The following is a 144,179-nucleotide window of genomic DNA, read 5'->3' on the forward strand; positions in this document are numbered from 1 at the left end:
CCGCCCGCCCGGGATGGGCCACCACCCGCTATCGCCCAGGGATCTTGCAGGGACCCACAACTATCTCTGCTCTTAACATTTTATAAGAACAAAATTGGTGCCACGTGACCCCCGAACCAGGTTGTTTTTCCACTCTCTCCACTGGCTTCCCAGCTCACTCGGTGAGTGTCCCCCCTTGACAGTTGCTTTCATTCTGCTATGTGTGCTTCCTTTGCCAGGGTCCTGTGAATTGGATTGGTCACAGGGGCCAGTCCGCCCGTGTGTGTTAGCACTGCACGCTTTCCAAGTGGTGCATTCAACTGAGGGCCAGGTCCTCAGTTTATCTTTTTTTTCCCACTTCTTTTCTTTACTTTTTTTCTTCTCTCGATGGTTAATCACCACTCGGAGCGGCTCCCTCTGGCCTCTCTGGGTTCTGGGTCACCAGAATCCAGCAAGGTCATAACACTCAGGTCGAGCCTGGGTGTTCGCATGGCTCTGCACCTGGCCTATATCTCTTTTGGAAGATGTTCCGATGATATAGGCCTTGAGTGCCATTCTTTCCACGGGTTTTCATGATTTTGGCTCTGGATAGCAACCGGCTCTCCAGCTTTTGAAATTCCAGTCGTGGCATGGTGCAGATTTTTTTTGTTTCAGCCTTTTGCCCCTCCCTTCTGCGGCTTCTGTTATGTCATAGCGGCTCAGCAACAGAGCAGATCATGCCTTTAGGTCCCTCTCATTAAACTTAAAGTCCTTACAGCTCAAAAATTGTAACTCCCCCCCCCCCCCCCCCGCAACATGTGGCTGCCACCATCTTGGTTGAGGGCCAGGTGGATCAGGTGACTCGTCGCCATCTTGGCTGAGCCAGGTCAGGTGACCAAGCTCTCCCACATTTTCTTCTGCATACCCTGCCTCTTTACCTGGTCTTCACTAAAATTCTCCTGTTAACTCTGCTACATGTGTTTTGCGCAAATGGTATGTCTCTGATAGGGCCCATCAGAGATGTCCATGTTGCCCAATTCCCGTTTACTCTTTCTATGTATAATAATTGTTCATTATATCTCATTTCAGATTACAAAATCAAAAGTCTCATATTTTAAACTGGTATGTACTTTTAAGTCTCTTACAAAAATGCCTTAAGCTGTTCTCTACCATTATCAATTCTGACATTAATCTTCCATTGCCAACAGTTTCTTCTTTCTGCCTTTTTATGAGTCTAGATCTTACCTGTTAAGAGTCAGTATACTGCAGCTATATTTAATCCAGCCCTCAACTGCTCAGAGATCTGGGGAATGTGATATTTAAATATTTAATTATTAAAAACTTTTCATAACAAAAAGAGACAGGTTGGCTACTAGCAGCAGCTCTCTGCTCCCTCCAAAGAAGACAGACATGCACAAAACAACATCCTACGGTTTGCTTCGATTGCCGAGCACTGACCATTGGGCAAAACTGCCTTTCATCTAAACTGAAGACCTCCAGACGTGGACAGAATCACTGGAATCGACAAGCCTAGCTTCTCAGGTCAAGGTAGGCATGTCTTCCTACAGATTTCTTAGCCCACAGAGTCTTCTGGAGCCTGGCAGGCCTGCACTAAATAACAAAGGTCAAGTACAACCTTCAGCAACCATGGAGAACCCAAAAAGAGTAGCTCTGAATGCCAACCAAGTAAGTTCTCTGTCATTTTTTAATCGGTAACTCAAGTAAAACCTTATCCTTCTCAAAGATCTCTGACAGTTTGACAGCTGAGAGGTTTTACCAGGTTGAGGTTTTACCAGGTTACCTCACCAAACAAATTTCAAATCAAATTTATCTCTTATGCTACAGTTTTCACAAACCCAAAGAGTTCTTGTGAGTTCCAGGGAGTCGAATTAAGAAATCCATCTTAAACAGGTCAGATACCAGCTCAATTCCCTGGTCCAAATTTTTTTCCTTAATTTAACTTTGTTCTTTGTTCTGCCAATACCTTAGAGACACCAGACATTTCCATGCCACAGACACTGGTCAGAAGCAAAGAGACCAGCTATGCCAGGATGTGACCAGCACCCAGTCTTCTCTCGGGTTCCCCCCCCAAAGACGACGCCCACAATCAGCCGGAAGCAGTCTTGAGAATTCACCGCCCCAATTCCTTCAAACTGTGGTGTCCAATTTTCTGCTTTTTATTGTAAGCAATACCTTTGAATGTTATTCCTTTGGTCCACGCCCCTTTGCAAGCCAAGCCCACTCCTGCTACCTCTAACCTCTGGTCACCATCTTGGTTCTCTCTCTTCTCACTGTCCCTTTGTGTGTGCACACGTGCCTTTTTGTCTCTTCCCCCCTTTCTCTTTCTGTCTCTGTCTCTGTCTCTCTGTCTCTGTCTCTCTCTCTCTCTCTCTCTCTCTCTCTCTCTCTCTCTCTCTCTCTCTCTCTCTCTCTCTCCCCCTCTCTCCTTTAATAAAGCTTTATGCCTATTTTCTGTGACTGTGCCGTTAACCTGCTGCGCCACCGCCGCCTCAGGTTCACATATGCTCACCTGCCAATGAGAACCTGCCGCCGGCTTGGCTGCCTGCTCGCCGGCACGGCGGGGCCACCGGGATGGGCCACCACCCGCTACCGCCCAGGGATCTTGCAGGGACCCACAACTGTCTCCACTCTAACATTTTATAAGAACAAAAATTAGCCCAATGAGCTCCCTTTTGACATTTTGGGCAAACACCTGGATTTCCTCTGGGCTGATTAACTGCCCCTTTATCCATAGGGCAGTTCCTTTTGATGTGACCTTCCGCACTGAAAACAATTCCTTAACCTAGCTCCACCTTGACTCTCCCAAAGGGCAGAAACAATTACCCTACCCATCACCTGAGTGCCATCAATGTCCCTGCATAACCAGATAAAGTCATTTAAATCTCCATTTCTATGGGGGCATAAAACCTCTTGACAAAATCTATTAGCATTTTCATAGGCCAATTGCTTTATGACCAGCATAGCTGAGTCCACATCCACAAAAATGTGACTTCCCACCTGTAGCAGGTGGTCAATAAACTCAGAGTAAAGTTCTGAAGATCCTTGAAGGGTCTTAGAAAGCTGTTCTTCTGCTCCTTTGTTAGGTAAAGTTTTCCAAGCTTTAACGACTGCGGCAGCTATCTGAGCATAAATTGCAAGATCATAAACAATCTGTGCTGCTAAGCCAGCATATTGTCCTTTACCAGATAACATGTCAGGTTATGCTGAGGGAAACCCGCGTCAGCATTTTTCCGTGTGGTCTTTTTGCAATTTTCCTGCATTTCACTTCTCCATAACAAATAATCTCCCCCCCCCCCCCCCCGCAAAAGACAAGCCCTGGAAAGCTGCATCCGGTCACTGGGTATAAGGTTGAGTTCTGCAAAGGATTCCAATAATGCTATAGTGAAAGAAGCATGAGCTCCATAGTCCATAACTGCTTCTTTTATCTGCTTAATATCCTTAAAGGCCAGAGGGTTATGCTGCCTGATCCTCTGTTCTTGTGGATCAATAATTTCTACTTAGATTATTTAATCTGTTTAGGATCTCTCGGATTTCCGTCTCTAAATCTATAGGGACAGAAGCACTAGTACAAGGATTTGAAGTGTCAAGGAATGTTTTTTGTGATGGAGGTCTCTTGGAGACATCTCTGTTTGCATCCTTCCTTTCCTCTTTTTCTAACTTCTTTTTTATCAGTGCGATCTCCTTTTCTAAAATTTCTTCTTCCTGTTCTATATCCCTTCTAATACTCTTAACTTCCTGTTCGTCAAAACTCTTAATACAACTCACAGATTCTACTTCCTGAATCTCCTCAAGTGTTTTGTTCAAATTCTCTAATTGTTCTTTTACTTCTACATCATCACTGAGAAGAATGTCTCTGACTAAGTGCCATAGCGAAAATATTGCTATGGGGAATTCTTCTGCCCCTCGCTCTTTCAGTGCGTTTTGAAGGCCAGCCTTTACCTGCTCCCAATCAGTAATATTAAAACGCCCTGCATGTAGAAACCAGGGACTAAACTCTAAAGCCGTCTTAATGATCTCTTGTGCTTTAATCTCAACTTTAATACCAGTGCCTTGTTTCTCCAAAAGAACTAACAACTGGCCTGTTAACCGACCCCTTAACACTGGAACAGAATTACTTGCACGCATTACCAATACACCCTCACCACTCAATTTCTTACCTGCCGGCCAGCCCTCCGAGGGCGACCTCTCAGGGACCCCTACTTCCCGATCTCGCAGATGGGTCTCTGACTGCAGTTGCTGATGATCCCAGCAGTGCCTCCTCGGTACAGTTTGCATGCCACTGTACCATATGCGAGTCGGGCAAGGGCCTGGAGATTGAAAAAACACACAAAGAGACCTGGGTCATTCAAAAGGAGATCAGCCAAATGCCGTTTATTTAACTTTGGGGAACTCCTTATATACCTCTCTGCTGCACAAGGGTTTCTACCCAGGCAGGTGGGAAATAACCATACCAACAATGGAGTCAACAATGCCCTACAGCTAATCACCAGGCAAAGCAGAGGGAGCACAGGAAAAAGCAGGATGCTTAGTTAGCTGACCAGAAACTGTCCTCAAGATGAACCCCAAGAACAAGGGTAGACCTGGGATCTACAATTCCTACTGTGCTCTCTGTATCACTCAACTGTGGTGAGGGGCATTTAGGTCATATTGAAAAGACCCTCCTTTTCAAGGGTGGCGATTTCCCCCTTAACTCGATGACCCAAACCAACAGATGCAATTAGCATGAGGTTATTTTATTAATTTCACAGGCGTCTGTGGGTGAATCAGCAGGTCTCGCCAACTGATCACCCCGATCCAACTCTTTATTCAGCTTTTATAGGTTTACAGGTTACATGGGGAGGGGGGCTTAGTAACAGTAATTCTATTGGTAGGGGCTTGGGTCATCTTGGGGACAGTCCCATTTGTCTGTTCCCAGGTTTTCTCACAAGGTATACTTCATCAATTTGACAGCTGTGATAAGGAGGTCTGAGATCTTAGTCCGGTCAGCTAGTCTCTTGACCAGATGTATCCCATAAAATACCCTGCTGTGGTGCCAGTTGTCCATAACGGAGATAGTATCTGACCCAAAGGTCACCTTATCTCTGTCTCCTAAAGGTTAGCTCAGTTCACCTCTGTCGTTTATCAGGACTGGCCAGGACACCATTCTAAATTTATAGGGGAGCGCTCTGGTCTTAATGAAACAGCCAGTCGTAAAATGACCTAAGCTTCCCAAACATCTGAGAAAACAGCTCCCTGTGAGTGAATGATCCTTGATCTGCTGGAAAAGCTGCTGATGGTCTGTTCTCATTCTCCCAGACTTGCAACTATATATATATATATATATATATATATATATATATATATATTCCTCATTTTTGGAATCCATAATCCATATTTATTTTTTGGACTCTTCAATATAAAGGTTCTGGATACTACGAATAGTGTCTCTATGAACATAGTCGAGCATGTATCCTTTTAGTATGATTGTGAATACATTGGGTATATACCCAATAGTGATAATGCTGGATCTTGAGAGTAGATTCCCAATTTTCTGATACACCACCATATTGATTTCAAAAGTGACTGCACAAGTTTGCACTTCCTACTAGCAATGGAGGAGTGTCTCACTTACCCCACATCTCCAACAAAAGCTGCCCTCAGTGATTTTTTTTATATTATTTATGACAGGTATAAGATGGAATCTCAGAGTCATTTGATTTGCATTTCTCTAATGAGTAAGGATGTGTAGCAATTTCTCAAAGTCTTTGCCAATTGAAAGTCTTCGCTTGGGAATTTTCTGTTATTATCTTTTCCTATTTTTAATTGGATTATTAGGTATTTCATGGCTAGTTTTTTGAGATATACTTTTAGTTTTTAAATTATTTATAATTTATATATATATACATATATATATAAAATTGTAAGTTTGTGTTTATGAATCTCTGGTTGTCCCAAACCTCACTTGATAGACTAGACCTTCCTAGGACATAAGAGGGGTCTTCACACATTGTCTCCGGAGTGTATGCATAATACATGCGCACAGCACACCTAGATAACATGTTCTTTTAATTGACTTAATGAGGATGAGTGTCTGAGCTTGGTTAGTTAAGGAAGCCAGGACACAGATTCTTGTCCTAATTCTAGTCACACAATGGGTTCCATCAAACACAATCCTTTTTCCTTAAAGTCTACTGTTTTTCAACCTTTAAAAGAAAGTTTTTCTTTATCACTAATCAAGTTACTAGCACATAGTTCTGAATTTATTCAAAAGATAGTAAAACTCAGGCTCACAGATATAAATTCTTTTATAATGTAGTTAACTGTAATGCTCTTTTTACTCATCCCATCTTCCTTGGGCTTGACTAAATGAAGCTGGAGCAATCTAAGTCAAACATGGTGACACAGACATGTGGTCATGGGACTAAGAAAGTGGAGACAGGAACTTCAGGATTTTTAAGTTATCTAAGATGAGAATGGTGCATAGGGTGTGGAGGGAGGCCCATAGTTCCAAGGAAGACTGTGATTGGCTGAGATCAGTGTTCAGAGTGTTCGCTGCAGGTCCAGCACTTCAGAGTCATTAATTACACCAGCAAGTGTCTGATGAGGTATTTTCACCAAGGGTTTTCTAATTTTGATAATGTTTCCTACCCAAGAAAGCCTAGGTCACTGTGGGGTCAAATCATTTTGTTCATTAACAACTAAAGATTTGGTCCTGGTTTAACTTTGGTATATGGTACTTATCTAAAAAAGTGTCCGTTTCTTTTACATTTTCCAATTTTGTGGCATACAGGATTTTGTAGTAAGATCTAATGATTATCTGAATTTCCTCTGTGTCTGTGGTTATGTCCTCCTTTTCATTTCTAATCTTATTAATTTTTGTGTTCTCTCTCTGCTGTTTGATTAGTTTGGCTAGGGGTTTGTCAGTCTTGTTGATTTTCTCCAAGAACCAGCTTTTTGTTTCATTGATTCTTTGGATTGTTTTCTGTGTTTCTATTTTGTTGATTTCTGCCCTCAGTTTGATAATTTCCAGTCTTCTACTCGTCCTAGGTGTGTCTGCTTCTTTCTTTTCTAGAGCTTTCAGGTGTGCTGTTAAGTCTCCAATGTGTGCTTTCTCCGTTTTTCTTAAGTGGGCACTTAGTGTTATGAATTTTCCTCTTAGCACTGCTTTCATAGTGTCCCATAGGTTTGAGTATGTTGTGTCTTTATTTTCATTGAATTCAAGAAAGACTTTAATTTCTTTCTTTATTTCTTCCTTGACCCAGCTGTGGTTCAGTAGTTGACTGTTCAGTTTCCATGAGTTTGTAGGCTTTCTGGGGGTAGCATTGTTGTTGAATTCTAATTTTAATCCATGGTGATCCGATAAGATGCAGGTGGTTACTAATAAGTTTTTGTAACTGTTGAAGTTTGTTTTGTTACCGAGTATGTGGTCAATTTTCAAAAAGGTTTCATGAGCCGCAGTGAAGAAGGTATATTCTTTCCTGTTTGGGTGCAATGTTCTATAGATGTCTGTTAAGTCCATTTGGTTCATTACCTCTATTAAGTCTTTTGATTCTCTGTTAGGTTTCTGTCGGATTGACCTGTCCATTGGTGAGAGAGGAGTGTTGAAGTCTCCCACTATCAGTGTGTTTGGTTTGATTGCTGCCTTGAGTTCTAGTGATGTTTCTTTTACATAAGTGGGTGCTTTTGTATTAGGGGCATAGATATTCAGGATTGAGACTTCATTCTGATAGATTTTTCCTGTAATGAGTATAAAGTGTCCCTTTCCATCTCTTCTGATTGATTTTAGTTTGAAGTCAACTTTGTTAAAAATTAGTATGGGCACACTGGCTTGTTTCTTAGGTCCATTTCCTTGATAAAACTTTTCCCAACCCTTTACTCTGAGTAGATGTCTGTCTTTGTGGTTGAGGTGTGTTTCTTGTAAACAGCAGAATGTTGGATCCTGTTTTCATATCCAATCTCTTAGCCTGTGTCTTTTTATAGGTGAATTGAGTCCATTGATATTAAGTGATATTAATGACCAGTGGATGTTAACTCCAGTTGTCATTTTTTATTTGTTAGTAGAGAATGTGTGTTTCCTTTCTTTGAGATGTGCTCGTGAAGGGTTGCTAGATGTCTGAGTTATTTTGGGCAATGCTGGACTCCTTGGTTTGTGATTTTCCTTCTATTACTTTCTGTAGGCCTGGATTTGTGGCTACATATTGTTTAAATTTGTTTTTATCTTGGAATATATTTTTTCTCCATTTATAGTGAACGAAAGCTTGACTGGGTATAGTAATCTGGGCTTCCATCCATGGTCTCTTAGTTTCTGCAAAACATCTATCCAGGACCTTCTGGCTTTCATGGTTTCCATAGAGAAGTCAGGTGTTAGTCTGATAGGTTTACCTTTATAAGTTACTTGACCTTTTTTTTGCAGCTCTTAATATTCTTTCTTTATTCTGTATGTTTTGTGTTTTGATTATAATATGGCAAGGGGATGATTTTTTTTGATCCAGTCTATTTGGTGTTCTGTAAGCTTCTTGAACCTTAATAGGAATATCTTTCTTTAGGTTTGGGAAGTTTTCTTCTATAATTTTATTAAATATATTTTCTGGGCCATTGAGCTGTAATTCTTCTCCTTCTTCTACACCTATTATTCTTAGGTTTGGTCTTTTTATTGTGTCCCAGATTTCCTGAATGTTTTGTGTTGAGAATTTGTTGGATTTGCTGTTTTCTTTGATCAGTGCATTTATTTTCTCTATGGTATCTTCAGAATCTGAGATTCTTTCTTCTGTCTCTTGTATTCTGTTGGTTATGCTTGTTTCTGTAGTCTCTGTTCATTTACATAGATTTTCCATATCCAGCTGGCCCTCGGGTTGTGTTTTCTTCCTTGCCTCCATTTCAGTTTTCAATTCTTGCACTGTTTCCATTATCTGTTTGATTGTTTTTTCTTGGTTCCCTAGGATATCATTTACAGATTTACTCAATTTGTCAAACTTTTTGTTATTCTTCTCGTCCATTTCCTTAAGGGAGTTTTTCATCTCCTGTTTAAGGGACTCTATTACTTTCATAAAGTCAATTTTTTCTACTTCTTCTTGATTAGTGTGTTCAAGTCCTCCTGTTATAAGTTCGCTGGGTTCTGGTGCTTTCATGTTGTTTTTCAAATTGTTAGAGGAATTCTTGCATTGGCGTCTGCCCATTTCTTCCTCTGAATAATCCCCTTTGGGTCTTCTTTTAGAAGTTCAATTCACCCCAATGAATTCAATTCACTCATCCCAATGAATGATGGATATTCTGGTAGACAATCAGATCTCCTTGCAGGCCAAGTGGCTCACTGACAAAGGGCCTACCTTGCTGCAGGCAGGCTTTTGTAACAGGGGACCTCCCACAGGCCTGGGTGCACTCAATTCCTGGTCCCGGCGCCCTAACAGGCTGAACTGTGGGATTTTGTGGCCCCAAAGATGGGAGGATGAAGTGGGGGTGGTGGGTTCTGGATGCAAGCTGGGAGGGGACAGGAAGAGAGAATCAGTATCCGGGGAGAATAACCCCTGCAGGAAGAGCAGGAAGTGTATGTGGGGAATTGGGGAATGACGGTCGTCCCTCTCCGGGCAGCTGCCGTGGTACAGGCACTAACTCACCCCAATGAATGATGGATCTTCTGGCAGACAGTCAGGTCTCCTTGCTGGCCAAGGGGCTCACTGACAAAGGGCCTACCTTGCTGCAGGCAGGCTATTGAAACAGGGACCTCCCACCGGCCTGGGTGCACTCAATTCCCGGTCCTGGCGCCCAAACAGGCTGAGTTGTGGGATTTTGTGGCCCCAAAGATGGGAGGATGAAGCGGGGGGGGGGGGGGGAGGGACAAGTACCAGAATTTCTTGAAAATCTTTATGCCATTTGAAGTCATCACCATTCTTGTCTCCTAACTGAAAGTTTTATAGTCATCAGGAAAGGAGACTATGATCACATATAGAAAAGTCATTCTTTACGCCTGCAAGTTCCCTTTGTCTCCTTAAAGGAGGAATAACTCCAGCAGGGTTCCACCTGCTCTGCATCCTTATGGTATCCCATTGCTGACTATTTACCAACTATGGGCTAAACTCAGGTTTGTGGTTTCATCAAGGGTCTGTCACTTTTAAGACACTTGTATTTTCAGTTTCTCTCCTGAAAAACTTTTTTACTCTCCATTGTTTTATGGAGATTTGGGCTCAAAGACATCTTTTGCATATTTCTAAGGTAGTTTCTGATGCTGTTCGTATTGTATTTCTTTTGGGTCATAAGAAGTGGGGCAAAGAAGAACTCAGGAGCGCCCATTCACACCTTACTGTTATAATGACATGTTCACTAGGCTGAATAGATGGCTCAGCAGCTGACATCACTTCATAGGTCCTGACTGTTTCCCAGAACTCACAAAACAGCTCACAATTCTCTTTAACTCCAGTGAAAGGGGATCAGATACCCTCTTATGGCCTCCACTTTGACCTCCACTTTTGTACTCAGTATATACTATGACAAACTCAAATCATCAGACAGCAGCAACAAACTTTTTGTACTGAGAAATATTATGGTATTCTCTGGGGTTCTGAGAAAATGTTAAGAATAAGTATATACTCCTAAGGATAACACACGCTACAAAAAAGGGATAAAACAAAAGAAAGGATATCAGTTTATCATTTTCAATTGAAAATATGTTTTATTAAGTTGTTGTTTTTCCCCTATCCTTCATGAAAACATGTTTACAATCTGAAAAAAGACAACATTTTCCTGGTAAAATGTTTCAGTTAATCAGGGTGCTTAGTGGGAAATGTGTGTGGTGTGCAAGTCTGGTAACCTGATCTTGATCACCATATGAAGAGAGCTAGGAGTCCACTGCAAAAACATGTGTTATGGTCTTCATATATATGTCAGGCCTAAAATTCCATAATCATATAATACATACATATAAAAGAAACTTTATTCAAATGAATTTCATCAATATTACATTAGCTGGCATCTCTGGATAATTCCCTTAGAAGGAAGCACTTCATGAAGTGACAAATGGGTAACTAATGGGGACAGGAAGATGCACAGAACTTCAAATAATGTATACCTATCCACAGGATATCAAGCTATACTGTGAAATATTCAGTAGACTACTGATGTCCCACATTTTACATCTGTAGCAGTTTGATGAAAATGATGCTGTGGACACACATATAAGGTAATGTTTCTTATACTCTATCCAATTATGCATTTAGACATTAGTTTTGATAAAATATGTAGAGAAAACAGCAAATGTTAGGGTCTAACATGTATCCTTGGACTTACATTCAAGAGACTGACCCACAATGATTATAACTTCAGATGTATTCATAACTCATTAGTGACATACAAACTAGACTGGATAGCAAATGACATCTCAAGGGAATTTGTGAAAATATGAAAAAGAAATCCAGGAAAAAATTTCACCGCCCTTTCACAGTCACCATTCCTTAAAATGCATGAATACACACTGCCTAATATTAAAATAATGTTTCACTTAGATGATGGACATCTCATTCTATGTTTCAGCAGAAAAATACCTATCACTAAGTGAAGCACAGTGGGAGATATACAAAAGTCACAGAGAGAAAACAAAGAGCACAAAACAAACTTCATTGAAAGGATTTGCTAAATATATAGAACACTTTAATATCTCTCACTAACCAGAAAACACAATGGAGAAATGTCGAACATCAGACTTGAGTGAAGATAGTAAATGAGTAACCTTCTTCATGATGAAAATGTTATAAAACAAAAATTTCTGGACAATAAAGATCACTGTGATGTCTAAATTCTTTACCATATCGTTTACATGAAGAAGAGTTTTCTCTTGCAGGAGTTCTTCCCTATTACCTGATGTTAAGATGATTTTAAAAAGTCTTTAAAATATCTACAGGGCTACGGATAAGGATAAGCAGCTAGGACAAGCTCATTGTCAGGATGAAGTTCAGGTTTTTGAGAACTTCCTGTAGTCCTGCAACAGGAATACCCAAGGGTCTAACATTCCTGGGAGCAAGCATGAATATCCATATACCCACTCAAAGGCACACTAAAATAACACAATCAAAATTAAATAAAATCTTTGACTAAACATTTTTTCACTCATGAGTGTTTTTCTCCTGTTAGCATTCATTTCCGTAACCCAGGCGTTGACTCATTTAAAGGCTTACTTCTAGAGTTTTCCTCAATCATGATATGGATCATGCAACAGAAAGCAAGAATGTAGACTTGAAGTTACAGAAATTCACCATTCTCAATTAGTGGCATCATTTGGGAAATATTAGAGTATATTGTCATCCTGGAAGAAATATGTCACGGGTTTATACCTGAGAGTATACATTCACACACCATTTCAAGTTCGTATACCTGGTTTATGCTGCAGGCTGAGAATGTGAGTTCTTAGCTTCCCAACGTAGCTGTCATGTCTGACACTTCTTGTGACAACACTGGCAAGGTGATCATGTAACTGTCTGGAACCCAGAGTCACATTAAGCTCTTTTATTAATTGCCTTAGGGATTTTGTTTTATCACAGGCACAGAAGAGGCACTCATACCCATCTACAAAATTTTATATCTGGATAAGTGATGGGGGAAGCTTTGTTAACCAATCATCTTCAGAACTGGAACGTAGTGAAGGCGTGGCTTCCTGAAGCCCAGGACGAAAATGGGGATGGACCAAGTGCTTGCTCTCTGGGTGATTCTCGCAGGACACAGTGGAACTTGGACTTTCCATTCTTGTGGCATGAGTTTCCACTTATAAGTAAAAATATAATTGCTTATCTTTAAGCTAGCCTGGTTGTTTCCAAAACTGAGCTAACTTCTACAGATAGGTGTATTTATATAATTGAAGAAAAGTGCAAAATCAGGAAGGGTTACCTTATCATTGAATTCACAGGAGTTCTGTCCATATAATTTTGCAGGTGCAAACAAAATAAAGACTTCATAACGCTTGAACAGATTTGTTTTCTTCCCAGTCTTATATAAGTAAATGTGTGTTGGCTGAAGATATTTCCAAAACATTTATACTCACATTCCCTTTAGAATGAATCTGCTCAGGTCCTCAGAGTACTGTGATATGCAAAGGTCTTAATAGACTTCTTACCTACTAAAAGTTTACTCTTGTATAAAGACTACCAAGAAGAGGAAAACATTACCACACTGATTGCACCTAAGGGTTTTGACGGGCTGGACTGTGGTTGCACACCCCTTTAATCCAGCACTTAGGAAAGAAAGACAGAGAAATCTCTGTGAGTTAAAGGCCAGCCTTGAGTATGCCTGAGTTCCAGAACAGACAAAACAGAGAAAACCCTCTCTCAAAAAATCAAACAAGAAAAAAAAGGAGTTTCTTTGCAATATGAATTTTTCTCAAGACTTTAAAGCCTGATGACAAATACAAAGTCTCTACCACATTGGTTAAAATTGTAGGGTTTCTATTCAGCATTTGTTCTTTGATGGATGTGTGCACTTCTGTGACATGCAAAGGCTTTACTACATTGATTAAAGTAATAAGGTTTTTCTCCAGTATTTCTCTCAAATACATAAGGTTCTTTTATGTATTTGGAGATTACATTGATGTGAAAAGTCTTTACCACATTGATTACATTCATAGTGTTTTTCTGCAGTATGTGTTCTTTTATGTTTTTTCAAATTGCTGAGTTGTGAAAAGGCTTTACCACATTGATTACATTCATATGGTTTCTCTCCAGTATGTGTTCTTTTGTGTCGTTGGAGACTACTGATATATGGAAAGGCTTTACCACATTGCTTACATTCATAGGGTTTCTGTCCTGTATGAAGTCTTTTATGTGTTTTTAGACTAACGAGTTTTGAAAAGGCTTTATCACATTGATCACATTTATTGGGTTTCTCTCCTGTATGAAGTCTTTTATGTGTTTTTAGATTACTGAGTTGTGAAAAGGCTTTATCACATTGATTACATTCATAGGGTTTCTCTCCAGTATGTGTTCTTTTGTGTATTTGGAGTTTAGAGCGCTGTGAAAAAGCTTTATCACATTGATCACATTCAAAGGGCTTCTCTCCAGTATGTGTTCTTTCATGTTTGTGAAACTCACCACGACTCACAAAAGCTTTATCACATTGATTACATTGATAAGGTTTCTCTCCAGTATGTGTCCTTTGATGTACTCGAAGATTACTGTTCTCTGAAAAGGCTTTCCCACATTGACTACATGTGTAGGGTCTTTCTCCAGTATGTGTTCTTTTATGTCTTTGGAGACTACCTTGTCGTGAAAAAGCTTTACCACATTGATTACATTCAAAGGCTTTCTCTCCAGTATGTGCTCTTTTGTGAAGTTGGATTCTACTGATACAGGAAAAGTCTTGACCACATTGATTACATTCATAGGGTTTCTCTCCATCTTGTGTTCTTTTAAGTGTTTGGACACAGCTGGTACCTGCAAAGGCTTCATCATATTGAATAACATCATATGGCTTCTCTGCAGAATGAATTTGTTCATGCCTTTCAAGATGACTGTAACATGCAAAGGCTTTATCACATTGAGTATATTCAGAGGGTTTCTCTCCATTTTGGTTTCTTTCATACCTGCAAAGATAATTGAGACATGTAAAAGTTTTACCATGTATATTGCACTGATGAATCTTAATATCTGTAAGAATTAATTTTATAATTTCATTTAATTGTAAAGAGGAATCAGATTATAAGTTTTACATTCGTGGTGCTCCCCTTCAATAAAAGATGTTTTCTGTCTTTGAAGAACATTTCATGGTAAAAGTCTTTTTTAAATGACCCACATTTTATATGAAATTTTTTTACATATTTGAAAGGAACTAGACTAACTCAGTTTTAAATAACCTTACATTCCTTCTGCATTCTTATGTTTTCCTGTAGTGCAATACCTACCACAAGAAAGTGTACGAGGACAAACAAAAGTAAGTACACAGTCCAACACTCATAGGGCTTATCTTCAGTGTGAGTTTGCTGATGTCTTCCCAAGGAAGATTGAAAACGAATTAAATATAATCTTATAGAACATTCAACAAATCTATCCAGTGTTGAAATACTAAATATCTTTCATATCTTCTCAATATTCTAAAAGAGATACAGTCCCTCTTTCCATTTTGGGAAGCTCACTTGTGACATATGACATTCTTATTAAAGGAAGAACAACTGTCCCTTGAAATCACACAGTTTGACTTTCTGTTCCTCACAGACATGTAGTATAGGAATTAAGGTTTCTCCACAAGAGCCTTTGTGACTCTCATAAACTAACTCTTTCGATAAGCTTGGCAAAGTCACAAGTACATGAGTAACACTGGCTTTACTAAAGACTATTTTTACACAGTTTTAAACATATAGTTATTATCTATTCAATGTGTATATGTGTGTTCCTTGTGCAATATCTGAGTGGCATGAAACTAAATTAATTGGCAGATGTACAGCATAGTTATCATGGGGTTATGATTCAAATGCTGGTATCAGTTATGGAATCATTTCCTTCTCTTGTGATTTTAGAGGAATGCCTTGGAAACACAGACCTGTTACCTCATATTAAGGAATGTGATTTTATGAGCCATCAATAAACATCAATATACTTTAAGCTGTGCTTATTTATACTATTTTTTTCTTTAAATCTTCCAGGAGAAATTAAAATTTCTTCAGAGAAAAATATACACCAAGTTGCAAATAAAAATTACCTTCCATGTTTTCTAGCACTTTGACAGTTCTCCTCAAGATTACGGTCTTCCCAACTATACCCTAAAATATAGTAACAGAAAGTAGATAAAATATTAAAGGACATTGTACAAAATTGAATATCTTAAGTAAATTATGCCTTAGTTATTTGGCTCATTCTTACTCTTTCTCAAACACAAATATACAAAAGTATCAATAAATAAATCACACTTGTCCCCTTATTTTAAAAAGTGAAGGAAAGTTCACAATCTTACCAATAGAAGTGAGGTTCCTGTATGTCTCTAGCATCACATTTTTGTAGAGTCTCTTTTGGGAAGAATTCAGCAAAATCCACTCATCCTGAGTGAAGTTAATGTGCACATCCTCATAGGTCACTGATTTCTAGAACAATACAACCAACAATAAAACAAAGTTTGATCCTGACATTGGATACTTCTTTTTAAATGATATATTTGTATAATGCTGCTTCTTCCTATACTTCTTCCATGACATTACATTATAATATAATCACTAGTCACTTTAGAAGGAAACTGAAGAGGAGGTTCATATGAGCCATTCCTTGGCCCTTTAAATAGGATACAACCTTGAGAAAGAAATGCCAATGAACAGACATACAGAGACAGACGAGCAAGCAGATCAACACTATTGAGAAAACATTACAGAAATAATAAGACCAATGATTATCTCGAAAAGTGATGGGAAAATTGGGTATACTGACTCTTGCCTTTAATCCCAGCAATCAATGTAAAAGCAGATGAATTCAATTGAGTTGGATGTCAGTCAAAGCCTATGCAATGAGTTACAGGTAAGCCAGAGTTACACATTAATAAAACCCATTATCCACAGAAAAAAAATCATTCAAATTAAAAAGGTAAAAAGAAATCAGAGGTTTAAATGAAGTTCTTACAAACAGTTTTGTATCCACTTTAGTTCCACATTCATCTTACAGACCCTGCAGTGACCCAGTTTAAACTGTTTCATAATAAGATCTTAATAAAAGGGAGTGCATGTTTAACAGTTACAAAAGGACCAAAGAAAACATGAGTCTTGCAAATGATGATCATAAATAACAGAGTAAGAGAGTTGGGTCAGCAATTAAGAGGGCTGGTTGTACTTGCAGATAAGTAGGTACAGTTGTCAGTACTAAAAGGGGGCTTGTAATTATCCATTACTTCAACTTCATAGGTTCTGGGGCCCCTTGGGACTAACAAGAGGAACAGGCTTGCATGTGGTACATACCCTTGAACATAGATACAACCTCATATTCATTGAAAGCATACAAAACAAAAAAAAATTAGAGGCAGGTAGAATGTTACACACATGCACTGCAATGATTCAGAAGGCAGAGGTATTAATGTCACGGATACTATTCTCCTGGGAAAAAGAAGGATACCCTCCACCAAACTTCAAATTTCAAGATGTAGGTGAAGTTCAGCATAGAAATTTATCCTTGATATGTACAAAAACCTACATTCCAGGCTCATCAGAGAATAAACAATACACACACACACAAACCACAAAAAAACCATAAAAAACAAAACAAGTATGCTGCTTAGCCATTAATTTCTCTATGCAGAAGCCAGGATTATTTGTATTTCTGAGTTGAGGACAGCATGGTCTATGGAGCTACATTCAGTATCCAGAGCTACACAGAAAAACATTCTCTTTCAAAAACAAAAGTAAGAAAAGAAATTAAAATAGAAATCAGAATAGCAAAAAGCTTAAGAGTAAATAGCAATTGCTTCAACTGCATGTTTTGTCATTTAGTGATAACATCTCTAATGACGGTGCAGTCATAACAGCGGGACCCACGTAACCAGAAATGGGTTGTGGCTATAAACATGTAAACCCAATCACCAATATAGGAATTTCATCCAAATGATTTCTCCTACTCAATGTTCGACAAATACAACAAAGAAGAGTACCCTGGAAAGATAAGTGTTCAACCTCTTCTTCTAATCTGGGACCTTTTCCTTAGATCAACTACATTCTGACCCTGATCCATAAATATTCATGGTCATCCCATGATAAAAAAGGTCATAGGCTGGAACCGTTCCTGAAGTGTTTCAATGTGAAGTCTCTTATAACAATCATGATATTGACTTGATTGGCCACCACCCATCCTAATAAAGCCACACCTAATAGTGCCACTCCCTAGGAGATTATTGGGTCTAACTACTTTCAAACTATCAGAGTGGTTTATCTGAGTCTTAAGGTAGGTAGATTCCCAGTTATCTGAGGTACTGCCATATTGGTTACCATAGTGGCTACACAGCTTTGTTGTCAGAGCAGCAATGGAGGAATGTTCTCCTTTCTCAACATCCTTGCCAGCATGAGTTTTGCCTTGTGTTTTGAACCTAGCTATTCTGACAGGTATAAGGTGAATTCTAAAAGCTCTTTTGATATACATTTTATTGATGGCTAAATATATTGAACATTTAGTTAAGTGTTTCTAAGACAGTTTAGACTCATCTACTTAGAACTCCTTGTTTAAATCTGTACCATATTTTAATTCAATTAATTTATTTCTTGATGTATTGCTTCTTGAGTTCTTTGCTTCTGAGCAAGTAAACCCAAAGTACATAGAAAACATGATGTGTACTCATTGTAAGTGGATATTAGCTGTTGAGTAAAGACTAATCACATTACAATCCACAGACCCAGATAGGGTAAGTGACAAAGATGGCTGTAGCAGGGGGTTCATGGCTCCAAAAAGGAAGATTAAATAGACTAGATCTGTGGGTGTACTCAGAGCAAGAACAGGAAGGATCATGGGAGTAAATGGAGGTATGGAGGTGGAAAACAGTGCAAGAAATTACTAGAATAAGAAAGCTTCCAAGGGTTGATGTTGAAACAGGGCAGTAACAACTTTCTGAAATCTTTAAGGGTGATTATAGTGAGGACTCCCTATAACTCAGAAATATGGAGCCTGTACTGGCCATCTTCTGTAATCACATATGGCTCCCAGTGGGGAGGCTAGGAAGCCAATCCATGCACAAAATATTTGACACACACTTGTTGTGTATGGAAGATACATCAGGAAAATGGTGGCTTGAGATTTGTGTAGTGGCTAAGCAATGACTGGCCAAACTTGAGGACCAGGGTTGCTAGGAAAAGTGCCTAGATGTGCAGGATCCAGAAGTTGGATGGCTCAGAGAACTAGGGTAGAACCAAATACAAGTAACAATAAGGAAAAAAAAAATCAACGTAATGATACCTAATTCCACGACATATAGATCTCTAGGTCTCAAATCCTGTTCGCCTTTGTTGAGAGCAGCACACTTCTTTTTCTTGAGCTGCTTCCATTCCCCATTAGTACCTCTCCTTGGCAGGTAACCTATGACCCTGGGATCTCTAATATCTTGGGTAATTAAAGAATTCCAACCTTCCAATATTAAGGTCCACTCAAGATCTTCTGTACTCTTCCATAGGCTTTGGGTCAATACACTGACTCTGCCCTCTGCAGTACACACAGCTGGTCTTCCTGGTCTTCTAGACTCTGGCTGGCTCAGTTCCACTGTCACTGCTGTTCTGGTGGTCATCTCAAGTGCTGGCCTCTCCAGACACTGGGGTCTTCTGTTGCAACTGAGATTCACTTTCACCAGCGTTTCTCACGGAATCTCCTCAGGGTGCCGCACCTCTTGGCATGACCCTTACAGTCCTGAACATTCAACTGCCAATGAGACTGCACCTCCAGTGATGTCCTTTCCTGGCCTCTCACAGTGCCGAGCCTTACATCCATCCATACCTTCAAAATATTTCCACCTGGTGAAACACATTACAAACTCCATCTACCAGCATGAGGTACAACCTTGGCTACCTCTGGAAGACAGCTTCTCTGTGCTATTAGAAAACACTTCCCAGACATTTTCATATCACTGATGCTGGTCTCTTAATCATCACTAAATGTTTAGCTCTAGCCGTCCAGCATTAAGTACCCAGTAGAGCAATATTTCGCTTAAATACTTCTGATAACTTACTCATCACAGCTGGTTCTTCAGCCCCAGCTCACCAGAAACAGAGAATTTAATGCCTTTCTTTTATCCTTAACTCTTAAGCCAGAACCATGTGGCCCAAGCTGTCAGATTCTGCTGCTTACTGGGGTTGGAACATGGCATCTTGTTTAATTCTGTCTTTACCAGCTTTCTGTCTTTCATTGTATAAGCTTGACTGTCCTGAAACTTGATCTGCAAACTAGGCTGTGCTTGAACTAACAGAGTATGCAGGTCTCTGTGTTCTGACTGCTAGGGTTAAAGTCAATGTACCGCCACACTCTTAGGCCACCAATCCCTTTTTTATATTTCTTAATCTGTTGATGTCTTTGAGCAAAAGATTAAGGTGCATTCCACTTTTGGGGGCCCTTATCTCCTGAAGTATGATTCCCTGCTCAGCTGCTCTTTTTATTATGTATCTTCAGTAGAGTTACCACTAACATCCACTCGGCAGAGTCTATCTAAGGCTATGTAGGTAATTCTTCACCAATGGGATTAATCAAAATCTCCTTACTTTAGCCTCAGGCAGATTCTTTAAACCAAGGCACGTCCTTCACCAAAATATCACAAGAATAATTTCTAAAGAACATGGTAAAATACTTGTCTGAAACCTCTTGAGCTGGCTCCTGATATTTCATATCATTATCAAGGTCACTCTCTCCCATCCTCCTCCTAGTATGATCCTGTATTCAGTGCCAAATGCATTCTGTCCTTTTCTTAAACCAAAGAATCAAAGACCTAATCATTCGAAACAAAAGCATGGTTAGGACTAGCACAGCAATACCTAAGTCTCTGGGACCAACTTCCTTCTGCTTTACTTTTTTTTTTTTTTTTTTTTGGTAAGGAGACACCAGATGACCAGAGAAACTCTTATAACAAAAACATTTAATTGAGGAGGCTCACATACAATTTCAGAGGTTGAGTTAATTATCATCATGGCTGGAAACATGTAAGCTGGAAGCCAGATGTGATACTAAAGCTGAGAGTCCTTTTTTCTTGACTCAGAAGAAACAGGATGTAGTCTGACACACTGGGAAGTATCCTGAGAATAAGAGACCTCAAAAACCCACAGTGACATACTTCCTTTAACAAGATCATGCCAACACCAAAATGGCCACACCTCCCACTACTTCCACTCCCTAAGAGATTATGGTGCCAAATATATTCAAACTACCACAGTGGTATAGCTGAGTCTTGAGGTAGATAGATTTATAATTATCTGAGGAATAGCCATATTGATTTCCATACTGGCTATACAGGTTTGCATTCCCAGTATCAATGGGGGAGTATTCCTTTTTCCATATTTTTGCCACTATGAGATGTCACTTGTGTTATTGATCCTAGCCAATCTGACATGTATAACTGAATCATTGAAGTAGTTTTGATTTGTATTTCCTTGATAGCTAAGGATGTTGAACATTTATTTATGTGTTTTAAGCCAGTTAAATTCTTTTATTTAGAATTCTTAATTTTGATCTGTACCATATTTTTATTTGATTATTTGATTTGTGGATGTCTAGTTTCTTCAGTTCTATTTTATTCTGAGGAAGTAAATCCAGAACCTCATAGACAAAGATAATACATACTCATATATATGTGGGTATTAGCAGTACAATCCATAGACTCAGAGAGGGTAAATAACAAGAATGGTTGTAGCAGGGGATGCATGGGAGCCCACATGAAAAGAGGAAATAGACTAGATTTTAGGTGTGAACAAGGAATAGCAAGAGTAAAAATCATGAGATAAATGGAGGGATGGAGGGAGAATATACAAGGAGAGATGACTGGAATAGGAAATCTTTATTTGATGTGGAAACCTAATACAGTAGAAACTTTTTTGCTAGTGAAGAGGGCAGCCATTGTGGGACTCCCAGTAACTAAGAATATGGAGCCTGAACCTGTCATCTTCTCTAATGACATATAGCTCCCTGTGGTAGGAATAGAAAAGAAAGCCAGTCGCAAAATATTTGACACACAGTTGCATTGTCTGGAAGATATACCAGGAAGTTGGTGGCTTAAATTGGTGTAGTGGCAAACAAATGACTGGACTAACTGAGGCCTAAGTGTAAAAAGGCAACCATGACCAACACTGCCTGCCTGGCAAGGAAGAAGAAGTTCAAAGGTTCAGAATTTAGAGTAGAACAAAATACAAGTAATAGACTAGGAAACAATGGTCAATATAAGGATCCCTAGCTCTATTCTAATAGAATCATAATTGTTTCCTAGACTAAATGTCAAGAGAGGGCCTTCCTCTGAAAATTGATTATGGCAGATGCAAAGAACTTCACTCAAACACTAACTGAAGCACTTGGAAGCAAGCAGAAATTTGGGTGAGGGTTTTTTAGAAGCCATAGGTGTCAAGGACACCAAAAAACCACAATTTACAGAATCAACTAAGCAGGGATCATAAGGGCTTAGAGAGTCTGACAGAGCAATTATGGAGCTTGCAGTGGCTGAGTTCTATCCTCTCAATGTGTACTGTGGTTGCTTTGCTTGGAGTTTTTGTGGGACTGTTAACTGTAAGAGTGTTTCTGAATCATTTGCTTGATCTTGGGACTATTTTCCTTCTGGATTGTGTAATCATGCATGAATATGAAGGTTTGTGTCTGGTCTTATTGTATCTTGTCATGATGTTCGTTGACATTCCTAGGAGGCTTGCTCTTTCTGAAGGGAAACAGAGAAACAGTGGATCTGGATCAGTGGGAATGTTGGGGACTAGGGAGTTCAGACACGGTTGAGGCTGTGGTCAGGAAGTACTGTATGAGAGAAGAATAAATAGAGAATAAACAAAAAGAAATGAAAATGCTTTGAATCTAACTTCATAATCTTCATAATCTTTAACAGCCAAAATGTTGTGCAAATATCCAAAGTCTCTTCTGATACTCTAGACAAAATATTGTCTTGTGATATCTTTTAAAATCAACAAGCAAAGTAAACTTTTTAGACATAAAATGACACAGGATATATTTCATTTAAAAAGAGAGGAATATATCTGTCTGTGTTCCAGTCAATAATTTGGGCAAACATCAAATACTCACATTCAGAAAACACCTGGCAAAAAACAAGTAGGCCACCATTTAATAAAACTTCTTCATTCCTTTAGATTCCACAGTCACAATTCCCAAACAACTCTCCAGCCATCACCCCTGAGACATATCCCCAACCCTCAAGAGCAGGCCAGGCCAGCAAGAAGAACAGGCAGTTGAACTCAGCCAAAGACTCCCTGATAAAGCAGAGTGCACACCAGCCATTAGAAATCCAGGCAGCCTGTCCACCCCTGGGTCTCCTCCACTCTTTGAATACCTCTTGCAAATATTATCCCCATCCAACCTGCCTTCTTGTCACTGTGTCCTAGTCCCCAAAATAGGTGGAGATGTTCTGTTTGAACAAGATACAGCAGCTGTCAGAAGTCCATGTAGGCCACTTGTGCACTGACATGTCCACTCCCAAAGTCCCTCACACCATGCAGTCCTCAATCCAGCACCCCTCTTCATGGATTCTTAGCCAACAACTTGTACAAATGACTTCCTTGCAGAAGAGAGACCACATCTCTCAACTGATTTCTAGCCCCAAACATGGTTGTGAAGGACCTCTGTTGAACCATAGGCCACTCAGACCAGAAGAACAGACAGCAAATAGAAACCAAAGAACAAAACACACTTTCAAAAGAGACAAAATGAGAAATAGGAACCTAGACTCATAATCACCACAAACCCAGATACGTAGGTGACAGTTTAAGAACACAAACAACAGCCATGGCAATATGTCCCCACCTGAGAGCCCAGCTATCCTACTAAACAAGCCCTCAATATTCTAATACAACAGCAACACAGGGAATACTGTGTGCAAGGTGTCTCTGACTCTTTTCCTTGGTCTTGAGACCCTATTTCTCCTATTGGGTTACCTCTTCAAGCCTTGCTCTGAGAGCTTTTTTCTAGACTTACTTAACTTCACATGTGGTAGTGACATGCCTACCCTGTGAGAAGGCTCGCTAGTCAAGCAAGGGACTGGAGATTGAAAAAACACACAGATACGTGAGTCTCCCTTAAAACAAGAATGCCGATTATATTGTGTGGCAGGGCAGCTTATTTAGGGTTCGCCTTAACTAATGGCCACGTCCCAAGCTGCAAACCCACCAGAAACCATTCCCCTAACATCAGAAACTTATGGAGGTCTCGTGCTCAGAGCAACTGCAAGCACAGGAAAACAAACTGTTCACTTGGGAAAGCAAAGGGTCATAAAAAACTCAAGGTCTGAAGGTCTGCAGCCCCAAACAATATGTCATGTTAGGTTTATATCCTGGGAGATCTTCTCTTTTAAGAAGGAAAATGGAGGAGAAAATAGAGGAGAGGGCATCAGGGGATGGGAATGAAAAAAGCAAATGTAGGGCAAATTGTAGTGGAGATATATTGTATGAGAGAAAGATTTCTAAAAGAAAAGAAAAGAAAAGAAAAGAAAAGAAAAGAAAAGAAAAGAAAGAGGAATGTGAATGCTGTGGGGGAAGATTGGACCAAAGCAAGATTAAATCTCAGCAGGATGAAAACAAAATCCTCCAATTGCATCTCAGACTCACGGGGCTTCATTCTAAAACAACCTAGATGGCTCCATCACTGTAACTGTTCATTCTCATCACTCATTGGCTACTCCCACTCTCTGTATGCAGCTGTCCATGGCAAATGCCTCCTAGCTTGAGTATGTCCCTATCCTGTGTTCTCAGAAGAACACAAACTTCTTCTTCAGTGCTTCAGGCAATCAACTCTCAAAGGCTCCTCACTAGGTTTCTGACCCTGCCAAATGCAGGTAGATACAACAGTGCTGAGCTGAACCCACACAGAGAGAACCCAGGACCTTTACATTTTTTTTCTCGTGGTTTATTTTTTTTTATATTTAAAAATTTCCATCTCCTTCCCTCCTCCTCCCCCCTCCCTCCCCTCCTCCTCCCCCTTCCCTCCCCTCCTTCTCCCCCTTCCCTCCCCTCCCCTCCACCCATACCTCCCCTCCCTCCCTCTCAAGGCCAAGTAGCCATCAGGGTTCCCCAGTCTATGCTAAGACCAAGGTCCTCCCAACTCCCCCCAGGTCCAGGAAGGTGATCGACCAAGCTGAGAAGGCTCCCACAGAGCCCGTCCATGAAGAACAATCAGAGCCCAGCGCCATTGTCCTTTGCTTCTCAGTCAGCCTCCGCTGTTGGCCACAGTCAGAGAGACGGGTTTGGTCGCATGATCCATCAGTCCCATTCCAACTGGAGTTGGTGATCTCCCATTAGTTCTGTCCCACCGTTTCCATGAGTGAACGCACCCCTCTCGTTCCTGACTTTCTCCCTCATGTTCTCGCTCCTTCTGCTCCTCATCGGGACCTTGGGAGCTCAGTCCAGTGCTCCAATGTGGGGCTCAGTCACCTTCCCCATCTGTCGCCAGCTGGAGGTTCCCTCACGGTCCTGACTTTCTTTCTCATGTTCTCTCTCCTTCTGCTCCTCATCAGGACCTTGGGAGCTCAGTCCAGTGCTCCAAGGTGGGGCTCTGTCATTTTCTTCATCTATCGTCAGGTGGAGGTTCTATGGTGATATGCAAGAAATTCATCAGTATGGCTATAGGAACTGGCCTTTTCAGGCTCCCTCTCCTCAGCTGCCCAAGGAACTAACTGGGGGCGTCTCCCTGGAAACCTGGGAACCCCTCTAGGGTCAAGTCTCTTGACAACCCTCAGGTAGCTCCTTAAATTAAGATATATGCTTCCCTGCTCTCATATCCACCCTTCCTATATCCCAAGCACCCCATTCCTCCGAGCTCCCCCGTTCTCCCCTTCACACTTTTCTCTCCCCATCTTCCCTTGGCCCAGTCTTGCCCAACCCTCAAGTTCCCAATTTTGCCTGGCGATCGTGTCTACTTCCAATATCCAGGAGGATTACTATATCTTTTTTTGGGAGTTCACCTTCTTATTATCTTCTCAAGGATCCCAAATTTATAGGCTCGATGTCCTTTAATTATGGCTAGAAACCGAATATGAGTGAGTACATCCCATGTTCATCTTTATGGGTCTGGGTTACCTCACTCAGAATAGTGTTTTCTATTTCCATCCATTTGCATGCAAAATTCAAGATGTCATTGTTTTTTACCACTGAGTAGTATTCTAGCATGTGTATATTCCACAGTTTCTTCATCCATTCTTCCACTGAAGGGCATCTAGGCTGTCTCCAGGATCTGGCTATTACAAATAATGCTGCTATGAACATAGATGAGCATATGCTTTTGTTGTATGATTGGGCATCTCTTGGGTAGATTCCCAATAGTGGAATTGCTGGGTCCTGGGGTAGGTTGATCCCGAATTTCCTGAGAAACCGCCACACTGCTTTCCAAAGTGGTTGCACAAGTTTGCATTCCCACCAGCAATGGATGAGTGTGCCCCTTACCCCACAACCTCTCCAGCAAAGGTTATTATTGGTGTTTTGGATTTTAGCCAATCTGACAGGTGTAAGATGATATCTCAAAGTTGTTTTGATTTGCATTTCCCTGATAGCTAGGGAGGTTGAGCATGACCTTAAGTGTCTTTTGGCCATTCGAACTTCTTCTGTTGAGAATTCTCTGTTCAGTTCAGCACCCCATTTTTTAATTGGGTTAATTGGCTTTTTACCGTCTAGTCTCTTGAGTTCCTTATATATTTTAGAGATCAGACCTTTGTCAGTTGCAGGGTTGGTGAAGATCTTTTCCCAGTCAGTAGGCTGCCTTTGTGTCTTAGTGACAATGTCCTTTGCTTTACAGAAGCTGCTCAACTTCAGGAGGTCCCATTTATTCAATGTTGCCCTTAAAGTCTGTGCAGCTGGGGTTATGCATAGGAAACGGTTCCCTGTGCCCATTTGTTGTAGAGTACTTCCCACTTTCTCCTCTATCAATCTCAATGTGTTCAAATTAATATTGAGGTCTTTAATCCATTTGGACTTGAGTTTTGTGCATGGTGATAGATATGGATCTACTTTCATTCTTCTACAGGTTGACATCCAGTTATGCCAGCACCATTTGTTGAAGATGCCCTCTTTCTTCCATTGTGTACTTTTGGCTCCTTTATCAAAAATCAGGTGTTCATAGGTTTGTGGTTTAAGATCCGGGTCTTCTATACGATTCCATTGGTCAACTTCTCTGTTCTTATGCCAATACCAAGCCGTTTTCAATACTGTAGCTTTGTAATAGAGTTTGAAGTCAGGGATGGTAATGCCTCCAGAAGAACCTTTATTGTATAAGATTTTTTTGGCTATCCTGGGTTTCTTGTTTTTCCATATAAAGTTGATTATTGTCCTCTCAATCTCTGTGAAGAATTTTAATGGGACCTTGATTGGGATTGCATTGAATCTATAGATTGCTTTTGGTAGAATTTCCATTTTTACTATGTTGATCCTCCCAATCCACGAGCAGGGGAGATCCTTCCAATTTCTGGTATCCTCTTCAATTTCTTTCTTCAAAGACTTAAAGTTCTTGTCAAATAAATCCTTCACTTCCTTGGTTAGCGATACTCCCAGATATCTTATGCTATTTGTGGCTATTGTGAAAGGTGATACTTCTTTGATTTCCCTCTCTGCTTCCTTATCCTTTGTGTATAGGAGGGCGACTGATTTTTTGGAGTTGATCTTGTATCCTGCCACGTTACTGAAGGAGTTTATCAGCTGTAGGAGTTCTTTGGTGGAGTTTTTGGGGTCGCTTATGTATACTATCATATCATCTGCAAATAATGAGAGTTTAACTTCTTCCTTTCCAAATTGAATCCCCTTGATTCCCTTATGTTGTCTTATTGCTATTGCTAGAACTTCAAGCACTATATTGAAGAGATAAGGAGAGAGTGGACAGCCTTGTCGTGTTCCTGAATTTAGTGGGATAGCCTTGAGTTTCTCTCCGTTTAATTTGATGTTAGCTGTCGGCTTGCTGTAAATAGCTTTTATTATATTTAGGAATGACCCTTGTATCCCTAATCTCTCCAAGACCTTTATCATAAAAGGGTGCTGAATTTTGTCAAATGCTTTTTCAGCATCTAATGAGATGACCATATGGTTTTTTTCCTTCAGTTTGTTTATATGATGGATTACATTAATAGATTTTCGTATGTTGAACCAGCCCTGCATCTCTGGGATGAAGCCTACTTGATCGTAATGGATAATTTTTCTAATGTGTTCTTGGATTCGGTTTGCCAGTATTTTATTGAGAATTTTTGCGTCAATGTTCATGAGTGAGATTGGCCTGTAATTCTCTTTCTTGGTTGAGTCTTTGTGTGGTTTAGGTATCAGGGTAACTGTAGCTTCATAGAAGGAATTTGGCAGTGACTCTTGTGTTTCTATATTATGAAATACCTTAAGGAGTATAGGTATTAGGTCTTCTTGGAAGTTCTGGTAGAATTCCGCATTGAAACCATCTGGTCCTGGGCTCTTTTTGGTAGGGAGGTTTCTGATAACAGTTTCTAATTCTTCGCGACTAACAGGAGGATTTAGAGCATTTACCTGGTCCTGGTTTAACTTTGGTATATGGTATTTATCTAAAAAACTGTCCATTTCTTTTACATTTTCCAATTTTGTGGCATACAGGCTTTTGTAGTAAGATCTAATGATTTTCTGAATTTCCTCTGTGTCTGTGGTTATGTCCCCCTTTTCATTTCTGATCTTGTTAATTTGCGTGTTCTCCCTCTGCCGTTTGATTAGTTTGGCTAAGGGTTTGTCAATCTTGTTGATTTTCTCCAAGAACCAGCTTCTTGTTTCATTGATTCTTTGGATTGTTTTCTGTGTTTCTATTTTGTTGATTTCTGCCCTCAATTTGATTATTTCCAGTCTTCTACTTCTCCTAGGTGAGTCTGCTTCTTTTTTTTCCAGAGCTTTCAGGTGTGCTGTTAAGTCACCAATGAGCGCTTTCTCCGTTTTCTTTAAGTGGGCACCTAGTGCTATGAACTTTCCTCTTAGCACTGCTTTCATTGTGTCCCATAGGTTTGAGTATGTTGTGTCTTTGTTTTCATTAAATTCAAGAAAGACTTTAATTTCTTTCTTTATTTCTTCCTTGACCCAGGTGTGGGTCAGTAGTTGACTGTTCAGTTTCCATGAGTTTGTGGGCCTTCTGGGGGTAGCATTGTTGTTGAATTCTAATTTTAATCCATGGTGATCCGATAAGACACAGGTGGTTACTAATATTTTTTTTGTAACTGTGGAAGTTTGCTTTGTTACCAAGTATATGGTCAATTTTCGAAAAGGTTCCATGAGCCGCAGAGAAGAAGGTATATTCCTTCCTATTTGGGTGGAATGTTCTATAGATGTCTGTTAAGTCCATTTGGTTCATTACCTCCATTAAGTCTTTCAATTCTCTGTTAGGTTTCTGTCTGATTGACCTGTCCATTGGTGAGAGAGGAGTGTTGAAGTCTCCAACTATTAGTGTGTGTGGTTTGATGGCTGCCTTGAGTTCTAGAAGTGTTTCTTTTACATAAGTGGGAGCTTTTATGTTAGGGGCATAGATATTCAGGATTGAGACTTCATTCTGATGGATTTTTCCTGTTATGAGTATAAAGTGTCCCTTTCCATCTCTTCTGATTGATTTTAGTTTGAAGTCAACTTTGTTGGAAATTAGTATGGCCACACCCGCTTGTTTCTTAGGGCCATTTGCTTGATAAACCTTTTCCCAACCCTTTACTCTGAGTAGATGTCTGTCTTTGTGGTTTAGGTGTGTTTCTTGTAAACAGCAAAATGTTGGATTCTGTTTTCGTATCCAGTCTCTTAGCCTGTGCCTTTTTATAGGTGAATTGAGTCCATTGATATTAAGTGATATTAATGACCAGTGGTTGTTAACTTCAGTCATCTTTAGTAGTAGAGTTTGTGTGTTTCCCTTCTTCTAGTTGTGCTGGTGAAGGGTCGCTATATGCCTGAGTTATTGTCGGCGTTGTTGGACTCCTTGGTTTGTGATTTTCCTTCTATTACTTTCTGCAAGGCTGGATTTGTGGCTGCGTATTGTTTAAATCTGTTTTTGTCCTGGAATATCTTGTTTTCTCCATCAATGGTGAATGCAAGCTTTGCTGGGTATAATAGTCTAGGCTTGCATCCATGTTCCCTAAGTGTCTGTAGCACATCTATCCAAGCTCTTCTGGCTTTCATGGTTTCCATTGAGAAATCAGGTGTAATTCTGATAGGTTTCCCTTTATATGTTACTTGACCTTTTTCCTTTGCAGCTCTTAATATCTGTTCTTTATTCTGTATGTTTTGTGTTTTGATTATTATATGGCGTGGGGATGCTTTCTTTTGATCCAGTCTATTTGGTGTTCTGTAGGCTTCTTGTACCTTCATAGGAACATCCTTCTTTAGGTTGGGGAAGTTTTCTTCTATAATTTTGTTGAATATGTTTTCTGGGCCTTTGAGTTGTAATTCTTCTCCTTCTTCTACCCCAATTATTCTTAGGTTTGGTCTTTTCATGGTGTCCCAGATTTCCTGAATGTTTTGTGTTAAGAATTTGTTAGATTTGTTTAGTTCTTTAATCTGTGAGTTTATTTCCTCTATAGTATCTTCAGAGTCCGAGATTCTTTCTTCCATCTCTTGTATTCGGTTGGAAATACTTGTCTCTGAAGTTTCTGTTCGTTTACTCAGAGTTTCCATTTCCAGTCGTCCCTCAGATTGTGTTTTCTTCAATACCTCCATTTCATTTATCAGGTCTTGTACTGTTTCCCTTACCTGTTTGATTGCTTTTTCTTGTTTTTCTTGTTTTTCTTGGGTATCTTTGAGAGATTTATTTATTTCGTCTACCTTTTTGTTTGTCATCTCCATTTCTTTATGGCAGTTTTTTACCTCCTGTTTAAGGTCCTCTATTATTTTCATAAAGTACTGTTTAATGTCGGTTTCTTCTATATCTTCTGGGGTAGGGTGTTCAATTCTTGTTGTTTCGGGATGTCTGGCTTGTGGTGATGTCCTGTTGCCTTTCATGTTGTTGGAGGAGCTCCTGCATTGGCGCCTGCCCATCTCTTCCCCAAAGAACGATGGATCCTCCTGCAGACTGTCAGGTCCCCTTGCAGGCCAAGCAGCTCTCAGACAAAGGCCTACCTTGCTCCGGGCAGTCAAATGAAGGAGGGGACCTCCCACCGGCCTGGGTGCACTCAATTCCAGGTCCCCAGAGCCCAAACAGGCTGAGCTGTGGGATTTTGTGGCCCCAAAGACTGATGAATTTCTTGCATATCACCATAGAACCTCCACCTGGCGATAGATGAAGAAAATGAGTGAGCCCCACATTGGAGCACTGGACTGAGCTCCCAAGGTCCTGATGAGGAGCAGAAGGAGGGAGAACATGAGAAAGAAAGTCAGGACCGTGAGGGGTGCATTCACCCATGGAGAAGGTGGGACAGAACTAATGCTAGATCACCAACTCCAGTTGGAATGGGACTGATGGAACATGAGACTAAACCGGACTCTCTGAATGTGGCCGACGGTGGAGGCTGACTGAGAAGTCAAGGACAAAGGCGCTGGGCTTTTATTCTTCTGCATGGACGGGCTCTGTGGGAGCCTTCTCAGCTTGGTTGCTCACCTTCCTGGACCTGGGGGGAGTTGGGAGGACCTTGGTCTTAACATAGAGTAGGGAACCCCGATGGCTCCTTGGCCTGGAGAGGGAGGGAGAAGGGGTATGGGTGGAGGGGAAGGGAGGGAAGGGGGAGGAGGAGGGGAGGAGATGGAAATTTTTAAATATAAAAAAAACATAAAAAAAGAAATGAATCTATGTTGTAACATGTACTAGTGTCCCCTATTTCTAACTAGACTCTGTTCTCAGATATACCACAATTGACTTAAAACACAACTGTGTTAGTAAATATTTGGGTTATTTCTACTTCGAGCTATTACACACACACACACACACACACACACACACACACACAAATGTCAAGTGCAAACTTTCTAAACTATCATCATCATTCACCTTCACATTATCGTCATCATTGTCACCATCTTCAGCATCAGCATCACTAACATCATCATTATCACTCCCATGATATGTGTGTGGGTAGACTTTAGTATATACACGTGGAGGTTGGAGGACAACCTTGTACAGTCAGTTACCTCTTTCCATATTGCCATGGGTTCTGATATCTAACTCAGACCACCAGGCTTGTGTGATAAGTGTCTTTATCCCCTGGCCTATCTCGCTGCCCCCTCCACTCTTAGTTAAAACCAAGCCAAAACAAACAAAAACAATCCAACATAAAAACTGGATAAAGATTAGAACAATTTACCGGAAAGTTACACAGATGGAAGATGACCCATATGAGAAGGTACGTACTAATACTGGTCACTAGGGACATTCAAATGAAAACCACAAGGAGACAACGCCTCATGAAGGTTGGAATGACTAGAATGGAAAAGACTAACCGCTGCAAGCATCAGGATATTGTAGGGTAAGCGGACGCTCCAGCTTTGCTGGTGAGAATGGGAAAGGATAGAGTTGTTTCAAGGCACAGCTGGGCAGGTTTGCACTAGATCACCATGCTTAGCAAAGGACCAGGTACACTCCAAGGTATTTACCTGGGAGAAATGAGGCTCATACAAGCACCTGATCATCACCGTTTGCTGAAGCTCTCCTCCTAGTAGAAACCATTGGAAGAACAACACAGGTGATTCTGATAGCGACTCACGTTTGGGAGCCATTTTGCTGAGGGTCTTGAATGTATCGATAGCTGAGAACATCTCTTCCTACTGGACTGTACATTTGTCCCGTCAGCCCTGTACTAATGGGCCCTACACCTGCAGATGTAATCAAACGCGATTTGAAATTACTAGAGATAATATGTCTACGCAGAACATTACAGACTTTTTCTTGTCATTTTCTGAAGAAAAAAAAGCGACAACTATTTATACAGATTCTCCCTGGTGTTAGCTTTGAAAGTCAGCTAGAAATGATCTGAGGTATATGGAAAGATGTTTTCAAGTCATATGCAAACCTTGTGTTTTTATATGGACTAGTACATCCTGGGATTTCAATACCCTAGAGACTCCTGGCTATAGGAATGACTGTATAATTAAAGACTTAACCCATTGATGAAGGACTGCAACTAATGAATCTGTGAGGTTGGACAATGCACCTAGCCTTTATAAACTCTGTTTTGTTCATTTGAGCCATGATTTACAGGCTTCAGGATTCCCTACTTTGTTGATCTCAAAGAATTCTTCCATAAATCTAACTCATGGAAAGGGAGAATGCCATCCTGCATTCTGCATCCCGCATCCTGCATCCTGCAGGAGGGCCTTATCAAAGCCTTACATCCTTAGTGACAGAAGTTCAGTCACACAATTAGGTACACAGGTATGCACACATGTGCACACACACACACACACACACACACGCACACACCCATGAACACTCATGCCCACACATAGGCACTCACACACAGAAGCACACGTATTCTCATATACAATCACACATACACACACACACACACCTTGAGATTTTGAAATGTTAATCTCTCCAACATTGAGGGTGCCACACTTGCCATTCAGCTGCTGGAAACACAAAAGCCATCTGCTGCTTTTCGGCCCACACGAAGCTGCCTTTCACTTACCGGAATCCATTTTGTCTAAAATGATTTGCTCATTTTTGAATAACCTGTAGGAAAAAAAGCCAGGGACCGAATCATCCAACTCTGTCATTTGGAGATGAACTTGCTTTTTGCAGGCCCTGTCTGTAACTGGGGAAGTTTGGGTCAAAAACTGTTTTCAAGTCTTCATTTATTACCACTCTTTAAAGAATTCATTCTGAGATGGAAAAGGGGGGGGGGAATGCCACGTTTTAACCTCAAAAATGTACCCCCACCCCCACAATCCCAGAGCTCTCTTTGAAAGCCCTGTTTACTTCGGGAAATTCAGCAGCTGCTCCCAACGTCCCTTTGATGTCTATTGAATTTAATATGTTTCACTACATTATGGAAAAGCCATTTCAGCTCGGGCACCAAAATCTCCTTGATGTTCTGGGAGGGGGGCTTTCTGTTGGATCTTGTGTTTGTGGTTGTTGATTTGCGTGGTTGAATTTTGGCCTTTTAAAAATTATTTGAAGATTTCTGTCTTTTTTTTTTTTTTTTTTTTTTTTTTTTTTTTACTTTTTTCCAAATACTAGCCAAAGGGTAAGCAAGCAAGAAGATTGACAGCTCCAAGAAGATAGAATTCTCCCACTGAGGGGGAGATCACAGGAAGAAGCCCGTTTCTCCCTTCCTTGTTTTCCCTAATTCCATTGCCAGCAGTGGCTCCACCGTGAATCGGCACAGATCATCTCTCAGCGCTGCCGCATCTATCAACGGACAATCAACTGCCCACTGTGCTCAATGAAGTCTTGCACTAGGTAGAAGAGTCAGAGAGATTAAGGCGCAACTGTGAGCTGAGGGCGGGGTCTTTACAAGACTGAATGATGCATCCCGTGGACTAGCCTCTGCCCTGAACTTTGTTAACGTCCAACATCTGGAGATAGGGTCTTTGAAGAGGTAACGAAGTAAAAGGAGGTCATGACTCATCCCTAACCCAGTGGCTGGTACCTCTGTGAGAAGAGGAGAAAATGGACAGGGACAAACAGAGGGACACAAAGCGAGTGAAAATAGAGGCACATGAAAATGATGTTGCCACAAGCCAGAGAGTGCCCGTGGTCACCAGGTACCACCAGTAGCTGGATCCGGGTGGGTTAATAGATAAAGCTTATGGACTGGACACAGCTCAGACAATAATTTCTATCCTTCAGCATCTAAAAAACCTGGTAAAGAAATTCTCATTGCTCAAAAAAAAAAAAAACAAAAAAAACAAAAAAAAAAAAAAAAACAAAAGCCAATCCGTAAAAGATATCCTAGGAAACCAAGGAAAAACAATCAGATAATGGAAACAGTTCGACTTGAAAACTGAAATGGAGGCAAGGAAGAAAACACAAATCAAGGGCCGGCTGGATATGGAAAATCTAGGTAAACAAATAGAGAATGCAGTAACAAGCATAACCAACAGACTACAAGAGATAGAAGAAAGAATCTCAGATTCTGAAGATACCATAGAGAAAATAAATGCACTGATCAAAGAAAACAGCAAATCGAACAAATTCTCATCAAAAAACATTCAGGAAATCTGGGATACAATAAAAAGACCAAACCTAAGAATAATAGGGGTAGAAGAAGGAGAAGAAGTACAGTTCAATGGTCCAGAAAATATATTTAATAAAATTATAGAAGAAAACTTTCCCAATCTAAAGAAAGATATTTCTATGAAGGTTCAAGAAGCATACAGAACACCAAATAGACTGGATCAAAAAAAAAAATCCCTTCGCCATATAATAACCAAAACACAAAACATACAGAATAAAGAAAGAATATTAAGAGCTGCAAGGGAAAACGTCTAGTAACTTATAAAGGTAAACCTATCAGACTTACTCCTGACTTTTATATGGAAACCATGAAAGCCAGAAGGTTCTGGATAGATGTACTGCAGAAAGTAAAAGACCATGGATGCAAGCCCAGACTACTATACCCAGCCAAGCTTTCGTTCACTGTCAATGGAGAAAACAAACTTTTCCTGGATAAAAACAAATTTAAACAATACGTAGCCTCAAATCCAGCCTTACAGAAAGTAATAGAATGAAAATCACAAACCAAGGAGTCCAACAACGCCCACAATAACTCAGATATCTAGCGACCCTTCACCAACACATCTCAAAGAAGGGAAACACACAATCTCTACGTCCAAAAAAAATGACGACTGGAGTTAACAACCACTTGTCATTAATATCACTTAATATCAATGGACTCAATTCACCTATAAAAAGGCACAGGCTAAGAGATTGGATATGAAAACAGGATCCAACATTCTGCTGTTTACAAGAAACACACCTCAACCACAAAGACAGACATTTACTCAGAGTAAAGGGTTGGGAAAAAGTTTATCAAGCAAATGGGCCTAAGAAAAAAGCACGGGTGGCCATACTAATTTCTAACAGAGTTGACTTCAAACTAAAATCAATCAGAAGAGAAGGAGAGGGACATTTTATACTCAGAACAGGAAAAATTCATCAGGATGAAGTCTCAGTCATGAATATCAATGCCCCTAATATAAAGGCACCCACTTATGTAAAAGAAACATTACTAGAACTCTAGGCAGCCATCAAACCACAAACACTAATAGTAGGAGACTTCAACACTTCTCTCTCACCAATGGACACGTCAATCAGATAGAAACCTAACAGAGAATTAAAACACTTAATGGAGGTAATGAACCAAATGGACTTAACAGACATCTATAGAACATTCCACCCAAATAGGAAAGAATATACCTTCTTCTCTGCAGCTCATGGAACCTTCTTGAAAAGTGCCCATATACTCCGTAACAAAGCAAACTTCCACAGATACAAAAAAGTATTAGTAAATACTTGTGTCTTATCAGATCACCATGGATTAAAGTTAGAATTCAACAACAATGCTACCCTCAGAAAGCCCACAAACTCATGGAAACTGAACAGTCAACTACTGAACCACACCTGGGTCAAGGAAGAAATAAAGAAAGAAATTAAAGTCTTTCTTGAATTTAATGAAAATAAAGACACAACATACTCAAACCTATGGGACACTATGAAAGCAGTGCTAAGAGGAAAGTTCATAGCACTAAGTGCCCACTTAAAGAAAACGGAGAAAGCACACATTGGATTCTTAACAGCACACCTGAAAGCTCTAGAAAAAAAGAAGCATTTGTGTGGACAGAAGAGGTCTACTTCATTCTAGCTGCTGGCTCAATATGTAAGAGACGGCTTGCTGTTAACAAAGCAACATGTCTTTAATTCAGGGCATATACAGTGCGTTATAAACACTGTGTCAACTTCTTAAATCTGCTGGGAGCTCCTGCCCAGGGAAATTCAGTGGGGGATCAGCTCAGCTCTAGGGCCTCCACAGTCTTCAGTTGGGTTTCTCAGAACTCAGAGTGACTTGTCTTGATGCTAAGGTTTCTGGGATAAGTAGTGATGACAATCAATCTCCAGGTGTCCACGCTTCTTGACAATGTAGAAAAGAATCATACACAAAATACTGTTCTACTCCAAAAACCAGTGTCCTGTTGAAAACTATATCCATACCTCCCCTTGCTCGGCCTTGGTTCTCAGCTTGTTATTGTCTTCCACCCTGTGAATAAGTTTCACACTTTGATGGGAACATTCAGTCTGGAGGATGCATTAGTGTACACGCAAATGCACTGTGCTAGCTGGAGCGAGACCATGTGATGCCGTGGTCACAGGCATGACCCTCAGATGTTAAAATCCTGCCTGGGGTAGCAGTAATTTGTCCTTCCCTCATGGCACTGCTATGAGAATTAAATGAGATTCTGTATATTTAGTTCTGTGCTAAACAAGCATGGTGATTTTTGCTCTTGGAGAAGTGTTTGCTCAGGATTTTGAATGTTTTAGTTGCCAGCACAATCCAATAAAGGTGAAGTAAAGATTGGAATGTACAAAAAAAAATAAAAAGAAGCAGACTCACTTAGGAGAAGTAGAAGACTGGAAATAATCAAACTGAGGGCAGAAATCAACAAAATAGAAACACAGAAAACAATACAAAAAATCAATGAAACAAAAAGCTGGTTCTTGGAGAAAATTAACAAGATTGAAAAACCCCTAGAAAACTAATCAAATGGCAGAGAGAGAACATGCAAATTAATAAGAACAGAAATGAAAAGGGGGACATAACCACAGAAACAGAGGAAATTCAGAGAATCATTAAATCTTACTACAAAAGCTTGTATGCCAGAAAACTAGAAAATGTAAAAGAAATGGACGTGTTTTTAGATAAGTACCATAGACCAAAGTTAAACCAGGACCAGGTGAACATTCTAAATAGTCCTGTTAGTTGTGAAGAATTAGAAACTGTTATCAAAAACCTCTCTACCAAAAAGAGCCCAGGACCAGATGGTTTCAATGTGGAATTCTACCGGAACTTCCAAGAAGACCTAATATCTATACTCCTTAAGGTATTTCATAATATAGAAACACAAGAGTCATTGCCAAAATCCTTTCATGAACCTACAGTTACCCTGATACATAAACCTCACAAAGACTCAACCAAGAAAGAGAATTACAGGCCAATCTCATTCATGAACATTGATGCAAAAATTCTCAATAAAATACTGGCAAACCGAATCCAAGAACACATTAGAAAAATTATTCACTATGATCAAGTAGGCTTCATCCCAGAGATGCAGGGCTGGTTCACCATATGAAAATGAATCAATGTAATCCATCATATAAATAAACTGAAGGAAAAAACCATATGGTCATCTCATTAGATGCTGAAAAAGCATTTGACAAAATTCAGCACCCTTTTATGATAAAGGTCTTGGACAGTTTAGGGATACAAGGGTCATTCCTAAATATAATAAAGGGTATTTACAGCAAGCTGACAGCTAACATCAAAAACACAGAGAAACTCAAGGCGATCCCACTAAATTCAGGAACACGACAAGGCTGTCCACTCTCTCCTTCTCTCTTCAATATAGTGCTTGAAGTTCTAGCAATAGCAATAAGACAACATAAGTGGATAAGGGGATTCAAATTGGAAAGGAAGAAGTTAAACTTTTGTTATTTGCAGATGATATGATAGTGTACATAAGCAACCTCAAAAACTCCACCAAAAATCTCCTACAGCTGATAAACTCCTTTAGTAACGTGGCAGGATACAATATCAACTCCAAAAAATCAGTCGCCCTCCAATACACAAAGGATAAGGAAGCAGAGAGGGAAATCAGAGAAGTATCACCTTCACAATAGCCACAAATAGCATAAAATATCTTAAGGTAACTCTAACCAAGGAAGTGAAAGATTTATTTGACAAGAACTTTAAGTCTTTGAAGAAAGAAATTGAAGAGGATTCCAGAAAATGGAAGGATCTGCCTTGCTCGTGGATTGGGAGGATCAACATAGTAAAAATGGCAATTCTACCAAAAGCAATCTATAGATTCAATGAAATCCCCATCAAGGTCCCAACAAAATTCTTCACAGATCTTGAGAGGACAATAATCAACTTTATATGGAAAAACAAGAAACCCAGGATAGCCAAAACAATCTTATACAATAAAGGTACTTCTGGAGGCATTACCATCCCTGAATTCAACTCTATTACAGAGCTACAGTATTGAAAACAGCTTGGTATTGGCATAAAAACAGATTAGTCAACCAATGGAATCGTATAGAAGCCCCGGACCTTAACCCACAAATCTATGAACACCTGATTTTTGATAAAGGATCCAAAAGTACACAATGGAAGAAAGAGGGCATCTTCAACAAATGGTGCTGGCATAACTGGATGTCAATCTCTAGAAGAATGAAAGTAGTTCCATATCTATCACCATGCACAAAACTCAAGTCCAAATGGATTAAAGACCTCAATAGTAATCTGAACACACTGAACCTGATAGAGGAGAAAGTGGGAATTACTCTACAACATATGGGCACAGGAGACCGTTTCCTATGTATAACCCCAGTAGCACAGACATTAAGGACAACATTGAATAATTGTGACCTCCTGAAGCTGAGCAGCTTCTGTAAAGCAAAGGACCCTGTCACTAAGACACAAAGGCAGCCTACTGACTGGGAAAAGATCTTCACCCACCCTGCAACTGACAAAGGTCTGATCTCTAAAATATATAATTCAAGAGACTAGACTTTAAAAGGCTAATTAACCCATTTAAAAAATGGGGCTCTGAACTCAACAGAGAATTCTCAACAGAAGAAGTTCAAATGGCCAAAAGACACTTAAGATCATGCTCAACCTTAGCAATCAGGGAAATGCAAATCAAAACAACTTGAGATACCATCTTACACCTGTCAGATTGGCTAAAATCCAAAACACCAATGATAACCTTTGCTGGAGATGTTGTGGGGTAATGGGTATATTCATCCATTGCTGGTGGGAATGCACACTTGTGCAACCACTTTGGAAAGCCGTGTGGCGGTTTCTCAGGAAATTCGGGATCTACCTACCCCTGGACCCAGCAATACCACACTTGGTAATATATCCAAGAGATGCCCAATCATATTACAAAAGCATTTGTTCAACTATGTTCATAGCAGCATTATTCGTAATAGCCAGAACCTGGAAACAACCTAGATGCCCTTCTATTGAAGAATGGATGAAGAAAGTGTGGAACATATACATATTCGTGTACTACTCTGCAGTAAAAAAAAAATGACATCTTGAATTTTGCATGCAAATGGATGGAAATAGAAAACACTATTCTGAGTGAGACAACCCAGACCCCAAAAGACGAACATGGGATGTATTCACTCATAATTGGTTTCTAGCCATAATTTAAGGACATTGAGCCTATTATTTGTGATCCTAGAGAAGCTAAATAAGGTGAACCCAAATAAAAACATATAGTTATCCTCCTCTATATTGGTAGGAGACAAGATTGCCAGGCAAAAATTGGGGGTGGGGTGGGATAGGGCTAAGGGGAGATGGGGAGAGAAAAGTGTGAAGGGGAGGATAGGGAGAGTGTGGGGGAATGAGATGGTTGGGATAAAGGAAGAGTGGACATGGGAGCAAGGAAGTATATGTCTTAATTAAGGCAGCTATTTTAGGGTTGGCAAGAGTTTTGACTCTAGAGGGGTTCTGAGGTGTCCATATAGATATCCCCAGCTAAGTCCTTGGGCAGCTGAGGAGAGGGAGACTGAAATGGCCCGATCCTATAGCCATACTGATGAATATCATGCATATCACCACAGAACCTTCATCTGGTGATGGATGGAGATAGACACAGAGCCCCACATTGGAGCATCAGACTGAGCTCTCAAGGGAGAACATGAGCAAGGAAGTCAGGACCGCAAGGAGTGCACCCACCCACTGAGATGGTGGAGCTGATCTAATGGGAGCTCACCAAGGCCAGCGCATCCTGGACTGAAAAAACATGGCATCAAACCGGATTCTCTGTGGTGGACAATGAGGGCTGACAATGAAGGCTGACTGAGAAGCCAAGAACAATGGCACTGGGTTTTGATCCTACCGCATGTACTGGCTTTTGGGGAGCCTAGTTTGTTTAGAGGCGCACCTTCCTGGTCCTAGATGGTGTGGGTAGGACCTTGGACTTCCCGCAGGGCAGGGAATGCTGACTGCTCCTTGGACTGGAAAGGGATGGGGAGGGGAATGGAGGGAGGGGGAGGAAATAGGGAGGTGGAGAGGAGGCGGAAATTTTTAATTAAAAAATAAATTAAAAAAATAAAATAAAATTGATAATTGAAAAAAAAACTAGGCTATCTTTAAAAACTAAAAACAATTTACATTCTACAAAAGAAAACTAAAAGTCATGGGTTCATGAATTTAATTATGTCGGTGTTGTTTGGAATAATCAAAAACACGTAATCAAAAACATGAATTAGAAGAGATTTAACATGTAAAAAACAATTCTCACATTTAAAGATTTGATCTATGTGTTTCCTCAGAAAAACAAAATTATTATGATATTGTTCCCTAGGAGTGTTTATTAAACAACGATATTTTCTACCAATCCATGATTATTATATCTCAAATAACTATCTTGACAACATATAATATGGAAGGAAATGTTGTTTAAAGTATCAAGTAGGAATTTTACTGTATTTTAATAAATTTAATTTAAGAATATTTTGAATTTTAGAATTTTTGCAGAATATTTCTCATGAATAACTTCTCAAGGATGAATGTCATTTATTGTTTTAAAAGTAAACGTTAGTTTGGTTTGAGATCACAAACGGTGAAGAGAGCTATGTATTGTGTCAAACATCTAGAAACATATGTTTATACACATTCAGCTGCTTCTAAGTAAGAGAAGAAGCAGTTGATAGTAAAGCCTTGGGGACAAAAATTGATAAATAAATCCATTACACCTATTACACTGGGAGACATAACTAAATTATCCAAACAGTAGAAACTCTCAAATTGCCAGAAAGATCAAATGTATTTGGCAAAATACTTCAGCATCAGTGTAAAGCATTGTTAAATGGTCACAGAAGAGAGACAAACAAATAAAAACTCACTGTACAAAGGACAGCAGGAATCAGGCACAAGGAATAGAATTTTTTCAAACTATATTCTGTCGTAGTGTTGTGCGTGTACATGGTCTATCTGTGCTACATCAGGATCTAATGAAGTCCACGGTCTTCTTGTGACAGTGGAATAGGTCAGTAGAGTGAAACCCGAACTTCAAAGTTTCCATTCTTATTTACTAGGTGTCCTTCTTTACCTGTCCCCACATACCTCATGCATAGCTCTTTGTTCCTCCTGTTTAATTAAAAAGAGGTTTCCTAACAGTGGTCCTCATGGGAAGTATGAAAATCTCAGTATTTGCTTTTCATATCAGAATATAGAGTCCATAAGAATGTATCATAATATACTGTGATGATGTGCTACATGCTTAATGGACAATGTCTAGTGTTAAAGCATTTTGAACTCTACTGCTTCCATTAAAAGAAGCCGAAAATACTTCCAGTTCTCTCAAAATTTCAAAGTCACAAATAACCACATGTTGAAATAAAATTGCTTTCACTTGTGCCTCATTCCACAGCTTCTATTCGTTAATCTAATTAGCAGCCCCAACATCTTTGTGAACCTTGCCAGAAAAACCAAGGTAGAGGTTATGAGAAGCTTTATAAGATTTTGATCTCCATTTGAGTTCAGCTCTCCTTTCCCCACTGCTGCTTTGCCTTGGTTGAGTACAACAGGCTAGTGCAGTCCACGATCTTACTGGATAACTTGACTGCTGTGCAGACCACTTGAACTCAGCAAGGGAGAAACTCAGCTTTTTAATCTCTCTTGCTTTCATGAGTATCTTTTAACCAAGCCAGGAGTAAATTCTTCCTGATTTCTGAGGCTCTGCAGATGGTGAGTGTGCGTGTACCAGGTGAATAGTATCTATTGATACTTTTTTAAAAAGCAAATCCTCTAGAGAAAATCCAGGAACAGAAGCTCAGAAGAGATGGATGGTTCTATAGTAAGTATGTCTCTGCACAGCAGCTATGCTCAATTTCTTCTACAAAGTTGATATATTTGTGTTGCACATTTTCTCTGCTTCTGCCTTGCCTAGTGAGTTTATTTCCATTGCCATTTGCTTGTCTGTGCTAAATTATGACAGTTATGATTGAGTCTTTAAATGTATACTAATTTACATGGGGTCAAATTCCCACTGTTTTCTTTTGTTCTTGCCTGCTCATTTTTTTCAAGACATAGATCCTCAGTGAACTGATGGTGCTTATCATGGAGGATTCCATGTGCCAGAGGAATATTGTAGTTTCTTGATGTCCAATTCCTCCAGAGACCAACTCACATCCTCATATAAAGACAGAGAATGCAAATATATGGTATGACTTCTGCCCAGGCTCTCTTGGTTTACTGGCTTATGAAAATGCATGCTCATTCACATGAAGTTTGTAGCCTAGCATAACTTTTTCAGTTATGAGAAAGTAGAGTTAGGAATGGCAGAGTCTTGTGGAAAACAAAACTACATATATGGAATTCACTTGAGAATCTGGAATGTGGAAGACATACGTAGCTTATATTTGGCATAAAATTAATGCTGTTGTATTCACACTACTGTTTCCATAAGTTATTCTTTGGGTAATCACTATCCCATCAAAAATGATGTGACTCTGTGTGAGAAAATGTGTCATCAATTTATCTTAATGTATTGATGTTGACTTCATTCACCTGTATTTGGTTCTCTGTGACAATGTCTACCACTTCAGAGATCATTAGTTTGTTTGTTTTGTTCCTGGTTTCATATACAGTGTTTGATTCTGTAGTCAGGATATATTAGATTCATGTTACCAGCAATAATTATTTCGAAGCATTGCCAAGGGATTAACATAAACTATCACATCTTTTGCAGAAAATAAACTTTACCCTAATTATTTACATATGATTTCTTGCATTGGAAACTACCTAGCAGGGGATCTCCACACATTTCCCCAATGAACACGGTTGTTTTCAAATGAATATTTCAAAGAAAAGAGGTATCTATTTATATGTTTTTTTACTTATCCTTCTATTGAAAACAGTTTTCCTTAAATAACTTCCTAGTTGTGTTTGTCTCAACTCTACTATGACCAATTCTTCCCCATCATTTTCCCATCCAGATCCAACCCCTTTCTTTCTCTCATCAGAAAAAAACTGGTTTCTAAGGGAGAATAACAACAAAAAATATGCTCTGATGTAGTAAGACAAAAAAAAAACTACCACAGAATAATAGAAAAAACAATTAGAAGATAAATAGCTCAAGAAACGCCAAAAGAAAGAGGATCCCCAAAACATCAACTGGAATCTGTAATATGTATATTAAAATATGATAAGAAAATGTATAAATAAGATAAGATATAAAGGGAAAATATGTAAAGTTCTGACATGCCATTATGAGACAAGGAACCTCCAAGATGCTGTTGAATTTGGGGGGAGAGTTGTGTTTTCAAGATAGGGTTTCTCTGTAGCTTTAGAGCCTGTCCTGGAACTAGCTCTAGTAGACCAGGCTGGCCTCAAACTCACAGAGATCCACCTGCCTCTGCCTCCTGAGTGCAGGGATTAAAGGTATGCAACACCACCGCCAAGCTCACTGTTGAATTTTTTGAGGCTTATCTTGCAGCATACTTTTGAGAGTAAATTCTTATCCTAGTGACAATTCCTTGAAAAATCTAAATTTTCATTTGCAAATGGTTATGAATCAGAGACAGCTTCTGGGTTAGGAATCTGTGCATGAGTACACTTCTTATTTCATTTCTAGTACTAAATCTGGTGCATAACTACATGCCCTGTGTATGCTGCCTCTATTTCTGCTAGTTTATATATCCTTCAATCCAGTTGAGATAGAGGTCTGTATGGTGGGGAAGGGTGTGGGGGTATTGGTATTCTCCATCATCTTTGCCTCTTACACACTAGCTTCCTCCTACTTTTAAATTTTTATTATAAAACTATCTTTTTTCATTTCATGTACCAATGCCAGTTGCCTCTCCCTCCCCTTTTCCTATTCCTTCCATGTTACCCCCCCACTCAACCCCATCAACTTCTCACAGAAGGTAAGCCATATTGCTTTGAGGAAGACCAAGTCTTTCATACTACATCTAGGATGAGCAAGGTATCCCTCCTAAGAGAATGGGTTCCAAAATGTTATTACAAGCAGTAAGGATGAATCCTGGCCAACTGCCAGTGGCCCCCCAATTAGCCTCAGCCATACAATGTCACCCACATTCAAAAGGCCTAACTCGGTTCTCTGCTGTGTCATTTCCTATCTGGTCAGAGTAGGTGAGCATCTTTCAGCTCAGGCAAGCAGTTTCAGCAGGTATGTTCATTATGGTCTCGACATCATAGCTTATATTCTCATTCTTCTCACTCTTCAACTGGACTTTGGAAGATCAGCCCAGTGCTCTGCTGTGGATCTGTGCCTCTGCTTCAATCAGTTGCTGGACAAAGGTTCTATGGTGAAATTTGAGATAGTCATCACAGACTACAGGGCAAGTCCAGTTTGGTCACCCTCTGCGCTATTGCTTATGGTCTTAGATGGGGTCATCCTAGTGGATTCCTGGGAATTTCTTTAGTGGCAGTTTTCTTGCTAGCCCCATAAATGCTCCTGCAATTAAGATATCTCTTCCTTTGTTCTCTGTCTCTGTCTTTTCCCAGTCTCAACTATCCAGTTACCTCTAGTTTCCTTCCACGATTCCCTTCTCCCCTCCTCCAACCCTTCTAACCACCCCCCTTCTCCTCCTATCCACATGCTCTTAATTTTCTCAGGAGATCTTGTCTATTTCCTCTTCCCAGGGGAATGTATATCTGTTTCTCTTAGGATTCTCTTTGTTACTTGGCTTCTCTGGTGTCATGGACTATAGGACTTGGTTACAGCTAGAATCCACCGATGAGTGAATGCATACCATGTCATCTTTCTGGGTCTGGGTTACCTCAATCAGGACTGTTTTTATAGTTTTATCCATTTGCATGCAAATTTCAAAATGCCAATGTCTTTTACTGCTGAATGTAGTACTCCACTGTGCAAATGTACCATATTTTCTTTATCCAATCATTCGTTGAGGGACACTTTGGTTGTTTCCAGGTTCTGGTTATTTCAAATAATGCTTCGATAAACATATTTGAACAAATTTCCATGTGGTACTATTGAGCATCCTTTGAACATATGCCCAAGAGTGGTATTGCTGGGTTCTAAGGTAGGGTGAATCACAATTTTCTGTGAAATGTCCATACCAATTTCCAGAGTGGTTGTAAAGGTTTGCATTCCCTCCAGCAATGGAGGACTGTTCCTCTTACTTTGCATGCTCTCTTGCATAAGCTCTCATAGGTGTTTTTGATCTTAGACATATTGACAGGTGTAAGATGGTATCTCAGATTCGTTTTGATTTGCATTTCCCTGATTGCTAAGGATGTTGAACATTTCCCTAAGTGTCTTCTGGCCATATGAAATTCTTCTATTTAAATTCTCTGTTTAGCTCTGTACTCCATTTTTAAATTTGATTATTTAGTATTTTGATGTCTAATTGTTTGAGCTCTGTATACATTCTGGAAATCAGTCCTCTGTCTGATGTGGGGTTTGTAAAGATATTTTCCCATTTATTAGTCTGCCTTTTTGTCTTATTAACTGTGATTTTTGATTTACAGAAGCTTCTCAGTTTTAGGAGGTCCATTTATTTATTGTTGCTCTTGGTGTCTGTACAGCTGGAGTTATATTTTGGAAGTGGTCTCCTGTGCCCTTGCATTAAAAGCTGCTTCCCAGTTCCTCTTCCATCAGGTTCAGTGTGGTATGGTTTATAATGAGGTTTCTAAACCATTGGGACTTGAGTTTTGAGCTTGAGGATAGATATGGATCTATTTTCATTCTTCTACATGTTGACATCCAGTTATGCCAGCACAGTTTGTTGAAGATGCTTTCTTTTTTTCCATTGTATAATTTTAACTTCTTTGTTAAAAATAGGTGTTTGTAGGTGTGTGGATTAATATACAGATCTTCATTTCCATTCCATTGGTCGAACAGTCTGATTTATCCCAATACCAGACCATTTCATTATTGTAGCTCTATAATAGAGCTGGATGTCAGGGACCTTGATGCCTCTAGAAGTTCTTTATTGTACTAGATTGTATGGCTATCCAGGGTTTTTTTTTGTTTTTTCATATAAAGTTGAACATAGTTATTTCAAGGTCTGTGAAGATATCTTTTGGGATTTTGATGGGGAATTCATTGAATCAATAGATTGCTTTTGGTAGTATTGCCATTTTATTACATTGATCCAACCTATACAAGGGCATGGGAGAACTTTCCATTTTCTGGTATCTTCTTCAACTTCTATCTTCAAAGATTTAAAATTCTTTTCCAACAGGTCTTTCACTTATTTTGTTAGTGTTACCCAAAAGATATTTTATGTTGTTTGTGGCTTTTCTGAAGTGTGGTATTTCCCTGACTGCTTTCTCAGATTCTTTATCATTTGTATATAGGAGGGCTACTATTTTTTTTTTACTTGATCTTGTATCCTTAAATATTATTGAAGGTATTTATTCAGCTGTAGAAGTTTCCTATTAGATTTTTTGGGGTCATGTATGTATACTGTCATATCATATGCAAATAGCAATAGTTTGACTTCTTCCTTTCTAATTTTTATACGCTTGATCTCCTTTTGTTGTCTTATTGCTCTAGCTAGAACATTAAGTACTATGTTGAATAGCTATGGAAAGAGTGGACAGCCTTGTCTTGTCTCTGATTTTAATGTAATCCTTTTGACTTTCTCTCCATTTAATTTGATGTTGGCTGTCATCTTACTTTGTATTGCTTTTATTATGGTTCGATATGTTTTTGTACCCCTGATCACTCCAAGACCGTTATCATAAAGGGGTTTCAAAAGTGTTTTCAGCATCTAATGAGGTGATTATATGATTTCATCTTTCAGATTATTTTGTTGTGGGTTTCATTGATAGATTTTTGTATGTTGAACAATCCCTGTATCCTGCGATGAAACTGACTTGATCATGGTGGATGATTTTTCTGATGTGATCTTGGGTTCAGTTTGCCAGTTTGTTGTTGTTGTTGTTGTTTTGGTTTTTTGAGAAACGGTATCTCTGTAGCTTTGTAGTCTATCCTGGAACTAGATCTTGTAGATCGGGCTGGCCTCGAACTCAGAGAGATCTGCCTGCCTCTGCCTCCCAAGTGCTGGAATTTAAGGTGTGCACAGTAATTTATTGAGTATTTTTGAATCAATGTTCATGGGTGGGACTTGTCTGTAATTCTCTTTCTTGTTGGGTCTTTGTATGGTTTTGGTATCAGGGTAACTGGAGCCTCAGAAAAAGAATTTGATGATGTTCCTTCTGTTTCTATTATGTTGAACATTTTGAAGAATATAGGTATTAGCTCTTCTTTGAAGTTCTTGTAGAATTCTGCACAGAAACCACTCAGCTCTGGGCTTTGTTGGTTAAGAGGCTTGGGATAACACCTTCTATTTCCTTGAAGTTTATACATCTATTTAAATTGTTAACCTGGTCTTGATTTAATTTTGTTATATAGTATCTATTTAAAAATTATCCATTTTTTTACATTTTTTTACATTTTCCAATTATAATCTGGCTCCACATTTTAGCCCATAGATCTGCAGATTAACCTTTCCTACTTGGTTTAATATTTCCAGCACACAGATCTTTAATATAGACTGTATTTTGGAGTATTTCTTTTAGAATAATGCTAAGCAAGAACACAACACGTTTTGTGATGAACTCTTATATCCTTAGTCTAAGTTAAAAAAAATTACATTGGCACTTGATAAACTCTTTCCTTTCATGACAGGGAATCTTGACATTCCAGGATGTGGCAATTGATTTCTCTCCCGATGAGTGGGACTGCCTCGACTTTGCACAAAAGGCTTTGTACAGGGAAGTCATGTTGGAGAATTACAGTAACATGGTCTCTGTGGGTGAGACTATTTCCTTTTCTGATTTCTTCATCATAATTGTTTCCTACAAGTATGTTTTACATGTACATCTGAATTGTCTGCCTTACTTTTATTTGCCATTTAATTAAAATCTTGGAGTTCATTATGTAGAATACAATGATTTATGTAACTTCATCTTGTCAATATATTCCTGACTCCTGGAGATGACATTCATCATTCAAACTTTCATGATACAGTTAATTTTCAGACACATCATAGATTATATATTGATTTGCATCTTAATGATTCATAATGTGTTTGCTTTGATCTAGTCATACTTTACAAAGAAAGTCAAGGTATAAAATATTAACAAAAATGCTTTTGTCTGTGTTAAAATTTGGGGATAGCAATAAGAAAATCATATTTGGAATTTTAAATTATAGGCCATCTTATATAATCAGTATGGTGGTTTATGAGAAATCCATGTGTTTTATTGTTATCTCAAGTTATGGTCATAAGTCTCTTCCAATATGCAGGTCTTTCAGTGTCAAAACCAGACCTGATCAGCTTCCTTGAACAAATCCAAGAGCCCTGGAATGTGAACATTGGAGAGACAAAAAGCAATGAACAAGGTAAGCCAGAATGAAGCATTGGCAAATGTGGGAACCCTAGGGCATGAAGAAATTCTGCACTGAAGTGGGATGCATAGTGTAGGAGGTCCTTTTGTTTATGTATTATTTTCATTGGTAAATAAATAAAGAAACTGCTTGGCGTGATAGGACAGAATTTAGGTGAAGAAGACAGAACTAAATTCTGGGAGGAGAAAAGCAGAGTCAGCATTAAAGTGGCACCATGGAATTGCCAGGTCAAATATGCTAAATCTTTCCTGGTAAGCCAGGACCTCATGGTGAGCACAGATTAATAAAAATGGGTTAAATCAAAATGTGAGAGTTAGCCAATAGGAGGCTAGAGCTAATGGACAAGCAGTGTTTTATTTAATATAATTTCTATGTGATTATTTCAGGTATAAGCTATCTGGGTGGCTGGAACAAAAGGCTCCCTCTCCCTGTAATAGATGCACAAATATTTCTACCGAAAATTATGTAAAAATTCACACTGAATGAGTATTCCATATTACTTTATGAATCTCAGTCACATAAATTGACCTAGAATACACTTTGAATAATTAAATTATGGTATAAAGCAGAAGTAAAATGATTTGTTGGCATATCTTTGAACTCTACCAGGCCTTGAAATGAACAATATTGAAATGAAAATTAGCATTAAAAAGTTTCACACTGTTTGAAGGAATATTTCTCTGTACCTCTTCATATCTGTGTGTCTGTTCTCATGACAGAATTACATGGTTTTCACTGTTGTGTAGTCTCACATAAAATCAGGAAACATAAATCTTATAGTTATATTCATTTTGGAAGATTGTAGATTTCATTCTTTGTGTCAGATACTACAGAACTTAAATGTAACTTTTTCTTTTTCTGGGAAATACTCTTTAGAAATTAAGACATGTTTACGGTCATACATGTTATTGGTCTAATTTAATGTCACCTACTAATCTCTGAATATCAAAATTTATATGTTAATTTTCACATAAATGTTGTATATGCACTTGTTTTCCTTTGTGTTTTATATCTGTATTAGAATTTGTTTGGAGAAACAAATTTGTAAATCCACAATATTTTACTTTTAATGCTTTTATTAGTGATTTAAGAATACCTTGCAGTGTCATTAGACCAAATTCAGCTCTCCACTGTTCCCATGTTCCACTTCTTCCTGACATCTTTGGTTTTTTTCCTCTTATCTTTTTACATTTACAGAGTTCAATATAAAACTTTCATAAAACTGTGGGTGTTGAGCATGGCCTACAATATGGTTGAACAATGAGGAGTTGCACCTTCTTAAAATCAACATTATTCCCTTTCTCCAAGCATCTTTAAGATGATAGTAGCTTCTCAGCAAGGCATGTTTCTCCAGGTCCTTTCTTACTGTCTCCCACGGATTTTAATCTGGCTTGGGATTGATCAGGTCTGAGACATTCTATCCTAATTACTTAAGTTTATATGGGCAACTGTCTATGTTCTGTACAGAAAGCAGTATTTTCTTATAGTCATTTATGACTTCCTACCTTGTTATGTGATGGAGGACTCTCATTGGTTAATAAAGAGACTGCTTTGGCTTTTTGATAGGGCAGGTTTTAGATAGGTGGAGTAGAACAGGATGCTGGGAAGAAGGGAAGTTAGTCAGATGCTTCAGGCAATTGCCATGCCTCTCCTCTCTGGGTCAGACGCGATGGAGCCAGACCCCAGGTCAGACATACTGAATCTTTCCCGGTAAGCCGCCACTTTGTGGTGCTACACAGATTATTAGAAATGAGTTAATCGAGATATGAGAATTAGACAATAAGAGGCTGGAACTAATGGGCCAGACAGTGTTTAAATGAATACTGTTTGTGTGTTGTTATTTCGGGTGTAAAGCTAGCTGTGTGGGATACAGGTGGGATGAAAAGCAGGCCTGCCTGCAGCTCCTTCTACAGAATGGTGCCCAGATGTGAATAACTGAATCTACAGAAAGCCTGAGAAAGCTTGGGAAAGAATATAGTAAAGTATGTTTTCTTGGTAACAGCAATTTCTTGGGTCTGGCTCTGCTTGCAAGAGGCAAGCAAGGGCTCTCATCTAAGAGAGGCTTCCTGACTTAGCCTGAGCTGCAAAACCATTCAGCTCTTTTAAGAGGTCCTGCCACGAAATACTTAAATGGTGTTGACGAAAAGCTGAACACATGCTTTTTGGTTTTCAGCCATAGCAGGAAAAAAGCTGTGCTGTTTTAAAATGTCGGCTTTCTGGGCCATCCTGCCAGGGCAAACTCTGACTCTTTCAGGCAGGCAGTCTGTCTGACTATGGTCTGTGAGCAGAATGCTGCAGCTTGCTTGCTGGCAAATACCTTGAAATGCCATAGCGTTGTGGCAATAAAAATAGCTACAGAGGTACCTCTGCCATGAGACTGGAAAGCTAAGGAATGGGCTGGATCCAGCCGCCAAAGTCAGTGCTTTAGTCCTACCAACATTATTTGGTAAATTAAAGACTCATGTTGTCACAAAAAGTGAGATATACAATAAAAGAAAGATTCAAAGTCGAAGAAAACGTCTAAATGGTTTACAGTGTGTTAAAAATATATGCAGGCTAAAGATTAAAGTTCTTAAAATTAAAACAAACAAACAAAGAAAAAAGACAGAGAGAAGTTGGGTGTGGTGGTACACACCTTTAATCCCAATGCCTGGGAGGCAGAGACAGACAGATCTCTGTGAGTTCAAGGTGTTATAGCACACACCTTTAATCCCAGTACTGGGGAGGCAGAGGCGGATGGATCTCTCTGAGTTCAAGGACATCCTGGTCAACAGAATTATTCCAGGAAAAAAATATACAAAGAACCTGTCTCAAAAAATAAAAGTAAAAATAAATGAAATAGAGGTTAATATAAAGCCACATAAAGATGGAAAATACACAGAGAATCTTGATACTGTATGCTATTATGCTCTCTTTGAATGCTTAGGAAGGAGCATTAGCTGCTAAAAGATATTTGTTTATAAATGCTGCTGAACTAATCAGATATTTTGAAAATACCTTGACTTCGGAATTTGGATCTAAGAATATGATACTTTGGAAAAGAGATTCTTCTTTTGTTTTCACAGAGGATGAGACCCTGTGGATTGCTTCTATCCCAATATGGTGTGATAGACCACACCCTCCTGAAAGGTTGCTGTGAACACCCTCAAAAAATTATTTCAGTCAACTGCCGACTGAGATGAACCTGGCAGACTGGTTACACCATGAAAGATCTTAGTAACAGTGCCCCCATTTAGCAGGAAGCAGTTTGGAGAGAAATAATTGTGCCCATATTCCCAAATATTGTTTATAAGTGTTCTTTTACATTTAAAGGTGGATATGATATAGATATGAATAATTTGCATTGATATGGATTTTGCTTTAGTGATTTAAATTTACAGTTAATTTTGTTATATGTATATGTATTTCTGATCTTGATTAAGGTATTGTGATTGCATAGTTCATTTTAAAAATGTAATGTATAATTAGGAAATATAGGTTGTTAATAAATAATCATCGATAATAGTCAAGATTGTAGTTATGTTAGGTAGATTATCTAGATATATAGACATATATTTCAGTTAGATATTCATTCCTAATATCTTTCAAAGACTACAGAATATGGCATTTAAATGTTTTAATAACTTAGGGTTTTTCATGACAATGAGACACGTCTGCTCCTGGCAGCACCAAGCTACTTCAAGAGGAAGATGTGCATCAAAGAGGCTTCTTATAAAGTTGTTAGCCATTTGGGCAAGAAACTGCTCTTGCCTGGACTGATGCATGAACTGGACACAAAGAACCCAGAGAAAGAGGACTGCTGAACTTGTCTAAAGATGAGATGAACATTCAGGGTTCCTGATTCATGAAAGAGTCTGTGAGACATTCTGTAGGACACAGCAGATACTGACTGAACTGCCTTTGAAATTTCCTGCTTCATGGAAGTCTGCTGGATACTACGTGCCTGTAGGCTGAAGATGGATGCCCCAACGGTACAGAGGAACTTTGGGTGACTGTCCAGGTAGTAAGATGTCTCAGTCATTTATAGAGTTTGGAAGTTGCTTATTTCTTGTTTACTTAGGTAATATTATATCCTTCTGGAGTCTTTGATGGAGTTGAAAAATAGATAGATAGTTATGGTTTTCCTTAGATATGATAAAAGATACAAATAGATATAAATATTGTAACTAATTCTTGCTTGATAACTGTTTTGTTACATGAAATTTTAGTGTGTTAAAGTTAAAACCTTTTTTGTTTAAACAGAAAAAGGGGAAATGATGGAGGATACTCATTGGTTAATAAAGAAAATGCCTTGGCTTTTTGATAGGGCAGGATTTAGATCAGTGGAGTAGAACAGAATGCTGGGAAGAAGGGAAGTTAGTCAGATGCTTCAGGCAATCACCATGCCTCTTCTCTCTGGGTCAGACGTGATGGAGCCAGCCACCAGGTCAGACATGTTGAATCTTTCCCAATAGGCCACCACTTCGTGGTGCTACACAGATTATTAGAAATGGGTTAATCAAGATATGAGAATTAGACAATAAGAGGCTGGAACTAATGGGTCAGGAAGTGTTTAAATGAATACAGTTCGTGTGTTGTTATTTCAGGTGTAAAGCTAGCTGTGGCGGATACAGGCGGGATGAAAAGCAGGCTTTCCCGCAGCTCCTACTACAGTTATATATTATCACTCTGTCCTGAATGAGCTATGAACAGTCCATGGAATAAGTCTTCTATGAACATACTCATTAAAATAAAATATTTTCTTCTTCTTTGGAGGGTGTCCACCTGTCAATCATCTTTTGTTGTCAAATTCTGCCAGATATTTGTGAATGAAGGCTTAGAGATGCAACAGTCTGTGGGTAAATCTATAGGACATTAAAAATAATTTTAATACCAAGCAGAATAATGGTAGTAAGTGGTACCTTCTAACTTTTAATAATGCTTCTTGAATTAGCATGAATACTCCTCAAATTATTCTGCAAAATAAAAACAGCAGAACACTGTGAAATTCTTTTCCTGAGGACAATTACCTTGATACCTAAACCACGTATACACCCAAAATATAAGTGAGATATATGCCAATTTCATTGTGAACATATATACAAAAGTCCTCAATAAAATATTTGCATCCTATATCCAAGAATATATCAAAAAGATAATCTACCATAGGCTTTATGTCAAGACATGTAGGGATAGATGAAAAATTCAAAATCAATAAATGTAATCTACCACTTGTACAAACTTAAAGTCAAGTTCCAGAAGTTCATCTTATATTATGCAGAAAAGTCTTTGACAGTATTAATACCCCTTCTTGATAGAAGTCTTGGAGATATTAGGGATAGAGGAAATATACCTCTACTTAAAAGATGCAATTCGCAGAAATTATGTAGCCCACATCAAACTAAATGGAGAGAATTAAAAGCCTCTGCACTAAAAAAGGGAACAATACAAGTGTACTCAATCTCTCTATATGTATTCAATACAGTACAGAAAATCTTAGCTTGAACAAGAACACAAAGAAGATCTAGAAGTAATTAATAGCAAAGGAACAAATCAAAAGAATGTTATATGCAGATGCTATGATTTTATGTATAAAAGACTCTAAGAACTTTATGAAGAAACTTGCCCAACTGAGAAACACTTTCACAAAGGATAGGAATGCAAAATTAACTAATAAAAATTAGTAGAGGCCTATATACAAATGAGAAAAGACTTAAATACACTTCAGAGGAAATGATGCATTTCACAATAACCTCAAAAAATAGTTTTGGGTAATTTGAATTAAAACAGTGAAAGACATTTATAAAACTTTAAGACATTGAAGAAATGAAATGAAAAAGATATTGGAAGATGGAAAAATATACATGCTCAAGGACTGGTGAATTGATATAGTAATATACTGATTCAGTGAAAACCCTATAAAAATTCTAACACAATTCTTCTCAGATCTCAAAAACACAGTTTTCAGCCTCATATAGATACACACAAACAAAAACCTCACAATAGCTTAAACAACCATGAAAAATAAAACTATAAACAATATACAATTCAGAGTTTTAAATTATATGACATTTTATAATTAGGTTTTGTAAATAATGGTATGGCTGAAAAACAGATCTATTGATCAAAAAATCAAATTTTAGATATTATCTTATGTCCACTCATCTATTACACTCATTTTGTCAAAGAATCTAGAAAAATGCACTTGAAAAATAAAAGCATTTCATCCTAAACTTACCTAAGCTATTTCCAACAGACCATTAGTCCCCAAAGAAAAAATTCATTTCTCCAAGTGATTGTCAGTGGGGATAAAAGTAACACTTACAGGAATTCCCCATAAGCAGCACTTGAAGGATATCACCAATACAACTCAATGGAATTTTTGTACATTCTTTTCTACCCATAATGTTTAGTTTGGGAACTTATTTGTTTTTATTTATGACCTTACAGAATATTTATGTACATTACACCTTCTAGAGTTTTGTTTTGCTTTCTTTATGCAATTTTGTGGGTACAAATGTGTGTCTTTCTCTCTACAAATACTTACTGTGCTTTTTTCTTTATTTACCATTCTTCTCTGATCCTATCTAATTTCATTGATTCTGGTTATATTACTTTATTGTTATTCTTTAGATGCCTATTTGTTTTCAAAGAAGTGTCTGAATTTGTTTAAATTCAGACATAAGTAAAGATGGGGAGGATCTCAGGGCATTTGAGGGATGAAAAGTCATAGTCAGAATATATTTTATGAGAGCATCTATTTCCTCTATAAGAAAAAGAGAAAATATATCTCTGATAAAAAAGATCAGTCCTAGTGAATTTACTTGATGTCTGATATTTTATGGATCTCTTCCTTGGGGTATACATGATTCTCTGTACACCAGTTAGTAGTAACTGTTTCCAGTTCATCCTTTGTTCTTTCCTTATTAATTAATAGTCTGTCTAATTTCTTAACGTTACTCAATTTTTCATTTCAAGGGATTATGGAGATGAGTGATATCCATTAAGATAATGCAATTTTATGAGTGTAACTTTTTTGCACTTGGGTTATACTCTTCGTATTAGTTACTTATTATCTATTGCTGTGATAAAATTCCAAGATAAAGGAATAATAGAAGAAAGATCCATGATGATGAATCAGAGGAAGCAGTTGGCAAGGAGTTAGAGCAGCAGTGAGAGGTACCATCTAGAATCACAACAGGAAGAAGATAGCTCAATGTTGTTATTAGAAGGCTTTAAAATTCTCAAAGCCAGTGTCCAAGGACATAGCTGTTTCAGTAAGTTGATACCTCTTTATCCTACCCATAAATATCCACCAACATTAAACTATCTATTCAGATATCTGATTATGTGGGGTAATTTACTCAAATCACCATAGTCTCATTTATTATTCTAAAATTATGATTGGAATCACTAAGATAACATAAACTCAATCCTTTCATTTTTATACTGTATTTAATATATGTTATAAAAGATATTCTAACCATTTACATTAAGAAGATTGTTTAATTGGAATAAATGATTTGAAGTTTATTTTATATAATATGGCATCTTACATATATATCTACATATATAAAAATGTGTCACTTATATATCTGAAATCGCTTCACCTAAGTATACTAATTCAGATGTGTATATTTTTCTTACTTCCAGATTTATATTCTCATCAATCACAAGACTCATTTTCACAGGAGAATAAACAAGATTGTATCCAGAAGTTGGTATATGGAATAGCTGTAAGTATGACTTTAAAACATTCCATTTAGGGATGATTTCAATATTTGGTGAAGAAAGAAGAGAGAACAGATTATGTCATGATTGAAATAATCTCTATTCATTAGCCATCTGGGGTGGTACTGGAAATAAAGGTCAATAATTTCTACCTTATCTGGAAAGATTTCACTTTAGATCACTTACAATTTCAGAACAGTTTCTTCAGTAAAATAAATATATAAATAAATTTTAAAACGTTTTTCTACAAAGAATATTGAAAACCTGAAAACTGAATGACATGTATTCTACTAAGTATTCACTAGCGTTTTCCCAAAAAAATTAAATTTTGTTACAAGCTATTCATGAGATAAACATGAGAAGTTTTTCTTAATCAAATGAGGCTGAAAATATATCATAGAATTTTCAGTTATGAGAAACGTTACACATTTACTGATGTTATTAAAGCCTTTACTAGGAAATCTTAGAAGAATAGTTTTCAGAATTCTCTTCTTAAAGGGACAAATTTTCAGAAACTCAAATCACAGTATGTCTTTTTTCATTATATAAGTTCATAGAAGAAGTCTGTTTTTCCTAAGAATCAATACATACATGATAATTGTAAGGATGATTTTGATGGTAACACAACTTCTTTTTGTTTCAGCATAACCACAAACAAGGGAGGCATTATATAAACAATCAAAATGTAGAGACACAAAACAATTATATAGAATGTGGAAAATGTTTCAACAGGTATGCATGCCCTGTTATGCATAAGAGAATTAATTCCAAAGAGAAGGCATGCAAATGTAAAGACTGTCATGCAAAATTTCAACATCACCAGAGAATCCATACTGATGAGAAACCTTACAGATGTCAAGAATGTGGCAAGTCCTTTACCTGTGCCTCAGCTCTTCACAGACATCACAGAATCCATACTGGTGAGAAACCTTACAAGTGTCAAGAATGTGGCAAGTCCGTTACCCATGTCTCAAATCTTCATATTCATCACAGAATTCATACTGGTGAAAAACCTTACAACTGTCAAGAATGTGGCAAGTCCTTTTCCCAGGTCTCAAATCTTCATAGTCATCACAGAATTCACACTGGTGAGAAACCTTACAGCTGTCAAGAATGTGGCAAATCCTTTACCCAAGTCTCAGTTCTTCACAGACATCACAGAATCCATACTGGTGAAAAACCTTACAGGTGTCAAGAATGTGGCAAGTCCTTTACCTGGGTCTCACATCTTCATATTCATCACAGAATTCACACTGGTGAGAAACCTTACAGGTGTCAAGAATGTGGCAAGTCCTTTACCCAGGTCTCACATCTTCATAGTCATCACAGAATTCATACTGGTGAAAAACCTTACAGGTGTCAAGAATGTGGCAAGTCCTTTACCCGAGCCTCACATCTTCATATTCATCAAAGAATTCATACAGGTGACAAACCTTACAAATGTAAAGAATGTGGCAAGTCCTTTCACACAAATTCAAGTCTTAGAAAGCATCACAAAATGCATGTAATGGATACACTTCATGAAATTTCTTAGTATATCTCACATTAATTCATTGTACAGCTCTTCATAAATTAGCCAACTTATTTTGCAGACTCACATTTTTCAATTGATTTTCAAGTATTAGTCAATACTTAGACAGATATACAGTTCTTATGAATTTAGAAACATTGTTTCCAGATCTAAATTGTATTGTCATCAAACATTTGTTGTAAACCGAATTTATATATCATTGTAAACATGCTATTCAAGAATTAATTACTATGAATAGGTAAATATTTCTAGTGGGAGTAAATTGAGCAATATCATTTCTTGACTGTATGTTAAGATAATGTATGACAAAAACAGCCAATGTCAAACTAGTTCAGATTTTGATGCACATTTAATTTCTTGGCATATGGTTGCTTATGTAATGAGATTATACTCTATATAAACATTTTTCTGTGATTTTTGTGATTCTTAAATAAATATTAGCTTGTTTTAAAATTTAAGTCTTTAATTTGTGTCTTTGCAACAAAACAGTTAAAAATTTTGCCCAATTTTTATTTTATTTTTTTCTGATAGTCTATTCTCTAATAGTAGAGAATGGTAAGTGTGAACACTTCCATGGATGAGCTGGTAGGACAGAGAATGACACACTACATAGATTACTTTAAACTTTGTACAATTGTGGTTCAAGTCAGTGTGAGGAAGAAGGAAGATATCAATGGGCATGCAAAACTGGACAAGGAAAAGCTACAAGGCAAAAACATCAAACAATGATCTCTAGTCATTTAGGAAAGCAGGGAGTGGGAGAGGTGGTCTTTTCCAGAAACACATAAACTGATTGTCCAGGAGCCAATGGACATGCCTGAAATCATATAGAATTTTGACATTGTATGGATTGATCTCCTTGTATTTAGGAACATATGTATATACAAATTTATGTATAAAAATAGCAATGCATGAATAAAGGACATAAACTTGAAAAAGAACAGAGATTGTGGTATATAGTAGAGTTGGAGGTAGGATATTGTAAGTAGAAAATTAATCTTATTATTCTGTACATTTCAATTATATAAAATAAGTAATGTGTTCATAGACATCCCCTTCTTTCCCTGTTATACTCCCTCCATCTAAAATATTTGCCCTCACAGTTCTGCAAAATTTTTCATGCTCCTTTCATATCTTTAGGTTCCATTTATGAGAGAAGATGTGTCTTATTTGTATTTTGGAGAGTAGTCTATCTCTTTGACTTAATGATACCTAGTTGCAACAATTTTCTTGAGACTTATTTAATTTTTTATAATTTTATTCATTGATTGATTGTCTTCTATTATTTATGCATATTATGATTTCTTTATACAAAAACTTAGATATATTGGTGGTTATCTAAGCTCAATCCCTGAATCATGTCTTATATGAAGTGCAGTGATAACAATTACATACAAACCCATGCACACATATATGTGATTCAGTATAGTGAATTCACTTTGATAAGTATGCATATCTAGGAGTGATTCAGCTGGTATGTTAATGGTAAATTTTCAGTCATAACTATCATTATAGCATCCACAGTACCTGGGATGTCTTATTTGACAATGACCATAGCATATGTGTTCTTTTTTCCCACTTCCTTTTCAGCATTAAAAAAAAATTAGAGTTGGCAAAAATGTAATCACTAAAAAGGCTCTCAAAGCTGGAAATATGGAACAATCCAAATATTGTGTTACTTTGTGTGAAATGAGTCTGGAACCCAAGAAAATGACCACTAAATCTAGAGTGCTTGGGCCAGGTTATAAGTCCTGTTGAAAATTTATTCTAATGTAAGTGGTTGCCATGACTAACCTTGAGTGGTCAGAGCTTGACCTCATATTGCTACATGCCAGGTACCTCAACATGGTCCACTTGGTAAGCAGAATATACTTGTGAGTAACTAGGGTAACGTTGCACACATATTTGTATTTCATGTGTATGTTGGCATTTGAGATACTGTCTCAGATATGCTGCTGATGAAAAATTGTTTTCAGCATGCAGACAATAAAACTCTGTTCTTTCTCATCTACCATACACAAACTGCACCAAATGTGTCATGGATGCCAAAATGAGTCCTATACCCTACAAATTCCAAAGGACACAGTAGAGAAAAATCCCCCAACTTTTAAACACAGGTAAGGGGTTTCTGAATAGGACTCTTGTCCAATAGTACATGAGACCAAAAATCAACAAATAGGATCTTATGAAATTAAAACTTTTTACTTCAGCACAAGAAAATATCATTTAAATGGGGCATACAGAACATGAGAAAATCACTGGTGCAATGGTGACATGAGAGTTGTTGTGTATTTCACTTCGTGCTGATCAGGTGAGGCCTGAACTCTAGGTAGGAATTAGTACCTGGTCCTGTGTACATGGTCAAAGACCATGGCTGGATGAGCCATTTATTCCTTTAAGATGATGCTACTGTTGTTACATTGTGTGACAAGAGTTACTTCTTTGTAAATATATCCATTTCTACATATAGTTGTCTTCAGCTGTCAGTCTTGATCAAAGGTTCTTCTTTATGTAGTGCACAGCAGCAAATGCACAGCCTCATAATTTCAAAATGTTGAAGTGCCCCTGAATGCTCATTCCTAAATGAGACCTGTAGACCAACCATTCCCCCTAGACACAGGGATGTCATGGAAGTGGGTCCTGAATGTCCTGCCTAAGGGTGAGGAGGACTGCTGTGTCATGCTGTCTTGAACATGACCCAGCCACTGATCACTCACAAGGGCTTTGATCACCTGCAGCTTCAGAACTGACTGTTAACCTATCTGTCCTGAACTGCACAGATAGAGGAGACAGCCTGCTGGTGGAAGAAAAAGCCTCCTAAGCCTTTGTCTCAGTACAGAAAATAAAAAGAAAGTTTAAAGATGGCCATTTGTATTACTTATCAGTTCCCCATTTCCCCCCTTTCTTTTTCTGCCTCCCAAGGAAGACTGTGTCATTTTTATTCCCTCAAATTAATGTTTATTGAGATTAATACAGGAATATAAGTCCAGGATTGCTTACAGGTATATGAATAATTCAAATCTGTAGCATCACAAAGGCTCCCATCAGAATGGGAGACTCAGGAAAACTAGAACCATGAACATGTCTGCTTGACTTGTTTGCAACTGACTGAAACAGAGGTTCTCATTTCTTCTGTTCTCTTACTTACCACCCATGTAAATTTGAAAGCAGAAGATCCTTATTAATATTTTAGTTCCAGCCTTCCCAGCCATGGTTTAATTGTAAATCTCTATGATAATCTGTAATAGAAAAACTGGGTTCAGCACAAAATTGTGTGTGTCCCAGATTTCAGGCTGACCAGCTGGCAAGTACCAAATGCAATCATGCTATCTGGAATATCAAGAGTACAAATGAGAGAATTCTCAACAGAAGAAGTTCGAATGGCCAAAAGACACTTAAGGGCATGCTCAACCTCCTTAGCAATTAGGGAAATGCAAATCAAAACAACGTTGAGATACCATCTTACACCTGTCAGATTGGCTAATATCAAAAACACAAATGATAGCCTTTGCTGGAGAGGATGTGGAGTAAGGGGTACACTCATCCATTGCTGGTGGGAATGCAAACTTACGCAACCGCTTTGGAAAGCAGTGTGGAGGATTCACAGGAAATTTGGGATCAACCTACCCCAGGACCCAGCAATCCCACTGTTGGGAATTTACCCAAGAGATGCCCAATCATATTACAAAAGCATTTGTTCAGTAATGTTTATAGCAGCATTATTTGTAATAGCCAGAACCTGGAAACAACCTAGATGCCCTTCAGTGGAAGAATGGATAAAGAAAGTGTGGAATATATACATATTAGAGTACTACTCGGCGGTAAAAAACAATGACATCTTGAATTTTGCATGCAAATGGATGGAAATAGAAAACACCATCCTGAGTGAGGTAACCCAGGCCCAAAAAGATGAACATGGGATGTACTCACTCATAAGAGTACAAATGTATGTTCCGTTCAGTTTCCAGTGGACTTTTGTTACATTCAGCTTCTAGCTTTGAATTTTAGAAATTAGGTAGATATAAGAAATTATCTCAAACATTTTCAAGTATACAAAGCAACAGTCAGATTCATGATACAGTAATCCCATGATTAGTTTAATTATAACTCATGAATGTAGGAATATAATCAGTCAAATCACAAACATTAACAGTTTCTTCAGATTTTTTTGCTAACACCTATTTGAATTTTATGTCAAATTTGATTATCTCTGAAATGCTTGTTGCATATTAGAGAGATTGAAATAAAACAGTACCCTCTAGACAGGACAAGGCTACTGTACTCATGAACTCCAAAGTCAAGCCAGTCAACACTCAAGCATTGAAGAGAAAAGTGCTCACAGGCTCCCATGCATTACTGAGAAATTGGTGGCAGTTGATGGCTTTTGGAGTAGGAAAGGTCAGTTATTTATGGTGTGAATGCCAGGTAGGCTGAGAGAACTTAGTGACGGCTCTTACACATGAGCATATGGATGTTGAAATAATCTGGCTAACTAAAGGATACAATTTTATTTTTAATTATTATAAGATGAAACTCATGAAACAGGAATTGAGAAATCCAAGAACAGGGATGCCCTAGGTAGGCTATTTAAAACAAAATTAAAGGCATGGGGTTAGGAATGTTAAAAATAAGACAGTGGATCAGGAATCATTTAAGAGGAATGAAGGAAATATGTACAGGGAATTGTAAAATTGTGTATGTTAAAGGTCACAGATCAATAGCATTAAAATCTGATGTGGGAGAGTCTTCTGTTTGAGTTGATTTCATTGGCTAATAAAGAAACTGCCTGGCCCATTTGATAGACCGCCCCTTAGGTGGGTGGAGTAGAGAGAACAGGAAGAGGAAGTGAGGTAGAAGGATCAGTCAGATGCCACGCCTCTCCTAAGTTAGACAGACCGCCGTGCCTCTCCTCAGAGAGAAGCCAGACGCAATGAAGCTCCAGCCCAAGATGGACATATGCTAGAAACTTCCCGGTAAGGCACCATTTCGTGGTGCTACACAGATTATTAGATATAGGTTAATCAAGATGTGAGTAAGAGGCTGAAATAATGGGCCAGGCAGTCTTTAAAAGAATACAATTTGTGTGTTGTTATCTCGCGTGTAAAGCTAAGCATGTGGGAGCAGGGCGGTGGGAATCCGGCCCACAGCACCTCACTATAGAATGGCGCCCACGTGGATGGCTGAATCCACAGAAAGCCTGAGAAAGCTTGGGAAAGAATAGAGTAAAGCATGGCTTCTTGGTAGCAGCAATTTCTCGGGTCTGAACATGTGTTTTTCGGTTGTCAGCAGTAGCAGGAAAAAAGTTGTGCTGTTTTAAAATGCTGGCGTTCTGGTCTGTACTGCCAGGACAAACTCTCTTTCAAGCAGGCGGTCCTGACTATGGAGCTTCTGATTGTTGTTTAACACTGTTGCAGCTTGCTTGCTGGCAGGGACCTTGAACCGCCAAAGAGTTGTGGTGCCTCTCCCATGAGGCTGGAAAGCTAAGGAATGGGCTGGATCCAGCCGCCAAAGTCATGGCTTTAATCCTACCTATATTGGTTGGTAAATTAAAGACTCGTGTGATCAGAAAAAGAGAGATATACAGTAAAGAGAGATTCAAAGACAAAGAAAACCTCTAAATGGTTTACAGTGTGTTAAAATTATATGCAGGCTAAAGGTTAAAGTTCTTAAAAAACAAAGAAAAAAGAAAGAGAGTAGTTTGTGGTAGTACACACCTTTAATCCCAACACTTGGGAGGCAGAGGTAGATTGACCTCTGTGACTTCAAGGTGTGGTAGCACACACCTTTAATCCGAATGCCTGGGAGGCAGAGACAGACAGATCTCTGTGAGTTCAAGGTGTTGTAGAGCACACCTTTAATCCCAGCACTTGGGAAGCAGAGGCAAATGGATCTCTGAGAGTTCAAGGACAGCCTGGTCTACAGAGTTATCCCAGGACAAAGATATAAAAAGAACCTGTCTCAAAAAGTAAAAATAAAAGAACCAGAAGTTAAAGTAAAGCCACATAAAGATGGAAAATACACAGAAAATCTTGATACTGTATGCTATTATTCTCTCTTTGAATTGTTTGAATGCTGGGGAAGAAGCAACAGCTGCTAAAAGATATTTGTTTATAAATACTGCTGAACTAATTCAACATAGATATTTTGAAAATACCTTGACTTCAGGATTTGGATCTAAGGACATGATGCTTTGGAAAGAAGTTTCTTTTGTTTTTACAGAAAATGAAACCCTGTGGATTGCTTCTATCCCAATATGGTATGACAGACCACGGCCTCCTGAAAGGTTGCTGTGAACACCTTCAGAAAATTACTTCACCCAACTGATGACTGAGATGAACCTGGCACACAGGTTACACCATGAAAGATCTGATTAACAGCGTCCCCATTCAGCAGGAAGCAGTTTGGAGAGAAATAACTGCGCCCATGTTTCCAAATATTGTTTATAAATGTTCTTTTACATTTAAAGGGGGATATGATATAGATATGAATAATTTGCATTGGTATGGATTTTAAGGTCAATTTTGTTATATGTATATGTATGTCTGATCTTGATTAAGGTATCGTGATTGTGTAGTTCATTTAAAAATGTAATGTATAATTAGGAAATATAGGTTGTTAATGAATAATCATTGATAATAGTTAAGCTTGTAGTCATGTTAGTTAGATTTTCTAGATATATAGAGATATATTTCAGTTAGATAGGCATACTTCCTATCTTCCAAAGACTACAGAATATTGCATTTTAAATGTCTTAATAACTTAAGGCTTTTCATGACAATGAGACACATCAGCTCCTGGCAGCACCAATCTACTTCAAGAGGAAGATGGGCATCGAAGAGGATCCTTATGGAGTTTGATAGCCACTTGGGCAAGAAACTGCTCTTGCCTGGACTGTTGGCAGAAACTGGACACAAAGAACCCAACGAGAGAGGACTGCTGAACTTGCCTAAATGTGAGATGATTCTTTGGGGTTCCTAATTCAAGAAAGAGTCTGCGAGACATTCTGAAGGACACAGCAGATAGTGACTGAACTACCTTTGAAATTTCCTGATCATGGAAATGTCTGCTGGAAACTATGGGCCTGTAGGCTGAAGATGGATGCCCCAACAGTACAAAAGAACTTTGGGTGACTGTCCAGGCAGTGAGATGTCTCTGTCATTTCTAGAGTTTTGGAAGTAGCACCTAGGTAATATTGTGTCCTTCTGGAGTCTCTGATGGAGTTGAAGAATAGATAGATAGTTATAGTTGTTTTCCTTTGTTATGATAAAAGATAAAGTAGATATAAATATTGTACCTGTAATTCTTACTTGATAACTGTTTTGTTATATGTAATTTTACTATGTTAAAGTTAAAGCCTTCTTTTTATTGTTTAAACAGAAAAAGGGGAAATGATGTGGGAGAGTCTTCTGTTTGAGTTGATTTCATTGGCTAATAAAGAAACTGCCTGGCCCATTTGATAGACCGCCCCTTAGGTGGGTGGAGTAGAGAGAACAGGAAGAGGAAGTGAGGTAGAAGGATCAGTCAGATGCTACACCTCTCCTAAGTTAGACAGACCGCCGTGCCTCTCCTCAGAGAGAAGCCAGACGCAATGAAGCTCCAGCCCAAGATGGACATATGCTAGAAACTTCCCGGTAAGGCACCATTTCGTGGTGCTACACAGATTATTAGATATGGGTTAATCAAGATGTGAGTAAGAGGCTGAAATAATGGGCCAGGCAGTCTTTAAAAGAATACAATTTGTGTGTTGTTATCTCGCGTGTAAAGCTAAGCATGTGGGAGCAGGGCGGTGGGAATCCGGCCCACAGCTCCACACTACAAAAATCTGATGGAGACTTATCTTTTGAAAGAAAAGAGTGAGGCTGTCATTGCCAGTGAAATTGAGATTTTGACATTGGTCCAGAAGCATTTTTTCTGCAATCCCAGATAATGGGCCTGGCTCAGTTGATTCACCTGTGCTTTTAATTGCCTTCTTTTTCCTTCCTTAGGAAGAATTACATAAAGCCTGTGATTCTTATTGCATAATTCCACAGATATTTTCCTCATTCAGGGAAAGGTCATCTTAAGTGGCATTTCATATTCTGTCTTTCAGTGAATAAATATTTGACTGTGCAGGTCCTCAGAACCTGACTGAAACGTAGGAAGTATATGATTAGTTATTTAATTTTACTTCGGTTTTTTGAGACAAGGTTTCTTTGTGTAGCTTTGGAGTCTATCCTGGAACTCACTCTATAGAACAGGTGGCCTGATATTAGTTACTTAATTTTAAGGATAATTCATCATTATTTCTGTATTCCCTGTGGGCTCTGTAATTATTTTGGATATTTTCTGTACTAGGGTTTTTATTGCTGTAAAGAGACAACATAACCACAGCAACCATAGTGAAGAAAAACCTTTAATAGGGCGTGGCTCACAGGTTAGGAGGTTTATAGTCCATTATCATCATTGCAGGGCATGGGGGCATGCAGGTAGACATAGTTCTTTAGAAGGATCTGAAAGTGGAGAAGGAGCTACAACTTGATGCCACAGGGAGGAAAACATGCTCTGAAATACTAGGCATGGCTTGAGTATATGACACCTCAAAACTCTCCCACACCATGACATACATCCCCCAACAAGGACACACTCCAACAAGGGCACACCCCTAATAATATAAGATCCATATGAGCTTATAGGGCCAATTGCATCCAATTTACACACCTCTAAGATTCCCTTAGAAGGGAGAATAAACAGCTTTATGGTGTCTCTAATAGAAGAGGTTTTTGTAGAGGAGAGCACTTTATTTTAGAGAAAAGCATTATCATTTGACTGACAAATAAGAATTTTAGAAGAAACACAGTGAATGCAGAGGAAAAACTAGTTTTTCCTTTGACACATCTTAGGTTCATCTTGGGGATTCCATAACATAACAGAACTTAAGAAGAGAAAAGCATGAAGACATACCTAGCACAAGCTTCCACAACTCCAGAGACTTCCTGAGGAAGGAAAGCCTTCAACATTGCTTACACCTGATATTTTCTAGCAGAGTTGATGGAAAGTGGAACATTATATAGTGTGGGACAAAATAAAACCAAGAAGAGTCAAGCAAGGAAATGCAAAGAGAGAGGGCTTATTGCTCCTGTGCTCTGTGTGTGCCTTCATCAGTCTTCAGATATGAAGCTGCTCTTTCCTCCATGGAGGGACATGTGGTGCTTCTGACCTGCTTCAGGAAATTGTCAGAAAACCCTTACTTTTTAAAATTATGTCTCCTTTTCCTTTCTGTTATTTATTTTAAAAGAAAACAATCATTTTTCATTTTACATATCAATCCCAGTTCCCATTCCCACCTCTCCTCCCATTCTCTCCACCTTACCTGTCCCAGCCCACCTCCCATCCACTCCTCAGGGAGAGTAAGGCACATTATTTTGGGGAAGGTCCAAGGCCCTCCCTACTATATCTAGTCTTAACAAGCTATCCATCCAAAGGGAATATCCATCCAAAGAGAAAAGGTTCCAAAAAAGATAGTAGAAGCAGTAGCGACACATCCTGATGTCACTGCCAGTGGCCCTGCATTCTGCTCCAGCCATGCAATTGTTAAACACAATCAAAGAGACAAATCAAGATGTCATTGGAACTATGCTGGTTCCTTCCCTGTTCTGCCAGCATTTTGTTCAGCTGATGTAAACTGTTTCAGTGGGTGTCCCCATCATGGTCTTGACATCTTTGCTCATATTCTCATTCCTCCCACTCTTCAACTGGACTTGGGAGCTCAGTCCAGTGCTCTGAAGTGGGTCTCTGTATCTGGATCCATCAGTTGCTGGCTGAAGGTTCTATAGTGATGTTTAAGATATTCATCGGTCTGACTACAGGGAAAGGCTAGTTCAGGCCCCCTCACCTCTATTGCTTAAAGTCTTAGCTGGGGTCATCCTTGTGGATTCCTGGGAATTTCTCTAGAGCCAGGTTTCTTGCTAGCCACATAATGGCTCCCTCAATCAAGATATGTTTCCTTTCTCTCATCTCTGTTCTTCCTCCATCTCAACTATCCCATTCCCTCAAGTTCTCCTCCTCCCCCCCTTTCTCCATTCCTCTCCTCCTCTTCCCTTTCTGCCCTTGCTTCTCCACAACCATGCTCCAAATTTTGTCAGGTAATCTTGTCTTTTTCCCTTTCCAGGTGGATCTATATATTTCTTAGGGTTCACCTTGATACTTAGCTTCTCTAAGATCATGGGCTATAAGCTCAATATCCTTTTCCTTACAGCTAGTATCCACTTATGGGTGACTATATATCATGTTCATGTTTCTGGGTCTGGGTTGCTTCACTCAGGATGCTTTTCTCTAGTTCCATTCATTTGCATGCAAATTTCAAGATGTCATTGTGTTTTTAACACTGAGTGGTACTCTAATGTGTAAATTGCCATATTTTCTTAATCCATTCTTCATTTGAGGGGCATCTAGATTGTTTCCAAGATCTGGCTATTACAAATAATCCTGCTATAAGCATAGTTGAACAAATGTCTTTGTAGCATCATTGATTGGGCATCTTTTGAGTATATGCCCAAGAGTGTATGCTTTGTCCTCTTGTAGGTTGATTCTCAAATTTCTGAGAAACAACCATACTGATTTCCAGAGTGTTTGTACACTTTTGCATTCCCACCACCAATGGAGGACTGTTCCCTTACATCCTCTCCAGCATAAGCTATCATTGGTGTTTTTGATCTTTCACATTCTGCCTGGTGCAAGATGGGATCTCAGAGTTGTTTTGATGGCATTTCCCTAATGACTAAGGATACTGAACATTTCTTTAAGTGTTTTTCAGCCATTTGAGATTTCTTCTCTTTAGATTTCACTATTGAGTTCTGTACCCCAAATTAAATTGGGTTATTTGGAATTTTGATATCTAATATCTTGAGTTTTTTATATATTGTGGAAATCATTCATTTTTCTGATGTGGGGTTGGTGAATATCTTTTCTCATTCCATAGCCTGCCTTTTTGTCTTATTTAATGTGCCCATGCTAGGCTGTATAAGCAGCTTCAGGGGATGAGCAGAGTCCTTCCTCACATGCATTCTTGTGCTCAAAATACTTGTCTAGTCACCATGTTTTCAGGCAGCATATTCTGAGCAGCACCAAATGTGAAATGAAGACAAAGGTCTGGGTATAATTTCTGAGTTGCATTCATGTATGATCCTGAAATGCAACATGTAGTGCAATTATGAGTTTAAACATTAACCTTAGTATACTCTGTTCTGTGTGCATCATTTTGAATCACCTTTTCAGTGATCCTTATTCAATGAATATCTGGAGACTGAAATATACAAGTCAATTCATCTAACTGGAATAATCTTGACTAAATCTTTTTGACTTTATTATTTAAAGGGTTAACTTCTGAAGTACCTTGGAGAATTTACTTTGACACTTGTAATAACATTACATTTAGATGTGTGTAAAGTCTATAGCTGATTAAATGCTGAAACCTGGACTCTCCAAGGGATATACACAGCACTAAAATTAGATTTACAACAGAAAAATGCATGAAGAACACCGGACAGATTGTCAGAGGCACAGTGCCAAGAAGGAGCACACCATTCCCTTAATTCACCCTGGAATCTTCCTTGGTGCTTTTCATACTCAGTGGTGGTTTCCATGAAGAACTCGCTTACATACATGACAGTGTAGCTTTTCCAGGTGCCTTTCCCCGAGACACACGGGAAGCTCGTCAGCACCTCCTTCTTCCAATACAGAGATCTCTCTGATATGTTAGACTCTCATTAATTCTAATTTAATACTTCACCATGTATGGAGGTTAAGACTCATTTTTCCACCATTCTTAAGGAATGGCTATTCCCCTCCGAAGAACTCTAATTAGTAAGGTGAGAAATGAAAGATACCAAGAAATTAGCTCATGCTGATGTGGAAAAAACTTCAGTTTCATGAGGTGAATGAGTATCTCAGGAAACATCGACAGGTCTGTTACAATGTGTGGGGGGTGATGGGGACTGTGGGTGTCCTTTCAGACTAAAGATAAGTCACATCGTTAATGATTAAAATTTCCCCCAAACTTCAGCAGAACACTTTCCATCAATCTTGACATTAGCAAAGGTGTGATCACCTAGTGACAGGACAGGCTGGAGACACCTAAGGACAGGGCATCCACAGGTGATCTCTCATACACTAAGAACAAACACTTTCAGGAAGAGTGATTGCCCATTCCTCCATTCAAGTTAAAGATGACTGGCTATTGAGAGGCAGGACCCAGAAGCCTTAGCAATGCTTGATGGCTCCTGCCCAGCAAGTGGCTCTGAGGTAAAATGTGAGATCCCCTTCTTTGGCCAGGGGACTTTACTCTCCCTCTTATTAGTGACCCACAACCAAAAGAAATCCAGTGTGCTGAACTACAGTGCTAAAACCGAAACCTCATTCATCCCTCTCTCCTTCCTTCCCACTCAGAGTCAAGCAGAGAGCCCCCAGCACAGCAGCTGCAGGGTTGACCATTACTGGCTCTCTGGCAAACTAACCATAAGAAATTCTAGACTCCGAGTCTACTCTTTAGTAACAGAGAAGCAGGATAGATCCATTACCTCCCCAAAGCTCAAAGATCAGGTGTCCCACCATGAATAACCAAGCTGAAGCCTTCCATCATCAAGTAGTTACCCACTCCCTACCCAGGACTCACTGAATTTTGCCCAGAACCATTTATGTCTTGATGTGCGACACAGGTTGAAGGCCAGATTCCTTCTGCCTCCCTCTAGTCTTGTTATGCTCTTCCTTCTGTCTCCCAAGCAGCCTACTCAGTCTTGCCAACATGTTGGGGAGGCTGACCAATCCCTTGCCTGAGGGGCGTGGCCGCTCCAGGGCAAAAAAATACCTTTAAAAGAACCGGGTTTGGGTAAGCCTCGCTCTCTTGGTTCCCTGATCTTCGCTGGAACCCTGGCTCTGTAAGTTTGCCCCACCACCTTCCTTTATTAAAGCTTATTATTTTTGGACAAGGGTAGTTTTGGTTATTTCCCATTGCCACCCGACCGCCATGCTTCATTTTGGCGTCCAACTTGGGCTTTTGGGAGCCTTCAGCTCCTGAGGCCAGCCACAGGGCGTTGGGCTTTTGTTTGACTCAGCAGTCGCCCCAGTGAGCTTGAGCAGTTTAAGGACTGCTGAGCAGTTTTTCCCTCTCCCCGCCATCGTGGGAGAACTGCCATTTGTGCAGCTTTTGCGTTGTGGGGATCCAACGTTGATTTTAATTCAGCTGATTTTAATTCAGCGGGTCGCCCACGTGCAGTTTTTTTTCCCCAGGAGCTGCTTGCATCTTAGCTGCCTGTGCATGCACAGGCTGTGGACAGAGCCCAGGCTCTAGCCGAGCCAGGTCCCGCAGTCCCACCGCTGGCGCCTGCCCAGAGCTTCAGGCCACCCCTCTTCCTCCCCAGCCTTGCAGATTGTAGATTACACCCTCTCAGCGCAGTTCCCTCCCCTGTCGGTCTCTCTGCATGCCCATGCACCGCCTCAGTTCCCGGTGCCATCTTTGCCTTTCTCAGCCATGTGGATCCAGGTGCACCCCGCCATCTACTGGCAGACAACAGTCATTACAGGTAAAATTTCTTTCAATTAATATATATACAGATCTGATGGAAAATGTCTGATAATATCACCGTTGAAAAATTTTATAGCTTGTTTGATTGCACAATGACTGAATTTTGGAGCAATGCAAATGTGGTTTCCGTTGGTTGGTTATTTACAGGGCTTGGTATCTTTCTTATTTTTATTTTTTTGTTATAACGTGGTTGAACAATAGAAAAATGATAGAGTCCTTACAGGCAGAAGTTGAAAAATTAAGGAAGGGGACGACTGTTTTGAGAGATAACTTCCAAATGGTTGAGGCAATTTCAAAAACAATTCAGATTGACAATAACCACATCAAGAAACAGTTTGAAGTTCTCGAGGAAAGGAATAGATCTTTTGTTCTATCAACTGAGCAAAATTTGCAGGAGATTCGGTCTGCTTGTCAGAAAAAAAAAATCATTGCTGTGGAAGAAGGAACAGCTGATTTGAATCATAAATTTCAGTTCCTGTCTGTAGGAACTGAAACATTATCTGAAAAGATTCGAACCATTGAATCTATTAATAAGACTTTATCAAAGGGCTATGAAAGATTAATGGACAGAATTTCAATACAAGATGGCACAATTCATGCCATGAAAATTCTGTCCAAGGATGAGATATTATCTGTATTTGACAAACTTCATATCTTAGAATCCTCTATGAAGGCCTTGGAACATAATTCTGGACAAGAGATTCAGGCCTTGCAGAAGGCAATGGTAAACAGATTGGAAAAGATTGAGGAAATTATAGACTCTGATGAACAGGAGCAAATGGTACAAAAGAAAATCTTAACCCTATCAGTGAATAGAACTCTCCAGGATAATTTCCATAAAGCTCTACCTGCCTTTCCAGTAATAGCAACAGAGAAGGTGACTGGTTCTAAAAACCCTATGTCATCAAGGAATATACATGAATGATCTCAAAGAAATTAAACAAGCTGTTATGAATTTTGTTAGAGAGATGCTCAAAACTTGGTCTATAAGCAACAAGGCAATGCCCCACGATTGGGTACAGTTAGCATCTGCTGTTCTAGAGAGCATATCTCAATTAAATTGGAAGTGTATGTTCAGACAAGAGGCTAGACTTTTAGAGCAGCAGGAAAGAGCGAAGGGAATTGACATTACACTAGATCAAATTCTAGGTAAAGGACTTTTTTCTGATCCTCTAGAACAAGCTAATTATGATGAACACACCTTATCCAAATGTACTACAGCAGCCTTAAAGGCTTGGGACAGGGTTCAAGACCCAGGACAGAGACTGGAATCGTATATCAGAGTTAAACAGGGTCAGAGAGAACCCGTTAGTGACTTTTTACAAAGACTAACTAAAGCTGTACAAATAGGGATATCTGACCCAGAAGCAAGGCATATAATAATTGAGTCTTTGGCTTATGAGAATGCCAATGTGGAGTGCAAAAGGATTTTGGCACCTTTAAAGATCAGATCAGCACCCTTGGATGAATGAGTCTTGCATACAATGAATGTTGATACGTTTGACTATGGCACTGAAGCATGGGTAGAAGAAGCAATTTCCAATGGTAAAAGAAGGCATCAAAATACCAAATGTTTTAATTGTGGCAAAATGGGACATATGAAATGGAATTGTAGACAAAGGATTTCCAGATATAATAATAATAATGCCTCTTCCAGGAATAACAGAAATAGGAGGCCTCAGCTTTCAGGTTTATGTAGGAGATGTGGAAAAGGCAGACACTGGATGAACAAATGTAGATCGACAAGAGATAGACAAGGCAATCCACTGTAATCAGGAAACACAATGGGGGGCATCTCGCAGGCCCCCATGGCGAATGTGGTCCAGTCATTTCCCATTACTACAGAGAACATGCCTCATCAGGAAAATTAGAAAGCCCCATGCCTGCTGTTAAAAGCAAAAACGGCCTGAAAGATGAGTTATGTGTATTTTGGCAAACTTCTATAAGTGATCAAAGACCAAAGTTACTGGCCTGCTGGACACAGGTGTAGATGTAAGCATCATTACTCCAGCATCTTGGCATCCATATTGGCCTTTACAGGACGTGAATGTTCAGTTCCTGGGAATTGGAAACCTATCTCGAGTAAGGCAAAGCACAAGATGGGTTGAATGCATAGGGACAGAAGGACAAATAGGAAAATTATTAAGGCCATATGTAGCTAATATTGCAGTGAATTTATGGGGCTATGACCTATTGCAGCAATGGAATACCCGAATTAACATTCCTGCTACATGTAGAGCCTATATTTCTGAGGAAAATATTAAAAGATACTACAGATGGTGAAAACCAGCTGTTCGGGCTGTACAAGAACACAAAGCAATTGATGGCCCTTCAGAGATACCAACAGCCCTGCCTCTAAAATGGTTGACTGAGAAACCAATATGGACAAAACAATGCCCTTTAGCTGAAGAAAAGTTGTGGGCTTTAGAACAGCTGGTACAAGAGCAATTAGATGCTCAACATATAGAAGAATCTACCAGCCCTTGGAATTCTCCTGTATTTGTGGTTAAGAAAAAATCTGGTAAATGGAGAATGATGACAGATCTCAGTGCTATCAACAAGGTTATCAGCCTATGGGCTCTCTGCAATCTGGAATTCCTCTGCCCTCTTTATTACCAAAAGGATGGCATCTCATAGTTATTGATTTAAAGGACTGTTTCTTCACTATACCTTTACAAGAAAAAGATAGAGAAAAGTTTGCTTTCACAGTGCCTACTTATAATAACTCTCAACCTACCAGGAGATACCAGTGGACCGTCCTTCCACAGGGCATGTTGAACTCTCCCACCCTGTGCCAAAACTTTGTAAATCAACCATTACAAATAATACGCAAGCAATTTCTGAAGTCTATAATTTTTCATTACATGGACGACATCCTGATATCTAAATCAAACATGGATACCTTAGAAAGACTGTTTGAAGAAGTAAAAATAGTTTTACCTAAATGGGGATTGCAGATTGCTCCTGAAAAAATTCAGAGAGGATATTCTGTTGATTATCTACGTTATAAAATTAGTTTGCAAAAAATCAAGACACAAAAGGCGCAAATTAGGAGAGATCGACTACGGATTCTTAATGACTTTCAAAGGTTATTGGGAGACATTTCCAGCCTTCGACTGGCTGTTGGGATAACACCTGATATGATAATTCATTTAAATAAAACCTTAGATGGTGAAAAAGACTTAAACAGTCCCAGAGAATTAACAACTAAAGCAGAAAAAGAACTGACAATGGTTGAAGAAAAGTTACAGGAGGCACATGTGGATAGGGTGAATCCAGAACTCAGTTGTATTCTCATCATATTGCCTTCAAAAATCTCTTCTACAGGAATTTTAATTTTAAGAGATGATATTATCTTAGAGTGGATCTTTCTACCACATAAACCAAGTAAGAAAATAAAAACTTATGTGGAAAAAGTTTCTGAATTAATTATAAAAGGCAAATTAAGACTTTGTCAACTAGCAGGCATGGACCAGGCAGAAATTATAGTGCCTTTCACTGCTGATGAGATAAAAAAAATTATGGGAAGATAATGAACCATGGCAAAGAGCTTGTGCTAACTTTTTGGGAGAAATTAATAACAACTATCCAAAAAGCAAGAGGCTTAACTTTATAAAGAGAACTTCTTGGATTCTTCCTCGAATCATCTGTGATGCTCCAATAACTGGGGCCCTACATTTTATACTGATGCTAATAAATCAGGGAAGGCAGGTTACAAATCAGAAGACTTGAGTAAGGTGAAACAAAGTCCTTATAATTCTGTCCAAAAGACAGAATTATATGCCATTCTTATGGTGCTAAGCGATTTTAAAGAACCTCTTAATATAGTTACTGACTCACAATATGCAAAAAGAGTTATCTTACATATTGAAACTGCTGAATTTATACCTGATGATACTGAACTAACCTCATTGTTTATCCAGATACAAGACATGATCAGGAACAGGCTTTGTCCTATGTATATAATACACATCCGATCCCATATGGGTCTTCCAGGTCCTCTAGCACAAGGTAATGCAGATATTGATCAATTATTGATTGGTAGTGTGTGGCAGGCTTCTGAATTTCATGAAAAACATCATGTCAATAGCAAAGACTTGAAGAAAGAGTTTTCTATTACATGGCAACAAGCTAAGGAGATTGTAAAGAAATGCCCTACTTGCTCTTTCTATAACCAAACGCCACTGCCTGCAGGGGCTAATCCAAAGGGCACTAAAAGGAATGAAATCTGGCAGATGGATGTATTCCACTTTGCAGAATTTGGCAAATTAAAATATGTACACCATACCATTGACACTTATTCAGGTTTCTAATGCGCAACTGCTTTAAGTTCAGAAAAAGTTCATTTGTTAGAAGTTATGGCCATCATGGGTATACCTGCACAAATAAAGATGGATAATGGTCCAGCTTATGTCTCTAGGAAAATGAAATGGTTTTTTGCTTATTACAATAATAAGCATGTTACACGTATACCCTACAATCCTACGGATCAAGCAGTCATCGAAAGATCAAGTAGAACTATAAAGGATATGTTAAACAAACAGAAAGGGGTGGAAAACACCCCCAGAAATAGATTAAATAATGCTTTATTAACCTTGAATTTTCTCAGCGCTATTCAGAAGGGGACAATGGCTGCAGAAAGACATTGGATAATGGAAAAGTCTGCTGAATTAAATCAATCAGTTTATTTCAAGGATGTGCTACCTCGCAATGGAAGCCAGGGGATGTGCTGCATTAGGGAAGGGGTTTTGCTCTTGTCTCCACAGGAGAAGAAAAATTGTGGATACCATCAAAATTAATAAAGGTTCAGTTTGAAGAGGAGAAGCCCCTTGGGAAAGAAAACTAACAATTCATACACAAGGATGGTGATCATACTGATGGTAAGAGAAACGTAGGTTGGGGGCAGGGTTCTTTTCTTATCTCCACAGGAAAACACTCATCTTCAAAGGATTTGAGGGACCCTGGATATTTAAATACTGTTGGATGGAAACCAGTTACGACCCACTAAGGATCAGCAATAACATTAAATAAGCCCTGTGAGTATGAAAAACAATTTTTTAAATGTCTCAATGTGCATTTCTTTATAAATATTTAGAGTTGGTTTTTGGAGTTGGATTCTGGCCCAGTCCCATTTCAATTCCAAGCCTGTTAATAAGAGATATCTCAGAGTTTCTATCTCAGGTCAGGAGTCATGTTATGGAAAATAATAATAATAATAATAATAATAATAATAATAATATTTGTTAAACTTTCTTTGCTTTCCCTCATATCTGTGTCTGTCTTTAATACACCTTTCATTGAATATATATATATATATTCAATATGTGTATATATATATACATGTCTGTATATGTCTCTGTAGATAATGTTCACCTTTTCTGTAACAAACAACAAATTTTTTTCAGTAATCTTTGAAGTTTCCAGGATGAAGATGGGGCCCCACAACATCAACTCAAACTGGTTATTATGACGTCATGTTTTTAATAGCACTAAAATTAGATCTGTTTTTTGGTACCAACTGCACAGGACACTTTTGAATGGTGCACATTTTTGACAACATTCTGCCCGGATCTCCTCAAAACATTCAGAGGCTAGATACATTCTTCTTAGATCAAATGTTACCCTGGGTATTTTACCATCATTTGCTTTCACAGAACCCCCTGAGAAGAACGTTGCCCCTATGTCAGCTTGAAGCAATCTTAGATGACGACGCCCCCTCTTCCAACAGAGTTTGCCCTCAGGTTTAGGGACACTAATTGGTGCTTGGTATAGGGTTGAGGGGATGAGGGAGGTATTATATGGACTCAGGGGTGTATATATTGAAAAAAAGGAGAGATTAACTGGTCTGAAGGGATGATTGATATTTGTGAGTTATTGTTTTTAGAAAACTGTATTGGTGCTGATTCTTGTATATTGATATATTGAACATTGTATGAGAGTATGCTCCTACCTCTGTTTGAAACAATTGTTATATTGAATTGAGATATATACCATATTGCAATGTACATTTCTACCTCAGATATTATTTATGTAATGACATTGTTTACATTTGGAAATCATTGTCTTCATTTATTGCACAGTTGTTTAATCTCTTAGTCTTCAAGTTAGATAGGTATTGAGAATTATATGTTTGTCATATTTATTTTTAGGATAATCAGGTTTTTTAGATACATAGAGACTATATTTAGTATAGATAGTATAATCTTTGACCTCTTCGAAGAGCTGTAGAACATGGCCTTTAATCTAACCTAGAGTTTTGTACTTGTGAGACACAATCACTCCTGGCAACAATGCTGTACTCCCAAGAGAACATTGAGCACCAAAGGCACTCCACTGGGAGTTTGTCTAATTCTTGGCAGAACTGGCCTTTGGGCAAAGAAAAGCCCATACCTCGACTACTGACAAAGATACAGAATATCCATAAGTAGATAAAACAGAATTGTCTTATCTTGCCAAGACAGGGTAGGATAGTTATACTAAAGGTTCCTTGCCTTTGAAAAATGGTATGTCAGGTTGTGTTAAGCCTTAGCCAAAGTTGGTTGCCTCAACATTGCTAACGAGACTTTGTGTGATTTCCCAGGTAGTCAGTTGTCTCTGTCATCTGTTGCACATTTTGGATGTTTCTCGTTTATTCTTCCTGGTTGCTTAAGTAATATTACTTCCCTTCTCAGATCTTTGATGGGGTTGAAGATTAGATAATTGTAGCTACCCTCTACATTATTTAGACTCCTTGAAGTAGAATGCTTAGTAAAACTTCTGTTATATGTTCCTTGCTTAATATTGTTTGCTTCTTGTAATTTTATATGATCTGCTCCCATTGTATATAGTTGTATTTGGTTTTGAATCTGTCTTATTTAAACAAAAGGGGGAGATGTTGGGGAGGCTGACCAATCCCTTGTCTGAGGGGCGTGGCCACTCCAGGGCAAAAAATACCTTTAAAAGAACTGGGTTTGGGTAAGCCTCACTCTCTTGGTTCCCTGCTCTTCGCTGAAACCCTGGCTCTGTAAGTTTGCCTCACTTCCTTCCTTTATTAAAGCTGATTATTTTCGGCTAGTTTATTAAAGCTAGTTTTGGTTACTTTCCATTGCTGCCCGACCGCCACGCTTCACCAACATGGCTACGACTAAAACCTGTAGGCAATGAACAGATGCCCCAGCAGCAGTTGGTGTTGCCACAATACTTGTGACATCACAGAGAATGCCAGGGCTCTCCAGGATACAATAGAATGGCTAGGAAGGGGTCTGCTGCTTTAACACGGTACAGCCCTTACCTCTCTGGCTGATTTTCTCACTCTAAAAATGACCTGAAACCAAGTTGCCATATCAGTAGCCTCTCTGATGTCAGAAAAGAAGCACTTTGGCACATCCTCCTTTCAATGCCAGAGACCTAGCTCCCTGCTTCATCAGAAACTTTATCTGTGTTGATTTGAAGGCTCACTTTCAAAGCACTGCGCAGGAATGGTTCTTCCTTAACATCCATACTGAGTAAGATGAGAAATAAATGATCCTGAGAAATTAGGTCAGGATAATGGGGATTACGAGGGTTGAGTCCTCTGAAGTGAACAGCATCTGGGGAAGATCCTCAGACTTTTAGAGATTGGTGGGTTCCAAACAAAGACAAGTCATACAGGTAGTGATAAAAATTTCCTCTGGAGAATCAGTAGAGCACACTCAAGCTTGGAGTTTGTGAGTGAAGATGTGGTTCACTTTTGACAGTTCTGACTGGAGCCACATGAGTCCAGATGAGCCCTCAGATATATAGAAATTAAACACACCTGAAAATAATATAATGGTCCAAACATTAAATCAATAAATGGAAGAAAGACCTATGGCAAGTCAGAGGTCAGTCTGGGCTAAGTAGAGGCACCATAAGCTGGAAACACACATGCACATTCACACATATGCAGATAGAAGAGGCACACAATCATAAGATAGAACATGATGTGGATCACTTCTATGGTGCTTCAATAAGCAAACAAAAGCCAAATTCCTTGGTCTGGAGGCACCAGTTATGATCTACGTGTTTGTGAATGGCTGGCACTGCTAGCTTTGGGTACAATGCACATTAGGAGATTTTGAGAAGGGCAGGCAATTGGAGAGGCTGGTGTTATTGAAGCAAAGAGCTTTGTTATAGCCAAACCTCAACTTTCTACATCTGACAGTCCCTGGAAAGTGGATTCAGCCCACGGCTAGCCTGGAACACTTTGTCTCCAAATCTCTGAACTTTCTCAATGAAGCATGTTCCTTGAAACCTAGGGCTGAGGAGAACTGTCAGATGATCTGTGCAATTTCAGATGTTGAAGCCCTCATCCTGTAAATGTGGTTATAAACCTTTTTTTTTTTAAAAAAAAATAGGGTCTTGTAGAGACTAACAAGTTGAGAACCTATTGGAATTTAAGAGCAAAACATTTGCCAAAACTGGAGTGAAAATGTTTTATAAACATACAGAGTAGTGCTGTGGTAAAGAAGAAGTGAGAAGAGAGATACAGCGAGAGAGAAGGGGGGATAATATGATTTGCAAATCAATCCGAGATATGAGTTTCCAGAAAGCAATATATAAAAAATCACCAGCAAATTCCAGCAACTAAGAAAGAGGCCTGGACCCAGTTGCATCCTTGGTACTTCAGACAGCTTGGACTTTGCAGTAATTAATTGTGAGATCACAATTCCATAAACACATTTCTCCATCCCAGAAGATATACATATCCACCCTAGACAAGTAAGCAAAAACCATTCTGTATGTGCCTGCCTCTTATCTCACCATTCTTTTTTTATTATCTCACCATTCCTGCATAGAAAGAGAATTCACTGTCTTCCAAATGTCCTGAGATTCAGTTGACAGGGGACAGCAACTGCCATCCACAAAGCTTCCTCTTGGCCCACTTTTGGAATCTGGAAGGTGTTCATGAAATGAACTTAGAGATAAGATTTGCCCACCTGATTCTCAAAATGAAGTCTTGAGATTCTCAATCTCTGGATGTCAACCCTAACCCATCACTCTACATGAAAGGGAGTCTCGGTGGTCAGCTAGTTTTTCTCCTTCCCTTTACATCTTTCAGGAACCTAGGGGACAGCCTCCTCAAGCCTATTCACAGCTGCACAGGATACAGCTTGGCTGCTTATGCCTCAATTCTGACCTCAGAAATCAAGAGATTAGCAGAGTTGACAAACACTAAAGTATCTGGAGATGCCGAGGTTATCAGTGGTTCACTCTAGCACTTTGCAGGGCCAGAACGTTGTCCCAAGACTAAGCACGTTATCTTTTCTGATATCATCCCAGGACACCCAAATAGGGTTGGAAGGAGGCAGGCTGTGTTCCTGTCCACTATCGCATAAAGCCCTTATTATTGTGAGGTAAGTACATGTATTATTTCTGCTTGGACATTTGCCTACCAAAGAAAACTCATGTACCCAAAACATAATAGTTTCTGTTATCTGTGATTTCAACAGAGTCTTCTTCTAAGTCTTTACTCTTTAGTAAATGCAACTTGTGTCTTATAATGCTTAATTTTTTTTCTTTGCATAGTAACACCATTGGAAGTTTGGCTAAATCATCAGAGAATTGTCTAACACAGCATTCATCATCCATCTAATTTACTTTAAGATTATTGAGTGATGTGCCCCCAAAACAACAGGCCTTTATGTTACCTGCACCTCTCTGTTCTAGAATGCTTTCAGAGATCTCACATACAGACATCGTAACAGAATTACCTGCCCACTACTTTATCAGATGAAAAGGTCCCTTAAGGGATCGATGCACATTTACCATTAAGTCTGCAAATTCTTCATGTTTGATTCTTGCAGCCCTCAACTTGGGCTGAACTTAAGACATACTTCCAGGAATACAATTACCTCATAGAAGAACTTAAAATAAAAATATACATATAAACCTAAATAATATAACATTTCAAATAAAAATGTCAGCCTTCTATAAATGATGTTACATATACATCAGCATCTTTCCACATAGGTAGGAACCTGAAATACTGGAGTGCATGTGCAAAATGTAAATGTTGAGTTATCAGGTGGATAATGAATGCTGCAACCTCTGCCTGCACAGAGCAACAAATACTGACCTTGGAATATTCTGCAAGACATAATTCAAAGGACAAATGATGTGTCACTGAAACACATTCCTGAGATAATTTAGTAAAATTTTCACAGTATGATTGCTCTAGCAGAGTACCCAGGTTGCAGTCCACTCAGCCAAAAGGTGGCTCACTCACAACCCTCTGTGACTAAGGTTGCAGAAGATATTATGCCCTCTTGTGACCTCTTTGTGCAGTGCAAACATGTGCTGCACAGACAAACATTCAGGCAAAACAGCCACACATGTAAAATGAAAATGAAGAGAGTTTTTTAAATGCCCTACATATTATTTACTTCCTGACACACTCACAAACTATTCTAATGTTCAGGTTCATGTGTCATGCATTTTCTGGTCAGATTCTTGCTCTTGATGGTGTTTAGGACAGGGTCTCCGTATGTATTCTGGGCGTCCTGAAACTTTTTGTGTAGATTTTGCTGGCCTGGAAATATGCAAATGCATCTGCATCCTTTGTGTTAAGATTAAAAGTGTAGATCACCATGACTGACCCACCTCTTTGGATAACTTCCTTTTATTGTTTTTGTTTTGTCTGTTGAGACAGGATTTCACTCTATGTCCAAACTATCCTAAATTTCACTATATAGACTAGGCTGACTTTGAACTCTCAGAGATCTATGTGTGTCTACATCCTGAGTCCTGGAATTTAAGGCATGAACCATTATGCATGGCATGAATTTGTGTTTTTAATAGATGGAGGAGAAGCTCTATTCATCAGAAAGAATTTCAGTACTATGAACTTAACCTAGTTAATCATTTTATTTTCAAATGGGCTATGATGAGAATTCTGGTACCAAATTCAAACTCCCATAGTGACAGGGAATCAATCCTTCATTTTCATAAGTATCCCAGGGATTCCTGTAGATTAGCCTAAATTTGCATAGGGTTTTCTATCCTACTAGGCAGAATAGAAATATATTTTATATTCCTCTGTTTGATTGTGTTCAGTAATATTAGGTTCTATACACTCAGGAATTAGTTATGTCCAGGAGGATGTTCTGTTTCTCAGAGACTCTTCTGCATGGACTCTTTGATCACGGTGCTGCTGGGAACCTGAAGTTCCTCTAATACTGAAATGGCAGAGCCGCAAGCACTTAGGAAGTGAATGATCATTCAGACATTTGCTTCAATGACTAGTGCTCTTAATTAAAGCTCACCCTGGCTGTAACAATTCTTGATGGAAGGACTGTTTTCTGTATAGCTTGAAGAAACTGTTTGGAATAACTTATGTTATGGTGTCATGGATATGGTCACATATCCAAAAACATGAATTAGAAGAGATTTAACATGTAAAAACAATTCTCACCTTTAAAGATTTGACCTATATGTTTCTCCAGAGAACTTATAATAATGTTCCCTAGGAGTGGTTATTAAACAATGATTTTTTCCCACAAATCCATGATTATTATATCTCAAATAACTATCTTGACAACACGTATTATAAAAGGAAATGTTGTTTAAAGTATCGTGTAGGATTTTTACTGTATTTTAATAAATTTAATTTAAGTATTTTTTTAAATTTTAACATGCTTACAGATTTTTTTCTCATGAATAACCTCTCAAGGGTGAATGTCATTCATTGCTTTTAATAGTACATATTAGATTAGCTTGTGAGCACAGTCAGTAAAGAGAGCTATTTAGTATGTAAACATCTAGAAACACATGTTTATACACATTCAGCTGCTTCTGAGTAAGAGAAGAAGCAGTTAATAGTAAAGCTTTGGGAACAAAAATTGATAAATAAATCCATTACACCTATTGCACTGGGAGATATAACTAAATTATCCAAACAGTAGAAACTGTCAAATTGTCAGAAAGATCAAATGTGTTTGAAAAAATAGTTCAGCATCTGTGTAAAGCATTGTTAAATGGTCAGGGAGGAGAGACAAACAAAGAAAAACTCTCTGTATAAAGGACAGCAGGACTCAGGCACAAGGAACAGATTTTTTTCAAACCCTATTCTGTGTTGTGTTGCGTGTATACATGGTCTATCTGTGCTACATCAGGCTCTAATGGAGTCCACTGTCTCCTTGTGACAGTGAAATAGTCAGTAGAGTGAAACCCGAACTCCAAAGGTTCCATTCTTATTTACTAGGCGTCCTTCTTTACCTTCCCCACATCATTCATACATAGCTCTTTGTTACTCGTGTTTAAGTAAAAAGAGGGTTCCTAACAGTGGTCCTCATGGGAAGTATGAAAATCTAATACTTGCTTTTCATATCAGAATATATGAATCCATAAGAATGTATCATAATATACTGTGATAATGTGCTACATGCTTAATGAACAATGTCAAGTGTTGAAGCATTTTGAACTCTACTGCTTCCAGTAAAATAAGCCGAAAATACTTGCAGTTCTCTCAAAATTTCAGAGGCACAAATAACTGCATGTTGAAATAAAATTGCTTTCAGTTGTGCCTCATTCCACAGCTTCGATTCGTTAATCTAATTAGCAGCCCCGACATCTTTGTGAACCTTGCCAGTAAAATACAAGGTAGATGTTATAAGAAGCTTTATAAGATTTTGATCTCCATTTGAGTTCAGCTCTCCTTTCCCCACTGTTGCTTTGCCTTGGTTGAGTACAACAGGCCAGTGCAGCCCAAGATCTCACTGCTGAGCAGACCAGTTGAACTCAGCAAGGGAGAAACTCAGAATTTTAATCTCTCTTATTTTCATGAGTATCTGTTTAACCAAGCCAGGAGTAAATTATTCCTGATTTTTGAGACTCTGAGGATGGTGAGTGTGCGTGTAGCAGGTGAATGGTATCTATTGATACTTTTTTAAAAAGCAAATCCTCTAGAGAAAATCCAGGAACAGAAGCTCAGAAGAGATGGATGGTTCTATAGTAAGTATGTCTCTGCACAGCAGCTATGCTCAATTTCTTCTACAATGGTGATATATTTATGTTGCACACTTTCTCTGCTTCTCATAGTCTTGCCTAAGGAGTTGATTTCTATTGACATTTGCTTGTCTGTGCTAAATTATGACAGTTATGATTGAGTCTTTAAATGTATATTATTCGCACGGGGTTAAATTCCCACTGTTTTGTTTTGTTCTTGCCTGCTCATATTTTTCAAGACATAGATCCTCAATGAACTGATGGTGCTTGTCATGGAGGATTCCATGTGCCAGAGGAATATTGTAGTTTCCTGATGCCCAATTCCTCCAGAGACCAACTCACCTCCTCAGATAAAGACAGAGAATGCAAATATATGGCATGACTTCTGCCCAGGCTCTCTTGGTTTACTGGCTTATGAAAATGCGTGCTCATTCACATGAAATGCATAGCCTAGCATAACTTTTTCAGTGATGAGAAAGTAGACTTAGGAATGGCATATTCTTGTGGAAAACAAAACTACATATATGGAATTCACTTGAGAATCTGGAATGTGGCAGACATATGTAGCTTATATTTGGCATAAAATTAATGCTGTTGTATTCACACTACTGTTTCCATGTGTTATTCCTTGGGCAATCACTATCCCAGCAATAATGATGTGACTCTGTGTGAAAAGCTGTCATCAGTTTTTCTTAATGTATTGATTTTGACTTCATTCACCTGTATTTGGTTCTCTGTAACAATGTCTACCACTTCAGAAATCATTAGTTTGATTGTTTTGTTCCTGGTTTCATATATAGTGATTGATTCTGTACTCAGAATATATTAGATTCATGTTATCAGCAATAATTATTTTGAAGCATTGCCAAGTGATGAACATAAACTATCACATCTTCTACAGAAAATGAACTTTTCCCTAATTATTTACATATGATTTCTTGCATTGGAAACTACCTAGCATGGGACCTCCACATATTTCCCCAATGAACACTGTTGTATTCATATGAATATTTCAAAGAAAATAGGAATCTATTTATATGTCTTTTTTTTTACTTATCCTTCTATTTAAAACAGTTTTCCTTAAATAATTTCCTAGTTGTATTTGTCTCAACTCTACTATGACCAATTCTTCCCCATCATTTTCCCATCCAGATCCAACCCCTTTCTTTCTCTCATCAGAAAAAAAAAACTGGTTTCTAAGGGAGAGTAATAACAAAAAATATGCTTTGATATACTAAGACAAAAAGCCATCACAGAATAATAGAAAAAAACAATTAGAAGACAAATAGCCCAAGAAACACCAAAAGAAACAGAATTCTCCAAAACAGTCAACTGGAATCTGAGAATATATATATATATATATATATATATATATATATATATATATATATGATAAATAAGATTAGATATTAAGGAAAGAAAAGATGTAAAGTTATGACATGACATTATGAGACAAGGAACCTCCAAGATGCTGTTAAATTTTGAGTTTTTTTTCAAGACAGGGTTTCTCTGTAGCTTTGGAGCCTGTTTTTGAACTAGCTCTGGTAGACCAGGCTGGCCTCAAACTCACAGTGATCCACCTGCCTCTGCCTTCTGAGTTTTGGAATTAAAGGTGTGCACCACCACCGCCAAGCTTGCTGTTGAATTTTTTGAGGCTTGGCTTGCAGCATACTTTTGAGAGTAAATTCTTATCCTAGTGATAATTCCTTGAATAAAACTATATTTTCATTTGCAAATGGTTATGAATCAGAAATAGCTTCTGGGTTAGTGATGTGTGCATGAGTACACTTCTTATTTCATTTCCAGGACTAAATCTGGTACATAACTACATGCCCTGTGTATACTGCCTCTATTTCTGATAGTTCATATACCCTTCAATCCATTTGAGGTAGAGGGCTGTGTGGTGGGGAAGGGTGTGGGGATATTGGTATTCTCCATCGTATTTGGCTCTTACACACTAGCTTCCTCCTATTTTTAAATTTTTATTATAAAACTATCTTTTTTTCATTTCACTAACTTAGTGTTACCCACAAGATATTTTATGTTGTTTCTGGCTTTTCTGAAGGATGGTGTTTCCCTGACTTTTTTCTCAGCTTCTTTATCATTTGTATATAGGAGGGCTACTAAATTTTTTCAGTTGATCTTGTATCCTTCAATATTATTGAAGGTATTTATTCAGCTGTTGAAGTTCCCTAGTATAGTTTTTGGGTCATGTATGTATACTGTCATATCATATGCAAATAGCAAAAGTTTGATTTCTTCCTTCCAATTTATATCCACTTGATCTCCTTTTGTTGTCTTATTGTTCTAGCTAGAACTTTAAGAACTTTGTTAAATAGATATGGAAAGAGTGGACAGCCTTGTCCTGTTTCTGCTTTTAGTGCAAACCATTGACTTTCTCTTCATTTAATCTGATGTTGACTGTTGTCTTACTGTGTATTGCTTTTATTATAGTTAGATATATTCCTTGTATCCCTGATCACTCCAAGACCTTTATCATAAAGGGGTTTCAAATGATCTTTCAGCATCTGATGAGATGATTACATGATTTTATTTTTCAGTTTATTTTGTGGTGGATTGCATAGATAGATTTTTGAAAAATCCCTGCATCCTGCGATGAAACTGACTTGATCATGGTGGATGATTTTTTTATGTGTTCTTGGGCTCAGTTGGCCAGTTTCTTTTGTTTTGTTTTTGGTTTTTGGTTTTGGTTTTCGAGACAGGGTCTTTCTGTAGCTTTGGAGCCTGTCCTGGAAATAGCTTTTGTAGACCATTCTGGCTTCAAACTCAGAGAGATCTGCCTGCCTCTGCTTCCTGAGTGCTGGAAATAAAGGAATGCACAATAATTTATTGAATATTTTTGGATCAATGTTCATGGGCAAGACTGGTCTTTAATTCTCTTTCTTTGTGTTGTTTTGGTATCAGGGAAATTGGAACCTCAGAAAAAAAAATTGACAATGTTCCTTGTGTTTCTATTATGTTGAATATTTTGAAGAGTATAGGTATTAGCTCTTCTTTGAAGTTCTTGTAGAATTCTGCACAGAAACTGTTCATCTCTGAGCTTTTTTTGGTTAAGAGGCTTGTTGTAACAGCTTCTATTTCCTTGCAGTTTATATATGTATTAAAATGTCAACCTGGTCTTGATTTAATTTTGGTATGTGGTATCTATCTAAAAATTTGTCCATTTCTTTTACATTTTCCAATTTTGTGGAGTACAGGCTTTTGTAGTATGACCTAATGGTTCTCTGGATTTCCTGATTCTCTGTTGTTATATCCCCCTTTTCATTTCTTAAGTTGTTCATTTGAATATTCTCTGTCTTTTGATTAATTTGGATAAGGGTTTGTCTATATTGTTGATGTTCTCAAAGAACCAGCTCTTTGTTTCATTGATTCTTTGTATTGTTTTCTTTGTTTCTATTTTGTTGATTTCAGCCCTCATTTTGATTATTTCCTGTCTTCTACTCTTCCTTCATGAGTCTGCTTCTTTTTTTCTAGAGCTTTCAGGTATGCTGTTAGATTACTGGTGTGAGCTTTCTTCACATTCTTTATGTGGGCACTTAATGCTATGAACTATCCTTTTAGCACTGCTTTCATAGTGTCTGATACGTTTTGGTACACTATGCCTTCATTTTTGTTGAATTCTAGGAAGTCTTTGATTTCTTTCTTTATAGCTTCCTGAGACACAGGGGTGGTTCAGTAGAGCACTGTTTATTTTCCATGTGTTAGTTGGATTTCAGATATTAGTGTTACTGTTGAATTCTAATGTTAATCCACAGTGGTCCAATAAGATCCAGGGGTTACTCCATTCTTTTTTTGTATCTGTTTAGGTTTGCCTTGCTACCAAGTATGTGATCAATTTTAGAGAAGGTTCTCTGAGGTGTTGAGAAGAAGGTATATTCTTTGTTTTTTGATGGGATGATCTTTAGGTGTCTGTAAATTACATTTCATTCATTAATCTGTTAGTCTTCTTATTTCTCTTTTAGGTTTTGTCTGCTTTACCTGTCCATTGGGAAAAGGGAGGTGTTGAAGTCTCCCAATAGTGATGTCATTAGAATCACATACAGTAAGAATTTCTGCTTCTTTCATGAATATGGAAATTCTGCCTTTGCTAAACATCTTATGTTTGACATATTTTTATTTGACAGCAGTGTATGCCTGCATGGTTGCAACTTACAGCTCATGTTTCTTCGGCCTCTGGTTTCTAAAGAAAAAATTTGCCATGAAGGTAGATAATTAAGGGCATGGGTGAAGTCTGGAACTTCACATGACAATAATCTGGCTCCCATTCGCATACCCCATTTTAGCCCATAGATTTGTAGCTTAACATTTCCTACTTACTTTAATATTTCCAGCACACAGATTTTTAGTATAAACTGTATTTTGGAGTATGTCTTTTAGAATAATGCTAAGCAAGGACACATCAAGTTTTGTGATGAACTCTTGTATCCTTAGTCTAAGTATAGAAATTTTTACATTGGCATATGATAAACTCTTTCCTTTCATGACAGGGAATCTTGACATTCCAGGATGTGGCAATTGATTTCTCTCCAGACGAGTGGGAATGCCTCAACTTTGGGCAAAGGGCTTTGTACAGGGATGTCATGTTGGAGAACTACGGTAACATGGTCGCTGTGGGTGAGTTTTCTCTTTCATGATTCCTTCTTTATCATAATTGTTTCCTACAAGTATGTTTTACATCTATGTCTGAATTGTCTGCCTCACTTTCATTTGCCATTTAATAAAAATCTTAAAGTTAATTATGTAGAACACAATGTTTTGTGTAAATTTATCTTGTCAATATATTCCTGACTCCTGGAGATGACATTCATCATTCAAAGTTTCATAATACATTTTACTTTTCCCATACATCATAGAATATATATTGATTTGCAGCTTAATGATTCATAATGTGTTTGCTTTTGATCCAGTCATACTTTACAAAGAAAGTCAAGGTATAAAATATTAACAAAAATGCTTTTGAGTGTGTTAAAATATTTGGAGATAGCAATAAGAAAATTATATTTGGAATTTTAAATTATAGGCCATCTTATATAATAAGTATGGTGGTTTATGAGAAATCCATGTGTTTTATTGTTATCCCAAGTTATGGTCATAGGTCTCTTTCAATATGCAGGTCTTTCAGTGTCAAAACCAGACCTTATCAGCTTTCTTGAACAAAGCAAAGAGCACTGGAATGTGAACATGGGAGAGACAGAAGGCAAAGAACAAGGTAAGCCAGAATGAAGCATTGGCAAACGTGACCCTGAAATGGGATCTATGGTGTAGGAGGTCATTTTGTTTATGTATTGTTTTCATTGGTTAATCAAAAAAGAAACTGCTTGGCCTGATAGGGCAGAACTTAGGTAGGTGGAGAAGACAGAACTGAATTCTGGGAGGAGAAAAGCAGAGTCAGAGTGAGAGAGCCACCATGGAGACACCAGGTCAGACATGCTAAATCTTTCCCGGTAAACCAGGACCTCATGGTGAGCACAGATTAATAAAAATGGGTTAAATCAAAATGTGAGAGTTAGCCAATAGGAGGCTAGAGCTAATGGCCAAGCAGTGTTTCTATGTGATTATTTCAGGTGTAACCTAGCCAGGGGGCCAGAACAAAAGGCTCCCTCTCTCTATAACATATGCACAATTATTTCTACCAAAAATTATGTAAAAATTCACATTGAATGATTATTTCAAATCACTTTATAAGTCTCAGTCACACAAAATGACCTAAAATTTCAATTTGAATCATTAACTTAAATTATGGTATAAAGCTGAAGTAAAAGGATTTGTTGCCATATCTTTGAACTCTACCAGGTCTTGAAATGAACAATATTGAAGTGAAAACTAGCATTAAAAAGTTTCACAGTGTTTGAAGGAGTATTTCTCTGTACCTGCTCATATCTGTTTGTGCGCTCTTCTGACAGAATTACATGGTTTTCACTGCTGTATAGTCTCACATAAAATCAGGAAATATAAATCTTATAGTTGTATTCATTTGGGAAGATTGTAGAGTTCATTCTTCGTGTCAGGTACTACAGAACTTAAAAGGTAACTTTTTCTACTTTTGCAAAATATTCTTTAGAAATTAAGACTTGTTTAGGGTCATACATATTATTGGACTAATTTAATGTCACCTACTAATCTCTGACTATGAAAATTTATATGTTAATTTCCACATAAATGTTGTATATGCACTTGTTTTCCTTTGTGTTTTATATCTGTATTGGGATGTGTTTGGAGAAACAAATTTGTATAACCACAACATTTTACTTTTAATACTTTTATTAGTGATTTAAGAATATTTTGCAGTGTCATTTGACCAAATTCAACTCTCCACTCTTCCCATGTTCCACTTCTTCCAGACATCTGTGGTTTTTTTCCACTTCTTTTTTTACATTCACAGAGTTCAATATGAAACTCCCAAAAAATTCTGGGTGTTGAGCCTACATGGCCTACAATATGGTTGAACAATCGGGAGTTTCACATTCTTAAAAATCAACATTATTTTCTTTCTCTAAGCATCTTTAAGATAATAGTAGCTTTTCAGCAAGGCATGGTTCCCCAGGTCCCTTCGTACTGTCTCCTAAGGATATTAATCTGGTTTGCAATTGCTCAGGTCTGATACGTTCTATTCTAATTACTTCAGTTTATATGGGCAACTGTAGTATGTCACATTTTTGTTTACAGAAAGCACTATTTTCTTATAGTAATTCATGACTTCCTGTCTTTTTTTATTTTTATTGAAAATTTCCACCTCATCCCCTCCTCTTCCCCTTCCCTCCCCTCCCCTTTAACCATACCCCCACTCCCTCCCTCTCCAGGCCAAGGAGTCATAAGAGTTCCCTACTCTATGTTAAGTCCAAGGTCCTCCCAACTCCCCCCAGGTCCAGGTAGGTGAGCAACCAAGGTGACAAGGCCCACATAGAGCCTGTCCACGCCATAGAATCCAAGCTCATCGCCATTGTCCTTGGCTTCTCAGTCAGCCTCCACCTTCGGCCACATTCAGAGAGTCCGGTTTGGTCACATGTTCCATCAGTCCCTTTCCAACTGGAGTTGGTGATCTCCCATTAGTTCTGTCCCATTGTCTCCATGGGTGAACACACCCCTCACAGTCCTGACTTTCTTTCTCATGTTCTCCCTCCTTCTGTTCCTCATCAGGACCTTGGGAGCTCAGTCCGGTGCACCAATGTGGGGCTCTGTAATTTTCTCCATCCATCGCCAGGTGAAGGTTCTATGGTGATATGCAAGAAATTCATCAGTATGTCTATAGGATCTGGCCTTTTCCGGCTCCCTCTCCACAGCTGCCCAAGGAACTAGCTGGGGGCATCTCCCTGGATACCCGGGAACCCCTCTAGAGTCAAGTCTCTTGACAACCCTCAGATGGCTTCCTTAATTAAGATATATGCTTCCCTGCTCCCATATCCACCCTTCCTATATCCCAAGCATCCCATTCCCTCGAGCTCTCCCCATTCTCCCCTTCATACTTTTCTCTCCGCATCTGCCCTTGGCCCCATCCCACCCCACCCCCAAGTTCCCAATTTTTGCCCGTTGATCTTGTCTACTTCCAATATCCAAAAAGATTACTATATGTTTTTCTTTGGGTTCACCTTTTTATTATCTTCTCAAGGATCCCGAATTAAGGCTCAATGTCCTTTAATTATGGCTAGAAACCGATTATGAGTGAGTACATGCCATGTTCATCTTTTGGGGTCTGGGTTACATCACTCAAAATAGTGTTTTCTATTTCCATCCATTTGCATGCAAAATTCAAGATGCCATTGTTTTTTACCGCTGAGTAGTACTCTAATATGTATATATTCCACAGTTTCTTCATCCATTCTTCCACTGAAGGGCATCTAGGTTGTTTCCAGATTCTGGCTATTACAAATAATGCTGCTATGAACATAGTTGAGCAGATGCTTTTGTAGTATGATTGGGCATCTCTTGGGTAAATTCCCAAGAGTGGGATTGCTGGGTCCTGGGTTAGGTTGAACCCGAATTTCCTGAGAAACCGCCACACTGCTTTACAAAGTGGTTGCACAAGTTTGCATTCCCACCAGCAATGGATGAGTGTTCCCCTTACCCCACAACCTCTCCAGGAAAGGCTATCATTGGTGTTTTTGATTTTAGCCAATCTGACAGGTGTAAGATGGTATCTCAAGGTTGTTTTGATTTGCATTTCCCTGATAGCTAAGGAGGTTGAGCATGCCCTTAAGTGTCTTTTGGCCACTTGAACTTCTTCTGTTGAGAATTCTCTGTTCAGATCAAAGCCACATTTTTTAAATGGGTTAATTAGCTTTTTAAAATCTAGTCTCTTGAGTTCCTTATATATTTTAGAGATCAGACGTTTGACTGTTCCATGGTTGGTGAAGATCTTTTCCCAGTCCGTAGGCTGCCTTTGTGTCTTAGTGACAGTGTCCTTTGCTTTACAGAAGCTGCTCAGCTTCAGGAGGTCCCATTTATTCAATGTTGCCCTTAATGTCTCTGCTGCTGGGGTTGTACGTAGGAAATGGTCTCCTGTGCCCATTTATTGTAGAGTAATTCCCACTTTCTCGTCTATCAAGATCAGTGTGTTCAGATTAATATTGAGGTTTTTAATCCATTTGGACTTGAGTTTTGTGCATGGTGATAGGTATAGATCTACTTTCATTCTTCTACAGGTTGACATCCAGTTATGCCAGCACCATTTATTGAAGATGCCCTCTTTCTTCCATTGTGTACTTTTGGATCCTTTTTCAAAAATCAGGTGTTCATAGGTTTGTGGGTTAAGATCCTGGTCATCTATTCGATTCCATTGGTCGACTAATCTGTTTTATGCCAATACCAAGCTGTTTTCAATACTGTAGCTCTGTAATAGAGTTTGAAGTCAGGGGTGGTAATGCCTCCAGAAACACCTTTATTGTATAAGATTGTTTGGCTATCCTGGGTTTCTTGTTTTTCCATATAAAGTTGATTATTGTCCTCTCAATATCTGTGAAGAATTTTGATGGGATCTTGTTGGGGATTGCATTGAATCTATAGATTGCCTTTGGTAGAATTGCCATTTTTACTATGTTGATGCTCCCAATCCACAAGCAAGGCAGATCCTTCCATTTTCTGGTATCTTCTTCAATTTCTTTCTTCAAAGACTTAAAGTTCTTGTCAAATAAATCCTTCACTTCCTTGGTTAGAGTTACCTCAAGATATTTTATGCTATTTACGGCTATTGTGAAAGGTGATACTTCTCTGATTTCCCTCTCTGCTTCCTTATCCTTTATGTTTAGGAGGGCAACTGATTTTGTGGAGTTGATCTTGTATCCTGCCACGTTACTGAAGGAATTTATCAGCTGTAGGAGTTCTTTGGGGGAGTTTTTGGGGTTGCTTATGTACACTATCATATCATCTGCAAATAACGAAAGTTTAACTTCTTCCTTTCCAATTCAAATCCCTTTGATTCACTTAGGTTGTCTTATTGCTATTGCTAGAACTTCAAGAACTATATTGAAGAGAAAAGGAGAGAGTGGACATCCTTGTCGTGTTCCTGAATTTAGTGGGATGGCCTTGAGTTTCACTCCATTTAATTTGATGTTAGCTGTCGGCTTGCTGTAAATAGTCTTTATTGTATTTAGGAATGACCCTTGTATCCCTAATTTCTCCAAGACCTTTATCATAAAGGGGTGTTGAATTTTGTCAAATGCTTTTTCAGCATCTAATGAGATGATCATATGGTTTTTTCATTCAGTTTATTTATATGATGGATTACATTGATAGATTTTCGTATGTTGAAACAGCCCTGCATCACTGGGATGAAGCCTACTTAATCATAGTGGATAATTTTTGTAATGTGTTCTTGGATTCGGTTTGCCAGTATTTTATTGAGAATTTTTGCGTCATTGTTCATGAGTGAGATTGACCTGTAATTCTCTTTCTTGGTCAACTCTTTGTGTGGTTTAGGTATCAGGGTAACTGTAGCTTCATAAAGGGAATTTGGCAATGACTCTTCTGTTTCTATATTATGAAATACCTTAAGGAATATAGGTATTAGGTCTTCTTGGAAGTTCTGGTAGAATTCTGCATTGAAACCATCTGGTCCTGGGCTCTTTTTGGTAGGGAGGTTTTTGATAACAGTTTCTAATTCTTCGCGACTAACAGGACTATTTAGAGCGTTCTCCTGGTCCTGTTTTAACTTTGGTATATGGTACTTATCTAAAAAATGTCCATTTCTTTTACATTTTCCAATTTTGTGGCATACAGACTTTTGTAGTAAGATCTAATGATTCTCTGAATTTCCTCTGTGTCTGTGGTTACGTCCCCCCTTTCATTTCTGATCTTATTAATCTGCTTGTTCTCTTTCTCTGCTGTTTGATTAGTTTGGCTAGGGGTTTGTCAATCTTGTTGATTTTTTCCAAGAACCAGCTTTTTGTTTCATTGATTCTTTGGATTGTTTTCTGTGTTTCTATTTTGTTGATTTCTGCCCTCAGTTTGATTATTTCCAGTCTTCTACTCCTCCTAGGTGAGTCTGCTTCTTTTTTTTCCAGAGCTTTCAGGTGTGCTGCTAAGAATCCAATGAGTGCTTTCTCCATTTTCTTTAAGTGGGCACTTAGTGCTATGAACTTTCCTCTTAGCACTGCTTTCATTGTGTCCCATAGGTTTGAGTATGTTGTGTCTTTATTTTCATTAAATTCAAGAAAGACTTTAATTTCTTTATTTCTTCCTTGACCCAGGTGTGGTTCAGTAGTTGACTGTTCAGTTTCCATGAGTTTGTGGGCTTTCTGGGGGTAGCATTGCTGTTGAATTCTAATTTTAATCCATGGTAATCCAATAAGACACAGGTGGTTACTAATATTTTTTTTGTAACTGTGGAAGTTTGCTTTGTTACCAAGTATATGGTCAATATTCGAAAAGGTTCCATGAGCCACAGAGAAGAAGGTATATTCTTTCCTATTTGGGTAGAATGTTCTATAGATGTCTGTTAAGTCCATTTGGTTCATTACCTCCATTAAGTCTTTCAATTCTCTGTTAGGTTTCTGTCTGATTGACCTGTCCATTGGTGAGAGAGGCGTGTTGAAGTCTCCTAATATTAGTGTGTGTGGTTCGATGGCTGCCTTGAGTTCTAGAAGTGTTTCTTTTACATAAGTGGGTGCTTTTATATTAGGGGCATAGATATTAAGGATTGAGACTTCATTTTGAAGGATTTTTCCTGTTAGGGGTATAAAGTGTCCCTTTCCATCTCTTCTGATGGATTTTAGTTTGAAGTCAACTTTGTTAGAAATTAGTATGGCCATACCGGCTTGTTGCTTAGGTCCATTTGCTTGATAAACCTTTTCCCAATCCTTTACTCTGAGTGGTGTCTGTCTTTGTGGTTGAGGTGTGTTTCTTGTAAACAGCAAAATTTTAGATCCTGTTTTTGTATCCAATCTCTTAGCCTGTGCCTTTTTATAGGTGAATTGAGTCCATTGATATTAAGTGATATTAATGACCAGTGGTTGTTAACTCCAGTCATTTTTTGTACTAGAGTTTGTGTGTTTCCCTTCTTCAAGTTGTGCTGGTGAAGGGTCGCTAGATGCCTGAGTTATTGTGGGCATTGTTGGACTCCTTGGTTTGTGATTTTCCTTCTATTACTTTCTGCAAGGCTGGATTTGTGGCTACGTATTGTTTAAATCTGTTTTTGTCCTGGAATATCTTGTTTTCTCCATTGATGGTGAATGCTAGATTTTCTGGGTATAGTAGTCTGGGCTTGCATCCATGATCCCTTAGTGTCTGTAGCACATCTATCCAAGACCTTCTGGCTTTCATGGTTTCCAGTAAGAAGTTAGGTGTAATCCTGATAGGTTTCCCTTTAGATGTTAATTGACCTTTTTCCTTTGCAACTCTCAATATCTGTTCTTTATTCTGTATGTTTTGTGTTTTGATTATTATATGGCATGGGGATGCTTTCTTTTGATCCAGTCTATTTGGTGTTCTGTAGGCTTCTTGTACCTTCATAGGAATATCCTTCTTTAGGTTGGGGAAATTTTCTTCTATAATTTTGTTGAATATATTTTCTGGGCCTTTGAGTTGTAATTCTTCTCCTTCTTCTACACCAATTATTCTTAGGTTCGGTCTTTTCATGGTGTCCCAGATTTCCTGAATGTTTTGTGTTAAGAATTTGTTGGATTTGTTTTGTTCCTTAAGCTGTGAGTTTATTTCCTCTATAGTATCTTCAGAGTCTGAGATTCTTTCTTCCATCTCTTGTATTTTGTTGGTAATTCTTGTCTCTGTGGTTTCTGTTCATTTACTAAGAATTTCCATTTCCAGTCTTCCCTAGGACTGTGTTTTCTTCATTACCTCTATTTCATTTTTCAGGTCTTGTACTGTTTCCCTTACCTGCTTGATTGCTTTTTCTTGTTTTTGTTTTTTGTTTTTTGTTTTTTTTTTTTTTTTTTGCTTTTCTTGGGTATCTTTGAGAAATTTATTTATTTTGTCTACCGTTTTGTTTGTCATCTCCATATCTTTATGGCATTTTTTTACCTCCTGTTTAAGGTCCTCTATTATTTTCATAAAGTACTGTTTAAGGTCGATTTCTTCTATTTCTTCTGGAGTAGGGTGTTCAATTCTTGTTGTTTCTGGATGCCTGGATTCTGGTGATGTCATGTTGCCTTTTGGGTTGTTGGAGGAGTTCTTGCATTGGCGTCTTCCCATCTCTTCCTTCAAATGGAGATAGGAGAAACTTGGTGCCTTGGTCCAATCTTTGCTGTGACTGAGTCTGGGTGGATTTCCTCAGTGCCGGAGCAGGAGCTATTCCTTGCAGCACAATCTGAAGGAGCCCGCATTCCCATGCTGGGCTCCACAGACCTGTCTGGAGGACAGCCTCTCACACCTCTGGGTAGTTGGCCTTGGTACAGGGTCAGGACACTTGAATACACTAGGGAAGGCCGTCCAGATGGGACTCCACAGCACTGAATCAGGGATTCCTGGTAGCTGAGGGATGCCTCCCAGATGTGTCTTCTGGTATTAAGATCTGGTGTATTTGCTCCCAGGTGTGTCTTCTGGTACTCATATCTGGTGTCTTTTCTCCCAGATGTTTCTTCCGGTCCTAATATTTGGTGTCTTTGTTCCCAGATGTGTCTTCTGGTCCTAGTACCCAGTGTCTTTGCTCCCAGATGTGTCTTCTTGTCCTCCCAGATGTGTCTTCTGGTCCTAATATCCAGTGACTTTGCTGGCCAGGGAGTTCCCGAGATGGCCTACATTGCTGCAGGCTGGCTATTGAAACAAAGAAACTCCCGCCCTCCGGTTGCACTCCCTATGCAGTTCCAGCGCCCTGATTGGGCTGACCTGGAGATGTTATGAACTCAAAGAGGGGAGGAAGAAGGGACGGTTTTTCTGGGTGCATGCTGGGTGGGGTCAGAAGATGGAGGCAGTAGCCAGGGATACTAGTGCCACAGGAAGACTATAAAGTATCAGGGGTCAGGGAGTGGCTGTGCTCCGTCTCCCAGGCTGCTGCCGAGGGGTCAGGAAGTCACTCACCTCCTTGATGTGTGTTGACTTCCTGTCTTGTTATGTATTATCACTCTGTCCTGAATGAGCTATGAAGAGTCCATAAGTTTGCTATAAACATACTTGTTAAAATATTTTCATGTTGTTTGGACTATGTCCACCTATGAGTGAACTTTAGTTGTCAAATTCTGCCAGACATCTGGGAATGGAGGCTTAGAGATGCAACAATCTGTGGATAAATCAATATGACATTAAAAATACTTTTAATACCAAGCAGAATAATGGTAGTAGGCAGTATGTTCTATCTTTTAATAATGCTTCTTGAATTAGCATGAATAGTCCTCAAAATATTCTACAAAATAAAAACAGCAGAACACTGTGAAATTTTTTTCATGAGGACAGTTACCTTGATACCTAAACCACGTATACACCCAAAATGTAAGTGAAATATATGCCAATTTCATTATGAACATATATACAAATGTCCTCAATTAAATATTTGCATCCTATATACAAGAACATATCAAAAAGATAATCAACCATAGGCTTTATGTCAAGACATGTAGGGATAGATGAAAAATTCAAATCAATAAATGTAATCTACCACTTGTACAAACTTAATGTCAAGTTCCAGAAGTTCATCTTGTTAGATGCAGAAAAGTCTTTGACAATATTAACACCCTTCTTGATAGAAGTCTTGGAGATATTAGGGATAGAGGAAATATACCTCTACTTAAAAGATGCAATTTGCAGAAAGTGTATAGCCCACATCATACTAAATGGAGTGAATTCAAAGCCTCTCCACTAAAAAAGGGAACAATGCAAGTGTACTCAATCTCTCTATATGTATTCAGTACAGTACTTGAAATCTTAGCTTGAACAGAACACAAATAAAGAAGATCTAGAAGTGATTAATAGCAAAGGAACAAATTAAAAGAATGTTATATGCAGATTCTATGACTTTATGTATAAAAGACTCTAAGAACTCTATGAAGAAACTTGTCCAACTGAGAAACACTTTCACCAAGGATAAGGAATGCAAATTAACTAACATAAATCAGTAGCCCTCATATATACAAATGAGAAAAGACTTAAATAGAATTCAGGGAAATGTCTTTCACAGTAACCTCAAAAAATAATTTTGGGTAATTTGAACTAAAACAGTGAAAGACCTTTATAAAACTTTAAGACACTGAAGAAATGAATTGAAAAAGATATTGGAAGGTGGAAAAATACACATGCTCAAGGATTGGTCAATTGATATACTAATATACTGATTCAGTGAAAACTCTGTCAAAATTCTAACACAATTCTTCTCAAATCACAAAAACATAGTTTTCAACATCATATGGATAGAAACAAACAAAAATTTCACAATAGTTTAAACAACCATGAAAAATAAAACTATAAGCAATACACCATTTGGAGTTTTAAATTATACTACTTTTTTATAATTATTAATTTTTGTACAATAATAGTATGGCTAAAAACAGATATATTGTTCAAAAATTCAAATTGTAGCTACTAAATTAAGTCTACTCATCTTTTACATTCATTTTGTAAAAGAATCTAGGAAAATGCACTTGAAAAATGAGAGCACTTAATCCTAATTTTACCTAAGCTATTTCCAACAGACCATAAGTCCCCAAAGAAAAAAAATTATTTTCTCCAAGAGTCTCAGTGGGGATAAAAGTAACACTTACAGGAATTTTCCATAACCAGCAATTGAAGGATATCACCAATACAACTCAATGGAATTTTTGTAAATTCTTTTCCCCTCATAATGTTTACTTTGGGAATTTATTTGTTTTTACTTATGACCTTACAGAATCTTTATGTACATTACACCTTCTAGAGTTTTGTTTTGCTTTGTTTTATGCACTTTTGTGGGTACAAATGTGTGTCTTTCTCTCTACAAATACTTACTGTGCTTTTTCTTTCTTTCCCATTCTTCTCTGATCCTATCTGATTTCTTTGATTCTGATTATATTATATTATTTTTATTCTTTAGATACCTATTTGTTTTCAAAGAAGTGACTGAAATTCGGTAAATTCAGACATAAGTAAAGATGGGGATGATCTCAGGGCATTTGAGGGATGAAAAGTCATAGTCAGAATATATTTTATGAGAGCATCCATTTCCTGTACAAGAAAGAGAGAAAATATATCGCTGATAAAAAAAAAGCATTCCTAGTGAATTTCCTTGATGTCTGATATTTTATGGATCTCTTCCTTGGGGTATACATGATTCTCTGTAGACAAGTTAGTAGTAACTGTTTCCAGTTCATCATTTGTTCTTTCCTTATTAATTAATATTCTGCCTTATTTCTTAATATTATTCAATTTTTTTCATTCCAGGGGATTGTGGAGGTGAGTTAAATCCATTAAGATAATGCAATTTTATGAGTGTAATTTTTTTGCACTTGGGTTATACTCTTTGTATTAGTTACTTATCTATTGCTGTGATAAAATTCCAAGATAAAGGCAATATATAGAAGAAAGATCCATGATGATGAATCAGAGGTAGCAGTTGGCAAGGGGCTAGAGCAGCAGTGAGAGGTACCATCTAGAATCACAAAAGAAAGTAGATAGCTCACTGTTATTATTAGAAGGCTTTAAAATTCTTAAAGCCAGTGTCCAAGGACCTAGGTGTTCCAGTAAGTTGATACCTCTTTATCCTACCCATAAATATCCACAAACATTAGACTATGTATTCAGATATCTGAATATATGGGGTCATTTCACTCAAACCACCATAATCTCATTTATTATTCTAAAATTATGATTGGAAACTCTAAGATAACATGAACTCATTTCTTTCATTTTATAATGTATTTAATATGTTATAAAAGATATTCTATCCATTTACATTAAGAAGATTGTTTCCTTAGAATAAATGATTTGAAGTTTATTTTATATACTGTGCCATATTGCATATATGTCTACATATATATATAAAATTGTGTCACTTATATATCTGAAAAAGTTTCACCTAAGTATACTAAATCAAATAATTATATATTTTTCATTCTTCCAGTTTTATATTCTTATCACGCACAAGACTTATTTTCACAGGAGAATAGACAAGATTGTATCCAGAAGTTGGTATCAGGAATAGTTGTAAGTATGACTTTAAAACTTTACATTTAAGGATGATTTCAATACTTGGTGAAGAAAGAAAAGAGAATGGATTATGTCATGATTGAAATAATCTCTATTCATCATCCATCCTAGGTGGTACTAGACATAAAGTTCAATAATGTCTACCTTATCTTGAAAGATTTCACATTAGATCACTTAAAATTTCAGAAGCAGTTTCTTCAGTAAAAAAAATACAAATAAGTTTAAAACCATGTTTTTTTCTACAAAGAATATTGAAAAACCTGAAAACTGAATGACATGTATTCTATTAAACATTCACTTGAATTTTCTCAACAAAATTATATTTTGTTACAACCATTTATGAGATAAATGTGAGAAGTTTTTCTCAATCAAATGAGACTAAAATATATCATAGAATTTTCAGTCATGAGAAACGTTATATATTTAATGATGTTATTAAAGCCTTTCATAGGAACTTTTAGAAGAATAGTTTCTAGAATCCTCTTCTTAAAGGGAAAAATTCCCAGAAGATCAAATCACAGTATGTCTTTTCTTATTATATAAGTTCATAGAAGAAGTCTGTTTTTCCTAAGAGCCAATACATACATAATAATTGTAAGGATGGTTTTGATTGTTACACACCTTCTTTTTGTTTCAGCATGACCAGAAACAAGGGAAGCATTATATAAACAATCAAAATGAAGAGAGAGAAAACAATTATATAGAATGTGGAAAATGGGTCAACAGATATGCATGCCCCACTATGCATAAGAGAATTAATTCCAAAGATAAGGCATGCAAATGTAAAGATTGTGGCAAGTCAATTATCCGTCATGCAAAATTTCAATCCTACCAGAGAATCCATACTAGTGAGAAACCTTACAGGTGTCGAGAATGTGGCAAGTCCTTTACCCAGGTCTCAAATCTTCATATTCATCACAGAATTCACACTAGTGAGAAACCTTACAGATGTCAAGAATGTGGCAAATCCTTTACCCATGTCTCAGTTCTTCAAAGACATCACAGAATCCATACTGGTGAAAAACCTTACAGGTGTCAAGAATGTGGCAAGTCCTTTACCTGGGTCTCAGCTCTTCACACTCATCACAGACTCCATACTGGCGAGAAACTTTACAGATGTCAAGAATGTGGAAAGTCCTTTATCTGGGCCTCTAATCTTCACACTCATCACCGAACCCATACTGGTGAGAAACCTTATAGATGTCAAGAATGTGGCAAGTCCTTTACTCAGGTCTCATCTCTTCAAACTCATCACAGAATTCACACTGGTGAGAAACCTTACAGATGTCAAGAATGTGGCAAATCCTTTACCCATGTCTCAGTTCTTCAAAGACATCACAGAATCCATACTGGTGAGAAACCTTACAGGTGTCAAGAATGTGGCAAGTCCTTTACTCAGGTCTCATCTCTTCAAACTCATCACAGAATTCATACTGGTGAGAAACCTTACAGGTGTCAAGAATGTGGCAAGTCCTTTACCTGGGTCTCAGCTCTTCACACTCATCGCAGACTCCATACTGGTGAGAAACCTTACAGGTGTCAAGAATGTGGCAAGTCCTTTACCTGGGTCTCAGCTCTTCACACTCATCGCAGACTCCATACTGGTGAGAAACCTTACAGGTGTCAAGAATGTGGCAAGTCCTTTACCCAGGTCTCAACTCTTCACACTCATCTCAGACTTCATACTGGTGAGAAACCTTATAGGTGTCAAGAATGTGGCAAGTCCTTTACCCAGGTCTCAACTCTTCACAATCATCTCAGACTCCATACTGGTGACAAGCCTTACAACTGTAAAGAATGTGGCAAATCCTTTTACACAAATTCAAGTCTTAGAAAGCATGACAAAATTCATATAATGGGTACATTTCATGAAATTTCTTAGTATACCTCACATTAGTTCATTGTACAGATCTTCATGCATTAGCCAACTTATTTCACAGACTCACATCCTTCAATTAATTTTCAAATCTTAGTCAATACTTAGAAATCTATACAGTTCTCATAAATTTGGAAACATTGTTAACAGATTTGAACTGTATTGTCATCAAACTTTTGTTGTAAACAGAATTTATATATCATTATAAACACCCTATTCAAGAATTAATTGCTATGAATAGGTAAAAATTTTTTAGTAGGAGTAAATTGAACAATAACATTTTTTGACTGTATATTAAGATAAAGTGTGACAAAAACAGCCAATGTCAAACTAGTTCAGATTTTGATGCACATTTAATTTCTTGGCATATGGTTGCTTCTGCAATGAGATTATACTCTATATAAACATTATTTATCTGTGATTTTTTTGATTCTTTAATAAATATTAGCTTGTTTTAAAATTCAATTCTTTTAATTTGTGTCTTTGCAACAAAACAGTTAAACATTTTGTCCAATTTTATTGCATTTTTTATGATAATCTATTCTCTAATAGTAGAGTATCATAAGTGTGAACACTTCCATGGATGAGCTGGTAGGACAGAGAATGACACACTACATAGATTACTTCAAACTTAGTATAATTGTGGTTCAAATAAGTGTGAGGTAGATGGAAGATATCAATGGGCATGCAAAACTGGACAAGGAAAAGCTACAAGGCAACAACATAAAGCAAAGAACTCTAGTCATTTAGGAAATCAGGGAGTGGAAGAGGGGGCCTTCCCTAAAGAGGAACACATAAACTGGTTGTCCTGTAACCAATGGACAGCCCTGAAAACATATTGAATAATAACATTCCATGTATTGGTCTCTTTGTACTTAGGAATATATGTGTATACAAATTTATGTATAAAAATAGCAATGCATGAATAAAGGACAAAAACTTGAAAGAGAACAGATTGGGGTATACAGTAGAGTTGGAGGTAGGAAAGTCTAAGTTCAAAATTAATCTTTTTATTCCATACATTTTAAATATATAAAATAAGTAATGTGTTTGCATACATTCCCTTGATTCCCTGTTATCCTCCCTCCATCTAAAATATTTGCCCTCAAGTTCTGCATAATTTTTCATCCTCCTTTCATAGTTTTTCTAGATTCAATTTATGATAGAATGTAAGCGTATTTGTATTTTGGAGAGTTGTCTATTTCTTTAACTTAATGATACCTAGTTGCAACAATTTTCTTGAGACTTATATAATTTTTTCTATAATTTTATTCATTGATTATCTTGCATTATTTATGCATATTATGATTTCTTTATACATATATTTAGATATATTGGTGGTTATCTAAGCTCATTCCCTGAATCATCTGTTATATGAAGTGCAGTGATAACAATTACACACAAACTCATGCACACATATATGTGATTCAGCATGGTGAACACACTTTCATAACTATGCATATCTAGGAGTGATACAGCTGGTATATTCATGGTAAATTTTCAGTCATAACTATCATTATAGCATCCACAGTACCTGGGATGTCTTATTTGACAATGACCACAAAATATGTGTTCTTTTTTCCCACTTCTTTTGCGCATTTAGAAAAAAAATAGAGTTGTCAAAAATGTAATCACTAAAAAGGCACTCAAAGATGGAAATATAGAACAATCCAAATATCATTTTACTTTGTGTGAAATGAGTCTGGAACCCAAGAAAATGACCACAAATTCCAGAGTGCTTGGGCCAGGTTATAAGTCCTGTTGAAAATTTATTCCAATGCAAGTGGTTGCCATGACTTACCTTGAGTGGTCATAGCTTGACCTCGTATTGCTACATGCTGGGTATCTCAACATGGTCCACTTGGAAAGCAGAAAGTACTTGTGAGTAACTAGGGTAACTTTGCACACATATTTGTATTTTATATGTATGTTGGCATTTGAGATACTGTCTGAGATATGCTGATGATGAAAAATTGTTTTCAGCATGCAAACAATAAATCTCTGCTCTTTATCATCTACCATACACAAACTGAACCAAATGTGTAATGGATGCCAAAATGAGACCTGATACCCTACAAATTCCAAAGGACACAGTAGAGAAAAATCCCCCAACTTTTAAGCACAGGTAAGGGGTTTCTGAATAGGACTGTTGTCCAATAGTACATGAGACCAAAAATCAACAAATAGGATCTTATGAAATTAAAACTTTTTATTTAGGCATAAGAAAATATCATTTAAATGGGGCATACAGAATATGAGAAAATCACTGGTGCAATAGTGACTTGAGAGTTGTTGTGTGTTTAACTTCCTGCTGATCTGGTGAAGCCTGAACTCTAGGTAGGAATTACTACCTGGTCCTGTGTCCATGAATAAAGACCATGGCTGGATGAGCCATATATTCCTTTAAGATGATGCTACTGTTGTTACATTGTGTGACAAGAGTTACTTCTTTGTAAATATATCCATTTCTACAGATAGACGTCTTCAGCTGTCAGGGTTAATCAGTGGTTCTTCTTTATGTAGTGCACAGCAGCAAATGCACAGCCTCATAATTTCAAAATGTTGGAGTGACCCTGAATGCTCATTCCTAAATGAGACCTGTAGAACAACCATTCCCCCTAGACACAGGGGACATCATGGAAGTGGGTCCTGAATGTCGTGCCTAAGGGTGAGGAGGACTGTTGTGACATGCTGTCTTTGGGCATGACCTAGCCACTGCTCACTCACAAGGGCTGTGATCACCTGCAGCTTCAGGTGACCATGTTCAGAACTGACTGTTAACCTATCTGTCCTGAACTGCACAGGTAGAGGAGACAGCCTGCTGGTGGAAGAAAAAAACCTCCTAAGCCTTTGTCTCAGTACAGAAAATAAAAAGAAAGCTCAAAGATGGCCATTTGCATTACTTATTAGTTCCCCATTTTCCCACTTTCTTTTTCTGCCTCCCAAGGAAGACTGTGTCATCCCTATTCCCTCAAATTAATGAGTTTATTGAGATTAATACAGGAATATAAATACAGGATTACTTACAGGAGTATGAATAATTCAAATCTGTAGCATCACAAAGGCTCCCATCAGAATGGGAGACTCAGGAAAACTAGAACCATGAACATGTCTGCTTGACTTGTTTGCAACTGACTGAGACAGAGATTCTCATGTCTTCAGGTCTTACTTACCACCCATGCAAATTTGAGAGCAGAAGATCCTTATTAATCTTTTAGTTCCAGCCTTCCCAGCCATGGTTTAATTGTAAATCTCTATGATAATCTGTAATAGAAAAACTGGGTTCAGCACAAAATTGTGTGTGTCCCAGATTTCAGGCTAACCAGCTTGCAAGCATCAAATACAATCATGCTATCTGGAATATCAAGAGTACAAATGTAAGCTCCATTCAGTTTCCAGTGGACTTTTGTTACATTCAGCTTCTGGCTTTGCATTTTAGAAATTATGTAGATATAAGAAATTATCTCAAACATTTTCAAGTATACAAAGCAACAGTCAGATTCATGATTCAGTAATGCCTTGATTAGTTTAATTATAACTCATGAATGTAGGAATATAATCAGTCAAATCACAAACATTACCAGTTTCTTCAGATTTCTTGCTAACACTGATTCAAATTTTATGTCAAATTTGATTATCTCTGAAATGCGTGTTGCATATTAGAGTGATTGAAATAAAACAGTACCCTCTAGACAGGACAAGGCTACTGTACTCATGAACTCCAAAGTCAAGCCAGTCAACACTCAAGCATTGAAGAGAAAAGTGCTCACAGGCTCCCATGCATTACTGAGAAATTGGTGGCAGTTGATGGCTTTTGGAGCAGGAAAGGTCAGTTATTTATGGTGTGAATGCCAGGTAGGCTGAGCGAACTTAGTGACGGCTCTTACACATGAGCATATGGATGTTGAAATAATCTGGCTAACTAAAGGATACAATTTTATTTTTAATTATTACAAGGTGAAACTCATGAAACAGGAATCGAGAAATCCAAGCACAGGGAGGCCCTAGGTAGGCTATTTAAAACAAAACTAAAGGCAGGGGGTTAGGAATGTTGGAAATAAGAGAGTGGATCAGGAATCTTTTAAGAGGAATGAAGGAAATATGTATGGAGTAGTACTACTCTGTATGCATGGACAAAATTCTCACAGAATTGTAAACTTGTCTATGTAAAAGGTCACAGCTAAATAGTATTAAAATCTGATGGAAAAGTTTATTTTTTTAAAGAAAAGAGTGAGGAAGTCACTGTCAGTGAAATTGAGATTTTGACATTGATTCTAGAAGCATTTTTTTCTGCAAACCTCGATAATGGCCCTTGCTCAGTTGATTCACTGGTGCTTTTAATTGCCTACTTTTTCCTTCCTTAGAAAGAATTACATAAAGCCTGTGATTCTTCTTGCACAATTCCACAGATGTTTTCCTCATCTTCAGGGAAAGTTCATCTTAAGTGGCATTTCATATTCTTTCTTTCAGTGAATAAATATTTGACTGTGAAGGTCCCCAAAACTTGACTGAAACGTGAAAAGTATGTGACTCAGTTACTTAATTTTATTTTGGTTTTTAAAGACAAGTTTCTTTGTGTAGCTTTGGAGCCTATCCTGGAACTCACTCTATAGAACAGGCTGGCCTATTATTAGTTACTTAATTTTAAGAAGAATTCATCAATTTTTCTGTATTCACTCTGGGCTCTGTAATTATTTTGGATACCTTCTCTACTAGGGTTCTTATTGCTGTGAAGAGACACCATAACCACAGCAACTCTAATGAAGGAAAACCTTTAATAGGGCATGGCTCACAGGTTCAGAGATTTATAGTCCATTATCATTATTGCAGGTCATGGGGGCATGCAGGTAGACATAGTTCTTTAGAAGGATCTGAAAGTGGAGAAGGAACTAGATCTTGATTCCATTGGGAAGAAAATGTGCTCTGAAACACTAGGCATGGCTTGAGTGTATGACACCTCAAAACTCTCCCACACCATGACATACATCCCCCAACAAGGACACACTCCAACAAGGGCACACCCCTAATAATATAAGATCCATATGAGCTTATAGGGCCAATTGCATCCAATTTACACACCTCCAAGATTCCCTTAGAAGGGAGAATAAACAGCTTTATGGTGTCTCTAATAGAAGAGTTTTTTGAAGAGGAGAGCACGTTATTTTATAGAAAAGCATTATCATTTGACTGACAAATAAGAAGTTTAGAAGAAACACAGTGAATGCAGAGGAAAAACTAGTTTTTCCTTTGACACATCTTAGGTTCCTGTTGGGGATTTCACAACATAATAGAACTTAAGAAGAGAAAAGCGTGAAGATTTACATAACACAAGCTTTCACAACTCCAGAGCCTTCCTGAGGAAGGGAAGCCTTCAACAGTGCTTACACCTGATATTTTCTAGCAGAGTTGATGGAAAGTGGAACATTATAGAGCATGGGACAAAATAAAACCAAAAAGAGTCAAGCAGGGAAATGCAAAGAGAGAGGGCTTATTGCTCCTGTGCTCTGTGTGTGCCTTCATCAGTCTTCAGATATGAAGTGGCTCTTTCCTCCATGGAGAGACATGTGCTGCTTCTGACCTGCTTCAGGAAATTGTCAGAAAGCCCTTACTTTTTAAAATTATATCTTCTTTTCCTTTCTGTTATTTATTTTAAAAGAACACAATCATTTTTCATTTTACATATCAATCCCAGTTCCCATTCCCACCTCTCCTCCCATTCTCTCCATCCTACCCATCCCAGCCCACCTCCCATCCACTCCTCAGAGAGAGTAAGGAACATTGCTTTGGGGAAGGTGCAAGGCCTTCCCTACTATATCTAGGCTGAACAAGCTATCCATCCAAATATCATATCCATCCAAAGAGAAAAGGTTCCAAAAAAGCTAGTAGAAGCAGTCGGAACACAACCTGGTGCCACTACCAGTGGCTCTGCACTCTGCCCCAGCCATGCATTTGTCAAACAAATTCAGAGAGACCAGTTTGGAAGTATGCTGGTTCCTTCCCTGTTCTGCCAGAGTTTTGTTCAGCTCCCATTAGCTCATGTAAACTGTTTCAGTGGGTGTCCCCATCATGGTCTTGGCCTCTTTGCTCATATTCTCATTCCTCCTACTCTTCAACTGGACTTGGGAGCTCAGTCCCATGCTCCGAAGTGGGTCTCTGTATCTGTATCTATAAGTTGCTGGATGAAGGTTCTATGATGATATTTAAGATATTCATCGGTCTGACTACAGGGAAAGGCTACTTCAGGCCCCCTCACCTCTATTGCTTAAAGTCTTAGCTGGGGTCATCCTTGTGGATCCGTGGGAATTTCTCCAGAGCCAGGTTTCTTGCTAGCCGCATAATGGCTTCCTCAATCAAGATATCTTTTTCCTTGCTCTCATCTCTGTTCTTCCTCCATCTCAACTATCCTGTTTCCTCAAGTTCTCCTTCTTCCTCCCCTTCTCCATTCCTCTCCACCTCTTCCCTTTCTGCCCTCGCTTCTCCCCCACAACCATGCTCCAAATTTTGTCAGGTAATCTTGTCTTTTTTCCCTTTCTACGTGGGTCTATGTATTTCTTGGGTTTCACCTTGATACTTAGCTTCTCTAAGATCATGGGCTGTAGGTTCAATATCCTTTTCTTTACAGCTAGTATCCACTTATGGGTGACTACATGTCATGTCCATCTTTCTGGGTCTGGGTTGCTTCATGCAGGATGGTTTTCTCTAGTTCCATTCATTTGCATGCAAATTTCAAGATGTCATTTTTTTTACCACTGAGTGGTACTCAAATGTGTAAATGTGCCACATTTTCTTAATCCATTCTTCAGTTGAGGGGCATCTAGATTGTTTCCAAGATCTGGCTATTACAAATAATGCTGCTATAGATATAGTTGAACAAATGTCTTTTAGTATGATTGAGCATCTTTTGGGTATATGCTCAAGAGTGTATTGCTAGGTCCTGAGGTAGGTTGATTCTCAAATTTCTGAGAAACAACCATACTGATTTCCAGAGTGTTTGTACAAGTTTGCATTCCCACCAACAATGGAGGTTCCCCTTATTCCTCATTGTCTCCAGAATAAGCTATCATTGGTGTTTTGGATCTTCGCCATTTTGCTTGGTGCAAGATGGGATCTCAAAGTTGTTTTGATGGCATTTCCCTAATGACTAAGGGTACTGAACATTTCTTTAAGTCTCTTTCAGCCATTTGAGATTCTTCTGTTTAGATTTCTCTGTTGAGTTCTGTACCCCATATTTAATTGGGTTATTTGGATTTTAATGTCTAATATTTTGAGTTTTTTATATATTGTGGAAATCATTCCTTTTTCTGATGTGGGGTTGGTGAATATCTTTTCTCATTCCATAGGCTGCCTTTTTGTCTTATTTAATGTGCCCTTGCTAGGCTGTATAAGCAGCATCAGGGGATGAGCAGAGTCCTTCCTCACATGCATTCTTGTGCTCAAAATAGTTGTCTAGTCACCATGTTTTCAGGCAGCATATTCTGAGCAGCACCAAATGTGAAATGAAGACAAAGGTCTGGGTTTAATTTCTGAGTTGAATTCATGTATGATCCTGAAATGCAACATGTAGTGCAATTATGAGTTTAAACATTAACCTTAGTTATACTCTGTTCTGTGTGCATCATTTTGAATCAACTATTCAGTGATCCTTATTCAATGAATATCTGGAGACTGAAATATACAAGTCAATTCATCTAACTGGAATAATCTTGACTAAATCTTTTTGACTTTATTATTTAAAGGGTTAACTTCTGAAGTACCTTGGAGAATTTATTTTGACACTTGTAATAACATTACATTTAGATGTGTGTAAAGTCTATAGCTGATTAAATGCTGAAACCTGGACTCTCCAAGGGATATACACAGCAGTAAAATTAGATTTACAACAGAAAAATGCATGAAGAACACCGGACAGATTGTCAGAGGCACAGTGCCAAGAAGGAGCACGCCATTTCCTTAATTCACCCTGGAATCTTCCTTGATGCTTTTTCATACTCTGGTGGTTTCCATGAAGAACTCGCTTACATACATGACAGTGTAGCTTTTCCAGGTGCCTTCCCCGAGACACACGGGAAGCTCGTCAGCACCTCCTTCTTCCAATACAGAGATCTCTCTGATATGTTAGACTCTCATTAATTCTAATTTAATACTTCACCATGTATGGAGGTTAAGACTCATTTTTCAACCATTCTTAAGGAATGGCTATTCCCCTCCGAAGATCTCTAATTAGTAAGGTGAGAAATGAAAGATACTAAGAAATTAGCTCATGTTGATGTAGAAGGGAGTTCAGTTTCATGAAGTGAATGAGTATCTCAGGAAAGATTCACAGGACTGTTGCAATGTCTAGGGATGATGGGGACTGTGGGTGTCCCATCACACCAAAGATAAGTTACATGGGTAATGATTAAAATTTTCCCCAAAGTTAAGCAGACCACATTCCATCAATCATGATGTTAGCAAAGGTGAGATCACCTAGTGAAAGGACAGACTGGAGACACCTAAGAACAGGGCATTCAAAGGTGAACCCTCACTCACCAAGAACAAACACTTTCAGGAAGAGTGATGGCTCATTCCTGAACTCAAAGATGATGGGCTATTGAGAGTCAGGACTCAGAAGCCTTAGCAATACTTGATGGCTCATGCCCTGCAAGAGGCTCTGAGGTAAAATGTGAGATCCTCCAGCTTTGGCCAGGGGACTTTACTCTCCCTCTTATTAGTGACCCACAACCAAAAGAAATACAGTGTGCTGAAGTACAGTGCTAAAACTGAAACCTCATTCATCCCTCTCTCCATCCTTTCCACTCAGAGTCAAGCACAGGGCCGACAGCACAGTAACTGCAGGGTTAACCATTACAGGCTCACTGCCAAACTACCCATCAGAATTTCTAGACTCCGAGTATACTCTTTAGTAACAGAAAAGCAGGATAGATCCATTACCTCCCCAAAGCTCAAAGATCAGGTGTCCCACCATGGATAACCAATTTGAAGCCTTCCATCATCAAGAAGTTACCCACTCCCTACCCAGGACTCACTGTGTTTTGGCCAGAACCATTTATGTCTTGATGTTCAACACTGAGGATGAAGGCCAGATTCCTTCTGCCTCCTTCTAGTCTTGTTATACTCTCCAGTCTGTCTCCCGAGGAGCCTTTTCAGCATTGCCAACATGGCTATGACCAAAACCTGTAAGCAATGAACAGATGCCCCAGCGGCAGTTGGTGTTACCACAACACTGGTGACATCACAGAGAATGCCGGGGCTCTCCGGGATACAATAGAATGTCCAGAGAGCGGTCTGCTGCTTTCCATGGTACAGTCCTTACATCTCTGGCTGATTTTCTCACTCCACAAATGACCTGAAACCAAGGTGCCATATCAGTACCCTCTCTGACGTCAGAACAGAAGCACTTTGGCACAACCTCCTTTCAAAGCCAGAGACCTAGATACCTTCTTCATCAGAAACCTTATCTGTGTTGATTTGAAGGTTCACTTTCAAAGCACTGCACAGGAATGGTTCTTCCATTTCTTAACATCCATACTGAGTAAGAAGAGAAATAAATGATCCTGAGAAATTAAGTCAGGATGATGGGGATTAGGAGGGAAGAGTCCTCTGAAGTGAACAGCATCTGGGGAAGATCCTCAGACTTTTAGAGATTGGTGGGTTCCAAACAAAGATAAGTCATGCAGGTAGTGATAAAAATTTCCCTCCTAGAATCAGCAGAGCTCACTGAAGCTATCAAGTTGTGAGTGAAGATGTGATTTACTCTTGACAGTTCTGGCTGGAGCCACATGAGCCCAGATGAGCCCTCAGATATAGAGAAAAAATACACTCCTGGAAAGAATATAATGGTCCAAACCTTGAATCAATAAGTGGAAGAAAGAGCAGTGGCAAGTCAGAGATCAGTCTGGGATAAGTAGAGGCACCATAAGTTAGAAATACACATGCACATTCACACACATACATATAGAAGCGGGACACAATTATAAGATAGAACATGATGTACATCACTCCTATGGGGCTTCAATAAGCAAACAAAAGACAAATTCCTTGGTCTGGAGCCACCAGTTATGTTCTACATGTTTGTGAATGGCTGGCACTGCTAGCTTTGGGTACAATGCCCATTATGAGATCATGAGAAGGGCAGGCAATTCGAGAGGCTGGTGTTATTGAAGCAAAGAGCTTTGTTATAGCCTAACCTCAACTTTCTACTTCTGACAGTCCCTGTAAAGTGGATCCAGCCTACGGTCAGCCTGGAATTCTTTTTTTCAAAATCTCTGGATATTCTCAACGAAAGCATATTCCTTGGAACGTAGGAGTGAGAAGGTCTGTCAGGTGATCTGTGCCATTTCAGATGTTGAAGCCCTAACCCTGTAAATGTGGTTATCACCTTTTTTTTTCTAGATAGGGTCTTGTAGAGACTAACAAGTTGAGAACCTATTGGAATTTAAGAGCAAAGCATTTGCCAAAACTGGAATGAAAATGTTTTATAAACATAAAGAGTGCTGTTGTGATAAAGAAGGAGAAGTAAGAAGTGAGATACAGAGAGAGAGAAGAGGGGAGATAATATGATTTGCAAATCAATCTGGGATGTGAGTTTCTAGAAAGCAAGGTATAAAGGATCACCAGCAAATTCCAGCAACTAAGAAAGAGGCCTGGACACAGTTGCATCCTTGGTACTTGAGACAGCTTGGCCTTTGCAATAATTAATTGTGAGATATCACACTTCTCCAACACAGGAGATATACTTATCCACCCCAGCCAAATCAAAACCATTCTGTATGTGCCTGCCTCTAATCTCACCAGTCTCCCACACAAATAGGCTTCACTCTCTTCCAAATGCCCTGAGATTCAGTTGACAGGGGACAGCACCTGCCATCCACATGCTTCCTCTCATCCCACCCTTGGAATCTGGAAGGTGTTCGTAAAATGAACTTTGAGGTAAGACTTTGCCTACCTGATTCTCAAAATGCAGTCTTGAGATTCTCAATCACTGGATGACAACCCTAAGCCATCACTCTACAGGAAAGGGAGTCTCACTGTCAGCTAGCTTTTCTCCTTCCCTTGTCATCTTTCAGGAACCTAGGGGACAGCCTCCTCAAGTCTATTCACAGCTGCACAGGATACAGCTTGGCTGCATAACCCTCAAGTCTGACCTCAGAAGTCAAAAGAAAATTAGCAGAGTTCACAAACACTCACATGCTTGGAGATGCCGAGGTTATCGATGGTCCACTCTAGCACCTTGCAGGGCCAGAACGTGGTCCCCAGAATAAGCATGTTATCTTCTCTGATATCATCCCAGGTCACCCAAATAGGGCTGGAAGGAACCAAGCTCTGTTCCTTTCCACTATCGCATTAAGCCCTTAATATTGTGAGGTAAGTACATGTATTATTTCTGCTTGGACATTTGCCTACCAAAGAAAACTCATGTGCCCAAAACATAATTTCTGTTATCTACGGTTCCAACAGAGTCTTCTTCTAAGTCTTTACTCTTTAGTAAATGCAACTTATGTCTTATAATGCTTAAAAATTTTTTCTTTGCATAGTAACACCATTGGGAGTTTGGCTAAATCATCAGAGAATTGGCTAATACAGCATTCATCATCCATCCAATTTACTTTAAGATTATTGAGTGATGTGCCCTAAAAAACAACAGGCCTTTATGTTACCTTCACCTCTATATTCTAGATTCTTTCTGAGATCTCACATACAGACATCATAACAGAATTACCTGCCCAGTCCTTTATCAGATGAAAAGGTCCCTTAAGGGATCTATGCACGTTTACCATTAAGTCTGCAAATTCTTCGTGTTTGATGCTTGCAGCCCTCAACTTGGGCTGAACTTAAGACATACTTCCAGGAATACAATTACCTCATAGAAGAATTTAAAATAAAAATATGCATATAAACCTATATTAATATAATATTTCAAATAAAAAGTCAGCCTTGTATAAATGATGTTACATATACATCAGCATCTTTCTACATAGGTAGGAACCAGAAATACTTGGAGTGCATGTGCAAAGGGTAAATGTTGAGTTATCAGGTGGATAATGAATGCTGCAACCTCTGCCTGCACAGAGCAACAAATACTGACCTTGGAATATTCTGCAAGGCATAATTCAAAGGACAAATGATGTGTCACTGAAACACATTCCTGAGATAATTTAGTAAAATTTTCACAGTATGATTGCTCTAGCAGAGTACCCAGGTTGCAGTCCACTCAGCCAAAAGGTGGCTCACTCACAACCCTCTGTGACTCTAGTTGCAGAAGATATTATGCCCTCTTGTGACCTCTTTGCACAGTGCAAACATGTGCTGCAGAGACAAACATTCAGGCAAAACAGCCACACACGTAAAATGAAAGTGAAGAGAGTTTTTAAATGCTGTGCATATTATATCCTTCCTGACACACTCACAAACTATTCTAATGTTCAGGTTCATGTGTCATGCATTTTCTGGTCAGATTCTTGCCCTTGATGATGTTTAAGACAGGGTCTCCGTATGTATCCTGGGCATCCTGGAACTCATTGTGCAGACTTTGCTGGCCTGGAAATATCCAAATGCATCTGCATCCCGTGTGTTAAGATTAAAAGTGTAAATCACCATGCCTGCCCCACCTCTTTGGATAACTTCCTTTTTTGTTTTGTTTTGTCTACTGAAACAGGATTTCACTCTATGGCCAAACTATCCTAAATTTCACTATGTAGACTAGGCTGTTGAACTCTCAGAGATCTACATGTTTCTACATCCTGAGTCCTGGAATTTAAGGCATGAACCATTATGCATGGCATGAATTTGTGTATTTAATAGATGGAGGAGAAGCTAAATTCATCAGAAAGAATTTCAGTACTATGGACTTAACCTAGTTAACCATTTTATTTTCAAATGGGCTATGATGAGAATTCTGGTACCAAATTCAAACTCCCATAGTGACAGGGAATTCAATCCTTCATTTCCATAAGTATCCCAGGGATTTCTGTAAATTACCCTGTTTGCATAAGGTTTTCTATCCTACTAGGCAGAATAGAAATATATTTTATATTCTTCTGTTTGATTGTGTTCAGTAATATTAGGTTCTGTACACTCAGGAATTAGTTATGTCCAGGAGGAGGTTCTGTTTCTCAAAGACAATTCTGTGTGGACTCTTTGATCAAGGTGCTGCTGGGAACCTGAAGTTCCTCTAATACTGAAATGGCAGAGCCGCAAGCACTTAGGAAGTGAATGAGATTATTCAGACATTTGTTTCAAATGACTAGTGCTCTTAATTAAAGATCACCCTGGGTGTAACAATTCTTTTTTTCTCTCATTTTTTTATTAAAGATTTCCATCTCCTCCCCTCCTCCTCCCCCTTCCCTCCCCTCCCTTCCACCCATACCCCCACTCCACCCCTCTCCAAAGACAAAGAGCCATCAGGGTTCCCTTCACTATGTTCAGTCCATGGTCCTCCCAGCTCCCCCTAAGTCCAGGAAGTGAGCAACCAAACTGACAAGGCTCACAGTGAGCCCGTCCATGCTGTAGAGTTCATGTTCATTGCCATTGTCCTTGGTTTCTCAGTCCTCCTCCACCGTTAGCCACATTCAGAGAGTCTGGTTTGGTCCCCTGTTCCATCAGTCCCATTCCGACTGGACTTGGTGGTCTCCCGTTAGATCTGTCCCACCGTCTCAATGGGTAAAAGCACTCCTCGCGGTCCTGACTTCCTTGCTCATGATCTCCCTCCTTTTGCTCCTCATCAGGACCTTGAGAGCTCAGTCCAGTGCTCCTATGTGGGGCTCTGTCATTTTCTCCATCCAGTACCAGGTGAAGGTTCTATGGTAATATACAAGATATTCATGAGTATGGCAATAGGATCTGAACATTTCTGGCACCCTCTCCTCAGCTGCCCAAGGACCTAGCTGGGGGCGTCTTCCTGGACACCTGGGAACCCCTCTAGAGTCAAGTCTCTGCCAACCCTAGAATGGCTCCCTTAACTAAGATATATAATTCCTTGATCCCATATCCACCCTTCCTATATCCCAACCATCCTATTCCCCCAAGCTCTTCCCATCCTCCACTTCACACTTTTCTCTCCCCATACCCCCTTCCCCCCATCCCACCTCACCCCCATGTTCCCATTTTTTGTCCGGCAATCTTGTCTACTTCCTATATCCAGGAGGATAACTATATGTTTTTCTTTGGTTTCACCTTCTTATATAGCTTCTCTAGGATTTTTTACGAAATATATGCTCGATGTCCTTTATTTATGGCTAGAAACCAATTATGAGTGAGTACATCCCATGTTCATCTTTTGGGGCCTGGGTTACCTCACTCAGGATGGTGTTTTCTATTTCCATCCATTTGCATGCAAAATTCAAGATGTCATTGTTTTTTACCGCCGAGTAGTACTCTAATATGTATATATTCCACACTTTCTTCATCCATTCTTCCACTGAAGGGCATCTAGGTTGTTTCCAGGTTCTGGCTATTACAAATAATGCTGCTATAAACATAGTTGAACAAATGCTTTTGTAATATGATTGGGCATCTCTTGGGTAAATTCCCAACAGTGGGATTGCTGGGTCCTGGGGTAGGTTGATCCCAAATTCCTGAGAAACCTCCACACTGCTTTCCAAAGTGGTTGCACAAGTTTGCATTCCCACCAGCAATGGATGAGTGTACCCCTTACTCCACATCCTCTCCAGCAAAGGCTATCATTGGTGTTTTTGATTTTAGCCAATCTGACAGGTGTAAGATGGTATCTCAACGTTGTTTTATTTGCATTTCCCTGATAGCTAAGGAGGTTGAGCATGCCCTTAAGTGTCTTTTGGCCATTCGAACTTCTTCTGTTGAAAATTCTCTGTTCAGTTCAGTGCCCCATTTTTTAATTGGGTTAATTAGCATTTTATCGTCTAGTCTATTGAGTTCCTTATATATTTTGGAGATCAGGCCTTTGTCTGTTGCGGGGTTGGTGAAGATCTTTTCCCAGTCAGTAGGCTGCCTTTTTGTCTTAGTGACAGTGTCCTTAGCTTTACAGAAGCTGCTCAGCTTCAGGAGGTCCCATTTATTCAATGTTGCCCTTAATGTCTGTGCTGCTGGGGCTATATGTAGGAAGCGGTTTCCTGTGCCAAAATGTTGTAGAGTACTTCCCACTTTCTCCTCTAACAGGTTCAGTGTGTTCAGATTGATATTGAGGTCTTTAATCCATTTGGACTTGAGTTTTGTGCATGGTGATAAACACGGATCTACTTTCATTCTTCTACAGGTTGACATCAAGTTATGCCAGCACCATTTGTTGAAGATGCTTTCTTTTTTCCATTGTGTGCTTTTAGCTCCTTTATCAAAAATCAGGTGTTCATAGATTTGTGGGTTAAGATCTGGGTCTTCTATTCGATTCCATTGGTCGACTTCTCTATTTTTATGCCAATACCAAGCTGTTTTCAATACTGTAGCTCTGTAATAGAGTTTGAAGTCAGGGATGGTAATGCCTCCAGAAGTTCCTTTATTGTATAAGATTGTTTTGGCTATCCTGGGTTTCTTGTTCTTCCATTTAAAGTTGATTATTGTCCTCTCAAGATCTGTGAAGAATTTTGATGGGATCTTTAATGGGATTGCATTAAATCTATAGATTGCCTTTGGTAGTATTGCAATTTTTACTATGTAGATCCTCCCAATCCAAGAGCAAGGGAGATCCTTCCATTTTCTGGTGTCCTCTTCAATTTCTTTCTTCAAAGACTTAAAGTTCTTGTCAAATAGGTCTTTCACTTCCTTGGTTAGAGTTACCCCCAAGATATTTTATGCTATTTGTGGCTATCGTGAAAGGTGACACTTCTCTGATTTCTTTATCTCCTTCCTTATCCTTTGTATATAGGAGGGTGACTGATTTTTTGGAGTTGATCTTGTATCCTGCCACGATACTAAAGGAGTTTATCAGCTGTAGGAGTTCTTTGGTGGAGTTTTTCGGGTCGCTTATGTACACTATCATATCATCAGCAAATAACGAAAGTTTAACTTCTTCCTTTCCAATTCAAATCCCCTTGATACCCTTGTTTTGTCTTATTGCTATTGCTAGAACTTCAAGCACTATATTGAAGAGATAAGGAGAGAGTGGACAGCCTTGTCGCGTTCCTGAATTTAGTGGGATGGCCTTGAGTTTCTCTCCATTTAATTTGATGTTAGCTGTCGGCTTGCTGTAAATAGCCTTTATTATATTTAGGAATGACCCCTGTAACTCTAATCTCTCCAAGACCTTTATCATAAAGGGGTGCTGAATTTTGTCAAATGCTTTTTCTGCATCTAATGAGATGATCATATGGTTTTTATCCTTCAGTTTATTTATATGATGGATTACATTGATAGATTTTCGTATGTTGAGCCAGCCCTGCATCTCTGGGATGAAGCCTACTTGATCATAGTGGATAATTTTTCTAATGTGTTCTTGGATTCGGTTTGCCAGTATTTTATTGAGAATTTTTGCATCGATGTTCATAAGTGAGATTGGCCAGTAATTCTCTTTCTTGGTTGAGTCTTTGTGTGGTTTAGGTATCAGGGTAACTGTAGCTTCATAAAGGGAATTTGGCAATGACTGTTCTGTTTCTATATTATGAAATACCTTAAGGAGTATAGGTATTAGGTCTTCTTGGAAGTTCTGGTAGAATTCTGCATTGAACCCATCAGGTCCTGGGCTCTTTTGGGTAGGGAGGTTTTTGATAACAGTTTCTAATTCTTCGCGACTAACAGGACTATTTAGAGCATTTACCTGGTCCTGGTTTAACTTTGGTATATGGTACTTATCTAAAAAAGTGTCCATTTCTTTTACATTTTCCAATTTTGTGGCATACAGGCTTTTGTAGTAAGATCTAATGATTCTCTGAATTTCCTCTGTGTCTGTGATTATGTCCCCTTTTTCATTTCTGATCTTATTAATTTGTGTGTTCTCTCTCTGCTGTTTGATTAGTTTGGCTAGGGGTTTGTCAATCTTGTTGATTTTTTCCAAGAACCAGCTTTTTGTTTCATTGATTCTTTGGATTGTTTTCTGTGTTTCTATTTTGTTGATTTCTGCCCTCAGTTTGATTATTTCCAGTCTTCTACTCCTCCTTGGTGAGTCTGCTTCTTTCTTTTCTAGAGCTTTCAGGTGCGCTGTTAAGTCTCCAATGTGTGCTTTCTCCGTTTTTTTTAAGTGGGCACTGAGTGCTATGAATTTTCCTCTTAGCACTGCTTTCATAGTGTCCCATAAGTTTGAGTATGTTGTGTCTTTATTTTCATTAAATTCAAGAAAGACTTTAATTTCTTTCTTTATTTGTTCCTTGGCCCAGGTGTAGTTCAGTAGTTGACTGTTCAGTTTCCATGAGTTTGTAGGCTTTCTGGGGGTAGCATTGTTGTTGAATTCTAATTTTAATCCATGGTGATCCGATAAGATGCAGGTGGTTACTAATATGTTTTTGTAACTGTGGAAGTTTGCTTTGTTACTGAGTATGTGGTCAATTTTTGAGAAGGTTCCATGAGCCGCAGAGAAGAAGGTATATTCTTTCCTGTTTGGGTGGAATGTTCTATAGATGTCTGTTAAGTCCATTTGATTCATTACCTCTATTAAGTCTCTTAATTCTCTGTTAGGTTTCTGTCGAATTGACCTGTCCATTGGTGAAAGAGGATTGTTGAAGTCTCCCACTATCAGTGTGTTTGGTTTGATGGCTGCCTTGAGTTCTAGTAATATTTCTTTTATATAAGTGGGTGCTTTTGTATTAGGGGCATAGATATTCAGGATTGAGACTTCATTCTGATAGATTTTTCCTGTAATGAGTATAAAGTGTCCCTTTCCATCTCTTCTGATTGATTTTAGTTTGAAGTCAACTTTGTTAGAAATTAGTATGGCCACACCCGTTTGTTTCTTAGGTCCATTTGCTTGATAAACCTTTTTCCAACCCTTTACTCTGAGTAGATGTCTGTCTTTGTGGTTGAGGTGTGTTTCTTGTAAACAGCAGAATGTTGGATCCTGTTTTCGTTTCCAATCTCTTAGCCTGTGCCTTTTTATAGGTGAATTGAATCCATTGATATTAAGTGATATTAATGATCAGTGGATGTTAACTCCGGTTGTCATTTTTTATTTGGTAGTAGAGATTGTGTGTTTCCTTTCTTTGAGGTGTGCTGGTGAAGGGTCACTAGATATCTGAGTTATTTTGGGCAATGCTGGACTCCTTGGTTTGTGATTTTCCTTCTATTACTTTCTGTAAGGCTGGATTTGTGGCTACGTATTGTTTAAATTTGTTTTTATCCTGGAACATTTTGTTTTCTCCATTTATAGTGAATGAAAGCTTGGCTGGGTATAGTAATCTGGGCTTGCATCCATGGTCTCTTAGTTTCTGCAAAACATCTATCCAGGACCTTCTGGCTTTCATGGTTTCCATAGAGAAGTCAGGTGTTAGTCTGATAGGTTTTCCTTTATATGTTACTTGATCTTTTTCCTTTGCAGCTCTTAATATTCTTTCTTTATTCTGTATGTTTTGTGTTTTGATTATAATATGGTGAGGGGATTTTTTTTTGATCCAGTCTATTTGGTGTTCTGTAAGCTTCTTGAACCTTAATAGGAATATCTTTCTTTAGGCTTGGGAAGTTTTCTTCTATAATTTTATTAAATATATTTTCTGGGCCATTGAGCTGTAATTCTTCTCCTTCTTCTACACCTATTATTCTTAGGTTTGGTCTTTTTATTGTGTCCCAGATTTCCTGAATGTTTTGTGATGAGAATTGTTGGATTTGCTGTTTTCTTTGATCAGTGCGTTTATTTTCTCTATGGTATCTTCAGAATCTGAGATTCTTTCTTCTATCTCTTGTATTCTGTTGGTTATGCTTGTTTCTGTAGTCTTTGTTCGTTTACATAGATTTTCCATATCCAGCTGGCCCTCGGGTTGTGTTTTCTTCCTTGCCTCCATTTCAGTTTTCAAGTCTTGCACTGTTTCCATTATCTGTTTGATTGTTTTTTCTTGGTTTCCTAGGATATTATTTACGGATTTACTCAATTCTTCAAACTTTTTGTTATTCTTCTCGTCCATTTCCTTAAGGGAGTTTTTCACTTCCTGTTTAAGGGACTCTATTACTTTCATAAAGTCAATTTTTTCTACTTCTTCTTTTTTTTTTTCTCATGGTTTATTTTTTTTTATATATATTTAAAAATTTCCATCTCCTTCCCTCCTCCTCCCCCCTCCCTCCCCTCCTTCTCCCCTTTCTCTCCCCTCCTTCTCCCCCTTCCCTCCCCTCCCCTCCACCCATACCTCCCCTCCCTCCCTCTCAAGACCAAGGAGCCATCAGGGTTCCCCACTCTATGCTAAGACCAAGGTCCTCCCAACTCCCCCCAGGTCCAGGAAGGTGATCGACCAAGCTGAGAAGGCTCCCACAGAGCCCGTCCATGAAGAACAATCAGAGCCCAGAGCCATTGTCCTTTGCTTCTCAGTCAGCCCCCGCTGTTGGCCACACTCAGAGAGACGGGTTTGGTCGCATGATCCATCAGTCCCATTTCAACTGGAGTTGGTGATCTCCCATTAGTTCTGTCCCACCGTCTCCATGAGTGAACGCACCCCTCTCGTTCCTGACTTTCTCCCTCATGTTCTCGCTCCTTCTGCTCCTCATCGGGACCTTGGGAGCTCAGTCCAGTGCTCCAATGTGGGGCTCAGTCACCTTCCCCATCTGTCGCCAGCTGGAGGTTCCCTCACGGTCCTGACTTTCTTTCTCATGTTCTCTCTCCTTCTGCTCCTCATCAGGACCTTGGGAGCTCAGTCCGGTGCTCCAAGGTGGGGCTCTGTCATTTTCTTCATCTATCGTCAGGTGGAGGTTCTATGGTGATATGCAAGAAATTCATCAGTATGGCTATAGGAACTGGCCTTTTCAGGCTCCCTCTCCTCAGCTGCCCAAGGAACTAACTGGGGGCGTCTCCCTGGAAACCTGGGAACCCCTCTAGGGTCAAGTCTCTTGACAACCCTCAGGTAGCTCCTTAAATTCAGATATATGCTTCCCTGCTCTCATATCCACCCTTCCTATATCCCAAGCACCCCATTCCTCCGAGCTCCCCCCCGCTCTCCCCTTCACACTTTTCTCTCCCCATCTTCCCTTGGCCCAGTCTTGCCCAACCCTCAAGTTCCCAATTTTGCCTGGCGATCGTGTCTACTTCCAATATCCAGGAGGATTACTATATCTTTTTTGGGAGTTCACCTTCTTATTATCTTCTCAAGGATCCCAAACTTATAGGCTCGATGTCCTTTAATCATGGCTAGAAACCGAATATGAGTGAGTACATCCCATGTTCATCTTTATGGGTCTGGGTTACCTCACTCAGAATAGTGTTTTCTATTTCCATCCATTTGCCTGCAAAATTCAAGATGTCATTGTTTTTTACCGCTGAGTAGTATTCTAGCATGTATATATTCCACAGTTTCTTCATCCATTCTTCCACTGAAGGGCATCTAGGCTGTCTCCAGGATCTGGCTATTACAAATAATGCTGCTATGAACATAGATGAGCATATGCTTTGTTGTATGATTGGGCATCTCTTGGGTAGATTCCCAATAGTGGAATTGCTGGGTCCTGGGGTAGGTTGATCCCGAATTTCCTGAGAAACCGCCACACTGCTTTCCAAAGTGGTTGCACAAGTTTGCATTCCCACCAGCAATGGATGAGTGTGCCCCTTACCCCACAACCTCTCCAGCAAAGGTTATTATTGGTGTTTTGGATTTTAGCCAATCTGACAGGTGTAAGATGATATCTCAAAGTTGTTTTGATTTGCATTTCCCTGATAGCTAGGGAGGTTGAGCATGACCTTATGTGTCTTTTGGCCATTCGAACTTCTTCTGTTGAGAATTCTCTGTTCAGTTCATCGCCCCATTTTTTAATTGGGTTAATTGGCATTTTACCGTCTAGTCTCTTGAGTTCCTTATATATTTTAGAGATCAGACCTTTGTCAGTTGCAGGGTTGGTGAAGATCTTTTCCCAGTCAGTAGGCTGCCTTTGTGTCTTAGTGACAATGTCCTTTGCTTTACAGAAGCTGCTCAACTTCAGGAGGTCCCATTTATTCAATGTTGCCCTTAAAGTCTGTGCAGCTGGGGTTATGCATAGGAAACGGTTCCCTGTGCCCATTTGTTGTAGAGTACTTCCCACTTTCTCCTCTATCAATCTCAATGTGTTCAAATTAATATTGAGGTCTTTAATCCATTTGGACTTGAGTTTTGTGCATGGTGATAGATATGGATCTACTTTCATTCTTCTACAGGTTGACATCCAGTTATGCCAGCACCATTTGTTGAAGATGCCCTCTTTTTTCCATTGTGTACTTTTGGCTCCTTTATCAAAAATCAGGTGTTCATAGGTTTGTGGTTTAAGATCCGGGTCTTCTATACGATTCCATTGGTCAACTTCTCTGTTCTTATGCCAATACCAAGCCGTTTTCAATACTGTAGCTCTGTAATAGAGTTTGAAGTCAGGGATGGTAATGCCTCCAGAAGTACCTTTATTGGATAAGATTTTTTTGGCTATCCTGGGTTTCTTGTTTTTCCATATAAAGTTGATTATTGTCCTCTCAATCTCTGTGAAGAATTTTAATGGGACCTTGATTGGGATCGCATTGAATCTATAGATTGCTTTTGGTAGAATTGCCATTTTTACTATGTTGATCCTCCCAATCCACGAGCAGGGGAGATCCTTCCATTTTCTGGTATCCTCTTCAATTTCTTTCTTCAAAGACTTAAAGTTCTTGTCAAATAAATCCTTCACTTCCTTGGTTAGCGATACTCCCAGATATCTTATGCTATTTGTGGCTATTGTGAAAGGTGATACTTCTCTGATTTCCCTCTCTGCTTCCTTATCCTTTGTGTATAGGAGGGCGACTGATTTTTTGGAGTTGATCTTGTATCCTGCCACGTTACTGAAGGAGTTTATCAGCTGTAGGAGTTCTTTGGTGGAGTTTTTGGGGTCGCTTATGTATACTATCATATCATCTGCAAATAATGAAAGTTTAACTTCTTCCTTTCCAAATTGAATCCCCTTGATTCCCTTATGTTGTCTTATTGCTATTGCTAGAACTTCAAGCACTATATTGAAGAGATAAGGAGAGAGTGGACAGCCTTGTCGTGTTCCTGAATTTAGTGGGATAGCCTTGAGTTTCTCTCCGTTTAATTTGATGTTAGCTGTCGGCTTGCTGTAAATAGCTTTTATTATATTTAGGAATGACCCTTGTATCCCTAATCTCTCCAAGACCTTTATCATAAAAGGGTGCTGAATTTTGTCAAATGCTTTTTCAGCATCTAATGAGATGACCATATGGTTTTTTTTCCTTCAGTTTGTTTATATGATGGATTACATTAATAGATTTTCGTATGTTGAACCAGCCCTGCATCTCTGGGATGAAGCCTACTTGATCGTAATGGATAATTTTTCTAATGTGTTCTTGGATTCGGTTTGCCAGTATTTTATTGAGAATTTTTGCGTCCATGTTCATGAGTGAGATTGGCCTGTAATTCTCTTTCTTGGTTGAGTCTTTGTGTGGTTTAGGTATCAGGGTAACTGTAGCTTCATAGAAGGAATTTGGCAGTGACTCTTGTGTTTCTATATTATGAAATACCTTAAGGAGTATAGGTATTAGGTCTTCTTGGAAGTTCTGGTAGAATTCCGCATTGAAACCATCTGGTCCTGGGCTCTTTTTGGTAGGGAGGTTTCTGATAACAGTTTCTAATTCTTCGCGACTAACAGGACTATTTAGAGCATTTACCTGGTCCTGGTTTAACTTTGGTATATGGTATTTATCTAAAAAACTGTCCATTTCTTTTACATTTTCCAATTTTGTGGCATACAGGCTTTTGTAGTAAGATCTAATGATTTTCTGAATTTCCTCTGTGTCTGTGGTTATGTCCCCCTTTTCATTTCTGATCTTGTTAATTTGCGTGTTCTCCCTCTGCCGTTTGATTAGTTTGGCTAAGGGTTTGTCAATCTTGTTGATTTTCTCCAAGAACCAGCTTCTTGTTTCATTGATTCTTTGGATTGTTTTCTGTGTTTCTATTTTGTTGATTTCTGCCCTCAGTTTGATTATTTCCAGTCTTCTACTTCTCCTAGGTGAGTCTGCTTCTTTTTTTTCCAGAGCTTTCAGGTGTGCTGTTAAGTCACCAATGAGTGCTTTCTCCGTTTTCTTTAAGTGGGCACTTAGTGCTATGAACTTTCCTCTTAGCACTGCTTTCATTGTGTCCCATAGGTTTGAGTATGTTGTGTCTTTGTTTTCATTAAATTCAAGAAAGACTTTAATTTCTTTCTTTATTTCCTCCTTGACCCAGGTGTGGGTCAGTAGTTGACTGTTCAGTTTCCATGAGTTTGTGGGCCTTCTGGGGGTAGCATTGTTGTTGAATTCTAATTTTAATCCATGGTGATCCGATAAGACACAGGTGGTTACTAATATTTTTTGTAACTGTGGAAGTTTGCTTTGTTACCAAGTATATGGTCAATTTTCGAAAAGGTTCCATGAGCCGCAGAGAAGAAGGTATATTCTTTCCTATTTGGGTGGAATGTTCTATAGATGTCTGTTAAGTCCATTTGGTTCATTACCTCCATTAAGTCTTTCAATTCTCTGTTAGGTTTCTGTCTGATTGACCTGTCCATTGGTGAGAGAGGAGTGTTGAAGTCTCCAACTATTAGTGTGTGTGGTTTGATGTCTGCCTTGAGTTCTAGAAGTGTTTCTTTTACATAAGTGGGAGCTTTTATATTAGGGGCATAGATATTCAGGATTGAGACTTCATTCTGAAGGATTTATCCTGTTATGAGTATAAAGTGTCCCTTTCCATCTCTTCTGATTGATTTTAGTTTGAAGTCAACTTTGTTGGAAATTAGTATGGCCACACCCGCTTGTTTTTTTAGGGCCATTTGCTTGATAAACCTTTTCCCAACCCTTTACTCTGAGTAGGTGCCTGTCTTTGTGGTTGAGGTGTGTTTCTTGTAAACAGCAAAATGTTGGATTCTGTTTTCGTATCCAGTCTCTTAGCCTGTGCCTTTTTATAGGTGAATTGAGTCCATTGATATTAAGTGATATTAATGACCAGTGGTTGTTAACTTCAGTCATTTTTAGTAGTAGAGTTTGTGTGTTTCCCTTCTTCTAGTTGTGCTGGTGAAGGGTCGCTAGATGCCTGAGTTATTGTCGGCGTTGTTGGACTCCTTGGTTTGTGATTTTCCTTCTATTACTTTCTGCAAGGCTGGATTTGTGGCTGCGTATTGTTTAAATCTGTTTTTGTCCTGGAATATCTTGTTTTCTCCATCAATGGTGAATGCAAGCTTTGCTGGGTATAATAGTCTAGGCTTGCATCCATGTTCTCTAAGTGTCTGTAGCACATCTATCCAAGCTCTTCTGGCTTTCATGGTTTCCATTGAGAAATCAGGTGTAATTCTGATAGGTTTCCCTTTATATGTTACTTGACCTTTTTCCTTTGCAGCTCTTAATATCTGTTCTTTATTCTGTATGTTTTGTGTTTTGATTATTATATGGCGTGGGGATGCTTTCTTTTGATCCAGTCTATTTGGTGTTCTGTAGGCTTCTTGTACCTTCATAGGAACATCCTTCTTTAGGTTGGGGAAGTTTTCTTCTATAATTTTGTTGAATATGTTTTCTGGGCCTTTGAGTTGTAATTCTTCTCCTTCTTCTACCCCAATTATTCTTAGGTTTGGTCTTTTCATGGTGTCCCAGATTTCCTGAATGTTTTGTGTTAAGAATTTGTTAGATTTGTTTAGTTCTTTAATCTGTGAGTTTATTTCCTCTATAGTATCTTCAGAGTCCGAGATTCTTTCTTCCATCTCTTGTATTCGGTTGGAAATACTTGTCTCTGAAGTTTCTGTTCGTTTACTCAGAGTTTCCATTTCCAGTCGTCCCTCAGATTGTGTTTTCTTCAATACCTCCATTTCATTTATCAGGTCTTGTACTGTTTCCCTTACTTGTTTGATTGCTTTTTCTTGTTTTTCTTGTTTTTCTTGGGTATCTTTGAGAGATTTATTTATTTCGTCTACCTTTTTGTTTGTCATCTCCATTTCTTTATGGCAGTTTTTTACCTCCTGTTTAAGGTCCTCTATTATTTTTATAAAGTACTGTTTAATGTCGGTTTCTTCTATAACTTCTGGGGTAGGGTGTTCAATTCTTGTTGTTTCGGGATGTCTGGCTTGTGGTGATGTCATGTTGCCTTTCATGTTGTTGGAGGAGCTCCTGCATTGGCGCCTGCCCATCTCTTCCTTCAAAAGGAGCGCGGAGGTGTTTGGTGTCCCCAAAGAATGATGGATCCTCCTGCAGACTGTGAGGTCCCCTTGCAGGCCAAGCAGCTCTCAGACAAAGGCCTACCTTGCTCCGGGCAGTCAAATGAAGGAGGGGACCTCCCACCGGCCTGGGTGCACTCAATTCCAGGTCCCCAGAGCCCAAACAGGCTGAGCTGTGGGATTTTGTGGCCCCAAAGACGGGAGGATGAGGCAGGGGGAGGGGGGGAGGATTCTGGGTGCAAGCTGGGAAGGGACAGGGAGAGAGAGGCGGTATCCGGGGAGAATAACCCCTGCAGGAAGAGCAGGAAGTGTGCTGGTGGCAGGGGGAGTTGTGGAGAGTCGGTGGTCCCTCTCAGGGCAGCTGCCGCGGTTCGGGCACTCGCTCCTCACTCACCCCAAAGAACGATGGATCCTCCTGCAGACTTTCAGGTCCCCTTGCAGGCCAAGCAGCTCTCAGACAAAGGCCTACCTTGCTCCTGGCAGTCAAATGAAGGAGGGGACCTCCCACCGGCCTGGGTGCACTCAATTCCAGGTCCCCAGAGCCCAAACAGGCTGAGCTGTGGGATTTTGTGGCCCCAAAGACGGGAGGATGAGGCAGGGGGAGGGGGGGAGGATTCTGGGTGCAAGCTGGGAAGGGACAGGGAGAGAGAGGCGGTATCCGGGGAGAATAACCCCTGCAGGAAGAGCAGGAAGTGTGCTGGTGGCAGGGGGAGTTGTGGAGAGTCGGTGGTCCCTCTCCGGGCAGCTGCCGCGGTTCGGGCACTCACTCCTCACTCACCCCAAAGAACGATGGGTCCTCCTGCAGACTTTCAGGTCCCCTTGCAGGCCAAGCAGCTCTCAGACAAAGGCCTACCTTGCTCCGGGCAGTCAAATGAAGGAGGGGACCTCCCACCGGCCTGGGTGCACTCAATTCCAGGTCCCCAGAGCCCAAACAGGCTGAGCTGTGGGATTTTGTGGCCCCAAAGACGGGAGGATGAGGCAGGGGGAGGGGGGGAGGATTCTGTGTGCAAGCTGGGAAGGGACAGGAAGAGAGAGGCAGTATCCGGGGAGAATAACCCCTGCAGGAAGAGCAGGAAGTGTGCTGGTGGCAGGGGGAGTTGTGGAGAGTCGGTGGTCCCTCTCCGGGCAGCTGCCGCGGTTCGGGCACTCACTCCTCACTCACCCCAAAGAATGATGGATCCTTCTGCAGACTGTGAGGTCCCCTTGCAGGCCAAGCAGCTCTCAGACAAAGGCCTACTTTGCTCCGGGCAGTCAAATGAAGGAGGGGACCTCCCACCGGCCTGGGTGCACTCAATTCCAGGTCCCCAGAGCCCAAACAGGCTGAGCTGTGGGATTTTGTGGCCCCAAAGACGGGAGGATGAGGCAGGGGGATGGGGGGAGGATTCTGGGTGCAAGCTGGGAAGGGACAGGGAGAGAGAGGCGGTATCCGGGGAGAATAACCCCTGCAGGAAGAGCAGGAAGTGTGCTGGTGGCAGGGGGAGTTGTGGAGAGTCGGTGGTCCCTCTCCGGGCAGCTGCCGCGGTTCGGGCACTTGCTCCTCACTCACCCCAAAGAAGGATGGATCCTCCTGCAGACTTTCAGGTCCCCTTGCAGGCCAAGCAGCTCTCAGACAAAGGCCTACCTTGCTCCGGGCAGTCAAATGAAGGAGGGGACCTCCCACCGGCCTGGGTGCACTCAATTCCAGGTCCCCAGAGCCCAAACAGGCTGAGCTGTGGGATTTTGTGGCCCCAAAGACGGGAGGATGAGGCAGGGGGAGGGGGGGAGGATTCTGGGTGCAAGCTGGGAAGGGACAGGAAGAGAGAGGCAGTATCCGGGGAGAATAACCCCTGCAGGAAGAGCAGGAAGTGTGCTGGTGGCAGGGGGAGTTGTGGAGAGTCGGTGGTCCCTCTCAGGGCAGCTGCCGCGGTTCGGGCACTCACTCCTCACTCACCCCAAAGAATGATGGATCCTTCTGCAGACTGTGAGGTCCCCTTGCAGGCCAAGCAGCTCTCAGACAAAGGCCTACCTTGCTCCTGGCAGTCAAATGAAGGAGGGGACCTCCCACCCTCCTGGGTGCACTCAATTCCGGGTCCCCAGAGCCCAAACAGGCTGAGCTGTGGGATTTTGTGGCCCCAAAGACGGGAGGATGAGGAAGGGGGAGGGGGGGAGGATTCTGGGTGCAAGCTGGGAAGGGACAGGGAGAGAGAGGCGGTATCCGGGGAGAATAACCCCTGCAGGAAGAGCAGGAAGTGTGCTGGTGGCAGGGGGAGTTGTGGAGAGTCGGTGGTCCCTCTCCGGGCAGCTGCCGCGGTTCGGGCACTCACTCCTCACTCACCCCAAAGAATGATGGATCCTTCTGCAGACTGTGAGGTCCCCTTGCAGGCCAAGCAGCTCTCAGACAAAGGCCTACTTTGCTCCGGGCAGTCAAATGAAGGAGGGGACCTCCCACCGGCCTGGGTGCACTCAATTCCAGGTCCCCAGAGCCCAAACAGGCTGAGCTGTGGGATTTTGTGGCCCCAAAGACGGGAGGATGAGGCAGGGGGATGGGGGGAGGATTCTGGGTGCAAGCTGGGAAGGGACAGGGAGAGAGAGGCGGTATCCGGGGAGAATAACCCCTGCAGGAAGAGCAGGAAGTGTGCTGGTGGCAGGGGGAGTTGTGGAGAGTCGGTGGTCCCTCTCCGGGCAGCTGCCGCGGTTCGGGCACTTGCTCCTCACTCACCCCAAAGAAGGATGGATCCTCCTGCAGACTTTCAGGTCCCCTTGCAGGCCAAGCAGCTCTCAGACAAAGGCCTACCTTGCTCCGGGCAGTCAAATGAAGGAGGGGACCTCCCACCGGCCTGGGTGCACTCAATTCCAGGTCCCCAGAGCCCAAACAGGCTGAGCTGTGGGATTTTGTGGCCCCAAAGACGGGAGGATGAGGAAGGGGGAGGGGGGGAGGATTCTGGGTGCAAGCTGGGAAGGGACAGGGAGAGAGAGGCGGTATCCGGGGAGAATAACCCCTGCAGGAAGAGCAGGAAGTGTGCTGGTGGCAGGGGGAGTTGTGGAGAGTCGGTGGTCCCTCTCCGGGCAGCTGCCGCGGTTCGGGCACTCACTCCTCACTCACCCCAAAGAAGGATGGATCCTCCTGCAGACTTTCAGGTCCCCTTGCAGGCCAAGCAGCTCTCAGACAAAGGCCTACTTTGCTCCGGGCAGTCAAATGAAGGAGGGGACCTCCCACCGGCCTGGGTGCACTCAATTCCAGGTCCCCAGAGCCCAAACAGGCTGAGCTGTGGGATTTTGTGGCCCCAAAGACGGGAGGATGAGGCAGGGGGAGGGGGGGAGGATTCTGGGTGCAAGCTGGGAAGGGACAGGGAGAGAGAGGCGGTATCCGGGGAGAATAACCCCTGCAGGAAGAGCAGCTCTACTTCTTCTTGATTAGTGTGTTCAAGTCCTCCTTATAAAGTTCGTTGGGTTCTGGTGCTTTCATGTTGTTTTTCAAATTGTTGGAGGAATTCTTTTTTTTATATATATATTTTTTTTATCGTCTGATTGTGTTTCTGTGACTTTCTCGGTGTTCTCCAATGCCTCTTTAAACGTGTCTGGTTTGAAGCTTCCTTCTGTCTCCCTCGCCTCCCTCAAATACACACACACACACACACACACACACACACACACACACTCCTCTCACTATCGCCATAGGGCCCTCCCCCTCCCCCTTAATTCCTTCCATCTGCAGAACCGCTTTGCTGACGACCTGAGCTGGGGGTGGGGGGGGGACGGGGGCGGTTCCTGCCCTAGGAAAGACTCCCCTTCTCTCCCGCCCTACCTCTCTCCCTGCCACTACCTCCTCTGGACTTGTTTCTGTTTTAGGTCGGCCTAGGCTTTTCTCCTCTCTTCTGCTGCCTGGCTCCATCCTCAGCCCTTCCTAGTCTCTTGTAGGGGTTCCAGGACCCTAACCTGGCCTAGAAGATATCAGAAACCCACAACTACCTGGGGAAACCTGCACTAACCCCTGGCTTCCCAGATCCCGATGCTTTAACCTCAGGGTCCCAGGATGGTGTGTGTGCTGCCCCATATCCCGTTGGAGGAATTCTTGCATTGGCGCCTGCCCATTTCTTCCTCTGAATAATCCCCTTTGGGTCTTCTTTTAGAAGTTCAATTCCCCCCATTGAATTCAATTCACTCACCCCAATGAATGATGGATCCTCTGCCAGACTGTCAGGTCTCCTTGCAGGCCAAGTAGCTCGCTGACTAAGGGCCTACCTTGCTACAGGCAGACTAGTGAAGGAGGGGACCTCCCACCGGCCTGGGTGCACTCAATTCCAGGTCCCCGGCGCCCAAACAGGCTGAGCTGTGGGATTTTGTGGCCCCAAAGACGGGAGGATGAGGTGGGGTAGGGGGTTCTGGGTGCAAGCGGGGAAGGGACAGCGGGTTTAACAATTCTTGATGGAAGGACTGTTTTCTGTATAGCTTGAAGAAACTGTTTGGAATAACTTATGTTATGGTGTGTCACATATCCAAAAACATGAATTAGATGAGATTTAACATGTAAAAACAATTCGCACCTTTAAAGATTTGACCTATGTGTTTCCTCAGACAACTTACAATATTGTTCCCTAGGAGTGATTATTAAACAATGATTTTTTTTCCACAAATCCACGATTATTATATCTCAAATAACTATCTTGACAACACATAATATGGAAGGAAATGTTGTTTAAAGTATCATGTAGGATTTTTACTGTATTTTAATAAATTTAATTTTAGTATTTTTTAAATTTTAGCATGCTTACAGAAGTTTTTCTCATGAATAACCTCTCAAGGGTGAAAGTCATTCATTGCTTTTAATAGTAAACGTTACATTGGTTTTAGATCGCAAACAGTGAAGAGAGCTATTTACTGTGTCAAACATCTAGAAACACGTGTTTATATACATTCAGCTGCTTCTGAGTAAGAGAAGAAGCAGTTAATAGTAAAGCTTTGGGAACAAAAATTGATAAATAAATCCATTACACCTATTACACTGGGAGACATAACTAAATTATCCAAACAGTAGAAACTGTCAAATTGTCAGAAAGATCAAATGTGTTTGAAAAAATAGTTCAGCATCTGTGTAAAGCATTGTTAAATGGTCAGGGAGGAGAGACAAACAAAGAAAAACTCTCTGTATAAAGGACAGCAGGAATCAGGCACAAGGAGCAGAATTTTATCAAACCCTATTCTGTGTTGTGTTGCGTGTATACATGGTCTATCTGTGCTACATCAGGTTCTAATGGAGTCCACGGTCTCCTTGTGACAGTGAAATAGTCAGTAGAGTGAAACCCGAACTCCAAAGGTTCCATTCTTATTTACTAGGCGTCCTTCTTTACCTTCCCCACATCATTCATACATAGGTCTTTGTTACTCGTGTTTAAGTAAAAAGAGGGTTCCTAACAGTGGTCCTCATGGGAAGTATGAAAAGCTCAGTGTTTGCTTTTCATTTCAGAATATATGAGTCCATAAGAATGTATCATAATATACTGTGGTAATATGCTACATGCTTAATGAACAATGTCTAGTGCTGAAGCATTTTGAACTCTACTGCTTCCATTAAAAGAAGCCGAAAAAAACTTGCAGTTCTCTCAAAATTTCAAAGTCACAAATAACTGCATGTTGAAATAAAATTGCTTTCACTTGGGCTTCATTCCACAGCTTCTATTTGTTAATTTAATTAGTAGCCCCGACATCTTTGTGAACCTTCCCAGTAAAAACAAGGTAGAGGTTATGAGAAGTTTCATAAGATTTTCATCTCCATTTGAGTTCAGCTTTCCTTTCCCCACTGCTGCTTTGCCTTGATTGAGTACAAAAGGCAGTTCAGCCAAAGATCTCACTGCTGAGCAGACCACTTGAACTCAGCAAGGGAGAAACTCAGCATTTTAATCTCTCTTGTTTTCATGAGTATCTGTCTAACCAAGCCAGAAGTAAATACTTCCTGATTTCTGAGGCTCTACAGATGGTGAGTGTGTGTGTAGCAGGTGAATGGTATTTATTGATACTTTTTAAAAAGCAAATCCTCTAGAGAGAATCCAGGAACAGAAGCTCAGAAAAGATGGATGGTTCTGTCGTAAGTATGTCCCTGCATAGCAGCTATGCTCAATTTCTTCTACAAAGTTGATATATTTATGTTGCACATTTTCTCTACTTCTCATAGTCTTGCCTAAGGAGTCTATTTCTTTTGACAGTTGCTTGTCTGTGCTAAATTATGACAGTTACGATTAAGTCTTTAAATGTATACTATTTACACAGGGTCAAATTCCTACTGTTTTGTTTTGTTCTTGCCTGCTCATTTTTTTTAAATGCTCTCCATTTAGTTTGATGTGGGCTAAACACTTTCTGTGAATTGCATCTTTTAAGTAGAGGTATAATTGTTGTACCCCTAATATCTCCAAGACTTCTGTCAAGAAGGGGTGTTAATACTGTCAAAGGCTTTTCTGCATCTAATAAGATGAACTTCTGGAATTTGACTTTAAGTTTGTACAAGTGGTAGATTACATTTATTGATTTTGAATTTTTCATCTATCCCTACATGTCTTGACATAAAGCCTATGGTAGATTATCTTTTTGATATATTCTTGGATATAGGATGCAAATATTTTATTGAGGACTTTTGTATATATGTTCATAATGAAATTGGCATATATTTCACTTACATTTTGGGTGTATACGTGATTTAGGTATCAAGGTAACTGTCCTCATGAAAAGAATTTCACAGTGTTCTGCTGTTTTTATTTTGCAGAATAATTTGAGGAGTATTCATGCTAATTCAAGAAGCATTATTAAAAGTTAGAAGGTACCACTTACTACCATTATTCTGCTTGGTATTAAAAGTATTTTTAATGTTCTATTGATTTGCCCACAGACTGTTGCATCTCTAAGCCTTCATTCCAAAATGTCTGGCAGAATTTGACAAGTAAATGTGACTCACAGTTGGACATGGTCCAAACAAAAAGAAAATATTGAATTTTAATGATGGTTATAACAAACTTATTCCATGGACTGTTCAGAGCTCATTCAGGACAGACTGATAATATATAACAAGGCAGGAAGTCATGAATGACTACAAGAAAATAGTGCTTTGTATTGGGAGACAGTAAGAAAGGACCTGGAAAACATGCCTTTCTGAGAAGCTACTATTATCTTAAAGATCCTTGGAGAAAGGGAATAATGTTGATTTTTAAGAAGGTGCAACTCCTCATTGTTCAACCATATTGTAGGCCATGTAGGCTAAACACCCATAATTTCATGGGAGTTTCAGATTGAACCCTGTGAATGTAAAAAAAGCAGCGGAAAAAAAACAAAGATGTCTGGAGGAAGTGGAACATGGGAAGAGTGGAGAGCTGACTTTGGTCTAATGACATTGCAAGGTATTCTTAAATCACTAATAGAAGTATTAAAAGTAAAATATTGTGAATATACAAATTTGTTTCTCCAAACAAATTCCAATAGAGATAAAAACACAAAGGAAAACAAGTGCATATACAACATTTATGTAAAATTTGATATTCAGAGATTAGTATGTGACATTAAATTAGACCAATAACATGTATGACCCTAAACAAGTCTTAACTTCCAAAGAATATTTTGCAGAAATAGAAAAAGTAACATTTAAGTTCTGTAGTATCTGACACAAAGAATGAAATCTACAATGTTCCATAATGAATATAACTATAAGATTTACATTTCCTGATTTTATGTGAGACTACAGAACAGTGAAAACCATGTAATTCTGTAATGAGGGCATAGAAACAGACATGAACAGGTACACAGCAATATTCCTTCAAACATTGTGAAACTTTTTAATGCTAATTTTCATTTCAATATTGTTCATTTCAAGGCCTGGTGGAGTTCAAAGATATGGCAACAAATCATTTTACTTCAGCTTTATACCATAATTTAAGATAATTACTCAAAGTGAATTTTTAGCTCATTTTATGTGACTGAGATTTATAAAGTAATTTGGAATACTCATTCAATGTGAATTTTTACATAATTTTCGGTAGAAATATTTGTGCATCTTTTACAGGGGGAGGGAGCCTTTTGTTCCAGCCACCCAGATATCTTACACCAGAAATAATCACACAGAAACTAAATTAATTGAAACACTGCTTGTCCATTAGCTCTAGCCTCCTATTGGCTAACTCTCACATTTTGCTTTACCCATTTTTATTAATCTGTGCTCACCATGAGGTCCTGGCTTACCAGGAAAGATTTAGCATGTCTGACCTGGTGTCTCCATGGTGCCTCTTTTACTCTGACTCTGCTTTTCTCCTCCCAGAATTCAGTTCTGTCTTCTCCGCCTACCTAAGTTCTCCCCTATCAGGCCAAGCAGTTTCTTTATTTATTAACCAATGAAAACAATACATAAACAAAAGGACCTCCTACGCCATGCATCCCATTTCAGGGCAGAATTTCTCCATGCCCTGGGGTTCCCATGTGTGCCAATGCTTCATTCTGACGTACCTTGTTCATTGCTTTCTGTCTCTCCTATGTTCTCATTCCAGGGCTCATTGCTTTGTTCAAGAAAGCTAATCAGGTCTGGTTTTGACACTGAAAGACCTTCATATTGGAAGAGACTTATGACCATAACTTGAGATAACAATAAAACACATGTATTTCTCATAAACCACCATTCTGATTATATAAGATGGCCTATAATTTAAAATTCCAAATATGATTTTCCTATTGCTATCTCCAAATATTTTAACACACTCAAAAGCATTTTTGTTAATATTTTATACCTTGAGTTTCTTTGTAAATTACTACTAGATCAAATTCAAACACATTATGAATCATTAAGCTGCAAATCAATATATAATCTATGATGTGTCTAAAAATTAAATGTATTATAAAAGTTTGAATGATGAATGTCATCTCCAGGAGTCAGGAATATATTGACAAGATGAAATTACAGAAAACATTGTGTTCTATATAATGAACTCCAAGATTTTTATTAAATGGCAAATGAAAGTGAGACAGACAATTCAGACACAGATGTAAAACATACTTGTAGGAAACAATTATGATAAAGAAGAAATCATGAAAGAAAAAGTCTCACCTATAGAGACCATGTTACTGTAGTTCTCCAACATGACTTCCCTGGACAAAGTCCTTTGTGCAAAGTTGAGGCAGTCCCCCACTCATCTGGAGAGAAATCAATTGCCACATCCTGGAATGTCAAGATTCCCTGTCATGAAAGGAAAGAGTTTATCAAGTGCCCATGTAAAAATTTCTTTACTTAGACAAAGAATACAAGAGTTCATCACAAAAATTGATATGTTCTTGCTTAGCATTATTCTAAAAGAAATACTCCAAAATACAGTTTATACTAAAAATCTATGTGCTGGCAATGTTAAACCAAGTAGGAAAGGTTAATCTGCAGATATATGGGCTAAAATGGGGTATGCGAATGGGAGCCAGATTATCTTCATATGAAGTTCCAGACTTCACCCGTGCCCTTAATTATCTATCCCCATGGCAAATTTTTTCTTTAGAAACCACAGGCTAAAGAAAGATGAGCTGTAAAATTGCAACCATGCAGGCATACACTGCTGTCAAATAAAAATATGTCAAACATAAGATGTGTAGCAAAGGCAGAATTCATATCCTAGAAAGACGCAGAAATTCTTACTGCATATAATTCTAATGACATCAATAGTGGGGGACTTCAACATCCCACTTTCCCCAATGGACAGGTAAAGCAGACAAATCCTAAAAGAGAAATAAGAAGACTAACAGATAAACGAATCAATGTAATTTACAGACACCTAAAGATCATTCCACCCAAACACAAAAGAATATACCTTCTTCTCAACACCTCACAGAACCTTCTCTAAAAGTGATCACATACTTGGTAGCAAAGAAAATTTCAAGAGATACAAAAAATGAAGTATCCCCCTGGATCTTTTTGGACCACTGTGGTTTAACATTAGAATTCAACAGTAACACTAATTTCTTGTCTTCTGATTGGTTCCTATCCTCTGCCTCCCTGAGCAGTTCAGTTTCCAAGGAAAGATTCTCTATAAAGGTGTCAACTGGTTTCTACCTTCTCAGCCATCCAGAGTGACAGTGCGGCCACTCTCCATGGTTGTAGGGCTTAACCCCCATGTCACCACACTCCTCATTGTTCTGAAGTCTGCAGAGGCTGTGGAAGAGTCCTGAAGATAGGACTCCCTGCCCCTTTTGCCTAGCCTCTATTTTGGAGGGTCTTTGTCTTCCCCCTCCTCTGGAACTGGGTAACAGGGCAGCCAACACCATCTTCGGCTTGGTTTCTTTTCTATGAATCATTCATTTTTTTCATCATGCTTTTTCAATGTCCTACTACTTTGTGTTTCTAAAGGTCATCCTCTCTCCTTGACATAAACTGTGTTTTGCTTCTTGTTTTCCTGTTTCTCTCTTTGTCACACACAGGCAGTTTCTAGTGCTCCATCTTTCCAGAAGTCTCCACTGTAGCTTTCATTGCAACCCACTACTCCTGCCACCCCCCAAGGGAGTTAACAGCAGGAGTTGCCTAGTCTGAGCTGAGGACATTGCTCAGTCATACAATGCTTGTTTTATGAGGACCTAAGTTTGATTCCCAGAATCCATGTGGAGAAAAAGTCATAACTGGAGCACTGAGGAGGCAGAGATGTGTGAGCCTGTTTTCTCCTGGAACTCCCTGGATAGCTAACATAGACTACTTGATAAGTTTTGGGCCACTGAAACCTTGTTTCAAAAACATATAAAAACTGAACTCCATGAAGAATAATACCCAAAATTGTATTCAGACTTTGAGGCAGATGGCTCAGGCAGATGCCTCGGGCAGTCGTCATGCCTCTCTTCTCTGAGACAGATGCAATGAAGCTCCGACCCAAGATGAACGTAGGCTAGAATCTTCCCAGTAAGCCTCCCCTCGTGATGCTACATACATTACTAAATATGGGTTAATCAAAATGTGAGAGTTACTAAGAGGCTGAAGCTAATGGGCCAAGCAGTGTTTAAAAGAATACAATTTGTGTGTTCTTATTTTGGGTGTAAAGCTAGCCATGCGGGAGCCTGGCGGGATGAAAAGCAGGCCTGCCCATGCCTACTCACTACAAGACTTTCATATACAGGTCAATGCACAAGCAATTGTGCATATGCCATGAGGATGCACACACATACATATGCAAAACCAGAACAATCTAAAAAATCTAATATGGACCAAGTGGGGAGTTTGTTCCTTGTAATGATGCTATTTCTTTGGTGTATACAAACAGTCTATGGAGATGAGACAATGACACTTTGTCTGAGTGTAACTGCCTTAATGAGTTGGTCATTTATGCTCACATGGGAAACAAATCAGAGCATGGCAATGCTGAGGATGAGGGGAATCTAGACAGGGGAGTGTTCCAAATAGCTCATGGGTTATAAATTATACTGCACATCCTAAAGGATAATAATCAGAACAAAAGTCATCATAGGTTCAGAATGATTTATTAAGGCTAAGTTCTGCTTATCGAGGTTAGCCCTTGAAGCTTCTGACATGTAAGAGTACTACAAACTGGCTTTGAATTTCACCTTATGTTTGCTTCTTGCTTATGCTACCAAGACTGCTTTGCTGATATAAGTGAATATAAGTCTGTGGATAAAATATCTTAAATATATTTTAAGGAGTATTTTATAGTTGTTCTGGAGTTCTTCAGCATTTAACCTATTTTTATTTTTTAAATTTGTTTGTGTAAACATACGTGAGTATATATGCCTATCTTTCCATGAGTGCATCTTTAGAGAAAATGCATTCATGTTGTTAAAAAAAAACAAGAAATATATTTAGACAAGTTGAAATGTTGCCTCCTCCCCAAACTTAACACAATTGTCTTTTGTTCCAAATAAAACAATGAATTATAAGGCCATTTCTAAGCTCATGTATGTAGCTCCTCCCATCAATTGTATTTTCTTTCTGGGCCATTAGAAGAGAGGTAGTTAACACCTCACTTGGTCCATAGGGCAGTTGGGTAGCTACCCTGTGTGTACAGTGATTTTGAAAGATGGACAGAAAAGACTTTAACCTAGAAAGCAGGCAGGTCTCAATCTTCAGTCACCCATAAGCTGACATTCCTCAAATTCCTTGATTCCCGGTTTCCATACCCTCTACCAAGACCAGATTACTCTGTTGGTGGCATCCCTTCTCCCGTAAGACTGAAGAGACTTAGGCAAAATGATTAGTGAAAACACTGAATGACTCAGAAGGTCACTATTTATACTACCTTGGGGTCTAAGAGGAGAGATGTTAGGAAACAAGGCTCAATGCTCCCTGAAGTTCTTGCCCACCATTAAACTAAACAGGCACAACAAGCCTGAGAAGTTGAGTCAGGCCCATAGAGGTAAAATGTCTGACTTTGTTCAGGATTGCCTTCTAAGAGTCCACAAACATAAGATTAACTTCATACTGCCTATAAAAAGCAGTCTTCCACACATTAAAAATGACATCTAAAGTTTTAAAACTCAGCCTTTTCACTTAAATTTGCATCAATGAAGAACACAAGTCAACATGTTCTTTCTTTCCTGGCAGGTTCTATTTACAATAATTTCTCCAAAATGACTTTCTTGCATGAACAGATAAATTTGATTATCTTCACCACCCAATCCTAATGAAGGTTATATATAAAGAATTCAAGACATATGAATCCAAAAGCGTTTTACGTAAATAAAATACCACTGTCCTGAATGTGTTTATTCTGCCTTGCTCTGTGATTCCTGGCTCATTCATTGCTTCTCAATGTGCTTCTTCAGCTACCACAGATACCCTTGAAATTAAGCAAGAAAACATTTTTCAACTAAAAAAAACATAATCCTGAAAGTTGTGTCAAGATAAAATCACAAATAAAGCATGAATTTTCTTCAAGATTTCTGTTGTTCTTCAAGGAGGCTGTGCTACCCAACATCAGAGAATCTAATTTGCCTTTGAATTAAATCAGCTTAATTTCCTTGATGATTAGGTGTTCAGAAGTTCATTGAGCATGCTCAGTGTTTTTGCTGAGTATCATATATATGTGATTTAAAAGAAATGATGAAGTCAATGAGAAATATGAAGATTTTTCTTCAATTCAAAAGGGACCATCCCCATTGAGCTCCAGTTTGCTATCTGCATTCTAATTCTAATAAGCATTTCTCTATAATCTTATCAATCATTTTCAATGAAATGGGGTACTGTGGTAATTTCCATTCTGAAAATAAATCTGTTTCAAATGTTGTTTATAATATTTTATAATATTACAAATAGAATATCTTTTATTCTATGATAGAAAATCATCTTTCCAAAAATATGTGATGTCTTCCTATGCATCAATAGAGGCACTAAAACAGAGTCCATAAAACTGAGAAACAACATTTCTGATCATGGTCACTTACTCCTTGTTTGGATCCAGTTTGGTCTCTATTTGTTTTCTTTTTGAGTTCGGTGATTTGCATTTTAACTTGTCACATTGCTTGGAAGTTATATTTATAGTTTATTGAATTTTCAAGCTTTTTAAATATAACTAAAATAGGGTCTGGAGAGATGACTCAGCATTTAAAACCACTTAACCAGAGGAGGTAGGTTCAATTACCAGAACACACATGGCATTTCTCAACTGTCTGTAACTCTAGTTCTGGGGGATCCACCATCATTACACAGATAAAACACAACATCATTATACAGGCAAAACACAAATGCACATTAAATAATACTTAAAAATATAACTAAAATGGAATGAAGTGTTTCTCACTAGGTTTGAATAATTTCTACCTGATGTTTATGAAGGTCAGAGATCAAGTCTTCTTTTTGGAATCCATCTTGAGCTCCTTCCTGTCCTGCAACAGTAAACATTAAAAAAATGTCCAACCGGTCAATGGATTGGGTAAGAAAAGCTAAAGTGTTCCTGTCTTTTTCAGTATCAGAAGCTTCACTGGGTTCTTCCATTTTAGCTCTCACCCTCCCATCCCTTCCTGAGTCATTTGGTCTAAAACCACTGTACGGGGCACATGAAGGTGTCTGTGTATTAGAGTGGAAGAGCAAGTTATGCTAACTTCAAGTAAGATCCAGTAGTGCAGGGAGGATGGTGTAGAAGGTTCTTATGTCTATGTGTTGCTTTCATTGATTAATAAAGGAACTGCTTTGAGCCTTACCAGAGCTATAGGGGAATAGTGTCCTAACACATGGTTGTGCAGATACAAAAGTGCTTAGAATGACAAAATTACCAAAATAAAAACATTCTGAAGGTTATTTGGTTCTATCAATATTAATTATTCTTTACTTTTAGATAATTTAACATCTTCACTTTAAATTTTATAAAAACAATCTCTTTGTAACAAATTTATTAAACACACAAGGAACAGTGCAAACTATAATCTGATAGGTTTTTCATCTTGATACCTAATCACAAGTAACTCAAGAGGTGTTTGACTATGAGGCTCCAGTAACATACAAGCACTGACCAGATCCTATCATTTCATCCATTGTTTTTGGCCCCAAATTCTAAGACAGGCCACCATCAGACAGGAGAGGTGCAGTTCTCTGACAACCAGTGATCAATACAATGAATGTGAAACTCATGCAGACATGGCAGCAGCCAGAGCTTGCTTCCCAGCCACATAGTCACTAATGCACACACTACACACTTTACCTAACTCACTGTCAACTCCGGTTTGTTCATAGCTCCTGATAGAAAGATTGCCAATCTGCTCTTTGGTTAAACCATGAAGTGGATCATCATTGCCTTCATTCAGTAATAAAAAATGAGCAAGGCACAGAATGGGTAATGTTCCAGCCTCAACTACACCATCTGCCCTCTCTAACTGCCTTCTATTCCTACTGCTACCATTGTGGGCCTGTGGCAGGGTGGGCTCACTTACATCTAGCATTTCAGCACTGTCTTCTTGGGCCCTTCTGGCTTGTGAGGAACCTCCACCCAGGTAACTGCTGCCGTCAGCCACATCTACATTATTCAGTTCTAGGTACAGCTCTGGTAAACGCTGATCATTTCTTTGATTCTCTGACTCAAGCTCCACCTCTGTTAGAGAACTCAGCTCTCCAAACCCAGTCATGATCTGCCTTAAAATTGATCGAAGAGCCACAGAGGATGGTTCTCAGAAATTCTATGAAGAGGAACTGTTATGGTACTCACATAGGTTCAGACACCTGACCACTCTAAATGAGAAACAGTTCTGTGAAAACCCCCACTGTTGCTTTCAACTGTACTTTCTGCCATCCCTGCCAAGGAACAGGTTCTATTTGTAATGCTATCCCTACCTCGAGTTTCTCCAGGACTTGCAGATGTAGTGTGATTACTGGATGGTGCTGTGTGGCAGCTGAAGACCTGTTAGGTTCTCCTTCTTCTACTGTTATTCTTGACACAAGTCTTGAGTTGGACAGTGGTGTGTAAACAGTACCTCTGCATGCTCTACCTTGTTCTAAAAAGACTTGAGTTACTCCTCTATGCCTAACAGACCTGTTCCTACCAGTTTGCTGGACTGGTCTACCCTGCCTTTGGGAATTATGATAAACAGTACCATTCTGTGTCTGAATTGGGGACCAGCTTTGACTCCTGAAAGCAGGATGTAATCTTATTGGCTCTAATCTTTGGTTTGTGTTCCTCACTGTAACATTACTTCTAGCCCCATTTTCCCAAATGTGTGCTGCTCCAAACCACTGTTGTTC

At 39.1% G+C, this 144,179-nt stretch overlaps 2 protein-coding genes and 1 pseudogene across 2 annotated transcripts; 1 reads left to right on the forward strand and 2 right to left on the reverse strand.

Moving 5' to 3' along the window:
* Positions 1-11,870: 11,870 nt before the first annotated feature.
* Positions 11,871-20,282, reverse strand: LOC119824381 (zinc finger protein 120-like). The gene is made up of 8 exons (XM_042055853.1): positions 20,218-20,282; positions 19,283-19,390; positions 17,805-17,991; positions 15,880-16,006; positions 15,628-15,688; positions 14,277-14,515; positions 13,542-14,192; positions 11,871-11,926 (listed from the first exon to the last, which is right to left on the reverse strand). Exons 1-8 carry the CDS (start codon positions 20,280-20,282, stop codon positions 11,871-11,873), a joined length of 1,494 nt encoding a protein of 497 aa, XP_041911787.1.
* A 1,414-nt stretch (positions 20,283-21,696) lies between these two features.
* On the forward strand, positions 21,697-103,309 carry LOC119824382 (zinc finger protein 420-like). Its single transcript, XM_042055854.1, has 10 exons — positions 21,697-21,769; positions 22,268-22,362; positions 22,721-22,879; positions 32,727-32,900; positions 48,386-48,512; positions 49,007-49,102; positions 56,741-56,823; positions 57,462-58,296; positions 97,174-97,183; positions 102,424-103,309. The coding sequence occupies exons 1-10, from the start codon at positions 21,697-21,699 to the stop codon at positions 103,307-103,309; spliced, it is 2,538 nt and encodes an 845-aa protein (XP_041911788.1).
* A 39,704-nt stretch (positions 103,310-143,013) lies between these two features.
* LOC119824383 overlaps positions 143,014-144,179 on the reverse strand; it is a 14,727-nt pseudogene continuing 13,561 nt past the window's right edge.

The sequence above is a fragment of the Arvicola amphibius genome, chromosome 10, assembly GCF_903992535.2.
Source record: "Arvicola amphibius chromosome 10, mArvAmp1.2, whole genome shotgun sequence".
In the NCBI taxonomy this organism is placed as follows: domain Eukaryota; kingdom Metazoa; phylum Chordata; class Mammalia; order Rodentia; family Cricetidae; genus Arvicola; species Arvicola amphibius.

Bases quoted from the DNA above. Each gene is read 5' to 3' on its own strand.
- LOC119824381 (XM_042055853.1), bottom strand. From the start codon at position 20,282: ATGGGAGAGAGTGACCTTGATAATGATATGAAATATCAGGAGCCAGCT. The intron at 14,516-15,627 runs GTAATTTTTATT...TTATCTTTGCAG, and splicing joins AGTGCTAGAAAACATGGAAG to GTATGAAAGAAACCAAAATG. The intron at 11,927-13,541 runs GTAAAGACTTTT...TTCCTGTTGCAG, and splicing joins CTATGAATGTAATCAATGTG to GACTACAGGAAGTTCTCAAA.
- LOC119824382 (XM_042055854.1), top strand. From the start codon at position 21,697: ATGACCAACACTGCCTGCCTGGCAAGGAAGAAGAAGTTCAAAGGTTCA. The intron at 22,363-22,720 runs GTCAGGAAGTAC...TCATTCCTTTAG, and splicing joins CAGACACGGTTGAGGCTGTG to ATTCCACAGTCACAATTCCC. The intron at 22,880-32,726 runs GCAGCCTGTCCA...CATGATTTACAG, and splicing joins ACCAGCCATTAGAAATCCAG to GCTTCAGGATTCCCTACTTT.